The following is a 144,179-nucleotide window of genomic DNA, read 5'->3' on the forward strand; positions in this document are numbered from 1 at the left end:
AATAATAATAGGTGTGTATTTCTCAACGCATTTAGAACTAAATTTTGCACCTAAATCAGTAAAAAATTAGTAGTAGTGAACAGGACCTATAATGGCTGTTGTTGATCAAATCTTCCTTAAACAATAACAATTTTAATGACATTTGACCAAAATGAGCTTTTAATTGTATATTCTAAACTGCAGAGATATTTTCATATAGTGTGAAATGTGTCTGGAGCCAGCCCTGGGTTTAGGGCTTGTATACGAGTGCCTGGTGGCCGGGCTCAGCTTTAAAAAAGGCCCATAGCCAAAGGGGGTTTGGGTAGTTCGCAAATACCAGCAGTTGGTTTATTATTATTATTATTATTATTATTATTATTATTATTATTATTATTGATACAAATATTATGTTTAATTTTTTCTTATTATTCAAATGAGCAAATTCTAAAGTTCAGTGTACTGGCCCGTTTGTTATTTGCCTGTATGCTTCAGTTTTTAATTTAAAACACGTTTTAACAGATATCTAAAAAAATTTTAAAAAGTAATGATAGACGATAATAAATTAGTATTTTAAAAGTAAGTATCTTTTCATATTTCTTTATTCTAATTTTTTTATTTATAAAACTGTTATATAAAACTTACAGTTTAAATGCACATTTATAAACAAACACTTAAACATTAAATAGAAAAATATTATAGAAAGCAATTTGACAAAATGGTAGGAAATTTTTGGTACATTAAAAAGTGTGTTTATGATAACCATCCAACAAAATAATGCAGCAAAAATTAGTTCTTAAAATGTCACTAAAATGCAAGATTTATACCTCATTAAATAAAAAAATCAGGCAAGTAACTGCAAAGTTTTAGTTTTTTCAGACAAATAGTTTACACCAAAATTGGACATGCGGAGAATTAGGAGAACTGGCAGGGATCACATAGTTTTACATGTAGCTGTTTTTTCTGCAGTTAGTTTTCAGGGCATATAATTAATTTCCCAGACTATTTCAACCTGCTACAACATTAGACGGCCGGGGAAAACACATGGACCAGGTCGGACTCATTCAGTAGTGAAGTTGACTTTATGTAACTTACTTTATGTTAATAAAAGCGCCTTATGTCTACCTTTTTTGCTGCCGCCATTCCCACTTGTGTGTGTCACACACTTAATCTTTCACGGGAAATTCTCCTGCAGTTATGGCACTGTTTGTATCTGAAGGGAGCTACAGCCTGTCACATGCAGGGAAAGGCACAGCCAATGACAATTTTCATATGTGTTTGGGGACGGTGCCACTCAAGGAGTGAGCTTGATTTAACCCTTACTGCAGGCCCGAATTGGCTAATCAGGAGTATTGGGAGAATACCTGGTGGACCGGTTTTATTTATTTATTTATTTATTTATTTATTTATTTAACCATAGCTTCACTCTTTTTGTTCATTATTTTGCCGCAGCTCCACTCTATTTATTTATTTTCTCGCAGCCCCGTCAGCAAAATGCAGCCTGCAGGTTAATGATGATGTAACCATCATTCGACCCTAAACAGTGGCACCTTAGTGAAAATAAGAAATTGAATAATTATATTAATGAATATTACACCTGCTCAATAAAAAAAAAAACTGATTTTTTACTTTATTTGTAAATCTGACATAACTTGATCAGAAATCTAAAAAGGGGAGAAAAGATTAAGCCATCACTAGAGAGTGATACTTTGCTAAAAAGGTTCTTGCAGGTAACAGTGCAATACTTATTTTTTATTCCAAACGCAGCATAATAGCGCCATTGCGGTCCAGTGGTGAGCACGTTGCATTATGATGCCGCTGATCCAAGTTCAAACCTCACCTAAATAATTTTTTTTTTTTTCGTTTTTAGTGTTAAGACATATAATACTGTTTGGGTTACTTATGTAGGTGTACATATTTTATTTTTATTTTTTTATGACCACGGTTACAAAGGACTGGATATCTATAAAGAATTTTGCACAGAATATTTATATTTAGATATTGCAGGAAAGGACATAGTGATGTTTAAAGAATAATGTTGGAGATTCAGCTACCCTTTAATGTTCTCATTTTCATGAAAAACAATTGAAGTTCTAATGCAGCTGTGTCCTTGAAAAAGACGTGATAGTGTCATTAGAAACTGAATTGGAAATTATGTTATTACACCCGATGACACCGGAGACCAGACGTCCACCGCGGCATCGGAGGGTGGGCTTTCATTGTCCGATGATGATCCAGACCCGCTCGCCCCCTTCGGGCTGGTGAGCGCTGTCACTACGGATCCTGAAATGGACATGTTAGCCGTGCTTTCCCGGGCTGCTTCGGCCGTGGGTTGGAGATGGTTTATCCCCCAGCTCCGCGGCCGGACCGACTAGAGGGGCGTTCCCTTCTTCCCGGAGGTGCACAGTAGGCTCACGCGGTCTTGAAAAGCACTTTTTTCTGCTCGTGCTGCGTGTCCCTCCACCCTAACCACTCTTGACGGTGGAACAGCCAGGGGGTATGTGGCGATTCCTCAGGTTGAGTGCGCGATGGCGGTAAATCCGCGCGGCGCCTCTTCTTGGCGGGGTCCGCCTCGTCTCCCATCCAAAGCCTGTAAGTTATCTACCTCCCTCGGAGCTAGAGCTTACATAGCTGCGGGCCAGGCTGCTTCCGCCTTGCATGCGATAGCCACCTACCAGCGCTACCTAGCGCAGGCGCTGGCCGAGCTGCAAGAGGGTGGGTCCAACCCAGGCTTACGAGCTTCGCACCGCCGCCGACTTAGCTCTTCGGACTACTGAGTCCGCTGCGTGTGCGTTGGGGTGGACGATGTCCACATTAGTGATCCAGGAGAGCCACCCCTGGCTGATATGCGCGAAGTCCGCTTTCTTGACTTTCCCCATATCCCAAGCCATGTTCGGCGACAACGTCTGTGAATTCACCCAGGAATTCAAGGCAGTGAGAGAGCAGTTGATGGGTGATGTCTTATCGGCGGTCCGTAGCCCGCTCCGCCCGCCGTGCCATTCATACCTGCTCCTCGCCGAAGACGCCCGCCTACGAGAGCTGCTCAGCCCCCGCACACTCCTCTGGCCAAGCGAGCGCGTCAGGCACCTTGGAAGCAGGCAGCCCCCCTGCCCAGAACGCCGCTAAGTCTGGCAACGGACCGCGAAGCGTCCCTGGGACAGGCCATCTGGAGAAGAGGGAACTTGCTCTTTCCCCGCTGGAGGGCGGGGCCCCATTTCCAACGGCACTTTTTACTGCCATGAAAACATTATGAAAGGGCACTTTTCACTTTCCCAGATGTGACAGCCCGAAATCTGCCAGTCTGGGACGCTATGCTTTCTAGCTTGCAGATTCGGTGCGTTTCGCCAGTGGCTCACGAGCGCTGGGAGGACGGTCTCCTTTCTCCCACCCCTCGAGCCTCCCCTCCGGAGCTCGGGTTCGGAGTGAGAGCAAATATCTCACCTCCAGCTTTTCCGTGGGACCCGCGAGCTTCCCGGATCAGCACACCCATTCCGGGCTGCCCCACTGCTGGTACGTCAGCGATTGTAGCGATGAGTCCATTAGCGGGAGCTCTGCCTGCCTGGTTAGCGCGGGCCAGCTCTTCGCAGTGGCTCATACGCACAATCAGACTCGGCTATGCGATTCAGTTCGCGAAACGGCCCCCCAAGTCGCGGGTGTGTATTCACCAGGGTCAGCCCCCTGTCCGCCCTTGTCTTGCGAGAGGAGATTGCTGTCCTCCTGGCGAAGGATGCAATCGAGCCGCTCCCTCCAGCCGAGATGGAGAGCGGGTTTACAGCCCACACTTCATCGTGCCCAAAAAGAGCGGTGGGTCACGGCCAATCCTAGATCTGCGCGTTTTGAACCATGGCAGCGCGCCTCTCCGGAGAGCGCGCTCAGCTGATGCTGTACTGTCTGAGAGAGCTCGACAGTAAAATAGTGGTCCCACTGAAACTATTTCAGAGGCTCCTGGGGCATATGGCATCCGCAGCCGCTTCATGCTGCTCGGATTATTCTATATGAGACCACTTCAGCACTGGCTTCACGATCGAGTCCCCAGACGCGCATGGCACGCGCGCGCACACCGAGTCTCTGTTACTGCGCTGTGTCGCCGCGCCCTCAGCCCTTGGAGCGACCCCTCGTTCCTACAGGCCTGGGTGTCTCTAGAACAGGCGTCCAGTCTTGTTGTCGTTTCAGCAGACGCTTCCAACACGGGCTGGGGTTGCTGTGCGTTGCGGGCATGCGACTGCGGACCTGTGGAAAGGTACCCAGTTGTATTGGCATATCGCCTGGAGCTGTTGGCAGTGTTCCTCGCTCTCCACCGTTTTTGTCCAGTGCTGGAGCGGCAACACATGCTGGTCAGGACGGACAGTACGGCGGCGGTGGCGTATATCAGCCGTATGGGGGGTATGCGCTCTCGCCGCATGTCTCAGCTCGCCCGCCGTCTGCTCCTCTGGAGTCATCCGCAGCTGAAATCGCTGCACGCCATTCATATTCAGGCAAGCTCAACCGTGCAGCCGATGCGCTCTCACGGCAGCTTTACGTCCTGGAGAATGGAGACTCCACCCCGAGTCTGTTCAGCTAATATGGGCGCGATTCGGGGAAGCCCAGATCGATCTGTTGCTTCCCCCGAGATCGCTCATTGCCAGTTGTTCTTTCCCTGACCGAGTGTTCTCGGCACGGATGCACTGGCTTACAGCTGGCCTCGGGACATGCGCAAATACGCATTTCCCCCAGTGAGCCTGCTCGCGCAGTTACTGTGCAAGGTCAGGGAGGACGAGGAACAGGTTGCTGGTTGCGCCCCTCTGGCTCAACCGGACCTGGATGTCAGAGCTCTCCCTCGCGATAGCCCTCCCCTGGCAGTCCCTTCGAGAGAGCACCTACTCTATCAGGGAGAGGGCACCATCTGGCACCCTCGCCGATCTTTGGAGGTCATTAGACGCGAGGAAGACTTAGGTAACCTCTGATTGCGGTGGCTAATACCGTCACTCGGGCTAGAGCCCCCTCCCCGAGCGCGCCTATGCCCTGAAGTGGAGTCTATTCACTGAATGGTGTGTCTCTCGCTGAGAAGACCCCCGTAATTTGCCAGATCAGCGTTGTGCTTTCTTTACGCCGAGAGAAGCTGGAGAGCAGGCTGTCGCCCTCCACACTCAAGGTTACGTGGCTGCCATCTCCGCTCTCATAACGCGGTGGCTGGCAGCACCGTGGGAACGCATAACCTCATCATCCGGTTCCTCAGGGGCGCTAAGCGAATTAATCCACCCTGCCCCCTCTCATGCCCTCTTAGGATCTCGCCCTCGCTACACAAGCCGCGTCAGATCCCTTCGATCCTCGACTCAGTATCTTTCTGTCCCTGAAGACAGCTCTGCTGGTCGCGTTGATATCGATTAGAGGGTCGGGGACCCGGAGGCATTTTTCGGTCAGTGACTCGTGCCAGTAATTGGGCTGGCGTTCTCTCACATCCTGAGACCCCGCCCGCGATATGTGCCCAAGGTTCCTACCACTCCGTTTTAATACGAGGTAGTGAGCCTGCAAGCGCTGCCCTCGGAGGAGGCAGACCCAGCCCTTCTTTATTGTCCAGTTCGCGTTTTGCGTATTATCCGGACCGCACTCAGAATTTAGATCATCTGAGCAGCTCTTCGTCTGTTATAGCGGTCGGCAGCAGGGAAGTGCCGTACCGAAATAAGTTCCCACTAGATTGTGGATGCCTTTCTTTCACTATCAGAGCCGAGATGAGCCGCGTCCCCCGAGAGCGCGTGTGCACTCCACTCTAACAGACATCTGTAGAGCTGCGGGCTGGGTGACACCCAACACATTTGCAAGGTTTTACAATCTGCGAGTGGAGCCGGTTTCCTCAAGGGTATTAGGTAACCCTTGGTGATTGAGGAAACAATTCGGTAGGGTGTTGAAACACGCTTGCTGCGCCATTCTCCCTAACACGGAGGTACGTGCGCCTTTTTATCTGTCAGTAAAGTTCCCCGTCAGGTGAGCCCTGCAGATTCCTCCGTGGCCCCCAGCACTGACTCAGCGGAGGACTCACTTGCTGGCCCACTACGTTGTAGGTCTGCCCGCTGGTCAGCCCGCGTTTTGGGTAAAGGTGCCTGCTATGCGTGATCCCCACTAGGCGATCCCATATGCTTATTCCGCCACGGTTAAGTCCCCCCCCCTGGGCGGACGCGTGTCTTCCCTCCCCGCTAACCACTCTTTTGCTATGCGTACTCCCCTTTTTTAAGGCTAGTCCATATGTAAATTCTGCCATCTATCCCCCCTTGGGTAACGGATGGCCTCCGCAGCGTCCTCCCTATCGGGATTGCACGCTTCCCAACGTACTGTCGTATTTTCCTAGAATTATCTAGATGCTCATGACTTCCCAAAAATATATCTAAATCCGTAAAACTTCTGTTGAAGTAGGATAAATTAGGGCCAGGGACACGTTGGAGAACCGAGCCTCCCATGATGTGGGTGCGTCACGCTTGCTTGACAATACCCTCATCGGGGGCATTGGTAAGGTGCAGTCATTGTGGCGCTTTCCATACTTCTCCCATTCGTGGATTTCAATAAATCCACTCTATGGCACTGAAGTTCCCCAACCGAAGGGGAACGTTCGAGGTTACAGAAGTAACCCTTCATTCCCCGAGGAGGGGAACGGAAGTGCCATACTCCGTCGCCATAATGACTGTCCCTTAGCTGTTTGAAAGTCTCTTCAGCTTAAAAGGATGGCGTCTGCTCGCTCCAGGTGTGCTTATATGCTGGGATAATTGGCAATGAAGTACACCTGTGCAAGCTTACGCTGCCAATTCATTGCATTCATTGGCCCGTTCAATACTCTTTCAGACAAGCGGCTTCTGAACCGAATCCTCCCATTCGTGGATTTCAATAAATCCACTCTATGGCACTTCCGTTCCCCTCCTCGGGGAACGAAGGGTTACTTCTGTAACCTCGAACGTTTCCCCTGGTGAACAAGAGGGTCACTTCATTGAGCTTTTGAATCAAGTATAGGTCTCCCACTGTTGGTGCTTACGAGCCAAACACCAGTGCAGAGTACCTTTTTGGAGTCCTTGGATTGAGTGTTGTTGTTGAACATCTCTGCTAGTCACAGTTTGTCCATAACGAACATGACACCAGTGCACATGGCACTAGGACGCTCTAGGCCGGAAGTTGATGATTGACTTTGTGGACATTTCATCTGACCACATGCCATTAACGCTTAGGTGAAGAGAAGGGCAGAGCTGGCAACTTATCACCACCTGGTGAATTGAATCCACTGGAAGAGGAGAAGTTTGGACAAACCTGGCTGGCCCAAACATATTTTAAGTTTCCTCTGGGAACATCTGGCTGAACCACATGTCAGAGGTATTTTCAACTCTTATCTTAGGAAGAACTTTGGCCAGGTCCCAAGAGAGGTTGGAGACATAGAAACTGAGTGGTCTATACTCTCCAACTTTATTATTGACCTGACTGTGAGGAACTGTGGCTGCAAGGCCTGTGGTGCCTGTTGTGGTGGCAATCCATGAACCCTGTGGTGGACACCAAAAGTAGGCTTGGTAGGCTTCTGGGGCTTCTGAGCGAGCTGATGAGTACCGACAGATTAATTGTGCTTCAACATGGGCAGTTTTAGAAGCAAACATTCTGGAAGAGTCCAGGGAGACCATGAGAGAAGACTGCTGGTCAGTCTCAAAGAGATTCTGCCAAAAATAAAGTGCCTAAGGAAAATTTCAAGGCACTGTCTAGAGGCGGAGTGGATTGGTTTGGGGACTTTATCTCTGTTTTTTGCAGATGATGTTGTCTTGTTGGCCTTCAACAGACATGAACCTTCAGTTTGCACTGGGATGTTTGTTGCCACGTTTAATATGGCAGGGAGTAGAATCAGCACCACCAAGCTCAAGGCCATGGTTCTCAACTGGAAAAAGGTGGCTTGCCATCTCCAGGTGGCAGAAGAGTTCTTGCCCCAAGTGATGGAGATCAAGCAAGGCCTCAGGAAAGAACCAGTACATGCTGGAGGGACTGTTTCTTGTATTGTCTGGGAACACCATGGGATCCCTCCAAAGGAGCTGAAGGAAGTGTCTGTGGAGACTAAGGGCCTACTCACACTATGCTATCCGAACCGCGCCCAGGCCCGTTTCCCGGATCGTTTGAGAAGTGTGAGTGCGCTGAATCGGAACGCGGTTCACTTGGGCTTTGGCGAGGTACGCTTGTGTGTGAGTGCAAAAACGTGCCTAAGCCTGAAACTGAAAGTGAGACATGACTTTTAAGGGACTGTTTCATATGGATTTATCAATTATTCTTACTGTTCAGTGAACGCAAACTGTCGCAGTTTATTAAAGACGCAATCCCCTCACTGCATGACAGCTGCGCACCTTCAGCAAACCTCCTCATTCCTGCAGCACGAGAACTCTATGTTTTTTTATTGGCGTCAAAAGTGGTGGATCTGTTCGGCCAAATATATGACTGCATGTCACTGCATATCAAACGACTTAAATGATATAACTAAAGAAATCTCCACTGTGCTGAGTGAGAGCTCAGAACAGTGCAGCATCAATGACGTAATCGTGCCCAGGCCCAAATGTAATGTGAGTGCAGGCCTTTGGGGGAGACGAGGGGGGTCAAGCGTGCTTTAGCTCGGTTCAAGGCAACTGTATATAGATAAGCAGCAGACGATGATGATGTTTTACAAATATAAATCAACATAAAAACAAGCAGCAAGCTTTTTAGAATGCACTTGTTCACTTAGCCTGCACTTTAAAATCTTTATTTTGCCAGCATTTTCATTTTAAAACCATTATTTGCATGTGTTAACTTAATTTTGTGCTCAACATTTTTTCTATGAATTCTTAACTGACAGCAATTTGGTCGCAATACATTGAAATTGCGCTTGAACTTTACTTAGCCCTTTGTTCAACTTTGGACCCCACTCCTCTGGCTGCACCTCATCCCTCTGTCCTGCCAGTTATGTTGAGCTCCTCCCTCCCATCAGCTACACCTTGGTCCTTTGTCGGTCCAGACCCACGTCATCGCCTTGTTCAGCTGTCACCATCGCTCTGCAGGTCTCCGTCTCATCCTTGGGCTCCACCTCCATTAGTAGCGTTTCCCTATGTCAGCCCCCTGGAGTCGATGGCTATTCCTCCTTCAGAGTTCCTACTCACTTGACTCCTTCTGGTTGTGTCCTGGCTGTGTTCTGGCAGTCACATGACTTCTGCTCCAGCTCCATTCTTGGCTCCTTCTACCGGTATCTCCTCCCTAGTCACATTGTCATCTCCTCATTCTCCTGCTCCTCTCCTGGCTCTGCCCACATCTGATTCCTCCATGGCCACCGCCCACCCCACATCCACAAAAGTCCTCGGTCACAGCTATTGAGAAGTATAGGTTTTAATTTAAAGTTTTATTGAAAATACAATCGGCAGTACGGTGGCTCAGTGGTTAGCACTGTTGCCTTACAGCAAGAAGGTCACTGGTTCGAGTTCTGGCTGGGCCAGTTTGTATTTCTGTGTAGAGTTTGCATGTTCTCCCCATGCTCACGTGGGCTTCCTGTGGGTGCTCTAGTTTTCCCCACAGTCCAAAGACATGCGATATAGGTGAATTGAATAGTGTGTGTGTGTGTGTGTGTGTGTGTGTGTGTGTGTGTGTGTGTTGGTGGGTGTTTTCCAGTACAGGGTTGCAGCAGAAAGTGGCTTCCACTGCATAAAACATATGCCGGAATATTTGGTGGTTCATTCTGCTGAGGCAGCCTCTGAAATAGAGTCTAAGCCAAAGGAAAATGAATAAATGAATAAATGAATGAAAATACAAGTTTTCATAAGACACCATTGTGGGGAAGAGTGTTTGTGTTTGCTTTACTTGGTCTCTTTAGTTATTTGTTCCTTAAGTAACTTCTCTTTGTTTGCTGATGCTTTGAGTAATGGCAGGACATTGTTATTGTTGCATCATCTTTTAGCAGCTTTTTGTCAACCGTCCTGTCATCTTGTGATTTTAAATCTTGACTAATGTTGATGTGGTGCTGACTAAATGTGGTGTTGTGATCATCATCTGAGCAGATATCATGTGGTTCTGCATATTGACAGCCAGCAGTGCACTGGTTAGGTTCAAAAACACATTTAACATCAGAATCAAGAATCATTGTTTGAATCACAGCAATGGTGACATGCTTCATGCTGGAGTGCATGCCCGGAGTCAAAGAAGAGTTTTGTATCATGAAATAGGATAGAATGCCTTTTATTGTCACTGTACATGTAAACAATGTACATTATATACATGTGCGATGAGATTAAGTGCATGTCACTACTCAGTGCAAACATAATTATTTCCTTTTAATATCACACTAAACAAAAATTTATAGTCGAAATAACTGTAGACGATAAACTCGTGCAAAATAAGGGATAAGAGAGGGGTAGGATGAGGTGAAGTAAACAGTTCTGAGATAGAACAAAAGATATATACAAGATGTACTGTATATACAGTGCATCCAGAAAGTATTCATAGCACTAAAATATACAAACAGCCTTTGCCATGAAGCTTTAAATTGAGCATAGTTACATTTCAGTGTTCATTTTTGAGATGTTTCAGCAGCTTAATTAGAGTTCACCTGTGGTAAATTCAGTTGATTGGACATGATTTGAAAAGGCATACACCAGTCTATAAAAGGTCCCAGGGTTGACAGTGTATGTCAAAGCACAAACCAAGACCATGAAGACAAAGCAATTGTCTGTAGACTTCCGAGACAGGATTGTCTCGAGGCACAAGGCTGGGGAAGGTTACAGAAAAATGTTAGCTGCTCCGAAAGATTTATTGAGCACAGTGGCCTCCATCATAAGTAAGTGGAAGACTTTAGAATCACCAGGATTCTTATTAGAGTTGGCCGGCCATCTAAGCTGAGTGATCGAGGGAGAAGGGCCTTAGTCAGGGAAGTGATCAATAACCCGATGGTCACTCTGTCTGAGCTCCAGCGTTGTTCTGTGGAGAAAGGAGAACCTTACAAAAGGGCAATCATCTGTGCAGCAATCCACCAATCAGGCCTGTAATGTCGAATGGCCAGATAGAAGCCACTTCCTGCATGGAATGTGCCAAAAGGCATCTGAAAAACTCTCAGACCATAAGAAACAAAACTCTTTGGTCTGATGAGACTAAAATTGAACTCTTTTGAGTGAATGCCAGGAGTTACGTTTGGGGAAAACCAGGCACCGCTCATCACCAGACTAATACCATCCCTACAGTGAAGCATGGTGGTGGCAGCATCATGCTGTGGGAATGTTTCTTAGCAGCAGGAACTGGAAGACTAGTCAGGATAGAGGGAAAGATGAATGCAGCAATGTATTAATAATTAGGTGTGTCATGCACTGTAACTAAAAAAGTGTCACTGTAATTATTCATATGCTGATTCATTACTCCTGCCTCTCATTCTATTCATTATTATACAATATTAAAAATCACTGACTAGATCAAATTGCTTCTTGTTTCTCTTGCCATAACACAGGGGTGGCCAACCCTGTTCCTGGAGAGCCACCTTCCTGCAGATTTTTAGTTGCTACCCATATCAAACACCATAAACCAATTATTTAGGACCTGAACACCACGTGATAATTACAGGCAGGTGTGTTTGATATTGGTTGCAACTGAAATCTGCAGGAAGGTGGCTCTCCAGGAATAGGGTTTGCCACCCCTGCCATAACACATAATCTAACATGAATTACAGCTGACATTAACGTGCAGGGGCTCCAGGTAAAGCAACCCCCCTTCACAGCAGGGCTAGCTTCTGAAAATTTGTAGTTTCAATAAAACAATTAAAATGTTAATTTTTAATAATTGTTACCGATAACTTTTGTTCAAAAATCAAGCAAATCATATTAGTTGCTGCTGATGCTCTGTAGAGTTGTTGAATCTTTAATGCTGATTCAAGTTTTGAATCAGCATTAAAGCTGGTTTCCACACAAATTTCTAGGAAAGTCAACTATTTTTTTGGGTTTACAGTGCACATTTTGCTCTTATGAGTCTTTTCGCAGTTTTAAATTTATATGCAGAAAATGAAAGCACACTAAAAATCCTGGTTGCCTTACATTTTTAAGCTGAATCAAATTAATGTTATGAGTCCATTGAACTTATATTTTGTTAAAAAGCTTGTGTAACTTATAAAATTAAGTTAGAACATAATTCACTTAGTTTAATAATGAATTAAAAACATGTACCATCAATACTAATTGATCACATATTTTTTATAGCGCAGAAGTGTGTTTCAGGGAACTGACCCCCTACATCCACATTCTTGCAAAACTGCACTGTAAAAATATATTGCACTAATTAATTATCACAACTTAATATTTTGAGATAAGTTAACTTGGCGACGCAGTGGAGCAGTAGGTAGTGCTGTCGCCTCACAGCAAGAAAGTCGCTGGTTTGAGCCTCGACTGGGTCAGTTGAAGTTTCTGTGTGGAGTTTGCATGTTCTCCCTGCATTTGCGTGAGTTTCCTCCGGGTGCTCTGGTTTCCCCCACAAGTCCAAAGACATGCAGTACAGGTGAATCGGGTAGGCTAAATTTTCCGTAGTCTATAAGTCTGTATGAGTGTATGGATGTTTCCTAGAGATGGGTCGCAGCTAAAAGGAAATCTGCTGCGTAAAAGATATTCTGGATAAGTTGGTGGTTCATTCTGCTGTGGCGACCCCAGATTAATAAAGGTACTAAGCCGAAAAGAAAATGAATGAATGATAAGTTACTTATCTGGATTTAACTTGTTGAATTAACTAATTTTTTTTGTTTTTCTTATCAAGTCAAATGAAGTCATGTATATTAGTTAACATAACTGCTTCAAACATCTGAGCTTTAAATTGTACAAATGAAGAGTTTAAATGCAAAAATCTCTAAATGCCATCTGAAATTTTCTCTAATTTTTTTTTAAGCCAATGACAATAACCTGTTCTTTGCACTGAGAATAAAATTACTAAAACTACATACAACAGCCTGAGAAAAATGCTAATTTTGAATGAAAATCTGAAATAGATGCCTGAAGCACTTTCGCTGACTTCCTTAATGTGGAGGAGCAGCAGCTCTACTCTGAGCTCCTCCCAGGTGAAGAGCTCCTCACCCTATGTATAAGGGTACGCCCTGCAACCCTGCGAAGGAAACTAATTTCAACCACTTTTGATTCCGAGATCTTGTCCTTTCGGTCATGACACAAAGCTCATGACCATAGGTGAGAGTAGAAACATAGATTGACTGGCAAATCGAGAGCTTTGCGTTTTGGCTCAGCTCCTTCTTCACCACAACGGGCCGATACATCGACCGCATTATTGCTGCCACTGCACCAATCCGCCTGTCAATCTCACGTTCCATCCTTCCCTCACTCGTGAACAAAACCTGATACTTGAACTCCTCTACCTGGGGTAAGGACTTTCCTCCAACCTAAAGTCGGCAAACCACCTTTTTCTGTGAGGCACTATGGATTTGGACTTCAAAAACAAATTAATGTTTAATAAAATAATTCCACTTAAAGAAATTAATTATATGCAAGTAATTGACACAATGGACAGTGACTGCAAGTAAATTTAACTCTTGTGATTTTAGAGTTTCTCTTATTCCAATTGGAATGAAACTATTGGTTTCAAAAGCACTCTTTTGCACAAGGCCAAAAGGACCACATCTTTCCAATGTGAATATATGCAAGGAAAATAACAATGCCTTGCTTTCTAAAATTAGAATTGTGTAATAAAAATAACAACAGTTTTTTTATTCTCTTTTTAATATTTGCTTTCATCACACTTATAAAAAAGCATTGTTACCTGTGAATGACCCATGTACTATGCCTACTTGGGTCAACAGATCTTAGTATTGTAATTTTCCATTCTCTGTGCAGTGATCTGAGAGGTTTTATAATGTAATTAGAGAGCATGGTTTGGGTAAAGCACCTGAGATTTTAGTCCATATTAAGAATATATTGATGAGAATCACTTAGGCCATCCTGTGTTCAGCATCAGAGTTCTTTAATGTCGATCCTTATCAGCTAACGGATAAGTCAAGATTCATAATAACCTGCCAGAGGGAAGAAACCTTAAATAAGCATAATGCAATGTTGCAGTTTTGTTTACTAAAGATTTAATGTATGTAACTCAGGAGATTATAGTTGTTTGGATTTGCCAGTTCATCAGTTCAAAGTTCTCAATGCCCTGCAGATAACCTAAAAAGTTGGACCCCATCAGAGCACAACTGATAAGCAAATGTTCAACAATATTACAACAAAATAAAGAAGTACTGTGGATATTATAAATGTTGAGTGCTAAAGCGCAATTCACTTTGAATTCACTTTCTTTTCTTACCTATGTGCCGTTTCAATCTTTTATGCTTTTGCAGTTTGATGTTTCTTTTCATCTGTTTCTTTTCACCATTTTGCCATATGGTTAGGCCATGCAATAGGGGGTTAAGTGGATTTTGTCACACGACTACATTTTGGTTCTTTTCAACTGGTTTGAATCAAAGTAATCAGTGTGAAAAGGACCCAAAAACAATGTATCATTTGTTACGCTTGGTCTCAACCAAATTAACTGAACCACAGATGTGAAAGCACCCTAAAACGTACTTACTTTTAAGTGTACCATATACGTGTAACAGTGGTAAACATAAGTAAACATAAAGTTTTAATTTCTACCAGAAGTGAACTTACAAATATACTATAGGATTACAGTGGGTACAGAGAGTATTCAGACCCCCTTAAATTTTTCACTCTTTGTTATATTGCATCCATTTGCTTAAATCCTTTAAGTTCTAGGGCTGTTTCTCTATTGCAAGAAGGCAGAGAACGAACTTGCGTTCTTGTGAAGACCGGTCTTGTCAGGTTACCTCGGAGAAACACATTTTTTTCCTTCTCGCATTTTTAATGGAAAATTATTTAAACATTACAGCATTCACACAACGATTTATCATGTTTTCCTTTTTCAGCATATCACATTCACAAAAACCTTAAAAATATACATCGCACAATATAAATAAAACATATTTTAATATGAATATCAGCAAATAAACACCCTTAATGTGTTTTATGGCTTTATAAATATTTTTATGGTAAAACTCCTGAGATAAATCACTTATATCTCTGAACTTTAATAATAAATCTATATAAAATGCTGAACGTCCCACCTCCTTTATTCAGTTGCAATGACTTCTGGGACTTCTAGAGTGAGTTCGATGTTCAGGTCTGTATCAGTGCATCCTCGATACCAAGAACACATGCGGGAACTGTCATGGGTCCTTCGTTCTTGTGGTCTTGAGTTTTGGAACTGAATTTTGGCAGTTGAAGATGACGTTACACGAGAACTCGAGGAGACAAGATTGCTGAAGAATGGATATTGAGAAACAGGCATTGTTTTCCTCATTAATGTACACACAGCACGCCACATTGACTGAAAACAACAGAATTGTTGACATTTTTGCAGATTTAATAAAAAAGAAAAACTGAAATATCACATGGTTCTAAGTATCCAGACCCTTAGCTGTGACACTGAGGTTTTTAACTCTAGTTTAGTGAAGTATTTGTTTTTCTGCCATGGGGCTGTTTGAGTTTCTTTTGTTAATTTAATAAAGTGTGCATTGGTTCCTCCATTTGGTTTCTCAAATGCCTAAAGCACTGACAGTGAATGTCCAAGCATTAATTATTTTTTAAATTGTTAATATATTGGTGTCTGAGATGCAGAATGTAGTTACACAATCATGATTTTGTAAAAAAAAAAAAAAAAATGCTTTAATGTGTGACATGACTAAACACTGACATAAACATCTTCTCAATACAAAAGAGTAGAGGCTTGGACCTGGAAAGTGTTCAGTTTTTCACAACTTAAAATGCAGGTAGGAAAGAAAAAAACAATTTATCAAGAACTCCATTTCATGACCACAACTAAACCTGACAGATACTGCATTCTACTTGAATGTATACTGACACCTATTGGTGTGGATGTACCATGCAAAACAACAGTTTTTAGCTTTCATCTCAAGGTGAAGTGAGGTCAGGTCACTGCTGTTAAAGTGTACCTCACTAGTAAGGGTTGAATGAGGACAGAAAATATGAAAGAACTTCAGACAAAGCAGAGGATCTGAAAAGTAGACTTAGATCTTATGCAAGAGCTCCTGGAAGCAACATGAAAAAGTGAGCTTTGAGATAAGGGAAGGAAATGCACTACTGAAATGGATAAGATTGATGTTTTCTTTTCATAAAGTCTATAACCTGAAGGACAGATCAATATTTTAATGAAGAAATGTATACACAGTATGACACACACAACCTGTAAAGTTCAAGTACATTACTGAAATGCTGATTAATATTCACAATGAACCTACATGTGGTAGTTCATAAAGTCACAGAAGAAAAGAAAACACAAAACAGCTGGAACTATGAATATGGCTGACTAAAACATCCATATTAAGAATTACTGGACTCATTTCCCACTTAAACAATTTCCACTAAAACAATTTGTACACAGTCTTACAATTAAAAAAAAAACACTTGCCTTAAGCATTCAAATATAAATTAGCCCATTAAAATGTCAAATATGACAGGCTGTTAAATTTGTTTCACAAGTTAACAGGGCATTCAGTAGATGCCTATATACTTAAACTGTAAATTAAGGTTTAAAGGCGGCATTTTGGTGACAACAGAAGATAAAAACAGGATGCTATCATAGGCCAACAGTAACGTCAGAACACCAAAATGGATCTTTGTAGTGTAAACCGATCATGCCATCTGTTTGAGTAACTGTGGCATGCTTAAAGAAGATATATTTGGTTCATTCCTTTACATTACAGTGTGGGCCAGAGTCATTCTAGATGTGCGTTTAAGCAGATATTTGAGATGAACAGCATATAGTAAAGTCTTCATCCGATGAGAGAACTGGATCGGGTGAAGGAAAGCTGGTGGAGTCTCACCTCAGACCTGCTGCCAGTCTCTGCATGGCGGCCTCGCGCTCCTCTGATCTCTGCTGTGAGCGCCTCAGGATGTTGCGCAGCTCCTGCAGGTGGTCGAGCGTCCCCACCAGCTCCCCGCGCACCGTCTTCATCTGACTCTCCAGCAACTGTGTGCGGTGCAGAGAGTTACGACGGTCTCGCTTGCTGCGCTGGACCTTCTGTTCGAGATCTGACACTGAAGAAAACACACTAAACAGTCAGACTGAATTGCTTTGTTAGCATGACAATTATGAAATACAAGATACAGTTGAAGTCAAAATGATCAGCCCTTCTGTGAATTTTTATTCCTTTTCAAATATTTTTACAAATTATGTTTAACAGAGCAAATAATTTTTCAGTGTTTTCTATAATATTTTTTTCTTCTGGAGAAAGTCTTATTTGTTTTATTTCGACTAGAATAAAAGCAGTTTTAAATTTTTTTAAACTATTTTAAAGTCAATACTCTTAGCCCCCCTAAGCAATACTTTTTTGATTGTCTGGTGAACAAATCATCATTAAATTATTTGCCCAATTACCCTAACTTATAATTAATCTAGTTAAGCCTTTAAATTGTACTTTAATCTTATTACGGGTATCTACAAAAAAATATCTGGTAAAATATCATGTGCTGTCATCATCATGGCAAATAAATCAGTTATCAGAGATAAGTTATTAAAAATATTATGTTTAGAAACGTGTTGAAAAAATATTCCCGACGTTAAACAAAAATTGTGGACATAAATACAGTGGGGCTAATAATTCAATAATTTTTCATAAAAAGAGCATGGAGGGATATGCATTATTCAATAAAGGCCCATATATTTTCTATTAAAAATGTGAATTATTATGCATAGATATAATATTGATGTAGACATATACACTGAAAATAAAATATCTTAAATAAGTTTAAACAAATCTTTGGGTGAAACAAAAATACATTGGGTGGGTCAAAATTTGTTTATTTTTTTATGAAATAAATCATTAAAATATTAAGTATAGATTATATTGTATTTTGTTTCCTACAGTAAATATATCATAACTTTTTTTAATTAGTATTATGCTACAGTAAGTATTTAATTTAGACAATTTTACAGGTCATTTTCTCAATTTTTTATTTTATTTTATTTTATTTATTTATTGTTTTGTTTTTAACCCTCATATTTCAGATTTTTAAATAGTAGTCTTTGCCAAATACTGCCATCTTCTAACAAAGTTTACATCAATCAGCTTATTTTTTTAATAGTTTATATCTTTCAGGAAATGTATAAATCTCAATTTTAAAAAAAGTTACACGTATGACATGTACACACATGGCTGTGTTGTCCTGGGTCACATCCACAGTGCTCGGCATATATAAGTACACCAATAATTAAATCTATATATTAAATTCATTTTTTTAAAATAGAAAGCTATACAATATTATTAATTGTTTCATTTTTTTTTTCGGCTTTAATAATCAGGGGTCACCACAGCAGAATGAGCAACCAACTTATCCAGCAGATGTCATTCATCAGTGTGCATATATATTAATCAGTACTGGAGCCAAATCTGGAGCTTATCTAACAAAAGTCACGATAATGGTCCAAAACTAGTACACCTAAATGCATATGTTATCGAAAAGTAATAAATGCAAATTTAAAAAGAGGAAAAATCTAGAGAAGCAAAAAATATATTAATAAAAAAAAATTATAGGTTGTCACTTTATTTTTTTTGCAATATTTTGCTTGAATTAAATTGTATTATCTTTCACTTTAAAAAATATGTTTGGTGACTAATATATTATTTTAATAAATATATATGTTTAGTAAATCATTTTTTTTTAATGCACCAAAATACAATACCTTTATTCACTGAGCAATGCATAAAAAAATGTCATCTTCAAATTGGGGTGTACTCAATTTTGCAAGCACTGTATAAATAATACATTTACAAATGATTTACAATAAAGTTACAAATAAAAAAATGCCATTGTAATTCAAAATTCATATTTTGATCTTATTTTAAGTGGGGAAAAGAAAAGAAAAACACTGAATAAGAACTTAGATAAGTCTGTCTATGTAGCAAACACACATAATAAAACCAATAAAAAAGTTTTACATTTCTTTTCATTTAGGTTATGTACCATGTTTTTCAGATGCCAAAGTGATTCATACCCCTGCAATGTTAAGCAATTTTTTTACTTAACTTTTTTAGTTGATTTAAATGAACTTTTCTAGTCTCAACTTGCATATATCCAACTGTCTGAACTTTGTATAACTTAAAAAAAAAATTGTTGAAACCTGATTAACTGATTATAACAAGTAACATAAAATATTTGTTGTCTTGACTTTTTGTCATTGGATTTTTTACAGTGTAGCTTAAAACTAATTTTGGACTTGTATATTTCCACAGTAAAACAGCACAAAAGACTGAATAAACTGCAAATAATTTTTTTGCATTTAAAGCAAAATGTATTTTACACTTAATACAAGATTAAAATTTGAGAATTAAATCTAAACAGATAAATTTTAGGAACTGCCAACATTTACACATTCACAGACAGTTGAGATACCGACCCATAGTGTCCCCACAGCTTTGACTTTCTGTCTCCACTTCTGTCTCGTTCTTCTTTTCCAGCAGGCCTTTGGTTTCTTGCAGCATCTTCTCCATATGAGCCAGCTGAGAGGCTTTGGCTCCACTGGCTCGGCGGATCAGCAGCCGCTCTTTCTCTTTCTCACTCAGATCATTCTTACACTTACTCATCTTCTCTGCTTTGTGGTCAGGATACCAAACCTAAACACTTTATAAAGCTGGCAGCGAGGAAAAAGAAGGAAAAAAAGACTCCTGACGGCTGAATATTCACCTTCAAACCTGATTTTTAAAGAAAGACGAGTAGCCCATTGCTTTTTTTTCACCTAACGCTAAAATGATTTCCCCATCTTTCAGTTCATCTGTATCATCCGCAGCAGTTCTGTAACCAAACAGTCTGTTTGCTAAATATCAGAAGATGGTCATCTTTTATACTTGTTGTTGAGAGCAAATTCAGCCTGCAGGCCAACAAACAAAGAGTGAATAGAGAGCTGTGGCAGTCATGAGATCAGCCTGATTCACAGCCTTCAGCAACACGGCCTTTTACATTTCACCACATACTGACTGATAATACATCCAGAGATTCTGGGTAAGTCAAAGTAATAATAAACACTTTTAGTCAGTGCTAAAATGCGGCTGTTAAATCTGATTTTTACACAGCTACAGGAGGCATTGGCTGACGTAAGGGGAAGTTCAGGTCTCCATGTGCTTCACATTCTCATTTCTTCCTTCATTTATTGATTATGCATGCTGGGCTTTGACCTGTTCAGAAGCAACATCAGGTCATTTGACTAAATCTGTCCTACAGTGCTCAGCATATATAAGTACACCCCTCACAAATCTATCTTTTATATTCATATTTTCAATAGAAAGCTATACAATTTTATATTTGCGCATACATTAGATTTAGTCAGTACAAAAGCCAAATCTGGGGCTAATCTAACAGTAACTTACGATAATGGTCTAAATATTAGAAAAATATTAAATACAACTTTTAATTAGAGGAAAAATCAAGAAAAGCAAAAACAAAAAGAAACGATTTTGTTGAAATTTTGTATTTTATTTATTAATATTATTATATTTTGCTTGATTTTTTTGTGACTAAAATATTATTTTAAAAATATATCTGTCTAATTAATCTGTTTTGTTTAAATGCACCAAAATACATTGCTTTACTGAGAAATGGATAAAAATATTCATTTTCAAAATAGGGTGTACTCAATTATGCTGAGCACTGTATATACAGTAAATTGACAAGAAACATCATTATATTTTCATGAGGATTTTTTTTAACTCATGTTACAGAATGTTTGATTTTAGCATACATTTAATTTGTGAGACAAATGAAATGATTTTTCTTGATAATTAGGATTAGGCAGTATAACATTGCATATTAAACTTTATGAGTCCATCTCAAACTTACACCACAAATAGACAAAACTGGGAGTCAGTGTAAAGACCAAAGGACAGGTGTGATGTGCTCTGATTTTCTGGTTCTGGTCAGAATAATGACAGCAGCATTCTGGATGAGCTGCAACTGTCTGTCTGTCTGTCTGTCTGTCTGTCTGTCTGTCTGTCTTTCTGTCTGTCTGTCTGTCTGTCTGTTTGTCTGTCTGTATGGCTGATTTTTTTTTTGTATGTTGTTGTTGTTGTTTCTTTAACGCAACTATTAGCTATCTTCTGTGGGTTATGAATAATATATGGTAATTCAAATAGTTTAATAATATTTATTTGAGTTTTGAAAATCATCAAGCGACCCCTAGTCATTGTCCCGCGACCCCCACTTTGAGAATCACTGCAATAAACCATTTCAATGTGGTGATGCCATTGGCCCTCCTGCTTGTAAACATTTCCTGCTTGTAAACTATTCCATAACTGTAAAGAGACAATTTAATCACAACTTAACAATAAAACAGCTACCATAACATCATTTATGAATATGTAGAGCTTTTTGAAATCTCTGAAGCTAGGCAAACTAAAAAGTAAAGCAGAATATAGGACTATATTGTTATTGTTTATATGCCTTAAAATGGTATATAGTGTTTTCAACTAAACATTGATGATTATTTTCCAACGTTGCCTAAAAATGCAAACTTTGGCAATAGAAAACATTACATGCAAACTACAAAAATTATAACAAGAGACAATTTTGTGAAAACTGTAACATTATTGCATATAACATGTTCAGTCTATGGCCATGACAACAGTGCAAACATGTAGTGTTTCTTTACATCATGAGGTCCCCTGACAAGAACAAAACCTTTTCAGTGTTTTTAGTGGTTTTCTTAGATCCATTTATGGGTGTCTGTGTCTTGTAAACACACCCTTCAAATTTCAAAACTTTGCATGTATGTTCATGTCTCCAAGTAGGAACATTTTTACAAGATTTAACCTAGGTTAACCAGTGTTAATGTAAAGGTTAAAACAGTGTGTGTGTGTGTGTGTGTGTGTGTGTGTGTGTGTGTGTGTGTGTGTGTGTGTGTGTGTGTGTGTGTGTGTGTGTGTGTGTGTGTGTGTGTGTGTGTGTGTGTGTGTGTGTGTGTGTGTGTGTGTGTGTGTGTGTGTTTCAGCTTGTGGATTGAAACAAGTCTCTCTCATCTGCCAGAAGGCACAGTATCTCTTCATGGCAATAAGAACCAAAATAAACACTCTTAACCATAGGCTATTCATCCTCCCCAAAGAAAGAAATAAAAAAAAAAGCCCTACTTCTGTCAGCAGTGTTTTCTTCCCCGTTCAATCTCATGCTGAAGACAGTTTAGTCAGTTATAATGACACAGTCTTGTGATGAGTCACAATCACTTTGTTAAAGCATGCTTGGTCAGTAGGAGACACAGGTTGGATATCTTTCCACATGCTGGGACAAGAGTTTCCCTCTCTTGGACAACATGGTGACATATCACATATATATATATATATATATATATATATATATATATATATATATATATATATATATATATATATATATATATATATATATATATATATATATATATATATATATATATATATATCAATTTTAAGCCTATTTTACTCTTTTCATATAGGTAACATAACACATACTTTTGCATTTCTTTCCTTAAAAAGTAACACAATTAGTTACCATTTTAATTGACTTAGATTGTAATACTGTATTTTTCCCCAACACTGCTTAAAAGGTTAACCAAGTATCTTCAGAATAATACCATTAATTACTTAGAGATAGAATATAGATTATAGATCTACAATTTTGTCTATGTTTTTGGTTCTCAGAATGTGAAGACGTGTTTACATTGCTCTCTTACTGTGGGTTCAAGTAGGCGGTGTTGTTTTTGTCACTTGTTAATTAAACTATATAGTTTCCAACATATTTGAAAATAAAAGATTTTTATATTAATAATAAAAATAATAATAATTATAATAATAAACTTATACATGTATTTAGCACTTATCACACTCAAAGTGCTTTACACATTTTTTGGGAGAATCTCCTCATCCACCACCAGTATGCAGCATCCACCTGGATGGTGGGCAAATTTGGCCCTAATGCCCCAGTATATTGATTGGGACTCTGTACAGCTCAGTGGGCGCTGTCTTTCAGATAAGATGTTAAACAAACGTTAAATTACAGACCTTTACAGTAAAATAACAGACGGTAAGAAAATAAAATTTAAGAAAATTTCTGTAATTACTATCATCTATCATCTTGTGGTAAATGTCTGTAGCCTAACGGTTATTTTACGTTTCTTTTCTGGCAAAAAAAATAAATAAATAAATAAAATAAAAATAAAATAAAATAAAACTTAAAATAACAGATTTTTTTTTTTACAGTGCAGATTTACTTTATACGTTAAAATTTATAGGCCCATTGCAACCTTTATTAAATAATAATAAATATATATATATATATATATATATATATATATATATATATATATATATATATATATATATATATATATATATATATATATATATATTTTAATATTAAAATGTAATTATTTTAGTTTTAATAAAAACTAGTTTTACACTAGCAAATAAGCACCTTTAAATAAATGTAATTTAAAATAATAATAATAAATACATTTAGCCTAAATTCACTCATATACCTCCTTTACTGGGCTTCAAATTGCAGTCATCTTTCCAGTTGCATTTCAGTGATATATAGTTATATGTAGGCTATTTGAGGGAGAATGAACAACACATTTCTTCTGGTTTCTTTACACCCACTGCACTCTTCATCTCAACACTGAAACCATTGTAGCATCCCAAAACAGATTTACCGATTAAAGAAACATAGACCAGTTTAGACTCAGGACCTTAGGCGTGTGCCTTCTTTTAAAAGCCTCCTTTATTGGCTTTGATCATCTAGAAATATCAAGTTCTAACCAGACCTGGACAAACAAGGCTAAATGTGTTGTGATGTGACGTAAGATTACATTTCTGGTAACTGTCAACCTTACACCGAGATGTGAATCTAGAAAAAAATGTCATGGGCTTTTTTTTTTATCTTTCTGGCATTTTTTCAAGTTTGTGAGCGACGTTGTGTGTCTCTTCCACTCGCAGGAAATGAGGAATAAATATAAGGATGTTCGCTTTATAGTTTTGGGCTCTGCACAACAGCTGCTCCAGACTCAAACTTCACATCTTCTTTCCATCTGCAGAAAACCCCATTCCTCCTGACAGAAACACAATGTAGACTCCAGAAACCTACTGTAACTTGCCACTAAAAAGACATATGAGTTTAGGCAAATGGGTTTCACAGTCTTAATGGGATTACTGAGTCTAGAGAACAGATGAGCTGTTGATTATGTAACTTGTACTACCACACTCCTCAGATGCCCATATGCCGCAGCGCTTGTAAATAAATAGATGAACAAATAAATAAACAAATAAATAAATAATGAATTAATCCACTGAGTCAAACATGGTAGTTGGCTGTTCCTTTCACTGTGGCAACCCCTGATAAATCAGGGACTAAGCCTAAAGAAAACGAATGGATAATAATTAAATAAATAAATAAAAATAACTTAGACTTAACATAGCATTTATATATTCATTCATTTATTCATTTTCTTTTCAGTTTAGTCCTTTTATTAATCCAGGGTCACCACAGCGAAATAAACCGCCAATTATCCAGCATGTTTTACAAAGCAGATGCCCTTTTAAGCTGCAACCCATCTCTGAGAAACATACACACTCATATATTACGGACAATTTAGCCTACCCAGTTCACCTGTACCACATGTCTTTGAACTGTGGGGGAAACTGGAGCACCCGGAGGAAACCTACGCGAACTCGGAGAGAACATGCAAACATGCCGAAGCTCGAACTACCTACTGCGCCACCGCGTCACCCTATATATATATATATATATATATATATATATATATATATATATATATATATATATATATATATATATATATATATATATATATATATATATATATATATATATACTGCAACTCTTATGATTTAAAGTGCTTTATTTTAAAAGTGTTTGTTAAATGAGTATTCCTAGGCCTAAATGTAAAATGTAATATTGTTTAATAGATTCTTTCTGACTGCATAATATAATAGAAAGCTGTCGTTGTATTATAACTAAGTATTATAAAAGAAAAGAGTTATTTAAATATAGCCTAAAGTTTAGGAATGACACATCTATTATAAAGTATGGTATTAACATCGTGCTTTCTTCTTCGAAATCACTCTGAATTGAGGTTCACAGTAATATTCTCTGCTTTTCTCATTAAGATCTTCTGAGAACCATTAATCTATATTTTAGCTATATTTTTATTTAACATCAGTTTTCTCAAACTGACCTGCTCTTACTGGCTTTCCTCTTTTATTGTCAGTAGCTTAACCTGTCCACTAGATGGAGACAAAGATAGACCACCACAACCAAGTCACAAGGTGATTTTAATGTTAATACCAAGTGGAACATTTAACCGTTTTGTATTGTTTGTAATAATATAATATAATATAATATAATATAATATAATATAATATAATATAATATAATATAATATAATATAATATCCCAAATGATGTTTGACAGAGCAAGGAAATTTTCACATTATGTCTAATAATATTTTTTCTTCAGGAGAAAGTCTTATTTGTTTTATTTCGGCTAGAATAAAAGCAGTTTTGAATTTTTCATAAACCATATTAGGGACAAAATTATTAGCCCGTTTAAGCTATATTTTTTCTCGATAATCTACAGAACAAACCACTGTTATACAATGACTTGCCTAATTCCCCTAGCCTGCCTAGTTAACTTAATTAACCTAGTTAAGCCTTTAAATGTCTCTTTAAGCTGTGTAGAAGTGTCTTGATAAATATCTAGTAAAATATTTACAGTCATATATATTTTTATATATATATATATATATATATATATATATATATATATATATATATATATATATATATATATATATATATATATATATATATATATATATATATATATATATATTTACTATTCAGAAATAAACACATGATTTATTACTATTTAAATTTGACAAAAGGTGCTATATTGAAATAAGTACTATTAAATCAAATAAATACATACTGTATTTATGTTTACTTAATTGTACTTGTTAAAAGATGCACTTTTGTCTAATGAATAAATATTAGTATATTTTTAAAAAGGTCATGGCACCTATAAAATAGGAACAGTCGAATAATAAACATTAAAGTTTCTAAAGAATGAGCAGTATCTAGGTTTAAGTTTAGCCCTTAATGTAAAATATACTACAAATGAACTACTAACATTAGTTTGAAATTAAACATTAGTACAACTCATATATTAAGGTGTTAAAACGGCTTACCATTATTAGTTTTTTATTTTTATGTAGGCCTATGCTTCAGACAGATCTACATTAACATAATTTCCATAGCAGGCATTACAGCAAGTCTCAGCACCTTGTCAGACTGACCTGATAGTGTTGTGAGCAATTACTGTATGTGTAATGACACATCTGTTATAGATTTTTAGCGGACTTGGTTTGGCACACTGAACAAGTGACAGCACACTCATTTCAAAGATTTGACAAAATAGATTTGAAAAGGTTCGGAGCTGAGGTCATGAAAGAGAAAAACTACAATACAGTTTTCTAGCTGAATTAGGGGCGTTTTGAGGACACCTCCTTGCCATTTTCTAAAAAAAAAGATACTTTTTCTCGAGATACTTAATTTTCTTTTGCAAGGACACGGATGAATGATTTTCTCTTCAGTCCTTTTTACCACACTCAGCTAGATAATGTGGACGCTAGAGAACAGACTCGTTTAGCATGGGCTACTTTCTCTGTCCTCAAATCCTCGTTTACTTGTCCAAAAGATAAACACAGGCCTCTGTATGAGCTAGGTCTCGGAGTAAGATGAATGTAATTCCAAATCCAGTCATCAAGGTCATATATTCTCCATAAAATGAGGTGGTACAATACAATAAAACCAGAAGTTTATTACACAGCATAAAATGCACAGTAACCATAAAAACAAATATCAGATGTTAAATGTGACTAAATTTTTCTTCGTTAGGTAAATTAGGATTACCAATTTTTCCCTACTTGCTTAAAAGTAGAATAATGAGAAAGATGTTGTTTGATAATTTTGTATAGCTTTTTTTTGAAAGTCAAAAGTTTGCATACAATAAGATTAATATGCCTCTGAAAAGGCCAGATGTTGGTGTCAAGATTTTAAAAGTTTCTGATTTGCTAATTGACAACATTTAAGTTACTTGGAGGCACAACTGTAGATTAGTATTTAAGGAAAACCTATAACACACTGCTTACTTGTGTGAGACCATGTGAAAATCAAAAGAAATCAGCCAAGATATCAGGAAGAGAGTTGTGGACCTTTATAAGTCTGATGGAACCATAATGACCAGCGTTACATTTAAAGGACAAAAAAGGAAACTTACAAGCCTAGAAACACCATCCCAACTGTGAAGTATTGGGGTGGCAGCATCATGTTGCGGGGGTGTTTTGCTGCAGGAGGGACTGGTGCACTTTACAGAATAGATGCATCATAAAGAAAGAACATTATGTAGAATTATTGAAGCAACATCTCGAGACATCAGCCAGAAAATTAAAGTTTGGCCACAAATGGGTCTCCCAAATGGACCATGACCATAAGCAAAATGTGGTTTAAGGACAAGAGAGTGAAAGTTTTGGAGTGGCCATCACAAAGCCCTGAACTCAACCCTATAGAAAATTTATGGGCAGAGTTCAAAAAGTTTGTGTGAGCAAGAAAGCCTACGAATACGACTCCAGTTCTGTCAGGAGGAATGTGCAAAAATTAAAGCAAAATATTATAAGAGAGGCTTGTGAAAGGATACTCAAAATGTTTGACCCACGTTATTCAGTTTAAAGGCAAAGCTACAAAATTTTGAAAATGTACAGTATGTAAACTTTTGACTGTCTTTTTAAAATTCTCATTATTCTGGCATTTAGCAAATGTAAATTATTTTGGTAATCCTAGTGAACCTAAATAGTAAACGTTTAGTATGATTTAACAGCAGACATTTTTTTTAATTGTTATGTGCCTTTTAAAGTGTATGTACATTTCTGTTTTCAACTACATATTTTAAAAAGGTAAATGTATAAAAAATATAGATCTGTAATCTATAAATCTACTGTATAAAAATATACCCATAAAAATCAAATTGACCTTCAGATGATCAGCACCCCTTGATGTTTTTTTTTTTCAGTATTGATGAGAATTTTTAATTGGATATATCACTGAATGACATTAATGAGAACATTGCAATACACTGATAATAATTGAATTATTTGCATCCTTACCTCATTATTGCTTTAAAACATTACAGTTTTATGGAAGCTACATTTATTATGCCAGGACAATTTTTGCAAAACCTAAATATTTAACCAAGTTTATAAAAAAAATAAGATTTTACTTTTCATTTCACATAAAAAATTGCATTGTGTATTGCAACAGTTTTTCAACGTGTAGAAATGTGTTTCTCAAAAAATGACCCATTTTTTAAATGATTAATTGATTTTTATCAAATAACCTATATCACTATATAAAATTAATAAGTAAAATAATGATAATAATTGTAAAAATAAAAAAGATAAATAATTAAAACACAAAGATTTTATTTATTATTTATTAAATACAACAATGAATGTAAACCAGATCCACTTGTATACTCTCTACACTTTTTTTCTGAAAACATTTGAGAAGCATCGTCATTCAAAGACAAAAAAAGAGCAACAAGAAAAAAAGCATTTTTGGTATTCTACAAAGATTCAAGCGACACCCATCAAGTAAACAATAGAAAACTGCCCACATGCAAAAAGACTGAGGTCTTTACCCCAGTCCTTCATATATACAACGACAAACAAAATGACATGTAAATTCAGACAACTTAAGCTGCAACTGATCTGTATTTCTCCCCAAAACAAAAGGAAGAAAGGGATAACCCTGTCCAGTTCTGCCGTCAGTGATGCGTCTCCAGCTCAACAATGGTCCACTCGCCCTGCGGAGAAGCAGCATCTTCAGGAGAGAAGCTGGTCACAGTGATGCTGGTGGTGGAGTCCTCCAGTGGAGAAATAAGCTCGGCCCAGCGCTTAAATGTCTCCTTTTCATGATACAAGTAGTCCTGTTCATTCAAGCAGTCTCGAGACAAGGACAGCGTCTGCTTGATCAGATACTGTGCCAGGTTTAAATCTTCTGGGACTGAGTTTATGATGCCCAGATTGGACTCTTGTTCAGACATTAGCTGTCGAAGCAGACTCCAGTCTCTCTCTGCAAACTTACTGCCTTTATTGTTCATGTCTTCCGCCTCTACTCCTCTATCATCCTGAAGAGAATGGTCCTGTAGGTGATCATTGCTCTTGTCCGCATCCAAACTTTGTTCGAGGGCTTCTCCAACGTCCATCTCATAAATGGGGGACAGGGCTTTAGACGATCGCCGCTCATGTGTGCAGGTTTGATCCAATGTGTCACAAGCATCAAAATCCCCTAAAAATAATTGACAATACTGCACAATGACCAAGTGTTTATCCTTATGTGGGCTTAAAAAAAAAAAACACACTGGAATTTTCTTGAAGACATGCGTTGTTTTGAACTCCACACAATGTACAGAATCACCCCTAGTGCAACTGTGTCCTCCACAAGCTTGAATTAGACTGAGATGAAATAAATTACATCATTTGCCTTTATGACTATATTGTCATTCATCAATATTTAATATAATGACACATGCATTACAATTAAAGCAGATGTGCAGATCTAAAGTTATCCATGTCTTAAGTTTCCACGTTATCCATGGATCAACTTGGGAATTTAGGATAAGGATGGACAGCTGCCATAAAGGTGATGCACAGAGGAAAGCCTACACTGAATGTGTCTCTTTTGTTCACAAGTGCTAACAGTAAAAAAGGCATGTTTTTGCCAGCTGCTGTACCTCCAGCATAACTTGTTTTGTGTACACACAAATGATCTGAATTCTCTGGTTTAGATTGAACCAAGTGCCTTTTCCCCCTTAAATATACACACTGAAATATAAACAAGCACTAGAGGTGTTTTTGAGTTCATCTTTTACTTAAAGCTACACTGAAAATATGAGGAACATGCTGGCAAAAGAGTGCTTATTGCTTTACTTGGCAAACTCTAGATATGCTTCTTGTAGGTAGATCGAAAACTCAAGCAAACCCAATAACAGTGATTGGAATCATGATACAACTGTGAAAAAAGAGAGACATAATGACCTTTAAGATTTTATTTTCTAGACACAACATAGAAATAAAAGTACTAACTCTACAAAAATACACTGAATTGAAAAAAAAATCTACAACATAATCTAGAACTCACAAAATGGTTTTCTACTACAGAATTACAAATGATGTGATATGATGTGAATGATAAATAATAATAAAAGTGACACAAGAATGGTACAAACATAGATGTGATTGCATAAATGTGGAGAAAATAATAATAAAAGAAAAATGATCATCAATAATGAAGCCTAATAACAGCATGCAAGGTTCCCTGGTTTGATGACTAAACAGACAGTCTTGAAAAATTAGACAGCAACACACTCAACATTGATATTGAGTATTAAAAAAACACATTCAAAGCATAATGGCCTTTGTGTAAGGTGTGGTCTGTTATGTGCAGAATAAAAATGATGTTTAGCTCATTGTATAGTTGTGCATATACGTCTATATATCAATAGATTTTTCATGGCCAAGTCACACGGTGTTTGTCTTTTGCATGATGATCTCTTATGGAAAAGTCAACACTTCTTGACTTGGCCTACGAGGAAGAAGCTTACCATTCAGAATGGATAATGACAAACAAACAAAAATGACTGAGGATTTGGGTTCCTATATATTAAGTGCTCTGATACAACTGTGACTGCCCAACCATGCCACATAACAGATGGTCTGACTCAGCATACTACGCCACACATGGATAGATATCTGACTGTAAAAAATTAAGCTTGTAAACTTGTTTGTTGAGTTATTGATGGCATAGTGACTCAGCGAAGGCAGTTTAGTTGTGTGTATAGCTTATTGAAGTATTAGATTGCAAACAACAAACATTTAAGGAAGAGAATTAAAAGAAGCGGGGAAAGAGGCAGTAGTGTGCTACTAGCTAAATCAATGAGCTATCAAGATTTATCCAAGTGAAGATGAGTGAAGGTCAAAGGAGTTGTCTGAATATTGGATTTGAATGGGTCAGGATGGGAGACTGTGAGTGGATGTTTCTGAGGCTGCAGTCGGAGGGGTGGTGGGGTGGGCTCTAATGTTATACATTACCTGCTGGAGAATGTGCAGGCGAGCTCACAGTCAGTTGTGGCTCGGGTAAGTCTAGTCGCAATTCAGCTTTTCTGCTGTCTTTATGTTTGGCCTGGGGATTGCCATATTGTTCTGCCAGTCGAAGGTCCAGGTGACTAGGCCGCTCCTGTGCTGGAGCGTCACTGGTGTCTTTGTCTTGGACAGATGTTTCAGATTGATTAAACACACAATCCTCTTGTGGGGACCCTTGGACCTCTGTCAGGAATACCACAGGTTTGGGCTCCTGTTGGATTTCCTGGTGGTTAGAGATTTGGTTTCCCTTTACTGTGCTTGTGAATTGCTGGGAACAGTTGTCTGTCTTGTTATTGTAAGGTTCGCTGTCGAAAACATCACCATGTGTGATAGAATCACCAGACTCTTGTGTTGGAGTCTGGGCACCTCCTTCTTCGCATCCGAGCTCCTCACACTCATCCACAGATAGTAAAACAGAGCGCCGAAAGTTGGAAGCTGACTGGTACTCTGGTTGCTCATTCTCTTGGTCTGCTTGATCTTCAAATGCAAGGTTGACAATACCCTGAAACTGTGGAGGTGGCTCTGCGATTGGAGGAGCTATACCTCTTGGAAGCACCTCAACTTCCGATCTTTCATCTTCAGTCTCTTCTTCTTCCTCCTCCTCTTCTTCCTCTTCCTCAGAGGAGAAAAGTTGGTGGTCAGGTACACTCTTTAAGTTTTTTAATGTGGCATCCATTTCACAAGGTTCATCCTCCATTGGCACTTCATCCTTTCTGATCCACGATCGTGGTCTTTGTCGCCCTACCTCTTCTTCACTTGTAGTCTCTGCCTCCCGTCCTCTGAGCCGTACCTCAACACGTAGTCCAGCACCACTCTCATAAATTTTGAGCTCCTCAGGTGTGCTGGTGTCACTGCTGCTCCGCCCCAGAAAGTCAGGGCAGCGCATAGTCCCACATTTTGAAGCACCTCGCTCATTGGAGCAACAGTCATCATCCTGTGAGCCACCAGCATCATAATCTTCTGATCGTGGCTTTATATCATCAGAAGACGTTGTGGCACTGCCAGTCTCTGACTCCGGGCTAACCTGAGGATGAAGCCCATTCCATGAGTCTTCTAAGGGTGTTTCAATGCTTCCTAGACTGCAAGGTGTATCAGGAGGGAGGTCTGAGTCCTTTGAGTTCATAGAGTTGAGGCCCTGAAGTAGCCCAGAGGAACTGGATGAAATAACATGGCCTTTGGCCAATTTACTACTCACCTCACTCTGTCCAGAAGCACATGCTGGCATGTGTGGAATAACTGATTGAGTTTTCATCTCTGTGCTACTAAGTTTACTTACAGGATCACTATTTTTGTCCATATTATTAACCTGTGTGGAAGTTGCTGGTATACTCTTGGAGACCACTTCTGGCTGGTCTGGTACTGCCGGGTTGACTAGTGTATGTTGCTCTAGGACTGAAGAAACTTCAGAACCACCCATACAAGATGTATCATCCTTGCTTCCTGTCTTACCTTCAATAGAAATTGTGTTCAACTGCTGTGTGGCCTTTTTTAAGTCTGAGTGTTTGGGGCTGGATACTGAATCTTTCACAGCAGAGCCTGTTTTTTTAGATCCAGCAGGTGTTGGATTTTTGACTACCCCAGAGGGTTTTACAGATGACTTTGCAGGAAGGGTTTCTGGAGCCTTGTGTTTAGGTCCTGTTTTGGCTGAAGCAGCAGGTGTCTGCTTGGAGGAAGACGTAGAAGCTTTGACGCTTGACCTTGACTCAGAGATAGCTTTTGTTGTCTTCTTAATAGTAGAAGGTTTAGATATATCTTTCTCTACCTCTTTTCTTGGCAAGGCAGGCTTGCTAGAACTAAGAGTTGAGCCAAGTCTGGATGAAGCTGTTTAAAAAACAAAACAAAGAGGACAATATTAAAGACATTTCTATTAATATCAAATTACTATTAAATCCATTCTGAAACTACACATTTCTTACCTTGGTTGTCTGAAAGGCCTGACACAGTGCCTTTGCTCTTTGGATCTGAACGAGATGCAGGAGTTCCAGATACTGCACGGCTGGTTGTGGTAGGCTTAGCCTTGCTTGATTTATTTGTGGGGCTAAATCAAAACAACGAAAGGGCAAAGGTTGGCAAACCTGGAAAAAGTGTAGATAGCTGTCCAAATGGCTGATTGTATTCACATCATAACTCACCTGCTAGTCTTTTCTATTTCAGGTTTTTGAGCAGGTTTAGACAGAGGAGATTTTGTTGTTGCTTCCTTGGCTTGAAGTTTTGACCTGAGACCTACAACATAAAACATTGAGTTTTCATAACAATGCATAATGAAAATACAAAATATTAACCCTGTAAAGTTAAATTATTTATGTATATTTTAATGTACATTGCTTTAATCTAGTTAAATCAAGCATTATTCATCAAAATACTGCTCCCAGTACATTCAGAACAAGAGGTATTACAGCAAGTTGTGATATTTGTTGTACCTCGTAGTAACCTCTGTGCTATCTAAACCTAGACTCCTTAAGAACTGTGAGCAAGGTAACAGGCAAGTACATTTTTAGTACGCCTAAGCAGCTTAATGATGAGCTAACTCTGTCACACCCAGCTAAAACCCACTCTGCTGAGTGCAGACTCTGACTCACAGAGGAATCAGTACCAGATAAACACTAAAAGGAAAATAGGAGCAATGACTTTATTTTACATACTATATTCAGAACAGTATAACATTCCCTCGTTTTTTATTCATCTTTCACATATTCATTTTCTAACTTTTATATACACTTTTTTTTTTTATTGACTTTAACATTCGGGGACAGAAAAGGAAAATCTTGGATTCACCTATTTTAAAGCCTTTTACAGGTCTGGTTGTCTGCAAGTACGGTTATACTTGCCCTGGATTTATGGAAAACCTTCACAGTAAACAAGGACTTGCTCAAAATGTAGATTCATTAAGTGTTGTTTGTGATCTGAAGGTAACGTTGAAGCAAAATAAACTCACCTGTTGGTGTACAGTGGCCATTGTTGCGTGGGCTACCAGTGCTGTTGTCTGGTGATGTGCTTCCAGAGTTAGAAAGAGCATTGCTGGCTGTTTCCTGAGTCAGATCTTTCCCTGACATTGTGTTTTTCTGCACCTTGCCTCCTTTAGCATGGGCTGCTGAGAGATCAGATCCAGCAGCAGAAGACTTTGGCCTTGCTCCTGGGTTTGGCTTTCTGTCCAGTGCTGTCTTTCCTGTTGGTGAGCCACGGGCACCTGAAGCAGTGGAATTCTCCCGTGGAGTGCCACCAGTAGTGCCATTCAGTACCGGTTTAACAGTAGATGTAGTCTTGGCTTTAGCTGGCATGTGAGTTGGCTTAACCTTATCATTCTTGCTTTTAAGCGAGGTGTTGTTACTAGCTTTTGTTTTCCCAGAATGAGCTGTTGGCGCAAGAGCATCAGACTTCATGGTGCCTGATGCTGCAGCTACAGATCTTGCAGGGGAAGCACGTGGACCTTGTGATACCTTAACAGGACGACGAGTAGGACTATCACATGGGGATGAAGTGCCCGAGAGGCATTTTGTCGGCTTCTGTTATGGCAGAGCAAGAGAGAATATAAGGCTATGATGGCTTTGCGCAATAATAATCAGATCAGCAACCCATTTGACACACTAATCCCAGACATATAAGAACATAAAGCACAATACCATGATCTTTGGATTAAGGGATAAAAAGCACATTCTTGCAAGTCACAAAATCATAACCAAAGCACAGCTGTTTTTTTAACCCAAGGTCTTAGTATCCACCACTTAGGTCATGGTTTCCGCTACGTTCATTCTTCCATGGCGGGGCACTACACCAAAACTCATCTCGCCTTGGATAAATTACAGCTTCTCATTCAAAACATTAAGTCGTTGTTTTTATTTTTAATAGCAGGTTATAGTCGCACCAAAAAGTATTAAAAGGTAAGTGAATTATAACAGCGCAAACTTTTCTGTTATCGTAGTAGAGCTCTGCGTTATTTGTTTAACCCTTTAAGGTCACATACTGAAATACTGACTGACAGGTGCATGATGTGTAAGGCTAGCAAACACGACATAGCTTTTTAGTTAAGATGAACACAGATCACAGGTCTATGGCTCTGCATACAATGACTTTATCTTGCTGGAGTCTATAGCTGTTTCACTTTACTTTAGGACGCATTAATGCCGCTCTGTAGGTCTAATGGAGACATTCATGAATATTCCTAGCATATCTAATAAATGTTGGAGACAAATTTGTTACATAAAAGCACTACATCACAATTCAGCAGTGTTTATTTGAGAGCGCACAAGAAAATATGCAATTGAGCAGCATAAATTTGAGGGTGTGCAAAAAGATGAGCACGAACAGAGGAAATCAGCATGCAAGCAAAGAGATTTGCATGCTTGTATTACAAAAATGTAATCTCTACTTGTAAATACTGTGCTCACGCCATTTTTCATTGAAATAACGATATAGGTAGTTGGTAGATCTGTGTAAAAGGCCTGCCACCACAGCTAGAAAAGATCCTAGAGGAAACACTGTAGGTCCTATACACATATTGGTTTATTATTATTATTATTATTATTATTATTAATAATAATAAACCTGTCCTAGTCAGACTACTATCTTCTGTATTGTTTTTTAAACCTTTTTAAAGTTGTATATTGTTGACTTCTGACAACAACAGCTGCGAGGCCTGCAGTGACAACTGAAATACAGCTGACAAGAACTCTCATTGAGAATCCAACCTGTTTTCAGTCTGAGTAATTCTGCACCACACATCCCTGAATCAACCTTAAGACTGCTGTGATGAGACAGCACCCATACAATAGCAGCTTTTCACATTAGTTCAATCAGGATGTCTTTCAGTAAAAGAAAACTTTAAACAATCAAAACTTACAGCAAAGCCAACTTCTTTAAATTACATTATTTCTAGTTGTCAACCAGTATTGTTTATTTTTAATGGTTAATAAACAGCATAAGAGCACTTATGTTGTGCAATAATTACCCTAAAAATTATATATTTATCTGTTAATGCAAATCTTAAACTGATTACCTGAGAGCTGGAGAGCACAGGTTTTTTTCCAAGCCGTCTGCAGTCTCCTTTATCAAGAGCAGCTAGGTTGGTGGAGGGAGGAAGAAAATAAAGACTAATTTTAGACTACAGAGAGCTTTGAACATCAATTAGAACATCCACTTCTCCATAATCAAGGTTTGCCAAATATTTCCTCAATCATACACAGACACTTGCAATCAGTCATAACCCCAATCAGTGAAAGTGGCAGTGTAGCACTGATTCCAATCTCAGATAGACATCTAGCCTTTGATCATCTCCCAGCTTATCCAGTCCATCCTTAACATCATCACAACAAAACGAAAGATCTAGGCTTCCTTCCCAGCAATACAACTGAGCTGATTTCACTGCTGTCACCCCAGAAAACAATCCAAATCATGGATCAAACAGCTTCTGTGAAGGAATGCAGCGATGTGTTGGCTTACGGATGCTTTGCATATGAGGCTCCAGATTTGACTTTACATATATGGGAGAATTTTCAGAAAGAAGAAAGTAACCATAATAATGACAATGATAGCAATGTATAATTAATGCAAGTATGTTTCTGCCTTCACAACAGAACAACACAAAACCTTTTGTATTTAACTGTGGACCCTATTCCACAACCCACTATGAAAATGATCAATGTTTTTGATATAACTACAGTATTCTAAACCTCAATGTTCAAAGCAGCATAGAGTCAAATTAAAGGGATCATTTTACATTTTACAGACAAAACCTGGAGGCCATTCTCTAGCCATCTTGTATAAATGCAAAGAAGGACTCTCCATCACTGCACTGGGCAACTGGAGACAAAATAATAATCATAAAAAAGCACCCCCTCCTCTCACCCATGAACACAAGCTCATTCTGACTGCTGCCTGTTTATGAAAACTGAGCAGGCACAGAAAACATTCTGTCTTCTAATCTTCTGATATTTTTTATCCTCTTTCCAGATTATTTACTTTAAAATTCCATTATGTTTTCTATGATTCAGCTAAATTCTTACCTCATGTCCTTCCTTTCCTTACCTGCAAGTATTTTTTCTCGATGTCTTGGTTGCAGAGACTCCCATCCTTGTGTGTGTTTAACCGCAAAGAAGGACTGAAGCAGGAAGGTCCAGAGCCTCATGCGCAGCAAACACAGCTCACGCCTGAATGGCTACCGAAGGGACAGAATGAGTGAGAGAGGGTGAGCGAGTCAGAGGAAAAAAAAGAGAGGGAAGGAGGGAGGGTGGAAACAACAGCAGGAGAACAAGAGCCAATCAGCAGCTGCTTGAAGACTGGTTGTCTTGGCAACCGATCGCCGTTGCCTCCCTCTAACCCTTAACAGGATCCTCTCTAGCTAAATGGATGATGTCAGAAGCAGAGGCTTGTGTTCCCGCCTTCTGCACCGAATGATCATTAAAAAAAAAAACAGATTCTCCCTCAGCTTTTCCATCCGGAATTCATTTCTCACCCTGTCCTGCCCAGCTTTCCTCTGTAATGGACATTGAACCAGATTAGACATGGCCACACCCACGACTCTTGTTCTTTCTCAGCTTAATCCATTCTGCCATTTCCCCTGGGATATCTGAATTAACTCACAAATAGATAGGAAGTGACAGAAAAATAAATAAAAGCATTAAATGACAGACAGACAGAGAGAGAGAGTTAGAGAGAGAGAGAGAGAGAGAGAGAGAGAGACTATGAGCAGGAGAGGTGAGGTTCTTTAGTATGACCTCTTGTATTTGCAGTGTCACTTTACTGTAATCCAGACCGGGCCTGGTCACATACATTAAGTCTAAATCCTGGGATCAAATGAAGTTCCTTGTATACATGTAAACAAACACACTGTGCTCAGCGTTGCACCAGGTCCATTAAAACAAAACAGATTTATTAAACAGAGATATTCAATAAAACAATATTTTAGACATCAAATATATTTAGAAATTAAAAGAATTAATTAACAATTAAATTCAAGCAAAAAAAAATTTTGTTTCTCTTGACTTTTCTCTTTTTTTAAATTTGTATCTAATATCTTTCTATAAAATATACATTTTGGTGTACTAGTTTCTGGACATTTATCGTAAGACATTTTGTTAGATAAGCTCCAGATTTGGCTTCAGTACTGACTAATCTAATCTAATGTATATGCACAAATATAATATTGTATCGCTTCCTATTAAAAATATTAATTTAAAAGATATTATATATGCTGAGCATTGTAAATTATATATTAAATATATTATAAAAATGTTTTATTTTACTCTAGAGACTACAGTTTCCTATTTTTTCCCTTTGTTGCAAATATTTCCTGGTGTAACTAATGTAGCTAAATTAGACACAGATGAACTCAATCAGTTACCAGTACTGATTGAGTTCACCTGTGTCTTGTTTAGTTCCCTGAATGTTAACTACAGTTTGTGTGTGTGAAATTCTGTCGTACGGCGCTGTGAAAAGGGGCGGGATTAAACAAGATTATTAGACATAAAAAAAAAGCGAGCGATTGCTCCATGTTTTAAATTTCTTTCCTGTGTCTTCTTTAGTTCCTTGAATGTAATTGTCTTGTATTAAGCCAAGGTCACACTAGAGTTTGAGCATGTGAAATTCAGTCAGACAGTACTGCAAACTGGTGCAGGATAAAACAAGACTTATAAAACAAGCAATTGCTCCATATTTTTAATTTATGGAAAGAGAGGTCATGTTCAAATACAAATTAGCAGGGCAGTTTACCAAGATTGAACATACAAAACATGTCGCACAAGCTGTTGATTCCAATAGTCTTTCAAGTTGTCGATCACTGTTTTTCCATGTTGTGTGTGTACAGCTGTTTTTGTTTCTCCTCTGAATTATCTTCTTTTGTTTGTTAATAAAATTAGGTACATTTAGACCCTATTTACATCTCTTAATGCCTATGACATCATGAAAAAAATATATGAATACAAACATTTTACCATTAAATATATTAAATCACTCTAAAATATTGCATCTGACCAACTGACGGTTTATGGCATGGACTGATTAAAAGGCTCTGTTTGGATCCGTTTGAATAAATAATTCATTTACTAAATGAGTCGTAATGAAATGCGAGCTTGTTCTATTTACCTTCAGCTCCTCCTGACTTGCTTGGTCATTTGTGATAACATCCACCTCAGTCGGGTCACCGCTCAGCCGATTCACAGCAGTAAAGAGGTCACAGCAGTTCTCCACAGTAACGCCCTCTCGAACAGCTATGCACACCTTCCCCATTAGCGTAGGGTCACGAGTGAACTCTTCTCTCTAAAACAGTACACATCTAACTGTCACAGCAGAAATGACATCTTATATCTTGTCTAAACCTCATCGATTGGTCGTACCCTCCGGAGATCGTGAAAGGCAGCGGTGTGCGTGACCTGGGGCAGGTGTTTGACAACCATTTGCAGACACTCTTCCTGCAGTTCGCTGGCCAAACTCAGCACCTGCTTGGCCCATTTTACCTCCGGCAGGCTGCCAATCAGCTGCTCGCTGCCACAGAGTACAGACACTACACTCTGGATCGTCTGGAAAACACCATAAACACATTGATGGGTCTATCTTCCCTCCTTCCTCTGACACACACTGGCTGCACTGTTAATTTGCTAGTGTAATCCAATATGCTTCATTACTGGTTTACATCAAGCCTGGAAATCAAGAGGGGGAAAACCAAGTGTTACACAACTACACTTAACTGACTGCAGCTGCTGAGGGTGTAGTCTTTGTATTTGTGTGTATGAGTAAGAGACATTTAGAGGACTTCTAGACTGTGGTTAAAGTAAAATAGCTGTTTGTGGCTTAAACACAGACACACACACACAAACAAAGCCACTCAATCAAGACCTCGAATTACTCTGTAGAAAATAGCCATCCTTAAACGGAGGCCACAACCCATCCCATTAATGCATTGTTGTTTATGTTATGACCAGTGAAGGAAACATTCAAGGAAACATATATGAATGTCTTAATTAGGAAGAAATAAATAAAATACTATAAATTACATACCATGTTTTTGGTGACAGTATTAAGGCAATCTCTCTGCAGCTCGGGAGGAAGAAGGGCAAAATTTCTTTCAGACCAGCACTTCACAAAGTGCTCAGCTACCCATCTGTGATTTTAAACACACATCAGTGAGAGTATGCTTTAGTCCTTTTTAAGTACAAACACTGTAAGTGAAATTAAAAAATAATAGTCTGTGCAATTTTTGCTAGCCTACATGATCTCTGCAAATAAAAGTCACGCAAATGCAAATGCAAAAAAAAAAAAGCTATTTCTATCACAATTGACCTATTTTTGTGTCATTCCAAAACATTATTTTTCCTTTGTGAAACAGGGAAAGAATGTTTTAAAGTATGTACAGTAAGAATGTCCGCTCATTTCCATACAACTAAAATATAGTAATGATATAATGTCCAGTTCAGATAAATGATTTTAATAAATGCTGCTGCTGATGATAAACATGAACATCAATTATTTTAGTATTTTAAAATCTTGCTGTTTTTGCTTTATTTTGGATGAAATACATAGAGTCTCTGAAGATAAAAGGCTTTAAATAAATAAATAAATAAATAAATAAACATTAAAAATAAACACTGTTCTAAAAGTGTTGACCAGAAATGAACTTCTAGTGATTAGGTTGCAAATACTGTAAGTTAGCGGATTAAGCAGACAGTCTAATCTACACCCACAATACCAGTAAGGTACACCTTACAAGGTACACCGTACACCTTACAGTAAGGTACACCAAGTTGGACCCCCTTTTGCATTCAAAAATGCCTTAATTCTTCATGGCATAGATTCAACAAGGTACTGGAAATATTTCTTAGAGATTTTGGTTCATATCGACATGATAGCATCACACAGTTGCTGCAGATTTGTCGGTTGCACATCCATGATGCGAATCTTCCTTTCCACCACATCCCAAAGGTGCCCTATTGGATTGAGATCTGGTGACTGTGGAGGCCATTTGAGTAAAGTTAACTCATTGTCATGTTCAAGAAACCAGTCTGAGATAATTCACGCTTTATGACATGGAGCGTTATGCTGGAAGTTTCCATCAGAAGATTGGTTCACTGTGGTCATAGAGGGATGGACAAGGACAGCAACAATACTTAGGGTTGAGAATGCTCAGTTGGTACTAATGTGCCCAAAGTGTGCCAAGAAAATATCCCACACACCATTACACCACCACAACCAGCCTGAACCACTGATATAAGGCAGGATAGATCCATGCTTTCATGTTGTTGATGCCAAATACTGACCCTATCTGAATGCTGCAGCAAAATTGAGACAAATCAGACCAGGCAACATTTTTCCAATCTTCTATTGTTGAATTTTGGTGAGCCTGTGCAAATTGTAGCCTCAGTTTCCTGTTCTTAGCTAACAGGAGTTGTACCTGGTGTGGTCTTCTGCTGCTGTAGCCCAGCCGCCTAAAGGTTTGACATTTTGTGTGTTCAGAGATGCTCTTCTGCATATCTCAGTTGTAACGAGTGGTTATTTGAGTTACTGTTGCCTTTCGATCAGCTCGAGCCAGTCTGGCCATTTTCCTCTGACCTTTGGCATCAACAAGGCAGAACTGACACTCACTGGATATTTTTTTATTTTCGGACCATTCTCTGTAAACCCTTGAGATGGTTGTGCATGAAAATCCCCGTAGATTATCAGTTTCTGAAATACTCAGAGCAGCTCATCTGGCACTAACACCATGCCATGCTCAAATTCACTTAAATCCCATTTCTTCCCTATTCTGATGCTCAGTTTGAACTGCAGCAGATTGCATTGACCATGTCTATATGCCTAAATGCATTGAGTTGCTGCCATAAGATAAGATGATTAGGAAAATTGAGTTAATGAGCAGTTGGGCAGGTATACCTAATAAAGTGGCCGGTGAGTGTACATGTCATTGCGAGGTTACTCATTTGTCAACAGAATGTCTAAACGAGACTATCAAAAGTCCAGTAAAAATGCTCTAAACTTTTACAATGCGGCAAAAAAACATTGTTATGAATTTTAGTAATGCACAATTGAAACAATGTGCATTGTGAAATGCACTTTACAATTTTTTTTTTAAATGTATATTTTTTTGGTTGAGCTATCTCGATGATCCAGGTAAGTAACACAAAGACAGTAGATTCAGGATTGGGACTGATGTGAAAGCAGCCTCACTGCACTGATCTCATGGCATTAGATCACTGATGCTGTACTGCGAGCCTCTCCTCCTGATGCGTGACTCCTCAACCTCCTACCCGCAGCGGAGGAAGCAGCAGAACATCTGAGAAACAACACACATGCACCGTCTCTCTTTCTCTCTCTCTTTCTGAGGCACTGGAAAAATCCCGACCTACATTCACATGCCTCTCTGAGCTGGTTTACCGCACTGCGCTGAGTTTAGAGCACAGAGAATTAAATGACAGAGTTTAGTAATTAAGTAATGGTGACGGTATGAAATGATTAAAGGTCAAAGACTTCATTTTTCTGATGCTCACGGTGTTAATCAAAGATTGATGGAAGCAATATGTTATTTTTTCCCATCTATACTACCAGCACAAAATTATAGTAAAATAAAAAGGCCACCACAGTCCAATAAAAAAAATAGATAGAAATGTGTAATTATATTTTAAATGAATGTTTTTGCACAGCCAAGGGGACTTTTCACTTCCATTGTTAAAAAGGTTAACAGTTTACATCAAGAGTGAAGACAATATTTGTCTTCATCATCGAACAAAAAAATAAGCAGCAGAACTTTTAGTATGCCTCTTTCAAAAAAACTCCTTTTATCATATTAAATACATTTGAAGTTTCTGTTACAAGGCTTCTCTGTGCAATATAAAAAATGCACAACATATTAAAGCATCTTTGATGTTTTCTTGTTTTCTATGAAACCAAACGAGAGATCCAGGGTGTTTGTTAAATGTCATTAGCATGGCGACACATGACATGTTGCTTGCACTAGGTAAAATAGCTTATTTCTCTGATTTTTGTTTTGTTTATTTGAGATAATGTAATTATACAAGACAGCAGAATAAACAACGTTAGTGGTTTTTGGATAAGTTATCTTGAAAAATCTTACATATTGTAACATTAAAGATATAGTTCACCCAAAACTAAAAAAATATCATCTTTTACTCGACCTTCACTTGACAAACCTGTTTGAATTTCTTTTTTTGTTGTTGTTGTTGTTGAACAAAAAAATTAGTTATTTTGAAAAATGTTAAAAACATGTACCATTCAATTCAGTAAAATGAAAGTCATTGGTTACAGGTTTCCAACATTTTTCTAATTTTATTATTTTTTTCTGTTCAACTCATAAATGTATAGAACCACTTGTTGGTGAGTAATCGATGAGTAAATGTAAAGTTTAGCATGAACTATGTCTTTAAGATGAACAATTACTTTGTTGAAGTAAATCTTTTATTGATTCCTTAATTTTTCTTCGGCTTAGTCCCTTATTTATCAGGGGTCGCCACAGCGGAATGAACTGCTAACTATTTCAGCAAATGTTTCATGCAGCAGATGCCGTTCCTGCTGTGACCCTGTACTGGAAAACACCCATACACTCTCACATTCACACATGCACTTATACACAATGGCCAAATAGTTAATCCAATTCACTTAGAGTGCATATCTTTGGGCTGTGGAGGAAACCGGAGCACTGAGGGAAACCCACGCAAACATGGGGAGAACATGCAAACCCCACACAGAAATATCTCCTGGCCCAGCCAGGACTTAAGCTAGCGACATTCTTGCTGTGAGGCAACAGTGCTAACCACTAAGCCACCATGCTGCTGCTAGTTAATCAACTAAAACTAAATAAATTGCTTTGGTACTGTTGAATAAAAATCTAACTATTTGCTTCCTTTGTGGAACAGCAGTTCTTCTTTGCTGACGTGAGGGTTATGGCTTGGGGAAAAAAAACAATTACTTAGCTATGTTCCAGCAATCTTTAGTTTGCTATGAGTGAAATATGAGAGGAGAGGTGCCAAAAACGAAACCCCGTCTCCTACTCAATATTCAGTTTTAGCTGGAAATACATCATCATATAGAAATAGAAGTCTGTAGGAACTTCAGACTTACATAGAAACTTTAAGGATGGTTAAATCTTTCCATAATATCAGACTCTGAGAACTATAATGGAATTTCATGAGACAAGACCACAAGAATTGCCATGCAATAAAACAATGAACTTTCTAGTCTGAGCAGCAGATCTGCAAGGAAGCAAGTTCCTCAACTGCCTCAGTTACCTATCATGTGCCCTACTTCTGCCGTCCTCTTCACTTCTCCATTCAGAGCTCAGCTCACTCACATTCCACACCAAATCTTCATCCTCTTCATATGGTGTATCTTGTGAATCTATAACTTTAACTTGCAGTGTTTGGCATAATTTTAAATGTCCCTGTGTGATTGGTAAATGGTCTCAATTTTGCAGTAGTCACTATTATGAAAATTATTATTGTAGTAAATTATTGAAGTGTGAAATTATCTGTCAATTATGAACTTTTTATCCCAGGTGGTGATTAGTTTTTAGGTTAACATATGACCAGACAAAGGTCTCGTTGAAGTTTTAATTGTCTTTAATTTATGATTCTTTGTTCTGAGATGAGTGTTTAAGGGAAAGGTGCAAATTTTTCATTGGGATCTTGTAGCCAAGACCCTGTTGCAGCATGTGAGACTCCAAGACATATATGCTGCAATGTACTTCTCTGGTCAGGTATGCATCTCTAACTCTTTGATTTATCTTTGAGTAATGGATGTTGTATACAGGTATGTATGTACAGTATCATCTCTGAATTGGCTTTCTGATTGTTTTATTATGTAATTGGCATGATACAATTTAACCTGACAAATAAAATGTTATATTTGATCTATTTGGAATTCGACTGAAATAATTATTACCAATAACTTGTGTGGACACTTTTGTTGACCTTTGATGTTTTATGGCCAGTGTGGATCAAACTAGAGGATCAAAATTAAAGAAGCAGACAGCACTTATTCAAAGGCCTTTAGCTTTCTGACCGCTTTTGATCTGAAAAGTTGCATGGTAAAAAACTGGGAAGACTACCTTTTCTATCACAGAGCAAGCAGTAGGGGGCTGACTTAAAAGGTACCAGTCGCCTGCAAACCTCTGACTCGGAATGAAGCTGGCAAGCCCAATAGGAGAAGGCATGTGAAATTGGCCACACATGGATTTTGAACGACAATTGGTCGCCAATGAAAGAATAACTAAAAGTCTAGTGTATCTGAAATAATCAAATAAGCAAATTTAATAACTTTGGATGAATGTGATCCATTACTAATTAGAGATACATTTTAAATTTAATGATCATGTGAAAATTGGACTTAGATTAAATTTAGATCTGGAAAACAAATCTAAATAAATTGTAATAAATAGCAGAATTTTTTTCAGATACACTAGAAAAGGCTTAGATGCATTTAACCTTCGACCATGTTGTTAGTTTCGTGTTAGTGAATGCCCAGAGCTGGGAAACACCCATACACTCTCTCATTCACACGCACACACTCATTTACTACGTACTGTATGTACAGTACTTTAGTTTATCCAATCCATATTGCATTGAGAAAACCCAGATAGATAGGGGGAACATGCAAACTCCACACAAAAATGCCACCTGGCCCAGCCAGGACTTGAACCAGTGACCTTCTTGCTAACCATTAAGCCACCATGCCGCCCACAATATTTGCCGCCCCCTAAATTTATGCACTACTGATACATGACATTGACAAAATAATACAAAACGAATTTAAATTTTGACCCAGACATGGAGCACAAAACCAGTCTTAAGGTTCAGTTTTGAAAATTGAGATATATACATCATCTGGATAAATACACTTTCCACAGATGCATTTCCAATTTGAATTTGACAATATTTGTACAAAATCTTGAATATGTTGGGGGGAAAAAATAATAATAAAAAAATTGCCTTTAAAGTTGTCCAAATGAATGCATATTACGAACCAAAAATATGTTTACAAATTTAGAAAATACAAAGAAATCTTCATAGAATAATATCTTTACTTAATTTTCACGTTAGTATAAAACTAAAATCGACATTTCAGACTCAATACAAAATATTTCTGACAATATAATATATATATTGTGGTCCAAGGTTTACAATGTTTGACAAATAGGTGTTAAACTGATAGCATCCATGGCAGAGGCATAACCTCAATATCTGTAAAGCATTTTGGAACATGTATTATTTATTGCTTCATTTCATCATTTATTATTTAGTGATTCGTTGGCACTGTACAGTATTCGCATATGGCAGTAAATTGTGGCAGTAAACTCTGAAAGCAGTACAATCAGGAAAGAAGGATGAGTCATTTTAAAAGCCATTAACAAAAGAGGTATCATCTACAGAGAACAGCAGAAGTGTCTCACCTAACACAGGAGAGGTAGAGATCGTGCAGGCCTATCGAGTGTGTAATGGCGAGGCACTCCAGGATGGATCTCTGAACTCCATCAACAGGCTGCAGAAAATGACATATGGATATGACTATATAAAAACTCTCTAGATATCAGCCATCATCTCACACACTTCAGCAAATCATAACCTGAATTTGGGTTGTCTGAGCTTTTAAATTCTGTTTTATATGATAACAGTACAAACAACACTGAAATTTACAACAAATCTGAAAATTGTTCAAATTTTTCTACTGCAAAACAATCTTATTAAGTGTAAATGATCGAGAAATCATTATGATTTTTTTTTAATCAATCTTTAACAGGAAATTAAAGCCACTGGTAATGATTGTTCAGTAAAACTTTAAGGCCATAAAAGCTCACAAAATGAACAATTATTACGTAATATAAAGAAAAACTGCATCTTGTCATGCATGCAGACATATACAAAACAAGATCAAAAGCATTAAAGATTCAACTGTTATTGAATTACTTTATTATTATTATTAAATATTATTAGGTGTTCCGCTTTCCTCCACAGTCCAAAAGACATGAGCCATAGGTGAATTGGGTAAACTAAATTGGCTGTAGTTTATGAGTGAATGTGTGAATGCAAGAGTGTATGGGTTTTCCCTGTATAGGGTTGCAGTTGAAAGGGCATACGCTGCGTAAAACATATGCCGAAATAGTTGGTGGTTCATTACACCAAGGGTTTTTTTTTTTTGGCTTAATCCCTTTATTAATCTGGGGTTGCTACAGTGGAATGGACCAACCACTCATCCAGCACAAGTTTTACACAGCGGATGCCCTTGGAGCTGCAACTTATCTCTGGGAAACATCCATACACACTTACTCTCACACATACACTATGGTCAATTTTAGCATACCCAACCCACCTATATCCACATGTATTTGGACTGTGGGGAAAATCGGAGCACCCAGAAGAAACCCACGCGAACAAAGGGAGAACATGCAAATTCCACATCATCTTTTGTGTTCAACAAAAGAAAGACATTCAGACAGAAGTGTGACAAGTAATGGGTAAATGATGACACATGTTTCAGAGTACAGTAGGTCTTTTAATCTCTTTATGAGTGTGACTATTAAGAACAATTAGCGCTCTAGGTTTATGTAACTGACTTTTCAAAAGCTATTAATGGTCTTGAAGAAAAAAAAAAAGATTAGTAATTTTCTAGCCTGTGACGTTTATGAGTCAAACTCACTGACCTAACTCTAAAATCATGTGTTAACTCTGATAGATGTTATAATAGCAATGTCTATAAAGTGAATTATGCTGTTTTATTAATTTAATCAATTTCCTTCGGCAGTCGCGAAAGCAGATCATTCATACATTCAAACATTCATACACACTCTCATTCACATGGCCGATTTAGTTCATCCAATTCACCTGTACCACTTGTCTTTAGACTGTGGTGGAAACCCACAAGAACGTGGGGAGAACATGCAAACTCTACACAGAAATGCCAACCGGGACTCAAACCAGCGATCGTCATGCTGTGAGGCGACAGTGCTAACCACTGAGGCACCGTGCTGCCCTTAATGCTGTTTTATTGTTGAAATATTATTGATGTTTTACATCATTATATTGTTTTATTATTCCTGATGATTTAAAAAAAAAATACAACACAGCAAGTGAAAATTGTGATAAATTCAGAGATAGATCAAGTCAGGCACCAAAGAAATCAAGATAAATCTAGAATCAATCTTTCTGTTCGCGCAGTGGGTAGCACGATCACCTCACAGCAAGAAGGTCGCTGGTTTGAGCCCCGGCTGGGTTAGTAGGCATTTCTGTGTGGAGTTTGCATGTTCATCCCGTGTTTGTGTGGGTTACCTCGGGGTGCTCCCGTTTCCCCCACAAGTCCAAAAACATGCGGTACAGATAAATTGTCTGAGCTAAATTGGCCGTAGTGTATGTGTGAATAAAAGTGTATGGGCGTTTCCCAGTAATGGGTTGCAGCTGGAAGGGCACCTGCTGCGTAAAACATATGCTGGATAAGTTGGTGATTCATTCCACCAGATTAATAAAAGGGACTGAGCCGAAAAAAAACGAATGAATGAACATAAGACCTATATAATTCATCGATTTTAAACCAAAATCACGATTTGAAAAGGAGCCATTGTTTAAATTATTGCTATGGCGAGGGAAGCGAGCGCAAGAAATTAAAATGAAGTTACTCTCCAGCATAAGTTTTCTTCACTTCATCTATCATGGATCAGCTGTGATAACATCAGATTATAGAATGTAACCGCCGCCGTTTATCTGTATCCGCATCACTCATTGGTGAATAACGCCAGAGCCACGCTGACTGTTAAAGCCAATTGCAGTCCTTTCTTTTGGGTGTGGGAACACAATGACCTGTCATAGGTGTTTAAGAACTTGTGTGACAATGCTCCAAAAGCAAGCAGGATAATATTTACATTTATTTATTTGCTATAAATGCTCATGTTGTTCTGTGCATGTCCTTGTGACATTGATACATTCAAAAAGTGTTTTCTTTGAGCAGGTAAAATTAAAGGTACAGCACAGTTCATATATCTGACTATAAAAGGACAAAAATGGTATGACAAATAATATCTTTATATATATATATATATGTGTGTGTGTGTGTGTGTGTGTGTGTGTGTGTGTGTGTGTGTGTGTGTGTGTGTGTGTGTGTGTGTGTGTGTATAGATAGTATATATTTATAAATTATACATTTTAATACATGGTTTCTTGCGTTGTGAAGTACAACCTAAAATTGTGTACGGAAAACATTGTAAATGAACCGTGAATGTCATGAAATCAATATAAAAATTGTAACAATCTAAATGTAGAGGTTTCAAAGGTTTTATATATCTATATAAAAGATTGTCAAGATAATTTAACTAATTTTAAACTACTGTGGTTATTTCCTTAAGTTGTCATAAAAACTGACAGCTTTATTGAAAAAAAAGTGGTATTAAATAAACAAAGCATAGTGTAGCGTACTTTTTTATTCTGGTTGGTCTTTCTTTGGTGCTGTTATCAAACCTGCAGCTCTTTTATGAAATTATAGTAAAACACACTTTAGATCAGATTAATCACAATTCAATTTTTTCTCCAAAACGTGCAGCCCCTCAGTACATTGAACAAAAGTACTCAAATGTATCACATCTCATGTAATTAGAGAGTCAGTGTTTCGACCACAGAAAGACATCAATAAAACAGCTTATAAACGATAGGTCACATGTTACATTTACCTCAGCAAACCATTTCAATATTTAAAAATTATTAGCATGAAAAAATGTATCTACAGAGAAGCATGTTGATGAATATAAACATGTATTTCATATCGATTTTTGCTTTTGAATCTGTTATTCATGCCTCATTTATTGGACAGTGTTTATCCCATTTGAATAAATAAATTGTGTTTCTTTTTTTTTTCTAATGGCCACTGTTTAAATATTTATATATTTAAATATAAATAAATAAAAAACTCAATGTAATATAATGTGTGCTTGTTCCACTCTGACAAATCTGGTCAGCATATAAAAAAAACATTTTAATCAGATGACAATGCCTTTTTTAATACAACCCCAAATTAGACAAAGCTATGACAGTATGGAAAACGAAAAGAAAGTAGGGATTTCTAAATTTACTTTGAGTTGTATTTTATTGCAGACAATACAACAAACGTTTTGTAAAAAAAAAAAAAAAAAAAGTTGGAAAATTAAATCTTTTAGCACTTTGTAATGTTGCAATTCCTTTTCACAACACTTAAAAGATGTTTGGGGACTGAAGACACCAAGTGATGAAGTGTTTCAGGTTTACTTTTTTCCAAAGTCTTGGTGGGCAACAGTATGGGATCTTTGTATTATATTGAAATACTTTGCATTTTGAAGCACATTCTCTATTGGGGACAGGTCGGGACTGCAGACAGTCTAGTCAATTACACAAGTACACATCCTCTTCCTTTGCAGCCAGGTGATTGTAATGCAGAATGCAGATTTGCATTGTCTTGTTGAAATATACATGGGTGTCCCTGAAGGAAAAGCATATTGAAAGAAGGGAGCATATTGTGCTCCAAAAATATCTATGCAATTTTACAGCATTAATGTTGCCACCACAGAAGTGCGAGTTACTTTTGCCAAGGGTGCTGACACAATACCATAAAAGACCCTGGCTTTTGGACTTGCTGGTAACAGTCAGGATGATCCTTTTTTTTTCTTTGGTCTTGAGCACAGGGCAAAAGTAGTCAATGTAAATTTGGAAATCACTGCTTCCTTTCGTTATTTACTTTTTCCAAACTGTTACAACTTTTTCTGAATTGGGATTGTATTTTGTTTTGAGGGAAATTAAATTCTAAAGTCTTTCCTACACTAAAAGTTTGATTATTTTGAAAGAAGTGAGGGAGTCAATGCTTTCCTCTTTCATCTCTGCGTAGGATGAAATTACAAGCTAAAAGGACACACAGTGGACTGGTCTCAAAGCATTCTTAGATGGTGGGAGTAAGAATGAGGGACTTGAAGCACAAACAAAACAGCTCTTCACGAATTATGAGAGGGCTGTCAAATGCACTTGCGCTTGCTGACTTACTCCACCTCCCACTACTTCTATTGTGTCCGAAAGCACATGTTCATAATAATCCACATTAACTATGTAAACATGCACAAAGTCTGCTGCCGTGCTGTTTTATAGAAGAAGGAAAAACATGTCACAATTACAGCTGAAGAAAGAGACGTTACACCCACATCTGAGGAACTTAAATTGGATGAATAGTACTCTGGAGCCACACCAGAGGGATAGGGCCAGGGACTTTTGGCTGACAAATGAAATGCTCTACAAAAGCTGAACCAATGCCCAGACTACTTGATCACAAATACAAATCACTTAATGTGTCCCTAAAGGGTAATAAACGACAGGATGGTAGTACTATTGACACTACGTGGTAACAGATTAACTGCTTAACAGGACTATTTACACTCCTCACTTCTAATATATTAAACATTTGTGTGCTATGACCCTTTCTTCTGTCTTACCTTGGGGAAAAACCGACAGTAGTCCCGAGTCAGGACCATCTCAGCCACGTCTTTCAGACCCTCCAGGCCCAACATGTCTGCTGCTAACACAACCTGACTGAGATCAAATACAAGCATACACAAATATCTTGACATTTGTCAGAAACATCTGACTGAAACCATTGCACTGTTGTTTTTTCATCACATTAGAAGAACGAAAATGTCACCACGGAGCGTGCTTACCTGACATTTGTTCCTGGTGGGAAATCTAGGATGGCGCCGTACATGAAATGAAGCAGAATCTCCATCTCATCTGGACCCAGCCTGATTTATATATATAAAAAAAAACACAATTGTATACACCATTTCACTAAACAACTAAGACTCTTTTGCTCACCCAAAACTGCAAACGTACTCTCTGTGTATTTATATGTCATCAGAATTAGTTATTTTGGGTGAACTATTCCTTTAATACAGGGGTGTCCAAACTCGATCCTGGAGGGCCAGTGTTTTGGAGAGTTTAACTTCAACCCTAATCACATACATCTGAACCAGCTAATCAAGCTTACTAGATATACTAGAAATTCCTGCCAAGTGTGTTGAAGCAAGTTGGAGGTAGACTCAGCAGGAAACTGGCCCTCCAGGAGCTAGTTTGGACACCCCTACTTTAATGCATTGATTGAAGATTAATGTATAAAATATTTAATTTGAATGCCCCTACAAGTTGAACAAAATATAAAAGTAACATTAAACATTTCTGCAAAGAGAAAAATATTATATTAATTAAGTATAACAACCATGTATAGTGTTCTTCTGATTGCTGGTCATAAAAAAAATCGACATGTGGTTATAGAATAAATTCTTAAAGCCTGGCATGTAACACTACATACAATATCCTGGTTTTCCTAGACACAGACAGAGCTATGAATAATAGATTGTTGGGGGGCAGGAATATCCTCTTCTTAGAGGGTCTGACTGAGACCTCATGCTGAACTATGGGACATGAAAGATCAAAGACAAACGACCTCTCCACTACATACATAGAGTCTGGATTTTACAAGGACAGCTGCAAGCACAAGATTGAAGCACAAAAATGATAGTGTAGCAAACTGGAGATGTTCTGATCAAGCACTCTCCAGCACATCTCAAGAATATCAATGAGGTTCAGGTCAATTGGTGGTCAATTTATGTCTGAAAACCCGCTTGTTAAGATGTGACATGTGGAAAAACCTTTCAGGTTCAAGTCTCCACTCATTTAAATCGAGTTTGGTCATATCACACATTAAAGTACTTTTTTACAAAATCATTTGGAATAATATTGCAGCACACTGCCACAAGCACAAGTCTTCTGAATCTTTGCACTTTAATCAAAGAATGTGTAGGAAATATAAAGCTTGATCTTGTGATCTTAATACACACACTTAAACAATTACAATCCTGGCTTTACCATGTATAATGATGTTGGGTAGTGACCTTTTTTTAAAGATTCCAAAAGCACACAAATCTGTTGTAAAATGAACCCATATAACTGCCAAGTGGTTGATGCATGTCTTCTGAAGCAGAATTCTGGCTGAATATTTTTCATTTTTAAGTTATAAACTCAAATTTGACACTTTTGTTGACTGCTGATTCCTTAATCTCAACAAACTTTCTCTGACTTGACTTATGGCGCAAGACGACGGTGATGATGATGAACAAATGTGGCTATTCAAAAAACTTAACCTCTTATTCTCTTAGAGTGAAATCTTCTGATATTATAACATATCATTTTCTACTTTCAATAAATTAGCAGTGTTTAACCCCTGTGTGGTGTTCGTATTTTTGTTACTCAGCCAGTGTTCATGGGTCTGGTGGACCAGCTATGCTTTGGCTATCCAAATTAACACTATCAAACAATTTTATGTTAAATAACTCAACAAATGTTTACTTAATCCCAATTACAAGCCATATGAACAGCAAACATGATTAATTTTCCCCCTTTACCTTTGTTAGATCATATTGATGAATTAATGTGCTTCTTGTTTTTGTTTTTTTTATTACGTTATGAAAAAAATAAAACCCACAGATTTGTTTTATTGTATTGTTCCCACCATGGTCATGGACATCATCAGAAAGCTCCTCTGTCTTCCACAATCAATTGCAAGGCCCTCACAGCAAATAATATTTTGGCCATCTTGATCATTTGTGATAAGGAACCACACAGGCAATGTCTAATATACAGTACAATGCCCTAAATTCACAGATGGGACAGGGTATAAGAAATTAAAGCTTGGTTCCCGCAAGAGAGAGAGTAAAATTAGTGGGAATGTAAGAGCAGACAGTGTTGATAGTTGAATATTCAACAATGTTGCAACTTTGTGCTGGAGCAGGAGCGGGAGCGGGAGGGGAAGAAAACAGCAGCACCATTTCTTTGTGGAGTTTGCATGTTCTTTCCGTGTTCACGTGGGTTTTCTTCCGAGTGCTACGATTTCCCCCACAAGTTCAAAGACATGTGGTATAGGTGAATTGGGTAAGCTAAATTGTCCGTAATGTATGTGTGTGTATGAGTGTTTATGGATGTTTCCCAGTGGGTTGCAGCTGGAAGGGCATCCGCTGTGAAAAACATATGCTGGATAAATTGGCGGTTCAGTGGCGGTGTGGCGACCACAGATTAATAAACGGACTAAGCCGAAAAGAAAATGAATGAATGAATGTGCATTTGGTAGGCAGCAAAAGTGATATAAGTTTATAAAATATATATGTTTTTGCTACAAATATACATTTTTGTACAATCATATAATCATGGAAAACAATTTTGTACTATTTGCATACAATCCAATTCATAAGACATGAGTTAACCCCCTGGCAGTATATAGGTCAACTTTATGACAGATTTAGGCACATTTATAAGTTTCAAAAACTTTCAATTTAATTATGGGGAAATTTTCATTTTTGGGTGAACTATTCATTCAAATAAAATTACATAATAAACAATAAATAAACAACATGCAGCAAATACAATAGACAATCTATAATAAACTGCTTTTAATTGTATATTCTGAATCGTGTGAGAATTATGGTGTCTATTTTAAACAAAACAGTTTCAATTCTCAGCTCTAACACACTGCATCACTTTCCATTAATATGGTAGAATAATATAAATCACTGCTACAGATATCACAGTAATAAAAGATTTGGAAAAATATATATATAAGAACACAAAATACCCCCTTTACACATACTTAAAGTGATGGTTCATCCAACAATGAAAATTAAACTAAAAGTCATCTTTAAGTGAATGAAGGTAAGTAAATCACTGTAAATTTTCATTTGTGGATGAATTATCCCTTTAACCTTCAACAAAATGCTGAAAAAACCTAACCATGACAGAGCACTTGATATTTGTCATAGGTTAGATGATGAGTTACAGTGATGGTTGTCCTTTATAACCTACCCCTGCAGAGTGATACACTGACACAAACTCTCCATCCAACTGCCACACAACATCGCTCGGAAATACTGCGAGCGCGCACACAGAATGGCCCTGTGGGAAAGGAGAAACACGCACACATACAGACAATGTTAGCTTCCCTTATCATTCACACACGCTTCACACCACATTACCCAGGCTCGATATTTGCAAAGCAGCCCTGGGAGATGTCTATGTGTGTGTGTGTTTGTTTGTGTTATTCATTGACTGATATGTTTGGGCATGCAGCAAAAAAAAACATAGAAGACCTCATGAAATAAGGGAAATGTAATGGTTTATTATAGTAATCACTCAGAACATAATTACCTAAATAGTACTTTTGGGCATAACACACACAACACTGACTAGGTTCTTGCAAAGAAAAAGAAACTAATTTGAAAGCAATTACTTTAAACCATTTTCAAATCTTAATACACAGTTATGTTAACACATAACTCTAGTGTAAGAGCATTTGTAATATTTTAGCATAGAACCACTGTAATGTTATCTGTCTTGTTGGAAAGATCTGCAACACATGCTGCTGCTGCAGAGCAATACTAACAGACACATCGACTGACACTCTGCTGTGAACATATGAGACATATTGAGAGCATACAGTACATAGAATCGCTCAGAGCAGTAGGGGACTCTGGCAGATTCTGATTCACTCTTGCATATAGCAAGCACTAACAAAACTATTCAAATGCTGATTAGGAAGCTCCCTGACTGCAAATAATAAAATATTACATGCATATTTTCATTAATAAGTACTCAACATATATGATAGACCCCTCACAAATCTCTCATTTAAATTAATATTTTCTATTAGCTTTACAATATTATATTTGTGCATATATTTATATTAATCAAATTAATCAGTACTGAAGATAAATCTGGGGCTAATTTAACAAAATTACTAATGATAATGGTCCAAATTAGTACAACCAAATTTAATTGTTAGGGAAAAACATTAAAGAGAATTTTTATTTATTTTTTTTTTTTGTAATTTGCAATTTTGTATAAATTTATATTTATTATCTTTTTATTTCTAAAGATGTTTGGTGACTAATATATAATCATAATAAATATATCTGTTGAATAAATCTTTATTTTTACAATGGGGTACTCATTTATGTTGAGCACTGTATATACAGGGTTCATACACATTTTTACTGCAAAAATTCCATGACTTTTCCAAGACTTTCAAGTCAGTCTTAACGACCTAATGTTTAACGTAATGTTTACGTATACGTGATAAATCATAAGAAAAACAATAAACGTTTAAATTTATTAAAGCATATCATAAAACACGCAACAATCTCTTTAGTTTTAATTTATTTTACATCATGTAAAATAGATGATGCTTACACTGCAGTAATTATGTGAGACCATGTTTTTGAACAAGAAAAGAAGTAAAAACCACTAACCTCCATTCCAGAATACAGATATGTCAAACAAATTTTAGATGATTCTAATAGTTTGTTAAACTAGTAATAGTAGTTAAAACTACTTCTATTGTAAGGCTGCAATCACACTGCACTTTTCGCTCCATAGACTTCTATTCATACGCATGCGAATGCGACAGACCAGAAATGCAAGCAACAAGTTTCGTATTTCACTGCATTCTAAAGTTCAAACTTGGTGAATTTTTACCAGCAAACTTGCATCACGTGATTACGTTAGATAACAGAAGATAATTAAAAATGAGAAATTTAAAATATGGAGCAATCGCTCACTTTTATTATTGTCTAATCATATGTTTGATACCACCCCTTTTCGCAGCGCAGTACGACAGAATTTCGTAAGCACAAGCTCTAGTGTGACCGCAGCTTAACGTTTGCTAAATGACTAAATGTGAATGTGATTTCCAAGACTTTTGCAAAACACTGTGGGTTTTTCTGTTTTTCCAAAATTTTTTCAGGCCTGGAAAATGCCAAGTCAAAATTCCATGACAGGTTTTCCAAGACCATATGAACCCTGTATATAATTACAGTAAAATCATAGTATATACACTTGAAGTCAGAATTATTAGCCCCCTTTTATTATTTTTTATTTTTTAAATATTTCCCAAATTTTGTTTAACAGAGCAAGCACATTTTTACAGTATGTCTGATAATAGTTTTTCTACTGAAAAAGTCTCATTTGTTTTATTTCGGATAGAATAAAGGCAGTTTGAATTTTATAAACCCATTTTAAGGTCAAAATCATTAGCCCTTTTAAGCTATATATTTTTTCGATAGTCTACAGAACAAACTATCATTATACAATATATTGCCTAGTTACCCTAACTTGCCTAGTTAACCTAATTAGTCTTTAACCTTATAAGCCTTTAAATGTCACTTTAAGCTGTATAAAAGTGTCTTAAAAAATATCTAGTCAAATATTATTTTCTGTCATTATGACAGAGATAAAATTAATCAGTTATTAGAAATGAGTTATCAAAACTATTGTTTAGAAATGTGTTGAAAAAAATTTCTCTCCATTAAACAGAAATTGGGGAAGAAAATACATAAGGGGGCTAATAATTCAGGGGGGCTAATAATTCTGACTTTAACTGTAGAAGCATACGCAAACACACATAAACAAGTTTAACACACATATTTGATAACAACTTCCAGGGTAATACAGCTATTTGTTATATTATTGTAACCCTAAACATATAAAAAAATGAAAAACAAAATGCTACTGTTTATTAGGAGATCCTTTAATTTTAGTTTAACAAAATGTAATATATTTAGATTTTATTATTAAAAAAGGTTTCAGCACCACACAAACAAGTTTTAATCCAATTACTTAAAATGTTTTATTTTTGAGCTAAATTGAGCTTCTTTTGAATATAAAACCATTCTTTTACCAGTTACAAGACAAGTTTGTACAATTAAACTAAAATATATTTCCCATTACTCTCAAAGAGAGCCAAATCATGACTAAAGAAATAGTTAACACATAAATTACACACTTAATGCACATCCTTTGCTCTTCATTTGTTGCACCAAATCATAATTACTATTTTTAAGCCATAAGTGCAAACTTCCCTGAAGGCAGCATTAGACACAGCTGGTGACACTTCATATGCTCTCTTATGTCCTTCATCTTCTTCCTCCCAGTCCTCCTTTATCTCTCGCTCTCTCAACCAACAACCCGCTTATTCTCTATCTGCCCTAAACACTGCTAAAAATAGACTCATTTTTTTAATGTGTCACTTTCTCCTGGTCTCCTGACAGAATAAACTGCAGTGTTGAGTGAGGCAGACCAAGAATATCTCTGAACAGAACAAAAATATCTGACATTTTGGATTCTTCTTTTGTTTTCCAGCTCTATATGCAGCTATTCATAGCCATCTTATTCAATAAATACACTTTTTTATTATTATTATAGCCAATTTTGTCCTTGCTTTATGAAACAGCTTGTTATGTGATGGATATATTTCAGAGAAAGTACAATCTCCAAATGTCATGTATTTCTGTTCATGAGCTATACAGCACACACACTCCATTCCTATTGTTTTCTGTTTGTTTGTTTGTTTGTTTGTTATTTTCTCCCAGCATCCATTCCAGTGAAATTATGAAACTAAATCCCCTTTTGCACTGTATTTTTGTCTCTGCTATTTTGGGTTCTATTTATAAGACATATTTAGATAGATTAGAAGCTTGAGCGAATCTTATTCAAGCAGAACAAGTCCATTTGGTTAAAAGCATTTGCTAAATGAAAAAGGAGATTTTTTTTTACTAATGTTAGCAAACGTTAAATGTTACCATGGCACCACTAAATTGCAATTGATACACAGTATTAAACTGACGATCTGCACATTTATCCACTGACCTGCACAATTCAGAGATGATCTGCATCGTTATGATGATATGAAATTAATTATGTCAAGTTTAATTAAGCACTTAAAGGCACAGTTCACACAAAGCTAAAATTTCGGTCATTTTAACTTACACTCTATTTGTTTCAAATCTAAAGGAGTGGATTTCTTCTGCTGAACACTTCTATTTCTTCTGTACGCACAGTTTTTGTGTGTGTGTGTGTGAATTTTATTGAGTAAAAATACCAATATTTATTTTTATTTCGTCTATGGGATGGGCAGTATTTCAAATACATATTTTAAATACAAAATGGTAATTTGTAATTTGTGTTCGATAGTGTTTATGAAAATGGGTTAATATTTTGTATTAAAATACTTAAGAGTCTAGTGTTTTGTATTTTAAAACACTGTAAAATACTTTATAAGAAGTCTATATGATGACATCATCAAAATGGCCTCAGATTGATGCTTTCTCAGTTATTTGCCTATAAGCTTGAGGTCAGAACAGAAAATTGATTATGAAAGTGGTCAACACTTGTATATGGGGGGATGTTATACATCTTTGCTTAAGAAATGACATGAATCCTTGTCAGTCTCAGTGCTGCAGGTGGAAATTCAGACGAACTTTAGAATAATAAAACACCTTAAGATGGTTTACTGGAGTTCACTAAGGGGGTAAACTAAGACTTTTGTCAGTTTGATAGTGAAAGTATTGATCGAATATGAAGTATTTTGTAGTATTTTTAAAATACAAAATACAGTATTTTATTTTGATACTTGTTATGGCTGCTGTATTTTTTTAGTTTATTTTGATAAATTGAGGTATTTGGTATTTTATTTTAAAAAACATTTCAAAGTATTTTTGCCCATCCTTGGTTTGTGTCAGCTCAGGTTTCATTAAATTAAATGATATTATTTTTTATATTAATAACATTTTGGTAAATGTCAAAAATAACATTTATTTTTATTGTTGGATCATGCAAAATAATGTGATCAACTACAGTATGAACATACTTGTTATTATTCTAAAATTGATTTTCTGATCATATTTTTGCCAATTATATTTTACATAAAATATATTTGTATAATTGGGTTATTAAGGCCTGGAAGTGAAAAGTGCCTAACATTTGGATGCCTGGAGTCTATAACAGATTTCCTATTAACGGTAAAATTACCTAAAAATGAGTTGATTAATTATTTATCACTCAAAAGAAAGATGCAATAAAACAGAAAATACCTGATTTTTTTCAGCAAGCTAAATGCACAAGTACATTCTCAGAGATTTTGCAAAGATAAAGAACCCTAAAACACAACCCACTGTTTAACACGATTTATAGGTCAGATATGTTTACTTTCTCTTAAATATGATACATTAATTATTATTGTTTATATACAAAAACTAATAGAAGTCATTAAGAATGATGGTTTGAAATTAGTAAAATCTACATGGAAAAAACACAATTAGAATACAGACTAACTTAATAATTATTTTTATGATGAAAACGAATTAAGTTTTTTAAATGATTTTATATTTATATACAAAAAGTTAATTTTGATTTAGAAATTGTTGTGCTTTTTTTTTTTCTTTAATGGTAATGTTATCACTTGTAATTAGGGATGTCCAGATCTGATCACATGATCATAAATCGGGCTCAATCACGCAATTTTATACTCAATCGGAATTGGACATAACCTCCCAAACAGGAGTCAAATATATACAGTTGAAGTCAGAATTATTAGTCCCCTTGGAATTTTTTATTTTTTTTTATTTCCTAAATTATGTTTAACAGAACAAGGACATTTTCACAGTATGCCTAATGATATTATTTTCTTTAGGAGAAAGTCTCATTTGTTTCATTTTGGCTAGAATAAAAGCATTTTTTTTAAAAAAAAAAAAACCTTTTAAGGTCAAAATTATTAGCCCCTTTAAGCAATTTTTTTCCAATAGTCTACAGAACAAACCATCGTCTTACAATAACTTGCCTAATTACCCTAACTTGCCTAGTTAACCTAATTAACCTAGTTAAGCCTTTAAATGTCACTTCAAGCTGAAATCTAGTGTCTTGAAAATTATCAACTGAAATATTATTGACTGTCATCATGGCAGAGATAAAAATAAATTATAAGTTATTAGAAATGAGTTATTAAAACTATCATGTTTAGAAATGTGTTGAAAAAAATCTTCTCTCCGTTGCAGAAAATGAAGAAAAAAATAAACAGGGGAGCTAATAATTCTGTCTTCAACTGTATGTATAAACTCTCATTATTTTTTAACACATCTATAGATATGCAGTGGCAAAGAGTTAGACCTCTTGGTAACACTTTATGATAACTACACACTATGAACCATTTATTAAGCCTTAGCAAATAGTGAATTCAATATCTGTTAAACATTAACTCTACATTAATAAACGTTAGTAAGTAGTTTATGACGGCAGCAAAAAATGCTGTATTCCTGACTTGCAACCACATTTATAATGTGCTTAATAATTGTACTTTCATACTTTGTTGATTTATTTTTGATTACTAAATTAAGTGTTGCATTATTTACAAACCAGTTATTTAAGCAAAATCAAATGACTCTGACTAGAGGGCAAAAAAGCATGATCGATACATCCGTACTTGTTATAACTAGTTGCTTAAAATTTACCTACAATCCATACGAATTATCTACTAAAAAGTGTCATTTTTTATTATTTGCACATACTGCTTACATACAGTAATAGTATAACATTATCTAACCCAACTCATACGTTTGTTTTTACAATTGTTACGTTTTAAACCCGCTGTTATGCTGATGCACCTTCTTCACAATACATTACAGCTGATAAAGCTAATTTTATTCTGCGTACGTGTGCAATGAAAGATCATTGGCGTCTCTTGGGAGATGTACGGCCAGATGAGAGAGGGACAGATGATGAAAGTGAAAGGGAGATTAGCTGTGTGTATTTCCTGCAGTGAGACTGACGGCTCTGCAGCAGTCACCTCAAGCCTGACATACTGATCAGGACTGCAGACGTCTTTCCATACAAGCCAAACCCACAGAGATGCTGCGCCCGGCTGATGATGAGGGAGAGCCTGTTGCTATAGTAACAGGTCATGGTAACTGCTCTAACCTCTGCAGAACCAAAGGTGCTAATGAGACGCTCAGTCAGAGAAAACTATAATGGAATCTAACAGCGCACCAATTCCTGATCATATCCATGTAACATATATTCAGCAAACACTGAAGATTAATGCGTGTGCAGAATACTAGGTTGCGTAATTTGGTTTGTAATGCAAGATTATGATGAGCGAGTAAACAGCTGCTTTCTGATTAGCTTCACATTTGCTGTTTCATGTAAGAGTAAACTGTAATTCTGCCACCTCCTGGACATTTATGATTCAGCAGCATTTACTGAATCTGCATTTGTCAGACTCCAGCAATGTCTGAAAAAGAAGAATATCAGCGGGCACTAGCAGGGTATAAACAGGAATCCTAAAGGTAATTTCTATACCTTTTTAAGATTTTTTTAAATACTTTCTCAGAATATTTTAAGACCTCGTCGCCACTTTAAGATCTAATCAGTATCAAACCTTTAACTTAATTGTTAATAAACAGTTGCAGTTAAATTAAATCAATGGAGCACAGCCATGCAATATAACTCCGATAAGCTCGGAAGAAACAAAGCTTGATAGAATTAATTAAACCAAAAGCAAGATTTATCACAATATCTAACACATTTACCTTTGCTATCCTATAGATATTACTTTTCCTACCCTAGCTGCTTCTTCCTTGTTAACTGATCGAGAGACTCGTTGAACATTAACACAAACGAGCCAGAAACAGAATCCAGAAACCTCGACTTAAATATATCTGAAATAACTTTGATCAGTCCAGTGAGTGGTGATTCACACCCAGAGTGCCCAGATAACCTTAGCGCATAATGTTGATGTGCACCCTGCTGTCAGGAGACGTTGAGGCAGAGGTTGCTTTCGAAGCTGTTTTGACAAGTTCAGCTGTCGTTCAGGGTAATGGTGTGACTGGTGGTGCAAAATAACTGGCAATGGACGGCTGCAGGTGTTCTCTGCGACCAACAGCAGCCTTGTGGCAAGCACCCTCCCTGCATGGGACAGCATTTATGCCCATCCATGATATACTAATTTTCATTTTACAAAATGTACAGTAGGCCTTGCGGTTGTTTTCAGTGAAATAAATAATGAGAGAGAACCAAATCTTATCCCAACACTGATGACACTCAGATCTACTAAGTCTTATTGCCTAATGAGACTTTTACCTACACTGTAAAAAAAAAAAAAAAAAAAAAACTAATTTTACAGAAAATATCCTTAAATTTTTTACCGTAATTTTTTGTCATTTCACATTATATTCAAAACTTAGTGAAATGACAACCAATCTCTCTAAATTAACCATTTGACTTTCATTTTAGGTTCTTTATTATTAAAAACAAATTACTGACATTTGTGTTTTTTATACAGGGAAATTACAGTATTATTTATACAGTATTTTTCTGTTATTTTAAATTATATTCAAAAGTTCGTAAAAATTACAAACATTATCTGTAAATTAACGGCTTGACTGTTATTTTATGTACTATATAATTAATGACAAATTACAGCAATGTGTCTGTTTTTTACAAAAAAAATGACATTATTTACAGTGTTTTTTCCTGTTTTTTAAGTACATTTAAAATTACGTAAAATTAAAGTAATAAATTGTAATTACTTGCTCTGTAAAAAAAAAAAAAATCGTAAAAAAAAAAGGTCAAATGACTGGCAGCTATGGCTGCCAAACAAAAACCATAAAATTAACGTAAAATTTCTTTGTTGAATAAAAGTGCAAAAAATAATAAATCTACAGATATTTTCATTACAATGTTTACAGAGAAACACTTATTTTACAGACTTTTTCTAGATTATTACTATCAAATCCATTTAATAAAGTAACACACTAAGAGTGCTCACATACACCTGTTTCAGATTCTGCTGATTGCACACACACAGTCGGAGGATCGTTATGAACTGATTACATGCACTTTAAAAGCAGCACAGACTCACGCGCCAATTGCTTAGTCTTGTTATACTGCTACTGTGAACATTATGACGCGTTTCTCTTCTTTTGCCTAGCTTTGTTTGTTAATTGTTTACGTTGTTTTATTGCCGGGACTGACCATTTGCCTGTTATTTGACCATGACTCTGGATTCCCAGCAAAATGTTACATCTGTTTGCCCCTGTGTTGACTGTTGCTTGCCTTTGGATCTGCACTCATTTGTCAGCGTCCCCTTCATGTTACAGTTCCATTTCATTTAAGATCTGTAACTGAATCATTCCATATAACTTAAACCTCTACACATTTTACATAAACACTATTCAATAAAATGTAACAACTGTAATTTTAAAGTTGTGAGAATTTTAATCAGTCGTATCTCGTTTGTTATTTTTTCCAAAAAATTTTGATCCAAAATAAAACTGTTAAATTACGATCATGAGCATGTCTTGGCATGTTATTAAAGGTGTTTAATCGTAATGATTTAGGGAAAATTCTTTTAAATAACATTGTTTTCTCTTGAACTTTTAGTGCAGTCACTTTATAGATGATGTTTGATCATAATAATCTAGGAGAAGTCTGTATAATAACAGTGTTTCTTTGTAAAACTCTTAGTGTATACCTTTATTGAACGGATTTGATCGTAATAATCTAGGAAAAGTCTGTAAAATAACAGTGTTTTTCTGTAAACATTTTAATGAAAATATCTGTAGATTTATTATTTTTTGCACTTTATTTCAACAAAGACATTTTACCGTAATTTTATGGTTTTTGTTTGGCAGCCATAGCTGCCAGTCATTTGACCTTTTTTTACGATTTATTTTCTTACAGTTTAATGTGAAACTAAACAGCCCTTGTTAAACGAACATTTAGTTTAGGGTCCTATGTAGTTCTATATAAATTCAACTAGGACTGATTAGTTTTAGCTTGTGTAAATATGTAAAATGGTTTAAGGTAATGGGTTTCCATGCAATTTTCTAGTAAATTCGGCAAATTGGGTTAAGAGCGTACCATGTGCTCTGTGCACAAAGCTAAACTGATCTAGCGGTACTAGTTTAGTTTAGTACTAAAATAACCTAAATAATATTTTCTTATTAGAATTTTATCCCTAAATTGCTTCTTCAATTTAGCTGAAATCACTGATTTAGAATGGATTTGTGATTTTCTTTTGTTTCTGGAATCAGGTCCTTAAAATGTATATAAAGATTTAGATTTATTGGACAATTTAGGTGTAAGTAAAGCAAGATAGCAGATATTATGATAAATATGCTGTTGCTCCTTTATGTAGTGTCAAAAATCAAGTTTAAAGTTCTTAAACAAGCTTGTCAACACCATGAACTCTTCATCATGTTATTTAAACCCCTATCAAACAAAGTGTGTAATGCAGCAAGATTCATTACCTACTAAATGAAAAGGAATTTCTTCATGATTTATCTATGTGAAAGTTGTATTTGCATTTATGTTTGATGGTCGGAACAAAATATATATGAATTATTACAGAACAGCCACTGGCACTGCACCCTCTCCACCTGCTCCTGAAGATCTACATACCCCTAAATTGTTTATATAGATTTCTAAAATCAGTTACATGAACCTAGATTGCAAAATACTCGCTTAAAAAAGATTCTGTCGTCATTTACACACCCTTCACTTATTCCAAATCTGTGTTTCTTTATTCTGTTGAATACAAAGGAAGATATACTATACAGAAGAATGAATGAAAACACAGATATTGACTTTCATTTATATATTTTTATATACTATTAATATTAATAGCTAATTTTTTCAACATTCTTCAAAATAGCTTGTTCTAAACAAAAGTTTAGAGCCAATTATGAGTGAGTAATTGGTGAGAACATGTAAAATTGTGGGTGAACGATCCCTTCAATAACAAGAACAGATTTTTTGTTTACCATCTTATCAACCCAGACTTTAATTTATGGCCTTGTTAGGTGATGATATTTAACAACCTTCACAATCAATAACTTTCATGTCACCAGAGAATAGTCATGTTTTGGCTAATTGGTGCTTATTTCTATAATGACAACTTTTGAAAATGTTACATATTTACATGTATTTCATTTCAAAATGTATGAGATGTCTTTATTAATTCTTTTATAATTATTATACCCTTTTTGCTTCATTGAAATGCATCTCCACACAACAATATGACGATCTCGTTATCCAATATAATCTGAGATTGTTTCAAGAAACATGTTGTACTTAAGAAAAAGGGGAAAAAAGAAAAGAAAACTAAATTAACTTTTACACAAAAGAGTTGATGGGGTCATTGTCACAAATTTGCAAATTTTGAAACATATTTAAAAAAATATATACATTACTTAAAAAAAAAACATAACTTTAAATTCTTTAGAATTTTTTATTTGAAAAAAATAAAAAATAAAAATCTCAGGACCCTTTTACACATTACAATAATATCAAAATACTGCACGCACATTTGTGTTAGGAAACTGTAGAAATGATAATTTTACCTGTGTGCTGAAAAGACTCTATCTGCCACCTGGATGCTGATGTCAGACATTTCACCCCTCTGATAAAGAGCCAAAAGATCTGACCCAAGCCCTGACGCTGGCTCGAACTGTGCTGAATCTGACAAAAAAAAAAAAAAAAGAGTAATAAAAAAAAATTGTAAATAGAATGAGCAACACAGGCAAACCATGCAGTGAAGTTACTAATCGTGGACATACCCATTAATCCCACAGTGATAATTGTAAAAAAGCGTTGTTGTTGGCTTTGGTGAAAATATTTTTTAATCATTTTTTTATTCAAGAGTATTAATGTAGCATAACCAAATCAGTTGACATACTTCCTGCTTGCACATCTAGAGAAGTGGTTCCCAAAGTGGGGGTTGTGGGACAATGGGGGGTGTTGCTTAATGATTTTATCCGACTAGAATAACCACCCATAACCTAAACAATTTAAAAAACCAACATCCACATAAAAAATCATTTGCCTTTTGATTTTTTTTTCTATTTGATTGTGACCATTGAGATTAATGGCACAACAATACAAGTTTCTTTTTTCTGTTGAAACTTATTGCGGGGGCAATAAGTATGGAACAGATCACTATTTTTCTCACGAAACATATTTATAAAGTTGCCATTCACTTGAAATTTTCCCTGGATGTTGGTAACAACCAAAAAAATCCACATAAACAAAGAAAACAAATCAAAATAGTTTGCAAATTAAGTTATGCATAATGAAATGAAATGATGGGGAAAAAGTTCTAAACAGGTGTAAAAATGCAGTGAAAGCTCGGACAGCAGCTGAAATCTCTCAGTAATTCATCAGCAACCCTCTGCCCTTCCTCATTGTAAATTCATATTGCCTGCTTCAATCCAACATCTACATTATCAGGTTGATGGAGATGAAACCAGAGTGTCAGCAAGACAATGATCCAAAACACAGCCAAGGAAACTCTCAAATGCTTTCAGAGAAAAAAAAAATCAAGTTGTAGAACAGCCCAGCTAATCACCTGACCCAAATCTAATAGAAAATACTAAATAAAGATCAGATTTGATAGACAAGACCAACAGAACCAAGATTTTTACACTCTGTTAAAGTAGGTGAAAAACCCATACCTGAGCTATTCATTTGACTTGATTCGTCTTTAAGCTGCCATCACCAAAAAAGCCTTTTATTTAAAGTATTAAACACGTTTCAGCAGTTCAGTCATTTCTCCTTGTGTCATTTCATTGTAAATACACATAGCTCATGTTTCAGATTTTTTTGTTTTGTTTTATTCTTGTGTTTATATTAGGTCTTAACCAAAATCTGGTTCAATTCTAACAGCTCCTTTAGAAACATTACTCCAAGGAAAAAAAAAACTTGATGGTCAATTCTTTTTTTTTCTTAGCTGTAGGGATGAATGTAGGAAAATAAATTATATATAGCAATAGCATCAGTTGGAGCAGATTGAATTTTAAAGGACCAGGTTAAACTTCCAGACACCTTAACAGCACTTCACTACATTAAAAATGAAAACAGGCTACAGCCCACCAGTCTCGTTATAGGTAAGGTTAATACTAAATTAAACAAATCAATGAAAGTCTACAAAAAGTATATGGTAGTTAGACTGTCACACTCATCAATATGCTTATGTTTATAGAGTATGTGTGTACCAATTGTGTATATATAACTACCCCAGAGTCACTGGCATTGTTTATTTTGGGGTTGTGAACTCAAAAGTTTGGGAACCCCTGATCTAGAGTAGTGGTTCCTAAAGTGGGTGTCATTACAACAGACTAGGGGTGCTGTGGAATCTTAGCTTTTTCCAATCTAGACAGCATAAAATAACTATTGTACCATAATAACCTTTTACAGCAAACATTTTAAATATTTTTATTTATAAACACGAACATTTGAGCATACCAAAACTTAAAAAAAAAACAGAAAAAAAAAAACATTTATTTTAAACAAAAAATTAAAAGTATTAATTTATTGCCAATTGGACCATTTGAGAATTGCCCCACCCACCCCTCTCTGCTGCCCACAGCTCATGTCAGTGGAGCAGAATCTTCCTGTTGCAGAAATGCCCACGACACAGGTCTATGCCTCAATTAGCTTCATTTTTAAGTTATTAGTTCAGGTTTGAACAAAGAAATGAGAAACTAAAAGTAAGACTGTTCTGCTGCCCCAGATAGGGTAATGATGATGTGGAGATGATCTGTAAGTAAGTAAGTTAGTAAGTAAGTAAGTTAGTAAGTAAGTAATGTGTATTTATGTAGTGCATTTATCGTGTATAGACATACACCCAAAGTGCTTCACAATCATGAGCGGGGGCCTCTCCAAACCACCACCACTGTGCAGTATCTACTTGGATGATGCGATGGCAGCCACAGGACGACACCAGTTCGCTCACCACACACCAGTTAGAGTGGAAAGACAGTGCTACAGCCAATTAAAGGGATGGGGGTGATTTGGAGGCCATGATCGTAGGGGCCAATGGATGTAATTTGGCCAGGACACCGGGGTTACACCCCTACTCTTTACGAGATGTGCCATGGGATTTTTATTGACAACAGACAGTCAGGACCTCAGTTTTAATGTCTCATCCGAAAGAGGGTTGATGTGAAATTCAACTAAATGCATGTCTTTCATTTAACATTAATTCTGTCATTACTTTTAGCCTTTATAAATGTATCCAGTGTAGGGCCTATAGCTGCAAAAATAACTGTTAAAAGATCGGGATCTTCTTTCAAACATCCACGCGATCTTAATTATGCTAAATGATTGTGATTAGCAATTTTATTAATACTTTGATGATTTCAACATTGCAATCAAATAGCTTCATTCTTTAGTCCTTTCCACAAGTATTGTAATTTCTGATTAATAAAGAATCAAATAATCAAACAAGTACTGGGACAACAGTTTGGTTCTGATTAAAAAGATTAAAAGCACCAAATAAAAGCAATTTGAGGCTTCAAATAAAGTTTATTACAATTAAATTGTTCAACCAATTGGTGGCGATAACTGATCATTAAGTGTATATCAATGAATAATTTTCAGAAAATATTTGTCTCATAAGGAAAGTAGGAAAGTTTTTGAAGAGCAAGTTATTGAACCATAACATGAAAATGAGACAGGAAAATAAATGTAATAATTAGTTGTTTTTAAGATTATAACGTTAAGTGTATGCATATTGCGTTATCACCAGCAACAGTAGCAAAGGCTGAAGGCTGAAATCCTACAACTGGCCCTGGAGAGATGATTCATTAGCATAAGTTGTTTCACCTCATATTGTTTGTTGTGATGCATTCATAATAAATCATTGTTACTGTTTATGCATCATTTGTTGTTTGCTCATCTGAATATAAACAAATAAATATACACATTAACTTTAAAAAGGGACAGGGTGGGAAAAAACACACTACTAAGAGCTTTCAAACTGTTTGGGAACTACTGATCTAGACTAGAGAATATAAGAGGTGTACATTTGTAAACAGTTACAATTGTGAACAGGGGTCCGTTCTTCGTACCATGCTTAAATGATCTAAGATGATTTAGCAAATCCTGGATCTTTTAATCCTGATAACTGATCTCTGGCTAATTTGGTTCTTCAAACAAGTTAGTGTATCAGATTAAAATGTCTGGATAAACTGATCCGAGATCGCTGCATGTGTTTTGAAGAACAGATCTATCGATCCTCGAAATCATGATCAGCAATGCAACATTTGTTGTGAGCTGCAGGCTTTACACTTTCATGTTTCAAGAGTACTCATCATTTATTTCAATGCACATCAATGTATTTGAAGATTTTCTTTATTATAGTAGCCTAGGCCTACTCAAGTTTTTTCAACCGGCGTAAGGAATAACTGTATAAATAATTTTTGCATCAAAAAAAGCATTTTGATATTGGTAAAGGTGTAAATCACCAGCATATTAGTGAATATTGTGCATGTAGTCAAATATTTTGCATGTACCTGTTTGTATCTAAAAGAGTTAATATCAATACATTTTGTCTTTAAACCACCAGGTGGCAGTCTTTGTACTTTTATTTCGGAGTGCAGATTGCATAAGTTTTATTAATATACACATATACATGGGTCAATGACGTGATGCTCATTTTTTTGTGTCCATGTCTTTTAAATAAATTCAAGTAGGTTACAGTTTCAAAATAAATAAGCAAATTACTTGCATACATTCTCTATTTTGAGGACCAAGTTTAATTTTTTGGTTTTAATCCATTTTAAGAAAATTTTTAGGGGATTATTGCAAGAATGTCAATGTGGTGTAACCAAAAAAAATTGGTACCAAATAGTTTACCTTGTTTAAAAAATGTGAAAGCCTCAATGAAACATTGTATCGGCTAGTCTGGCATAATTTTACATTAGACATATTTAATAGTAAATAAAGGTAAATATAGCACAATTGTTTTAAATATTATAATTCATTTGGGGAATTTTGTCTGTCACCTCAAATTTCTGAAATGTCAAGATGGTGTAACCACCATTTATTGAGCCATTTTGTTAATATTGTGCACAAGAGAGTTAGACAGGAAATTGGATCACAGAGAAGAATTCTTGAGAAGACTAATTGCTGCATGCAAAGGTTAGTAACTCTTTTTAAAATTTGAGATACTTTGACCTTTTTAAGGTATGGTCAGCTAATCTTAGATATGCATGTCAAATGGTAAGACCCCAGAAATGCACTGATAATTGTTCAATATTATAAAAATAAGTATTATATTTAAAAGTTAAATTTGAAATATTCCCACCAAGCCCATGTGCTTACATAGATTTTATTGATAATGCCTGTCAACTTTCATTTTAAGTTGAAATGTCAAGGGGTGTAACTGGTTACACCATTTGACTCATATAGCAGGAGTCTTTCTGTTGGGGGTCAATTTAGTCAAATATCATTACTTCATGATGCTGATCAAAAATGCGACATAAATTAGACTACTATTTGGAACTATTTGTGTTCATAGAGTAGATTATTTATTTATTTTTGTTTGAGAAATAGGTGCTTAATCCACAACCTTACTATTAAAGCTCTGTAAACCTAGGATAAAGTTATTTTACTGCACAACATGAATGTTTTTTTTATGTTAATCCATGTTTATATTCACACAATAAAATGTACACACTCTCTAATTCACACACACATTCATACACTACAGTCAATTTAGTTTTTCTAATTCACCTATACCGCAAGTCTTTAGACTGTGGGGGAAACTGGAGCTCCCAGAGGAAACCCATGTCAACTCCACACAGTAAGCCATCCTGGTCCATCTGGGACTCAAACCAGCAACCTTCTTGCTGTGAGACAACTGTGCTAACCACATTAGCCACTGTATCATCCTCCTTTGAAATGTTGTATGTATTTTTTTTTTCTTCTTGAGAAAGTCTTATTTCTTTTAGTTTGGATAGAATAAAAACAGTTTTTAAAATGTTTAAACAGTTTTTAAGGTCAATATTGTTAGCCTTCTTAAATACAGAACAAACCACAGTTACCCAATGACTTGGCCAATAGATCTTACTTGCCTAATTAACCTAATTACATTTTTAAATGTTACTTTAGGCTGAATACTAATGTCTTACAAATTATCTAGTCAAATATTATGTGCTGTCATCATGGCAAAGACTACGGAAGAAATTAGTTATTAGAATTTATTAATTTAAACTATTTTGTTTAGAAATGTGTTGACAATAATATTCTCTCTGTTAAAGAGCACTTGGGAATTTCTTTTTTAAATAAAAGAAAAAATTAACATGGGAAATGAAACAAGGTTGACGAGCCTCTATAGACTGAGTGCACACAGCCTTAAGTTTTGGAGGTTTTCATACTTGATGCGCTCGCTGTTGTACTATTATTATTAACAACTGGAGGTGACTCGGAGGAACTTTAATGATGAAAAGTTGTGAAGAACAAGTCAGAAGTTGCTAAACAAATGAAATTATTTACAGTTGAAATCAGTTTTTTTTTTTTTTTTTTTTACAGCATGTCTGATAATATTTTTTTCTTCTGGAGAAAGTCTTATTTGTTTTATTTCGGCTAGAATAAAAGCAATTTTTAAAAGCCATTTTAAGGTAAAAATTATTGGCCCTTTTAAGCTTTTTTCCCCCGATAGTCTACAGAACAAACCATGGATAGACAATAACTTATCTAATTACTCTAACCTGCCTAGTTAACCTAATTAAGCCTTTAAATGTTACTTTAAGCTGTATAAAAGTGTCTTGAAGAATATCTAGTCTAATATTATTTACTGTCATCATGGCAAAGAGAAAATAAATCAGTTATTAGAAACGAGTTAATAAAACTATTATGTGTTGAAAAAATGTGTTGAAAATGTGTTGAAAAAAATCTTCTCTCTGTAAAACCGAAATTGGGGAAAAAATAACAGGGGAGCTAATAGCTCAAGGGGACTAATAATAATTCTGCATAATTCTGACGTTAACTGTATAAAATAAATAGTTTGTGGATAAGTTGTGGATACACTCATGAAATGATTTGTTGTCAGTCAGTCGTGTATGCTTGCAAATATTGGCCTTTAATCCCAGCACCAAGGCAACAACGAGTAAGCAGCAGTTCTTACGTACTAGTGTCGTACTAGTGTTTGGCAAATTGTTTTTAAATCGCTTAGAAGTAAAATAGTGGATTTTTTTCTAATATCATCTACTTATTTTTATTTTACTTAAGCCAACTGAAAAGAAACAGTGATGGAAAAGGTGTTAAATGTTAAACATGTTTCTTTAGTTTGTTAATATTCTATTGATGAGGGCCACACATTTAATGTAAAGGATGTTGTTACTTGGTGTATTAAAGTTTAGCAACTTGGCTTCATTGTTCTAAACACATTTGTCATTGACAATCCCACCCCCCTCAGATATTGTTCCTCAACTGTCATTACAATATGAGACATGGATACACCGTTCATGCGCCATGATGATTTCTTGTTGCCAGACATTTTGGTTAACATTTAAAACAAATTAAATTAACTTCAGCTGAAATTGTTGACTATCATTCTTAATTTGAATTGATTTTAATTGTCAATTTCAAAATCTTTGGCTGTAAAAGCAACACTGTCAGGTGGTGTAACTGGTTTTTGTCAATTGGTGTAACCAGTATTTTACATAAAAATATAATTATGTACATGGAAATAATGTGAAATTAAAATTAAAACACCCAGTTTAGTGTAATAAAATAGTTTTTAACATTTTTTACATAATTTGTCAAAGATTATTTAGAAATCAGATGTGTTTTTAGCATGTGTCAGGCCGAATATTGCAAAAACTCATAAAAATGTACATTTAGAGATAATGCGAATAAAATAAATGTTATTGTGGTATTTTAAAATGAAGTATTTATTTCAGTGTGTACACTTGCATATCATCTAGGAGAAGTAAATTATTTAATATTTCACAGTTTTTGGCAGTTACACCATTTGACATTTTTAGTTGCATTCAGTCTTAATGTTTGTAAAAAATGGTGTAAATGTTATTTTTAATTACATAAAATCAACATGAATACAATCTGTACATTTTAAAATATCTGACGGATGCTTTTAAATCAACTTTGTAAAAGATTTTTAAATTTCCCATCTTGCCAAACCTGTTTTGTCACTGACCCACATATATAGTTAAAAATATATATTTTACTATTTTCCCAAGTCTATATAACTACTGTAAGAAAAGATCAGCATTTGGTACATACTTTCAGTATTATCTTTGAACTGATTCGATCTAATCTTGTTTATTTGAAATGAACCTGCTCCCGAGTAGGTTTGAGCTATCAGAACTGTTGCTATGACAAGTCTCAGATAAGTTTTGAAGAGCTAAAAGATCCTGGATCATGTCAAATCGTCAATATCCAAATCCAGCTAATTGAGTAATCCATGAAAGAAGAAAGGACCCCAGGAGTATAATACCTTGATTCAGTCGTAAACACTCAAAACTGACTGTGCAGTTTAAAAAATGAATATATATAAATATAGAAAAACATAACATCAATGACAGCATAAAGTTTGTGTGTTATATTCTCAAATTGCAAGACAAAAAAACAAAAAGAATTATAATTAAATGAGTTAACAACTCCATTTTAGAACTGAGTCAAATAAAGATTACATGAGGAGCAAAAAAATGTAGCATATCTAAAAAATGTCGTCTTACCTGAGTCACAGCTGACCTGAGACTCAACATCATGGCCTTTTGCTACATTGCCATTTACTAGCTGTGAATGGCCATTGTGGATAATTAAGGCGCTATTCTCCTTCGCCAGGCACTTGTCTTCTGTGTACACTTTTCTGTTGCAGAAAAAAAGCAACATGAGCTGTATGTGTTGTTTCTATGTGCTGCTTCTATGTAACATTCAGCACTGTTATACAGACCTCTGCAAATTATAAAACCATATTATTATTATTTTTTTTTACAATTGTTTAAAAATATTAATAAAAAGAACAGGTTAATCTGATTATAAAAGAAATAGAAAATGTTACTGTATAAAGTCATATTATTATCATTTATTTATTTTATCTTTTTAAAGAAGAAGTATACTGATTAAGCTTATCATAAGGGAAAGAGAAAATTCCATTACTGTATAAAGTCGGTGAGGGCTGCAGGTTCAGTCCCCTGCAGGTTGATGACAGGTGTAGTTGGTTCGGATCCCTGCAGGAGGTGAGGAGCTCTGGCCAGCAGCACAGCCCTGTGGGCCTTCAGCCGAACAGCAGAACCAACACACAGAGTGACGTCGCTCTCCTGCTCCTCCTGCAAAAGCCTGATAAACACAGAGATCTCCATCAAGACAACTGAAAACCAACATCCAGCAGTCATTTTACAAGAACAGCATTCTCAATAAACCACTCACTCAGTGCCCCTTTATTTTCTATTCCATTTCCTATTGTTATATTTGCCTATACACTGCTGAGATAATAATAAGTGTTTTAAACTACAAAGACAGATGGTTGTATAACTTAGTGGTTGAAGATATGACATGGAAAGTAAAAGTTAAAAAACAAACAGAACAATCATTCAGTTAACATCTATACATTTATTTTTTTTGGTACTCTGAAATGAGAAAAGACTTCTTTAGTATTTTAATGTAATATTTATTTAGTATTTATTTTAAAAGTATTAACAGAAAATTGGATACTCAGTACGCAACACACTCAAAATATAAATGTAACAGCTTTAATATTATTTTAAAATAATATTAAAAATTAAAATAAACTAATTGAAAAAATTTTGACAGGGGTTTGCTAACTGACATTAAATATCTCAATGAAGTTATTTTATACTTTATTAACCTATCAGTTTATATTTCAGGGTCATATGAAATGTGCTTTAATTGTTTTAAAATTCCATTTTATTTTATTATAAACAGTGCTTTTTTTCTGGACTCTATTTTTGCATTTCATTTTTAGTTTCAGGACTCCATTTTAATGTTATTATACATTTTAGCAACATTTTTGCAATGAAGATGTTTTGCAACTTTTGACATAAATATGCCTCATGTGTACACTTGATATGACAGTACACTTGAATCCTCCAGGATTCTGCGAGTCCAATGAGATAAAAAAACTAAATAAAGATTTATGCATAACGTTAAATAAAATCACAAGAATTAAAGCAAATAATGGCAAATGTTTTGAGACAAAAGTGTCACAAAATCATTTTAAGCTGCATTTATATTTAAAAATAAAAACAAAAACAACTAAATTAGTTATTTTGAAACATGTTGAAAGAAATTGGTAACTATTGACTCTCACAGGATTTGTTTTTCCTACTATGGAAGCCAGTGGTTACCTGTTTATTTGTTTGTTTCTCTCTTTTTCTTATGTATTTATGTTTTAATTCCATATAAGCAGCATTTGTTATAATCAGGGTGTCAAGTATTCAATATATAAGCTTTTCACTTATTTGATTTGATTTGTAATATATCATCATAACCATTTCTAAATCATCATGCATTGTACAAAAAAATTTTGTTTGATTAATTTGATCAGCGAGAAATATTCCTAATGAATATAAGTGATATTAAATATTTTTTGGTGTTCATTAGAATTATTTTGCTTTGTCTTGTATGCATGCATGTATACTTGTATTTGTTTTGTTTTTTTTACTTCTGCACATTTTATGTTTATAAAGCTCTTTGAGATGCTTCTTTTTAATGCAATTTATTAAAAGAGCTACAGATTGAAGACTATACAATTATTACTGAAGTCCAACGTGTACTGAGGCACAAATTCTACAATGTGAATCTCTACTGATTGAGGCTCTTCCAATTAAACTTCATGTCCACATCAGCATCACAATCACTGTCAGCATCATTTTGGCATGTTGTGCTGCGATCTGGGTGACCCAGAATACTGTGGTGCCCCAGGCCTTTGTGCGACTGCGGTCCTCTTTCCTCTTATGAAGCACACACGGATGAGGATGGAGAGATCAGAGTTGACTTTTGCACCCTGGCTAAAACTGTTTTGTGGAGCATCAATAATCACAACAGCTCTGAGAGTGATCTCAATGTATAAATAAATGTACATTGCACTTGAGCTTGGAAAGGAAATGGAGAAGAATATGGAATTAGATGAAAATAGGTCTGCTTTCTTCTTTTAAGTAGTATCAAAACTTAAAATAGTCATTATTTATAAAACTCTGTTCAATTCGGTTGAATATAATATGACGTTAATAAGTAATCGATCGTTTTCATGTTATGCTGTATTAATTAATAAATTAGGGCCCCATCAAATTCTTCATTTGGAAAATTTTACTTTACTGGATTTTTACTTTTCCAATTTGTGATCAAATTGATCTGTTTGACTGTTTTTTTTTCATTTCTATATAATTCATAATACAAATAAAACATGGAATAACAATTGCTTCATTATTTCAATTTAAAAATTATTTGTCTATTTTATTATTTGTATTATTTCTATTGTTGTATTTTAATATGAAATATTATTCTACTGTACAATAGTATTTTGTTTCAATTTCTTCAAGTAAAAACCCAGCACTTTTATTTTGAAAGACTGTCAAACATGTATCTTTCTCACATAAATAAATAAAATGCATACAACTTAAATTTAAATACTATTTTGCCACATTTTAACTATATTAAAAAATAAATTATCGAAAAACTAAATATTCATTATAAGCTAAGTGTATGTAATGAAGTACCATAAGAAGAAAATCATAATAATTTTGAAGATTTAAGCCAGACGACAGCAAAGTTAATAACACGTTATCATGCATAATTAGATAAATAGCACTGATGAATAAATACAAATAATCCTAAAATAACATGTGGGCTACCAAAATCTATACTGTGCATCTATACACAAATTATTTTATTTCTTTTTTTACAATTAGTTGCATTTGTAAACAAAATGAGTGAAGATTCTATTCTCTTTTAATTATAGATGATTTATTCATCCATATGTTTAAAGAAATAATATATATATATATATATATATATATATATATATATATATATATATATATATATATATATATATATATATATATATACATATATATATATATACATATATATACATATATATATATATATGTGTGTGTGTTATCCACATGAACATTTGAAAGCAAGATCTATGGTTTATACTGTTCAGACTTTGCATATTCAGATTGTCTCCAAAGGGAGTGGCAGGAGCTGTGCAAACACTGAAGCAGGTCTCTGACTTGACTACAATAGTTGCTAAGGGTACATCATATAACAACACTGATATTTCAGGCGCTGAACAGTGCAGACACAATTTTAAAAAAGAATAACAAAGGACTCTTGTGTTGAAGGTAAAAATTACCGGTTCAGATCTCCTGACAGAGCATTTGCCAATCGCTTCTTCAGCTGGTTTCTGCATTTACGCTCTTTAGCTTGAAACTCTCTGGCAGCCTCAGTGGACGACATGTTATAACCGCTGAGCTCATTCGTCAGCACATTTCTGTGATGATCAACATCTGAGGAGAGGAATAATAAACAACATCTTTACTACATTTGTTCCACAACAATAAATGATGGTGTTGTTTACTGTTTTATCATTAAGAGACACTCTTTTTTTTTTTTTTTGCTAAGTGTCTTACAGTACATGTAAAACGATGAATGAGATTTATTAATATAAATGTATTTAAAAAAAATATTTCGGTAATATAAAGTATAAAGAACAGCATTATGTCATTTAATTTTATTGTTTTAAACGGATCTTGTAAATAGATCTATAAATAGCACAAAACTAAGTTTTTTTGTCAATAACCAATAAACTTACAATATGAAATAGAAAAAAAAGGTATCTGAAGACAACAAAACAAAACAAAGATAATACAGACAACAAATATGCTCAGGTGACCAATAAATTAAACCAAATTATATGTAATTTCTAGCTGATTTATTAAAATAAACTGATACTGTACTATCATTTACAAAGGAGTGATAATATTTATAAATATTAACATTTTACTAGAACAATACAATATTACATATACACTAAACATTGCTGTCTTTAGGTCAAATATTCCAGAAAAACATATATTAATATGAAAGCTTAATTAAATATGGTATAAAAGAGCATTATTTTAATGAATATTTCTATCATTTATATGTATAGTAAACTAAACTGAATTAACATTTATGATACCTTATTTCTTAAACCCGTAATAAGCATCAACATGGCTTTTAGAACTGACACACTTCTGTTAAATGGGGCTTGAACGCCCAGTCAGATAAGGACAACTAGACCACGAAGTCAAACACAGGTCAGTACGTTCTCCAAGTATGCACTTTACAATTAAATATTTCTTATTAAAGCGTAGTCACTTGATTTACAGTATTTACCCTTAAGAATCTTTCCAATTTGATAAAGCTTGGGTGTAGTAGAAATCTAATCTCATTTTTAATGTCTCACTGTTAGCATGATTAGCATTCACACATTAGAGTTATCACAAAAGCGAGCTGTCTAAACAAGCCTGCCTTAATAAACCTATTATAAAATCACAACGTTTACAGAAAAAAATCACTTATATTAATATACACTGTGTATTAAATGATTAAATTAAGGGCGTGTTGTGTATTCATTCAATCAAGTCTGTTAGCCATTAGCATCTAAACTGTCATAAACCACAAAGAGATAAGCTTATTAATAATAGAAATATCTTTTACATTTTACCGTCAAGAAGAGTATTCGTATTTCTCTAGAAAGCGACAGAACAAACAGCATTGAGGCACAATGACATTTCAAAAGCATCAGTGAGAGTGTCGTGTTGTCAATGACAACTGGATGAGGAGACTTACCTCACACACAATTACACTGAAGAGCGCGTTATCCTCACAGTTAAACATCCACATCTGCTCTTCACACTCCACAAATGAGACGCTGAAAATGTCTTTTTTTTCCAGTGACCGCGAAACTGACAGCTAACACAACCTTCACAGTTCACATGGGGATAGAGTGAAAGTGCCCGGGAGAGTTTACAGTATTTCTGCTGTTGTTTTGCTGCCCCCATGCGTTGCAAGAGTGAAATGCGTGCGTGAAAAGTAGGTGAAGGTTGTGAATGTGAGGTTATTACATGTTTAGTTTCATTATATTACGTTTTTATTGTATTTTGTTTATCATTTTTAGTATTATTATTTTAATATAATTACTATTTTTACATTTATTTATGTTTTTCTTGCTTTGGTTGTTTCAATATGAACTATAAGAAACTGACATCTATCTCTCTCTCTCTCTCTCTCTCTCTCTCTCTCTCTCTCTCTATATATATATATATATATATATATATATATATATATGTATATATATGATGCATTTTTGGATGTGTTCAACATATAAAAAAACATTTGGATGGGGATCCTAACATTAGCATTAGGATTCGCTGCGAACGAAGCCAGATCAGTCTCAAATGTAATACATTTGCATTTAAAAATCCACAACTCCAATTCATTAATTCAAAACACAAAAATCATTTCAGAAGTCAAAAAGATTTTATTTCCCTAGACTCAAAAGATATATTTGAAGCTAAATCTAACTATTTAGCTAGAATAATATAAGCTGATAACAATTTATTAAGTGATTTCAATAGCATTATTGTGTTGCATAAGTTGGAAAGTATCTGCATCTAAAAGTGAATTAGATAATAAGAATTTAATTAAAGTGGCAAAATTGTATGGGATTCAAATATAAATCAAATATAACTGATCACAGAGGTGATCGGCAAAATGATATTCTAAAAAGGCCAGCAGGTGGCAGCAAGTGATTGCATTACCAAACGAGTCGTTTGTTTAACCGATTGAATGTTCGTTCAGTAAGATTTGCAACTGAATGCATTGAATCCAGCCGTTCTCAAATGGTATAAAGATCATCGTACTCAATTTTACTTATTTATAACATTACTCAGCTTAATTAATTTTTGACAAATGTCTGATAATACTGCTAAAACAATAAATTTTATTTTATATAAAACAATAATAAATAAATGGTGGAGCTTTTTGATTTTGTTCTGTAAAAAGTGTTTTGATTGATTGATAAAAAACTTGATTGGCTCTAAATCCTCTAAAAAATACAAGTTATGTCCTGCCAAACAAGTCTCAAAAATCCCGCACATTAATGTGTCCTAAATCGCATACTTATGCACTATTCTACACCATTTTGTAAGTATAGCGTATAGTGTAGGTAGTGCGTTCGCACTGAAAGAATGAGTGCACTTTAAAAACCCGGATGATGCACTCGTTCATCCAGTAATATGAAATGCATACTGTTGGACACTTAACACACTCATCGGCCGCAGCTTTGCTCATGTAAAGGAAGGGGCACTGATGTTTGATTACTTTATTTCTTTTAGATTATGAAAGCAGTATTTTCATACGAGAGTGATTATAGCGCCTCCCGGTGGTAAAAGCGGTTATACATATTGCAGCCATTATTTGGTTGTTTGGTCATTTATTTCACTAATTTGGCAACCGTCAAACGTCATCTGGAAAACGGTTTGATTTTCTGCTTAGTAAAAACCTATTAGTGTTTCATTTGAGACGACAATAATGCTGCGTCCCAATCCGCATACTGGCATAGTATTTGAAAATAGAATTAGTATGTCCCAAACCAAAGTATGTTGAAAAGAATATTCCAGAGGTACCCGGATGGTTTGCTATTTCCGTTAAAAAAATTAAGTGTAGAAGCGTCCTTACTGCAACCTCTGATCTTCCCCACAATACATTGTGCATTGGACGCGAATTCGATTAGAGCTACAAACGTGTGTGAAAAGTGTAAAAAAAAACTACAAACATGATGAACACGTGAGACCAAGTATAGAGGCTTCAGTAAAGATGTTTGAATGACTTTTAGTCAATGTCTAGCCAGCCCACAGGAAAATATTTAAATTGCATTTTCGGTGTTATGTTTCATTTGCAACAACAATACTGACCTTATATAAAGACGCATTTGGACGTCTGAACGTCTGAATGCAGAATTATCCAAAGACCTGAGGAGATTTCTTTGCATAAAAGACTCATGAATTGGAGATTAAGCTGCTGCTGCTTCTCCAATAAGGTAGGAAATTAATACGACAGCAAACAGTATACTTTTCACAAAAACAATACATACTTTTAGGGCATAGTATAAGTATGCGAATTGGAAGGCATGCATAAGCCTACTTACTTATGCTGTTGAGTGTATAAGTGCATAAGGGCATAGTGCATAAGTGCATATAGTGTATAGTGTGCCATTTGGGATGTAATTCAAAGGACAACTAGCTCATGTGCATTTTCAAATGCACATTCAGTGGTTCATAAATACATCTAACATACAGTAGTTCATAAAAGCATGAGGAAAGTAATCCAACAACTTCATATATACATAACTGTTAACATTTGTATTTATTTAAGATGTATTAGGGCATTATGGAAATAGTTTTGCTTTTTACTTTTGAATTGATGAATTGTGTGTTGAATTTACGAATTGTGCTGTGCATTTATGAATTTTATGAATGCAAATGTATTATTTGTGAGACTGATATGGCTCCATTGGAAACTACCTAAATGCATTCAACAGACTTTTATGATAGTGTATTCAACTCCGAAAACTGGACTAACACATTTTCAGTTTACTAGAACTTCTATGTTAAGCTGCTTTGATACAATCTACATTGTAAAGGTGCTATATAAATAAACATGAATTGAATTGAATTGAACTTTTCCAACTGCTCGATAACACAAATATCTAATCAGCCAATCACATGGCAGCAACTCAATGCATTTAGGCATGTAGACATGGTCAAGATGATCTGCTGCAGTTCAAAGCAAGCATCAGAAGGGGGAAATGTGATTTAAGTGACTTTGAATGTGGCTTGGTGGTTGGTGCTAGACAGACTTTTCACACACAGCCATCTCTAGGGTTTACAGAGAATGGTCAGAAAAAGAGAAAATATCCAGTTAGCGGCAGTTCTGTGGGCACAAATGTCTTGTTGATGTCAGAGGAGAATGGCCAGACTGGTTCGAGCTGATAGAAAGGCAACAGTAACTCAAATAACCCTTTGTTAAGACTGAGGTATACAGAAGAGCATCTCTGAATGCACAACACATCAAACCTTGAGGCGGATTGAGCTACAGCAGCAGAAGACCACACCGAGTGCCACTCCTGTCAGCTACAGTAAAAACAGGAAACACACCAAAATTAGACAATAGAAGATTAGAAAAACATTGCCTGGTCTGATGAGTCTAGATTTCTGCTGCCACATTTAGATGGTAGGGTCAGAATTTGGCATTAACATCAAAAGAGCATGAATCCATCCTGCTTTGTATCAACGGTTCAGGCTGGTGGTGGTGGTGTACAGAATATTTTCTTGGCACACTTGGGGCCCACAACTGAGCATTGTGTCAACACCACAGCCTACCTGAGTATTGTTGCTGACCATGTCCATCTTTTTATGACCACAGTGTACTCATCTTCTGATATAGCCTACTTCCAACAGAATAATGCATCATGTCATAAAGCTCAATGTATCTGAGACTGGTTTCTTGAACATGACAATGAGTTTTCTGCACTTAAATGGCCTTCACAGTACAACACAGCACCTTTGGATGTCATCATGGATGTGCAGCTGACAAATCTGCAGCAACTGCGTGATGCTATCATCAATGGTGTAAAGTAATTAATTACAAATACTCAAATTACTGTAATTGAGTAAATTTTCCTCAGAAATTGTAATTTACTAAGTAGTTTTAAAAATGTGTACTTTTATTCTCACTTGAGTACATTTTTAGTGCAGTATCTGTACTTTTACTCCACTACTTACCTTCATTCTGCCGTCAATAATTTATTTTTTCTTGTTTATGAGGATTAGAAAAAATAGTTCTATGATTCCTGTCCAATCGAATCGCATAGAATGTAAATCACATCATAATGAACTACCTCAAGACATGGGCACTTTAAAATTGCAGCAAACTGTTTGGAAGCATTAAAAGTGTCCAAGATGATGTCCAAAAGCTTTACATGCAATGACCCAGAGACTGTTTAGATGCATGTCACTGATGAGAAGATATTTACAGTATGATGACCGAAATGGTCTTAAACACGCAGCAGGGATAAGACGTCAACATGACATCAGATTGACGTTGAACCCTAACGTCATGGGGACGTTGCATTTTGTTTGGAAATGAAAATCGGGTTGATGACAGAACGTCAGACCAACGTCAATGTCCAACCTAAAACCAACCAAATATCAACGTTTAATAATGTCACAGCTTGAAGTTGTGTGGACATTACCACTATGATGTCTATCAGATGTTGGATTTTATTTGCCATACCTGATGAATAAATGTCAGTATTTGACGTCAATATGATTTTGGTTTAAGATGCTGGCTTGACGTTGGATTTTGTTCACTTTCTAACAACCTGAAATTAACATCATTTATTGTCATTATTGGACATCAAAATAACGTTGTACTTAGACACTGACTAGCCTTTGAATTTTGGTCACCTGACATCACAACCTAAATCTAACCTAATATTAATGTCTTATGACATTGTGTGCCTGCTAGGCTATAACTAAATGCACTACAGAATGTTACGTTTACACACACAAGCTTGAATTACATGTAAACGCATCAGCTTTATACAGCGTAATACTCACTACTCTTGAGTACTTTTGAAAGGTCTACTTTTTACTCATACTCTGAGTAATATTTACAGGACATACTTTTACTCTACTTGCACTATATTTTTAGGCAAGTAGTGGTACTTTTACTTGAGTATGACTTTTCAGTACTCTTTCCATCACTGGCTATCATGTAAATATGGACTAAAATCTTGAATATATGCCAAGAAGGATTAAGTTTTACAGGCAAAAGGGGGTACAACGCGATAGTAAGGTGTACCTAATAAAGTGGCCAGTGAGTATGTGTGCGTGTGTGTATATAATAATGCTTAAAGTATTTGTTCTAAGACGTTCTGTCAAACGAAAATACGCCTGGATTTGGTGTAGACCAGGGGTGTCCAAACTTTTTGGGCCGAGGGCCAGATGCAAAAAAACAAACGTTGTCGCGGGCCAAATTTTACATACATCACACAGACACACACACACACATATATATATATATATATATATATATAAATACAGTTGAAGTCAGAATTGTTAGCCCCCCTAAATTATTAGCCCCCATTTATTTTTTCCCCAATTTCTGTTTAACGGAGAGAAGATTTTTTTCCACACATTTCTAAACATATTAGTTTTAGTAACTTATTTCTAATAACTGATTTATTTTATCTTTGCCATGATGACAGTAAATAATATTTGACTAGATATTTTTAAGACACTTCAATACAGCTTAAAGTGACATTTAAAGGCTTAACTAGGTTAATCAAGTTAACTAGTTAAGTTAAGGTATTTAGGCAAGTTATTTTATAACAATGGTTTGTTCTGAAGACTAAAAGGGCTAATAATTTTGACCTTAAAATGGTTCATAAATAAATTTAAACCGCTTTTTATTCAAGCCGAAATAAAACAAAAGTCTTTCTCCAAAAGAAAAAATATTATCAGACATACTGTAAAAATGTCCTTGCTCTGTTAAACATCATTTGGGAAATATTTAAAAAAGAAGAAATAAATCAAAGAGGGGCTAATAATTCAGACTTCAACTGTGTATAAATAGATAGATAGATAGATAGATAGATAGATAGATAGATAGATAGATAGATAGATAGATAGATAGATAGATAGATAGATAGATAGATAGATAGATAGATAGATAGATAGATAGATAGATAGATCATAACAAGAACTGCTGCTTAATTGAATGCATGTAATAGCGACACCCGGTGGTTATTTATTGAATTACGTTCATTTTTGTATAGCGGGCCAGATTCTATTGATATTTATAAAAAGCCTCGCGGGCCGCCACAAAACTGATTGCGGGCCGCAGATGGCCCGCGGGCCGTAGTTTGGACACGCCTGGTGTAGACTGTGGACCAAAAGCAGCACAATAGTATGATTACCCGTCTTACCCTGCTCTGGTGAGAGAGGGCGCTCTATACGCAAATATTAGTATCAAACAACACTGCAGTGCATTATTTGGAGCCATGCAAATGTTAGCATACCTGTCAACCCTCCCGTTTTTCTCCCGTATTTTACTGTTGTAAAGGTATTATCCCGTATTAAGGGGGGGTGGGAGGGGGTTGGTGATCCCTTATTATGGTGGGCATATCCCTTATTTATGTTATAAAATTAGTTATTCAGTCGTAAACATTTGCCAAGCAACCTACAAGACTTTACACTGTAAAAAGTGCAGGGTTTCACGTTCATGTAGTCCCAACACAAATAAGGTTAACTTAACACTTTTAGCAAATTTATGTGGATTGAACTCATTTTAAATTAGTAGTTTAAACGACCAAAAAAAAAAAAAAAAAAACTTTTTTTTTTGTGTGTGTGTATGGATCACAGTTTGTTTCGTGGAGTTTTCTGTTAGGCTATCTGATATTCTTTCATTAACTGTTCTCCAAGTTTACCCAATATAATGACTTTAACTGCTGAGAAAACAATGTGAAAATATGACTTAATGACATTTTTATAATGGCTTATTTTTAATAAGCTAAAGTATTTAATTTTGATTTTGTCTATTTTGTATTTGACCTTTTTATTCCATCACTGACTTTTGCTTTTTTTGTTTGTTTATTGTAAAGCTGCTCTAAAAAGAAAAGGTTTAAGGGATTGAGGGTCGATCAGTGTATTATCACCTATAGGTATTACACTGTGCAATAAATTCATATGTTAATAATATCTATACTAAAATATTTATATATTATTTGACATATAAAACAAAAACTATCTATACAAAGTATAAAGTATATATATATATATATATTGTTAACCCTTACTGTATGCAGTAGATAACTATGAAATAGCCAGTGTTTTGCTGTAATAACAGGAAACAGCATTTTAAGGTACTTTCAAGAACAACATTGGCTTATTTTTTGAGCCCCTCCAAATCATGCTAACAAAAAATGCTGAAAATACCACAATAAGTTCTACTTTACTACTGACCATATTTAAATGCCACAGTTTGACTTCTGACAGATCGGAGCTTTAGTGTGACATCAGTTAAAGCTGCACTAGGTGATCTGCCAAAATGCTAACTGGTTAGCATAATATTTCAAATACAATCCCTCCCCTGCTGTCCAAAGCCACGCCTCCTGAAATCACCAACGCGCACATTAAAGATGACGGACCCACTAGATCATGTCGCTCGCCAGTTAGAAAACTTGATAGTACTTTAAAAATACCACAATTCTGAACGAAAAACTGCATTATATCTAGCACGTTTTCAGTTAGCAAGCAAAACTTGTCATGATGTGCAATATTTCATGCATGCAAGGATCGCATGCAAATAAAGAGCCATCGGCCCTTAATTTTTGTCATAGAATTGTGTATTAGATTAGATTGTACGTCAGATCAACAGCACAGACTGAACTTATAGCACCAGGTTAAACTTTCTGACCCCTTTATGGTAATCAAATTGAAAATGAACACAGGCCACAACTGACCATTGAGGATGATCTCCAAAATTAAACCAATGGACTTGTCCTGAACACATGCTGTCCACCAGTCTCCTTGAGGTTAGGTTATTAATATTAAATTAAAGAAATGAATAAATGATTATACACACTATGTAGCCCATGACTGTTAAGACTGTTGCACTCTTTGTGTTGGCAATATGCTCATGTTTATATAGGCCTATTGTTATGTGTGCAACATTTGTATATTTATAGCCACCTCTGAGAAATGTCGGGGTCACAATGGTTTTAAGAAAAGACTTAAAAAGTCATACAATTGAAATAGTGACTGACACCTGCAGAAACCATGGTTGTGATGTTCCATTCCACTATAGACATGGTTACATCAAAACGAGTATTAAATATTAAGCCAAAAATATAAAACCGAATTATGTATACGCTACTATTTTTATAAAGTGATATGTGCAAATAAAAATACACACTTTTGTCTTTGCAGACTTTTCATCTTTGCATTAACTTGTGCTGTATTACAGTTTTTTTTTCAGTCGCTTTGGTAAACTTCTCAGATTTGAAATTTGCTGAGCAGTGAGTGCATTTCTCAAAACAGCACATACAAATAGCCAAACAGCATGGATTACCTGCAAAGGCCAGTCTCTTGCTTAAAGTCCTTGGTTCATCTCTCAATGAACATGTCAGTGCCGTCAGAATGACAAGTCCTTGTGTCATTGTGTACGGATAAGACAGTCAAATTACTTACTCATGTTGTCAATGTAACAGCGTACTCTGGATGGACGCCCTCATGTAAGCTACGGCTAATTTATTTCATTTTTTTGCGGCTTGTACTGTGATTCGTTGCCAGATCATGTCATTGTGATACAGAAAGAAAAAGACAGCACTCCATAGGACAAAGAAAACAAAAAACAAACCCAAAACAAAAGTAGAAATGTGAACATAGGACAATCTCCTTTCAGATACACCTCACCTTCATTAGACAAAGTCCAGATTGACCTGGGAGCAATTTACCAATTATAGATTTAGAAAAAAACGTCTAATGGAAATGTACAGAAAAATGCATTATGACTAAATATTATGACAACTTGTTCCACTTCTTTTATATATAATATATAACTTGACATTAACTTTGTTCTCACACCCCACTGGTCATTTTTACGAGACAAAATTTTGTTGTTGAAAACTGTAAATTTGACTTTTGCATGCAAAAAGTACTTGAGTAGGAGACATTTTACTCGATTTGGGTAGTTAAAATAACTCTGACTACCAATATAATGATATAGGTAGCCTATATCTGCTGTAGTAACTTAAAACCTACAGTAGTTTGACAAAAAAAAAAAGAAAAAAAGACCAAAACAATACCCATTCTTGTCTTAAGGAAATTTTTATTGAGCAATTTTTTGACGAACAGTAAGTTCATGACATGTTAAATATATAGTATATTCTGCTGGTTTTAAACACATACGTAATAATAAATACAGTCATGTAACATCCATAACATTACCATTTTGTCTTAGGACATCTTTGATTAACTTTTTACTACCTTCCCCAAATGTTGACTAATGAAGGTACATTTTTAACAACTATTTACTTGTTAGGCTACTTTATTGTCAAACCACGTTGCGTACAAATGCATTCAACAGACCTGTATGACAGTGTATTGCTGTACATGACAAATAAAAACAAGAGACAGGTGTTTTGAAAGAGAAGTTTATTTTGAACTTACCTTGGTCAATTTCTAGGAGCAGCCCCGAGAGAACTGACAACACCGAGCGAGAACCGCCGTGCTTTATAGGAATGCATATGCAAATGTTTACATGGCGACGTCACTGCTGGGAGTCTCGTTGTCATGGTGAGCGCTGAGGAGAGCACGCCTCCCATTGGACCAAACAGGCTCGGGAATCTCCGTCACGGCGTGACGGCGAGTTGCGGACAAAAACATATTAAATATACTGAATATATATTTTTACATTTTTTTTTTTTTGGTGCCGTGTGTTATTCTGGGATGCAGTAGAATAGGGAGACAGATGATTATAATTAAAGACCAATGACTCTGACAAACTCCTAGTGGTGGTAAGCTTCTTATTATCCAAGATCGCCATCTAGCGGTCACATAACCTAATAGCATGTTACTTGCTACTCCACTACATCATGCCCGTAGCCGGGGTGGGGGCATGCCTAGCCCTAACCTAAACGTAAACCCAATTAGTACCTTACTAATTATTAACAAACAGCTAGTTAGTTTATTATGCTAGTAGTGTTAGTTTAATTGTTTGTTAATGCTGTGAATTGTGACCTAAACTGAAAAAGTGTTGCCAAAAGGTCCAGCATTTGTCCTTTTAATTATTTTATGTAATTGAATATTATATATTTATCAAATAATGAATATAATATATTTATATTCAATATATATTCCTGTCACGTCTGTGTTTTTGAGGCTGTTTGCTCACTTCATTCGTTTTTTTTTTTTTTTTTCTGATCAGATATCCATCCGATCGCTCAAACCACTTCAGAAGGTCATCTGGGATGCGTTCCAGATGAAACTGGACAGGTCTAATCATAACCTGAAATGAGCTTAAGTGAGAATTGGTGTCTGCACTGCAGTTCGTTGGCCTATGCTAAAGCACGTAGTTCAATAGGCCTAGATGTAGACTAAATGAGCAGTCAGTCTTGTTGAGGCTAGCCTACTCCTAATTGAGTGGAGGAACTATGACGTCAATTTGTATGCAAAAACCCGGAAGCGAGTTAGAATTTTAGCAGTTCCGGTTCCTTCGTCCCAAAGTCAATAGGCCAATTTCACACTTCCGCATTCGTTACTTCCGGTTTTGACCGCCCCTGGGTAAACTTATTTCCGGTAAAAACAATGGCAGCGCAGTCGAGGAGCAAGGCGTTCTGCTGTGTACCAAAGTGCAGCAATTCAAAGCAAAAGCAACCATACATGAGTTTTCATGAGTTTCCCACTAACGACATGCAAAGACAAAAGTGGGTACATGCAATTCGACGAGACGAAGGGCCGAAGTTTGATATTAGAAGGGCAAGTACGTTAGTCTGCAGTCAACACTTCACTGCTGCTGACTTCATCCAGGGTAGTTGTCGCTTAAAACCTGGAGTTATTCCAAGTCGCTTTCAGTGGAACAATTTCCATGTACAGCCACAAAAGCAGTCTGCTTTTGAGAGGTCAAGTGCTCGTCTAGGAGTAGATGTGCGTGCCCCGAAAACTGTGGATCTGCAGAGTAACGACTCAGAAGTTATCGTCAAGGACCATGACTACGCTGCATACCCCCCTCCTGGTAAGTATTTGTATTAAAGTGTAACTTAGATGCAAAATTATACACACTAGGGCTGCATGATTATCTCGATTAGGGTTGAAGTCAATTCATAAAGTACAATTCACCTAAAATGTCATTTCTGTCCTCATGTAATGATGTAATCACAGCCGCGAGGTCACACGTGAGCTGTCGCACTGTTTGTTTACATCAGAAAATGATGCGTTTGCGTGCAGTGAACAGAACCTGTAAATTCAGTGAATAACAGGCAATAGTTTTAAAATAATGCTCAGTTTGTTGCACAAGGCGACAACTTTGCTCCTTAATCAGGATATGATTGATTTGCATGTGTTTTGTTTCTCACAGTCGAGGCACATTACATGGTTTAACAGTGCCATAAAGATAAATTAAATTCACTAACCCTATAATTCATCAACTATACAGTTCTTAACTATAAATCAGCACTGATTTGATTTCAGCTTAATGAATGCGCAGTTTTAGAGCTGCTTTATAAATGTATTAAGGTGTTTGCAACTCTAAATTCACTAAATTTGTAAAGGTTCTTTGGAAAAAAACATTGTATAAAGTGCTACAAAATTAAAAGTAACTTGAGTAGTTTAATGTTTTTACTTAGATGTTTTTATTCTTATCATTGATATTATTATTAAACCTTTGTAATTTGTCATTTTGTAGGTGCTTTGGATGAAGCCTTGGAATACATAGCAGAGCTGGAGGCTAGGCTAAAAAAAATTTCACTGGAGACACCAACTGTGTTCAGTAGGTTTTGTGTGTCTGATCACACAATTCGCTACTACACCAGGTTTCCCTCACAGGAAGTATTCCAGGTTTTCTGGGAGTCTGTTTGTCCATCTGCCACAAACCTTATGTACTGGACAAAAGCACAAAGAATGGGTCAGGAAGCTTCCCCTACACCAAGTCCTGCACGCAAAATTCAGCTCATAGATGAACTGTTCATGTACTGTTGCCGCGTAGCTGCTGGCCTTAGGGAGAGAGTAATTGCTGACATCTTTGGTGTAAGCATGGCCACAGTAAGCAGGACAGTCATCACATGGGCAAATTATCTTTATTTTGTTTTAGGCTCTGTTCCCATTTGGATGTCAAGGGAACAAATAAGCTCTTCCATGCCTGAGAAGTATAGTTCATTCAGTCCAAATGTCAGAGTAATCCTGGACTGTACAGAAATTTTCTGTGAGAGTCCCACATCTCTGACACTCCACTCAGAGATATTTTCTAACTACAAGAGCACAACAACATTTAAAGGACTCTTGGGAGTGGCTCCATGTGGTGCAGTAACATTCATCTCTCGTCTGTACACTGGCTCAATCTCTGACAAAGAGATTACAAGGAGGTCTGGCATCTTGAGTCTACTTGAACCTGGAGATGAGGTGATGGCTGACAAAGGCTTTACAATTGGGGACATGATCACCAATGTTGGTGCTACACTAATAATTCCACCGTTCAAGCGTGACCGGCAGTTCAGCAAGACAGACTGTCAAAAAACACAAACCATTGCACGGCTCAGAATTCTGGTGGAAAGAGTAATACGACGAGTTAAAGAAAACCACATCTTCGATTCTGCTGTACCACTAAGCTTGTCAGGAACAATTGACCAGATCTGGCATAACTGCTGCTTCATGGTAAATTACCAGGGACCAATGTTTTTGGAGCATTAAATGAGCCAGATTTCTGCATCTTCTGTGGCCTTTACCTTGAAGCCAGATTGTCTGGCTAGTCAGTTAATTTTCAGTTTAGTTTCAGTTTAACTATCCTGAAATGTGTAAAATAGTAGAAATCAAACCCATCAGAGTAATCCATATACAAAGAACGGAAAACATGACAACCACATAAAATTAACTCAGTGTTTGTTTAGATACATTTGAAGGATTCTGTGCTGATTTGTTACATTGTTCTGTTTGTTATTATTAAAATAGTTACAAGTTAATGTAATTTTATGATTTCCTCTTAACTTTTACAAAAAAATATTACAATGTATTTCCCCCTCTGTGCTCAGAGGCAGATTTGTTACTTTTATCAAGCAAAAATGAGCAATCTCCTGAAAATAACAAGGACAGTTTGAATAAACTTTTTTTTTAATAATTGCTATTGGTCAAAATAAACATATCATACAGTTGTTCTGTTGTCCAGTTGTTATTTGACACATTTTATTGTTAGTTTCAGATATAATACAGAATTGTAAACCTGAACTGATACAACATGAAATTTTTACAATTATAATAGTAGTTTAAAAATAGACAAAGTTGTAAAACAATATAAAATTAATTACTATACATATATACATAGCGTGGTAGCAATTTTAAAGGGTTAGCTCACAAGTGCAAGTATCAAGGTGAGTAATTAAAATTATAAATTTTGTGTGAATTAACCCTTTGCTACAGCAATGCTTAAACCATAGATTGATACTTGTCCATATATACATAATAGTAATACATGTCCAACTTCTCCTTCATTGATGTTATAAAGACATCATCTCGCCAAATCCTCTGGATGGTTATGTCTGACTGTGTGTCAGTCACAAAGTCACACCACTGCAGACCAGTTACGGCAAGCTGGCCTTGAACCTGCCAATAGTATTTGTGTGTTTCTTTGAGTTTGGCTTGGCCCTTTTGCATTTTAATAAATGAAGCCTGGCCTATACTTTCAGCAGATGTAGCTTTAACTTCCACTAGACCAAATGGGAAGATTTCAGATGGATCATATACTCTCCCATCTGGACTGGCACCTAGATGTGGTGCATCTGGGTGAACAACAAAGCCGCAAGGTAAAACCGTAACCCTCTTTGTTTCAGAATATTGTTTCAAAATTTCTGGTTCAAGTTCAAGTCCACGTTTCATAGCACTTGTCTGCTTTGTGCCTTTTAGTATACGTGCTGCTAATGACTGGCTAGCAGATTCACCAACCACATAGCAGACTTCTCTAAACCTGCTTGCGGTGACTCTTGGTTGACGCGCATGTGCCCAGGCAGCACAATTTGACTGTAGTCGAGTATTGTGCTCAATCTGACCGGATAAGATGTGTGACACTTGTATTGACTGCAAATGAAAAGATTGGTGGTGAGTGGGAACAAAATTTAGGTTTGTACTAAACTGACTGCCACACACTGGCAGGTTGGGGAAATCAACTGTAGGTTGATCAGCAGCTGTGAGAGGATAGTGGTACGAAAGAGGACTGCCCCGGGGTAATGGACCAAACTGCGAGCTGACCAACTCCATTTCTGACATGCCTCCAAGTATATGAGCCAACAAAGGTTTTGGGTCAATCTGGTTTAGTTTTGCTCCAGAAGCCAGGATGTGTGGATCTGGAAGTGGACCTAAAGAAATAAATGCTTGTTAGTGTTAACTTATAACATATGAAACAACAAATTACTAAATGGAGTCTGTCAGTGTGTATGTAACTTTATGATGAAATACATGTCAGCCTCTCTCTGTTCTTTTTGTAAATAATGTATGTGAATCTATATTTAGATGTGTGTCTGTACATTTCTATGTGTGGGTATGTCTTCTGTATGCATATATAGGATGTTTATATATTGATATACATGTATGCGTTTCTGTTTGTCAAGAGTATGGATACATTTTGCATATACACAGTTTATTATTACCTGTGTGAGCTTTGTACAGCGTAGACTTTACTCCTGTCTTCCCCAAAGAACATGGTTTCTGAACTACAAGTTGACTCACTGCCTCTGGACTGACACCCTTAATATAAACAAAAAATGTGTCAACCAGGAATATTTGCAAATGCTGAAAAACGGGAAACATTACACTTACCTGTGTCCTTGGACGATGCCATCTTTGTTGTTCACTTGTGCAAGCCACTGTTGGTGGGACAGATTTTAGATGAAGCTGCACATAGTGGGCTGTTTGATACAACAGAGCTGTTAGATGGTTACATAACCCTTTGCCAGCTGCACAACTACATGCATAAGCAGTGACACTAGGCTCTCCATGAGACTCCAAAAACATCTGTAAAAAAGAACACAAAAGTTATTTAAAACTACAAGTCATTAACAATATTCAACACTGAAAAAAATGCTGTTGTATTAACACCGGAACTACCAGAATTGTCTAACTACTTGAAATGCTATACCAGTCATTCAGACCCGTTCTCATATTTAATGAAAGCCTGAGATTTATAGATATGTGTGTTTTTAATTTAAACTAAATTATTCAATTGCAAATATAGCAGTCAAAATGACCGTCTCGGTAGTTCTAGTGTCAACACTGTAAAATTCATTAGCCTGCAACCGCAAAAGCTATGTATGTTACACCAGAACACTTAAAAACTGCAACAGCAGTTATATTAAAAATAATAGAACTTGCTATCAGAACAATGATAGCTAATCTGCAATCATAAGCCAACCGGCAGATTACATATAACCTCCAGTGTGTGGGGTTCCTCGTTTTTCCTCATTGAACGGTAGCATCTAGCTCTGACTACCACCTTGCTGTCGACTACATTTGACACTAAGCATGCATAAACAATGAAAAAAGTCAACATATCTGTAATCAACATATATCATATAACTTATTTAGAAACGACTGTAACTTTATTGCCGCTAACGTTAGCAATATGCTAGCGATTGTAGCTAATTCAAAACTTACCTTGATACCCATGAATAAATTCTTCAACAAAGAATTTATATCCCTTCTTCAGTCTTGACCCCGTGGTTAAAGAATTTTCTGCAACAATTCGGTTGATGTCCTCGAACTTAATTTGCAGCAGAGTGGAGAGAGATGTTGTAAAAATCGTTCCATGTTTTCTCAGCATAGAAATCGTTTGTTGTAACTGTAGCGGAAGTAAAATTACCCAGCGGCGACGAGCTTCCGGTTCTTGTGAAATTGGCCTATGGGTTTTCTCGATGGGGTTTCAGTAAAATCGCTTAAATAAGGTTCGTGGCAAACACAAACTCAAAATACTTTCACGTTTTGTTCTGCGACATAAAACACATCACTTACAGCACACTCTTGAATTTTTGAATGGGTTATGCTTCTTTTAAAAGACGCTTGCTATCAAGTTGCTAAATGGGACTACAGGCGGCGTCGGAGACATTATACGTCATCGAGCTGATCTGGTCTGGAGCGCAGCTCGCTCGTGTTGGGCATTTGGATTAGTCTGTTATTTAGGTGTTTTCATGAATAGTATTATATAGTTTGTAGTATTATTCTAATTGGGAATTCAGATTGTGTGTAGATAATTCCTTCACTTGTAAAGGCTGACGAGACAGATTCATTTGCTAATCATTTATGCTAATTAAACAATATTATGAAGATAACGTTACCGCCTACTAGTGCAGCCGGTCTCTCTCCTGCTCTCAGTAATGCAAACGTATGAATAAACGTGTAGAACTACATGCATGTAGGTCAGTAAATGGTGAGTGCATTTTCATTTTTTTTAGGGTGAACTATCTCTTTAGGGACTCAATACTTTGGTTGCCAAATCCAATAAAACCAGGTCTAATGGACCTTGTGCCATGCTAAGCAAGCGTCTCTCTCTTTATAGACGTCCGACCGTTTAAGCACTCTTTGGTTGTCAAAAATAAAAAGACACAAATAAATTGTAGTGATGAGACCCTCTATTTAGGATATAAATTTGCCATACATATAATATTTTTAGGTGACGCAGTAGGTAGTGCCGTTGCCTCACAGCAGGAAGGTCACTGGTTCGAGCCTCAGCTGGGTCAGCTACCGTTTCTGTGTGGAGTTTGCATGTTCTCCCTGCATTCGCGTGGGTTTTCCTCCGGGTGCTCCGGTTTCCCCCACAAGTCCAAAGACATGCGGTACAGGTGAATTGGGTGGGCTAAGTTTTCCGTAGTGTATGAGTGTGACTGAGTGTGTGTGTGTGTGTGTGTGTGGATGTTTCCCAGAGATGGGTTGCGGCCGGAAGGTCATCCGCTGCGTAAAAATTGTGCTGGATAAGTTGGCAGGTTAATTCCACGCTGGCGTGTAATAATAAAGGGACCAAGCCGAAAAGAAAATGAAGGAATAATATTTTTCAGATGCTTGAACTGTTATTGTCACCCTGAATGACCTTTTAGGGGATGTTTGGTGTCTTTTATTTAATTAGTTGTTTTGATGAGTGAAAACCTCCCCTTCAGTGTGTCTTTATGCCATGACCTATGTACTTTTTCAAAGGTCAAAAAGGTACTTTCAAGAACAACATTGGCTTATTTTTTTGAGCCCCTCCAAATCATGCTAACAAAAAATGCTGAAAATACCACAATAAGTTCTACTTTACTACTGACCATATTTAAATGCCACAGTTTGACTTCTGACAGATCGGAGCTTTAGTGTGACATCAGTTAAAGCTGCACTAGGTGATCTGCCAAAATGCTAACTGGTTAGCATAATATTTCAAATACAATCCCTCCCCTGCTGTCCAAAGCCACGCCTCCTGAAATCACCAACGCGCACACTAAAGATGACGGACCCACTAGATCATGTCGCTCGCCAGTTAGAAAACTTGATAGTACTTTAAAAATACCACAATTCTGAACGAAAAACTGCATTATATCTAGCACGTTTTCAGTTAGCAAGCAAAACTTGTCATGATGTGCAATATTTCATGCATGCAAGGATCGCATGCAAATAAAGAGCCGTAGGCCCTTAATTTTTGTCATAGAATTGTGTATTAGATTAGATTGTACGTCAGATCCACAGCACAGACTGAACTTATAGCACCAGGTTAAACTTTCTGACCCCTTTATGGTAATCAAATTGAAAATGAACACAGGCCACAACTGACCATTGAGGATGATCTCCAAAATTAAACCAATGGACTTGTCCTGAACACATGCTGTCCACCAGTCTCCTTGAGGTTAGGTTATTAATATTAAATTAAAGAAATGAATAAATGATTATACACACTATGTAGCCCATGACTGTTAAGACTGTTGCACTCTTTGTGTTGGCAATATGCTCATGTTTATATAGGCCTATTGTTATGTGTGCAACATTTGTATATTTATAGCCACCTCTGAGAAATGTCGGGGTCACAATGGTTTTAAGAAAAGACTTAAAAAGTCATACAATTGAAATAGTGACTGACACCTGCAGAAACCATGGTTGTGATGTTCCATTCCACTATAGACATGGTTACATCAAAACGAGTATTAAATATTAAGCCAAAAATATAAAACCGAATTATGTATACGCTACTATTTTTATAAAGTGATATGTGCAAATAAAAATACACACTTTTGTCTTTGCAGACTTTTCATCTTTGCATTAACTTGTGCTGTATTACAGTTTTTTTTTCAGTCGCTTTGGTAAACTTCTCAGATTTGAAATTTGCTGAGCAGTGAGTGCATTTCTCAAAACAGCACATACAAATAGCCAAACAGCATGGATTACCTGCAAAGGCCAGTCTCTTGCTTAAAGTCCTTGGTTCATCTCTCAATGAACATGTCAGTGCCGTCAGAATGACAAGTCCTTGTGTCATTGTGTACGGATAAGACAGTCAAATTACTTACTCATGTTGTCAATGTAACAGCGTACTCTGGATGGACGCCCTCATGTAAGCTACGGCTAATTTATTTCATTTTTTTGCGGCTTGTACTGTGATTCGTTGCCAGATCATGTCATTGTGATACAGAAAGAAAAAGACAGCACTCCATAGGACAAAGAAAACAAAAAACAAACCCAAAACAAAAGTAGAAATGTGAACATAGGACAATCTCCTTTCAGATACACCTCACCTTCATTAGACAAAGTCCAGATTGACCTGGGAGCAATTTACCAATTATAGATTTAGAAAAAAACGTCTAATGGAAATGTACAGAAAAATGCATTATGACTAAATATTATGACAACTTGTTCCACTTCTTTTATATATAATATATAACTTGACATTAACTTTTTTCTCACACCCCACTGGTCATTTTTACGAGACAAAATTTGGTTGTTGAAAACTGTAAATTTGACTTTTGCATGCAAAAAGTACTTGAGTAGGAGACATTTTACTCGATTTGGGTAGTTAAAATAACTCTGACTACCAATATAATGATATAGGTAGCCTATATCTGCTGTAGTAACTTAAAATCTACAGTAGTTTGACAAACAAAAAAAGAAAAAAAGACCAAAACAATACCCATTCTTGTCTTAAGGAAATTTTTATTGAGCAATTTTTTGAAGAACAGTAAGTTCATGACACGTTAAATATATAGTATATTCTGCTGGTTTTAAACATACATACGTAATAATAAATACAGTCATGTAACATCCATAACATTACCATTATGTCTTAGGACATCTTTGATTAACTTTTTACTACCTTCCCCAAATGTTGACTAATGAAGGTACATTTTTAACAACTATTTACTTGTTAGGCTACTTTATTGTCAAACCACGTTGCGTACAAATGCATTCAACAGACCTGTATGACAGTGTATTGCTGTACATGACAAATAAAAACACGAGACAGGTGTTTTGAAAGAGAAGTTTATTTTGAACTTACCTTGGTCAATTTCTAGGAGCAGCCCCGAGAGAACTGACAACACCGAGCGAGAACCGCCGTGCTTTATAGGAATGCATATGCAAATGTTTACATGGCGACGTCACTGCTGGGAGTCTCGTTGTCATGGTGAGCGCTGAGGAGACCACGCCTCCCATTGGACCAAACAGGCTCGGGAATCTCCGTCACGGCGTGACGGCGAGTTGCGGACAAAAACATATTAAATATACTGAATATATATTTTTACATTTTTTTTTTTGGTGCCGTGTGTTATTCTGGGATGCAGTAGAATAGGGAGACAGATGATTATAATTAAAGACCAATGACTCTGACAAACTCCTAGTGGTGGTAAGCTTCTTATTATCCAAGATCGCCATCTAGCGGTCACATAACCTAATAGCATGTTACTTGCTACTCCACTACATCATGCCCGTAGCCGGGGTGGGGGCATGCCTAGCCCTAACCTAAACGTAAACCCAATTAGTACCTTACTAATTATTAACAAACAGCTAGTTAGTTTATTATGCTAGTAGTGTTAGTTTAATTGTTTGTTAATGCTGTGAATTGTGACCTAAACTGAAAAAGTGTTGCCAAAAGGTCCAGCATTTGTCCTTTTAATTATTTTATGTAATTGAATATTATATATTTATCAAATAATGAATATAATATATTTATATTCAATATATATTCCTGTCACGTCTGTGTTTTTGAGGCTGTTTGCTCACTTCATTCGTTTTTTTTTTTTTTTTTTTTTTCTGATCAGATATCCATCCGATCGCTCAAACCACTTCAGAAGGTCATCTGGGATGCGTTCCAGATGAAACTGGACAGGTCTAATCATAACCTGAAATGAGCTTAAGTGAGAATTGGTGTCTGCACTGCAGTTCGTTGGCCTATGCTAAAGCACGTAGTTCAATAGGCCTAGATGTAGACTAAATGAGCAGTCAGTCTTGTTGAGGCTAGCCTACTCCTAATTGAGTGGAGGAACTATGACGTCAATTTGTATGCAAAAACCCGGAAGCGAGTTAGAATTTTAGCAGTTCCGGTTCCTTCGTCCCAAAGTCAATGGGTTTTCTCGATGGGGTTTCAGTAAAATCGCTTAAATAAGGTTCGTGGCAAACACAAACTCAAAATACTTTCACGTTTTGTTCTGCGACATAAAACACATCACTTACAGCACACTCTTGAATTTTTGAATGGGTTATGCTTCTTTTAAAAGACGCTTGCTATCAAGTTGCTAAATGGGACTACAGGCGGCGTCGGAGACATTATACGTCATCGAGCTGATCTGGTCTGGAGCGCAGCTCGCTCGTGTTGGGCATTTGGATTAGTCTGTTATTTAGGTGTTTTCATGAATAGTATTATATAGTTTGTAGTATTATTCTAATTGGGAATTCAGATTGTGTGTAGATATTTCATTCACTTGTAAAGGCTGACGAGACAGATTCATTTGCTAATCATTTATGCTAATTAAACAATATTATGAAGATAACGTTACCGCCTACTAGTGCAGCCGGTCTCTCTCCTGCTCTCAGTAATGCAAACGTATGAATAAACGTGTAGAACTACATGCATGTAGGTCAGTAAATGGTGAGTGCATTTTCATTTTTTTTAGGGTGAACTATCTCTTTAGGGACTCCATACTTTGGTTGCCAAATCCAATAAAACCAGGTCTAATGGACCTTGTGCCATGCTAAGCAAGCGTCTCTCTCTTTATAGACGTCCGACCGTTTAAGCACTCTTTGGTTGTCAAAAATAAAAAGACACAAATAAATTGTAGTGATGAGACCCTCTATTTAGGATATAAATTTGCCATACATATAATATTTTTAGGTGACGCAGTAGGTAGTGCCGTTGCCTCACAGCAGGAAGGTCACTGGTTCGAGCCTCAGCTGGGTCAGCTACCGTTTCTGTGTGGAGTTTGCATGTTCTCCCTGCATTCGCGTGGGTTTTCCTCCGGGTGCTCCGGTTTCCCCCACAAGTCCAAAGACATGCGGTACAGGTGAATTGGGTGGGCTAAGTTTTCCGTAGTGTATGAGTGTGACTGAGTGTGTGTGTGTGTGTGTGGATGTTTCCCAGAGATGGGTTGCGGCCGGAAGGTCATCCGCTGCGTAAAAATTGTGCTGGATAAGTTGGCAGGTTAATTCCACGGTGGCGTGTAATAATAAAGGGACCAAGCCGAAAAGAAAATGAAGGAAAAATATTTTTCAGATGCTTGAACTGTTATTGTCACCCTGAATGACCTTTTAGGGGATGTTTGGTGTCTTTTATTTAATTAGTTGTTTTGATGAGTGAAAACCTCCCCTTCAGTGTGTCTTTATGCCATGACCTATGTACTTTTTCAAAGGTCAAAAAGGTACTTTCAAGAACAACATTGGCTTATTTTTTTGAGCCCCTCCAAATCATGCTAACAAAAAATGCTGAAAATACCACAATAAGTTCTACTTTACTACTGACCATATTTAAATGCCACAGTTTGACTTCTGACAGATCGGAGCTTGTTGGGAATGGTTTTTCCCTCCCCGAGTTCAGGATTCGCTTGAAAGTAGACGCAGGAAACTTAGCTTTATCGAGAAATCAAAGTTTAATAAACGAAGGATCAGATCAACAATGCTGAGCCCAGGAATACTGAAGAGACACCATGAAAAGGCAAACTGGGCGCTCCAGTATTGCCGTACAATCATAAAACAACAGTTTTTATTCTTGGTTGTCTCCTCCCCACTCTCGATGAGCCTCCAATCCACTATTCGCCTTCCCATCATCAGATCTCATTTCAACCAGTTAGAATCTGCCAGTAGCCTGCAAACACACACACACAAAACACACATGCACCCCTACACAGACTGAGATACGGCTGGTTCCTTGCAGGTGTTAAACCACATCCTGTACCAAAGCACAGCTGTCCATGAGCTCAGATCTCTCGTCTTACTTCTGTGGAAAACCCCGTTTCTCTAGAAGCGAAGCTTAAGCGACAGGCTCACATTTCAAACAAAGCAATAGGCTCATATTTCAAAACAAAGCATTTCATCAGTAAAAAAAATAGCAAAACTTAATATCAATCTTAGACATACATTTAAAAACAAAAATATAATTCCACATAAAAATATAATTCCACAATTCCCTCTCTTGATCTCATAAGAGATCACACCATATCCAATAGTTCCTCCTCCACTTCCTCTTAAACAGGCAAAGGTCTACCCAATCAGCAGCATTGGCCACTGGTTCCTTAGATTGTTTGTCAGAGGTAACCTAAAAAGACAAAAGCTGCAATCAAAGAAGTTAGTTTGTCGTGATAACATCTCGGTGACAATGGTGTAAATGCTTTCCAGGGACAGCGCAGAACTCTGGCCAGGATACTGTCGACCTGTCAAAAGCTCAAAAGGTGTGAAGTCGGGTCCTGTTGCAGAAGAATGTATAGACATTAATGCAATAGGCAAAACATTCAGTCAGTTAATTTTAGTGTGTACACAGATTTTAGCCAATTTTCTTTCATATCTATAATTATATTTAATGCCGGCAGTACCATGAAAATGAGCCAGACCAAAGGAATGCTCAACAGTTTTCTGTTCCTGAGATAGGTCGACCCAAGGAGGTAAAGAAACCAGACCTCCGCCACTGTGGCAATTTGACATGTACAGCTGTACCCACATATGCGCATTCAAGTTAGATGTTAACCCTTAAATCTTTTGCTAACTTAAGTAATTCAACCATTGGTATCATTTAGACTTTTTCAATTTATATGCCCTAACCTGTCCTCAGACTTCCATCATCTGCTCTAAAACAACAGCCATCAGCAAACTCAGAATTCTAGGAAGAGATGTCAATTACAGTCCAGTCAAGACAGGCCTTAATTAATTTTTTTTTAAAGACCCAATTCAGTGATAGGTGCACAATCACAGGAAAGTCAGTTATTATATGTATGGCATTCATAATTGAAACTATTCTATATTGTTTTTTTTTTTTTTTTTTTTAAATGTCAGAAAGTAAATTAGGTTTAATTCCCAACTGATATGACTAAGTGTGTTATTATAGGCTTTTTTATGGTTAATATAAGGCTTACGTAACATTAAATTTTTTTTTTTTTTTTTTTTTTTTTTTTTTTTTTTCCAATTTGCGACTTTCAGTTTTGTCATTGTTCCCAACTCCTCGGCTTCATGCACTGGATTTATGGCAACTGAAACATGTGGTAAAGCTGTGTCAGCCATCTCATACCTTTTTTATTGTTCATCAGTTAATTTGGGTGACCACCCCCTCTTTGCCAATTAGTAGACCCTTTCCCTGTAACACCCATTTTGTGCCCACTAGTGACAAGAATTCATCTTCATAGTATAATTTATCGTTTCTGTTATAGAACAGTGTGCAGTGTAGGGGGTCAGATAGTGGTAAGTGAATGCCTAATTGGTTAATCCTGGGTTTCCAAAGGTTGTATAGGGAGACCAAACTGTGAGGGCTTTAGCCTGTGTTGTCCAGCTCCACCTAGTAGATATCAGCACCCTCCCACTACTTGCATGTGGACAGTAACCACTGTCCATCTCATGACGCCCCATGTTTTGAGCAGTTAAATGACCTGTCATTAGGGAAGGTGATGATAACCCCATCAGGTGAACCCAATATGCTGGCTCCCAGTTTAACTAATCAATCTTTCCCCAGAAGGGCCACAGGCACATTTGTTGAGTAGAGAAGACTGTGGCTTAGTTGCTGGTTAGCCACGGTGACGGGTATTGGTTTTTGTAGCTGGCCATCTTTCTGCTTCCCCAGAGAACCTATTACTTCAATTGTCTTACTTGACAACATATCATCAGTCACTGCCCCCTTCGTGACTTTAGTAAGTGTGGCCTCAGTATCCACCAAGGCTGTTAATGGCCTAGCGTTGACCATTATCTACAGTGGGGTTCGGCCTGTCCCCCCCTGCTGGTTCTCTGTGGGTCCCGTCAATAAGTCTCCGCCTCATCCCCCAGGTCCCACACCGGGAATTGAGTGGGCACCTGGTTCCCCCGGGGTTTAGGGGCTGGGGATGACGGGAGAGTTTGTATTGGTTCTGGTCGCCTGCCTCGACCAGCAGCCCCACCTCTTCGAGGATCCCAACCCCCCGCAGGTTGGCTGTTCACTGGACACTGATCTCTCCAGTGGTTTAAATCTCCACACAACAAAACAACCCTTGTTGGTGTCCCCATATCTCCTATCTTTTTTTTTTTTTTTTTTTTTTTTTTTTTTGGTTGCCCCCTCTATGATATTGGTTTGGCTACTGTATGTATGTCTGTTGTGCTGTGTTGGGCTGAGGCATAATGGTGACTGTGTGTAAGAAATTAGTGTTTGTGGGCTAGGTTGTGGTGGCTGCACAGGCGACATAGCAGGTACATGAGTCAGAGGAGCAATGACTTGTTGCATTTGTGTATTTTGTCTTACGACCATCTTATTCTGTAATTTAGCTTTAGCCTCTTCCAGCTGTAGTTTCAACAGCTGTGACTTAATATTTTCTAGCTTTTCTTTGTGTTGTTTCAATGTTATATGTGTTCTTTCCTCCATTCCTGCTACCCTCGACATTGTTTGGTTTACACTGTCTCTTGCGAGTTGAATGTTTGTGGTGAACTGTTTAGCTATTTCCTTCTTTACTGCCTCTTCTATTTCTATTTTAGTCTGAACTTCCCTTAGGGCCACTTTCATCTGTCTTTGTTTTTTATCTTCCTCTGTTTCTTCAACCTCTATAGCGCCCTGTTTTATCATGAACTTGAAATCTTTGTTAGCTTGTTTAGTAGTAGTTTCTATTTCTCCCCCTTTTACTATCATTACTGGCATCTGCATTGGTGCTGAGGGGGTTTTGGTTTTTTCTTCTGCACTACTATAGGGTGGGGGCCTCTCTGGTGAGTCCCTTTGATCTGCCCACACAGCACTTTTTACTTTTGTAACCATGGCTGCAGCTACTCTGCTCCATTGTCTCAGTCTATCTTCTGCTTTTTCTATTTCTCTGTTTGCTGCTCCCTTCTTCCAAACCCCAGTTTTGTCCCTATTTTGTCTGGCCAGTACCAAATCTGTATCTGCCCTTTTCTCCTCTGTCAAAAGTATGTTCAGTAACTTTCCCTGATTTTTAGTTGTCTCTGTCCAGCCATTTAGACCTGAGAGATATGTCCACTGACTTTCTAATGTTTTACTTATTTTCTTTCTGTCTTTTGGTTCGGTGTGATGTATTATCTGTTTACAGATACCATCCCACGTCTCTTTATATGTTGTCATTTTAATAATGGTTTTGTCTCCCTATTGGGGTCACACACCTCACAATCTTCCTTATGTCCTAATAATCTACACACCCACCACCTAGGAATATTTTTCACTTTTCTTGGTTTGTAATATAACACTTTCAGCATCTAATTATGATTCCTTCATTCACTCGATGTTTTATTCACATGCTCTCAGTCCCTATGAATATAGGGCTCATCAATCACACTCTCCTCTCTGAGCTCCCAGAATGCTGCGTCCGTTCCTACCGGGTCACACTTAAGTGACGGTCCAGAGAAGGTGCGCAGCACTCTGACCTCCCAAATACGGAGATATTCATTCACTCACATACACTCATTCAGGAATCCGCACACACTTGACACTTTAACACAAATTTGCACCCTTTAACGTTTTGCCTTTTACTCTCTTTTATGTGTTTTTACGAGTGAGTTAACCTCGCCGGGTAAACTTCAATTCTCAACCATGCCAGGAAAACACGATACGAGTTTTTATAATATTTCTTAACCACGCCGGGTCAACTCGTTTAATTACTAATTCAGAGTTTTTATAAATTTGCTTAACCTCGCCGGGTCAACTCTTTTGACTGCCAATGCGGAGTTTTTATAAATTTTCTTAACCGCGCCGGGTCAACTCCTTTAATTACCAATTCTGAGTTTTTATAAATTTGTTTAACCGCGCCGGGTCAACTCAATAATAAACCAATTAATAGTATGAGTCTTTATAAATTTGTTTAACCACGCCGGGTCGACTCGTTTAATAAATCAATTCTGAGTTTTTATAAATTTGTTTAACCGCGCCGGGTCAACTCAATGATAATCAATTCTGAGTCTTTATAAATTTGTTTAACCGCGCCGGGTCGACTCAATGATAATCAATTAATAGAATGAGTTTTTAAACCTTGTAACCACGCCGGGTCAACTCATTTTAATTGCCATTGTTGATCTAATTCAAATTATTTACGGATTATGTTGGTATTCAATCCCCAATCAACCTTAAATTTGGTAATTCCAATCTTGCAGTACTTTTATCAAAAAGGTGACTGCTTACCTTATTAGAAGTTCTGCGCAGAGGTTGATTTGAGATCGTCCTCCAACTCGACGAGGCGTCTGGGCGAATCCGGGTGCCCCCTCCAAATTGTTGGGAATGGTTTTTCCCTCCCCGAGTTCAGGATTCGCTTGAAAGTAGACGCAGGAAACTTAGCTTTATCGAGAAATCAAAGTTTAATAAACGAAGGATCAGATCAACAATGCTGAGCCCAGGAATACTGAAGAGACACCATGAAAAGGCAAACTGGGCGCTCCAGTATTGCCGTACAATCATAAAACAACAGTTTTTATTCTTGGTTGTCTCCTCCCCACTCTCGATGAGCCTCCAATCCACTATTCGCCTTCCCATCATCAGATCTCATTTCAACCAGTTAGAATCTGCCAGTAGCCTGCAAACACACACACACAAAACACACATGCACCCCTACACAGACTGAGATACGGCTGGTTCCTTGCAGGTGTTAAACCACATCCTGTACCAAAGCACAGCTGTCCATGAGCTCAGATCTCTCGTCTTACTTCTGTGGAAAACCCCGTTTCTCTAGAAGCGAAGCTTAAGCGACAGGCTCACATTTCAAACAAAGCAATAGGCTCATATTTCAAAACAAAGCATTTCATCAGTAAAAAAAATAGCAAAACTTAATATCAATCTTAGACATACATTTAAAAACAAAAATATAATTCCACATAAAAATATAATTCCACAAGCTTTAGTGTGACATCAGTTAAAGCTGCACTAGGTGATCTGCCAAAATGCTAACTGGTTAGCATAATATTTCAAATACAATCCCTCCCCTGCTGTCCAAAGCCACGCCTCCTGAAATCACCAACGCGCACACTAAAGATGACGGACCCACTAGATCATGTCGCTCGCCAGTTAGAAAACTTGATAGTACTTTAAAAATACCACAATTCTGAACGAAAAACTGCATTATATCTAGCACGTTTTCAGTTAGCAAGCAAAACTTGTCATGATGTGCAATATTTCATGCATGCAAGGATCGCATGCAAATAAAGAGCCATCGGCCCTTAATTTTTGTCATAGAATTGTGTATTAGATTAGATTGTACGTCAGATCAACAGCACAGACTGAACTTATAGCACCAGGTTAAACTTTCTGACCCCTTTATGGTAATCAAATTGAAAATGAACACAGGCCACAACTGACCATTGAGGATGATCTCCAAAATTAAACCAATGGACTTGTCCTGAACACATGCTGTCCACCAGTCTCCTTGAGGTTAGGTTATTAATATTAAATTAAAGAAATGAATAAATGATTATACACACTATGTAGCCCATGACTGTTAAGACTGTTGCACTCTTTGTGTTGGCAATATGCTCATGTTTATATAGGCCTATTGTTATGTGTGCAACATTTGTATATTTATAGCCACCTCTGAGAAATGTCGGGGTCACAATGGTTTTAAGAAAAGACTTAAAAAGTCATACAATTGAAATAGTGACTGACACCTGCAGAAACCATGGTTGTGATGTTCCATTCCACTATAGACATGGTTACATCAAAACGAGTATTAAATATTAAGCCAAAAATATAAAACCGAATTATGTATACGCTACTATTTTTATAAAGTGATATGTGCAAATAAAAATACACACTTTTGTCTTTGCAGACTTTTCATCTTTGCATTAACTTGTGCTGTATTACAGTTTTTTTTCAGTCGCTTTGGTAAACTTCTCAGATTTGAAATTTGCTGAGCAGTGAGTGCATTTCTCAAAACAGCACATACAAATAGCCAAACAGCATGGATTACCTGCAAAGGCCAGTCTCTTGCTTAAAGTCCTTGGTTCATCTCTCAATGAACATGTCAGTGCCGTCAGAATGACAAGTCCTTGTGTCATTGTGTACGGATAAGACAGTCAAATTACTTACTCATGTTGTCAATGTAACAGCGTACTCTGGATGGACGCCCTCATGTAAGCTACGGCTAATTTATTTCATTTTTTTGCGGCTTGTACTGTGATTCGTTGCCAGATCATGTCATTGTGATACAGAAAGAAAAAGACAGCACTCCATAGGACAAAGAAAACAAACCCAAAACAAAAGTAGAAATGTGAACATAGGACAATCTCCTTTCAGATACACCTCACCTTCATTAGACAAAGTCCAGATTGACCTGGGAGCAATTTACCAATTATAGATTTAGAAAAAAACGTCTAATGGAAATGTACAGAAAAATGCATTATGACTAAATATTATGACAACTTGTTCCACTTCTTTTATATATAATATATAACTTGACATTAACTTTTTTCTCACACCCCACTGGTCATTTTTACGAGACAAAATTTGGTTGTTGAAAACTGTAAATTTGACTTTTGCATGCAAAAAGTACTTGAGTAGGAGACATTTTACTCGATTTGGGTAGTTAAAATAACTCTGACTACCAATATAATGATATAGGTAGCCTATATCTGCTGTAGTAACTTAAAACCTACAGTAGTTTGACAAAAAAAAAAAAAGAAAAAAAGACCAAAACAATACCCATTCTTGTCTTAAGGAAATTTTTATTGAGCAATTTTTTGAAGAACAGTAAGTTCATGACACGTTAAATATATAGTATATTCTGCTGGTTTTAAACATACATACGTAATAATAAATACAGTCATGTAACATCCATAACATTACCATTATGTCTTAGGACATCTTTGATTAACTTTTTACTACCTTCCCCAAATGTTGACTAATGAAGGTACATTTTTAACAACTATTTACTTGTTAGGCTACTTTATTGTCAAACCACGTTGCGTACAAATGCATTCAACAGACCTGTATGACAGTGTATTGCTGTACATGACAAATAAAAACAAGAGACAGGTGTTTTGAAAGAGAAGTTTATTTTGAACTTACCTTGGTCAATTTCTAGGAGCAGCCCCGAGAGAACTGACAACACCGAGCGAGAACCGCCGTGCTTTATAGGAATGCATATGCAAATGTTTACATGGCGACGTCACTGCTGGGAGTCTCGTTGTCATGGTGAGCGCTGAGGAGAGCACGCCTCCCATTGGACCAAACAGGCTCGGGAATCTCCGTCACGGCGTGACGGCGAGTTGCGGACAAAAACATATTAAATATACTGAATATATATTTTTACATTTTTTTTTTTGGTGCCGTGTGTTATTCTGGGATGCAGTAGAATAGGGAGACAGATGATTATAATTAAAGACCAATGACTCTGACAAACTCCTAGTGGTGGTAAGCTTCTTATTATCCAAGATCGCCATCTAGCGGTCACATAACCTAATAGCATGTTACTTGCTACTCCACTACATCATGCCCGTAGCCGGGGTGGGGGCATGCCTAGCCCTAACCTAAACGTAAACCCAATTAGTACCTTACTAATTATTAACAAACAGCTAGTTAGTTTATTATGCTAGTAGTGTTAGTTTAATTGTTTGTTAATGCTGTGAATTGTGACCTAAACTGAAAAAGTGTTGCCAAAAGGTCCAGCATTTGTCCTTTTAATTATTTTATGTAATTGAATATTATATATTTATCAAATAATGAATATAATATATTTATATTCAATATATATTCCTGTCACGTCTGTGTTTTTGAGGCTGTTTGCTCACTTCATTCGTTTTTTTTTTTTTTTTTTTTTTTCTGATCAGATATCCATCCGATCGCTCAAACCACTTCAGAAGGTCATCTGGGATGCGTTCCAGATGAAACTGGACAGGTCTAATCATAACCTGAAATGAGCTTAAGTGAGAATTGGTGTCTGCACTGCAGTTCGTTGGCCTATGCTAAAGCACGTAGTTCAATAGGCCTAGATGTAGACTAAATGAGCAGTCAGTCTTGTTGAGGCTAGCCTACTCCTAATTGAGTGGAGGAACTATGACGTCAATTTGTATGCAAAAACCCGGAAGCGAGTTAGAATTTTAGCAGTTCCGGTTCCTTCGTCCCAAAGTCAATGGGTTTTCTCGATGGGGTTTCAGTAAAATCGCTTAAATAAGGTTCGTGGCAAACACAAACTCAAAATACTTTCACGTTTTGTTCTGCGACATAAAACACATCACTTACAGCACACTCTTGAATTTTTGAATGGGTTATGCTTCTTTTAAAAGACGCTTGCTATCAAGTTGCTAAATGGGACTACAGGCGGCGTCGGAGACATTATACGTCATCGAGCTGATCTGGTCTGGAGCGCAGCTCGCTCGTGTTGGGCATTTGGATTAGTCTGTTATTTAGGTGTTTTCATGAATAGTATTATATAGTTTGTAGTATTATTCTAATTGGGAATTCAGATTGTGTGTAGATATTTCCTTCACTTGTAAAGGCTGACGAGACAGATTCATTTGCTAATCATTTATGCTAATTAAACAATATTATGAAGATAACGTTACCGCCTACTAGTGCAGCCGGTCTCTCTCCTGCTCTCAGTAATGCAAACGTATGAATAAACGTGTAGAACTACATGCATGTAGGTCAGTAAATGGTGAGTGCATTTTCATTTTTTTTAGGGTGAACTATCTCTTTAGGGACTCCATACTTTGGTTGCCAAATCCAATAAAACCAGGTCTAATGGACCTTGTGCCATGCTAAGCAAGCGTCTCTCTCTTTATAGACGTCCGACCGTTTAAGCACTCTTTGGTTGTCAAAAATAAAAAGACACAAATAAATTGTAGTGATGAGACCCTCTATTTAGGATATAAATTTGCCATACATATAATATTTTTAGGTGACGCAGTAGGTAGTGCCGTTGCCTCACAGCAGGAAGGTCACTGGTTCGAGCCTCAGCTGGGTCAGCTACCGTTTCTGTGTGGAGTTTGCATGTTCTCCCTGCATTCGCGTGGGTTTTCCTCCGGGTGCTCCGGTTTCCCCCACAAGTCCAAAGACATGCGGTACAGGTGAATTGGGTGGGCTAAGTTTTCCGTAGTGTATGAGTGTGACTGAGTGTGTGTGTGTGTGTGTGGATGTTTCCCAGAGATGGGTTGCGGCCGGAAGGTCATCCGCTGCGTAAAAATTGTGCTGGATAAGTTGGCAGGTTAATTCCACGGTGGCGTGTAATAATAAAGGGACCAAGCCGAAAAGAAAATGAAGGAAAAATATTTTTCAGATGCTTGAACTGTTATTGTCACCCTGAATGACCTTTTAGGGGATGTTTGGTGTCTTTTATTTAATTAGTTGTTTTGATGAGTGAAAACCTCCCCTTCAGTGTGTCTTTATGCCATGACCTATGTACTTTTTCAAAGGTCAAAAAGGTACTTTCAAGAACAACATTGGCTTATTTTTTTGAGCCCCTCCAAATCATGCTAACAAAAAATGCTGAAAATACCACAATAAGTTCTACTTTACTACTGACCATATTTAAATGCCACAGTTTGACTTCTGACAGATCGGAGCTTTAGTGTGACATCAGTTAAAGCTGCACTAGGTGATCTGCCAAAATGCTAACTGGTTAGCATAATATTTCAAATACAATCCCTCCCCTGCTGTCCAAAGCCACGCCTCCTGAAATCACCAACGCGCACACTAAAGATGACGGACCCACTAGATCATGTCGCTCGCCAGTTAGAAAACTTGATAGTACTTTAAAAATACCACAATTCTGAACGAAAAACTGCATTATATCTAGCACGTTTTCAGTTAGCAAGCAAAACTTGTCATGATGTGCAATATTTCATGCATGCAAGGATCGCATGCAAATAAAGAGCCATCGGCCCTTAATTTTTGTCATAGAATTGTGTATTAGATTAGATTGTACGTCAGATCAACAGCACAGACTGAACTTATAGCACCAGGTTAAACTTTCTGACCCCTTTATGGTAATCAAATTGAAAATGAACACAGGCCACAACTGACCATTGAGGATGATCTCCAAAATTAAACCAATGGACTTGTCCTGAACACATGCTGTCCACCAGTCTCCTTGAGGTTAGGTTATTAATATTAAATTAAAGAAATGAATAAATGATTATACACACTATGTAGCCCATGACTGTTAAGACTGTTGCACTCTTTGTGTTGGCAATATGCTCATGTTTATATAGGCCTATTGTTATGTGTGCAACATTTGTATATTTATAGCCACCTCTGAGAAATGTCGGGGTCACAATGGTTTTAAGAAAAGACTTAAAAAGTCATACAATTGAAATAGTGACTGACACCTGCAGAAACCATGGTTGTGATGTTCCATTCCACTATAGACATGGTTACATCAAAACGAGTATTAAATATTAAGCCAAAAATATAAAACCGAATTATGTATACGCTACTATTTTTATAAAGTGATATGTGCAAATAAAAATACACACTTTTGTCTTTGCAGACTTTTCATCTTTGCATTAACTTGTGCTGTATTACAGTTTTTTTTTCAGTCGCTTTGGTAAACTTCTCAGATTTGAAATTTGCTGAGCAGTGAGTGCATTTCTCAAAACAGCACATACAAATAGCCAAACAGCATGGATTACCTGCAAAGGCCAGTCTCTTGCTTAAAGTCCTTGGTTCATCTCTCAATGAACATGTCAGTGCCGTCAGAATGACAAGTCCTTGTGTCATTGTGTACGGATAAGACAGTCAAATTACTTACTCATGTTGTCAATGTAACAGCGTACTCTGGATGGACGCCCTCATGTAAGCTACGGCTAATTTATTTCATTTTTTTGCGGCTTGTACTGTGATTCGTTGCCAGATCATGTCATTGTGATACAGAAAGAAAAAGACAGCACTCCATAGGACAAAGAAAACAAACCCAAAACAAAAGTAGAAATGTGAACATAGGACAATCTCCTTTCAGATACACCTCACCTTCATTAGACAAAGTCCAGATTGACCTGGGAGCAATTTACCAATTATAGATTTAGAAAAAAACGTCTAATGGAAATGTACAGAAAAATGCATTATGACTAAATATTATGACAACTTGTTCCACTTCTTTTATATATAATATATAACTTGACATTAACTTTTTTCTCACACCCCACTGGTCATTTTTACGAGACAAAATTTGGTTGTTGAAAACTGTAAATTTGACTTTTGCATGCAAAAAGTACTTGAGTAGGAGACATTTTACTCGATTTGGGTAGTTAAAATAACTCTGACTACCAATATAATGATATAGGTAGCCTATATCTGCTGTAGTAACTTAAAACCTACAGTAGTTTGACAAAAAAAAAAAAAGAAAAAAAGACCAAAACAATACCCATTCTTGTCTTAAGGAAATTTTTATTGAGCAATTTTTTGAAGAACAGTAAGTTCATGACACGTTAAATATATAGTATATTCTGCTGGTTTTAAACATACATACGTAATAATAAATACAGTCATGTAACATCCATAACATTACCATTATGTCTTAGGACATCTTTGATTAACTTTTTACTACCTTCCCCAAATGTTGACTAATGAAGGTACATTTTTAACAACTATTTACTTGTTAGGCTACTTTATTGTCAAACCACGTTGCGTACAAATGCATTCAACAGACCTGTATGACAGTGTATTGCTGTACATGACAAATAAAAACAAGAGACAGGTGTTTTGAAAGAGAAGTTTATTTTGAACTTACCTTGGTCAATTTCTAGGAGCAGCCCCGAGAGAACTGACAACACCGAGCGAGAACCGCCGTGCTTTATAGGAATGCATATGCAAATGTTTACATGGCGACGTCACTGCTGGGAGTCTCGTTGTCATGGTGAGCGCTGAGGAGAGCACGCCTCCCATTGGACCAAACAGGCTCGGGAATCTCCGTCACGGCGTGACGGCGAGTTGCGGACAAAAACATATTAAATATACTGAATATATATTTTTACTTTTTTTTTTTTTTTTTTTTGGTGCCGTGTGTTATTCTGGGATGCAGTAGAATAGGGAGACAGATGATTATAATTAAAGACCAATGACTCTGACAAACTCCTAGTGGTGGTAAGCTTCTTATTATCCAAGATCGCCATCTAGCGGTCACATAACCTAATAGCATGTTACTTGCTACTCCACTACATCATGCCCGTAGCCGGGGTGGGGGCATGCCTAGCCCTAACCTAAACGTAAACCCAATTAGTACCTTACTAATTATTAACAAACAGCTAGTTAGTTTATTATGCTAGTAGTGTTAGTTTAATTGTTTGTTAATGCTGTGAATTGTGACCTAAACTGAAAAAGTGTTGCCAAAAGGTCCAGCATTTGTCCTTTTAATTATTTTATGTAATTGAATATTATATATTTATCAAATAATGAATATAATATATTTATATTCAATATATATTCCTGTCACGTCTGTGTTTTTGAGGCTGTTTGCTCACTTCATTCGTTTTTTTTTTTTTTTTTTCTGATCAGATATCCATCCGATCGCTCAAACCACTTCAGAAGGTCATCTGGGATGCGTTCCAGATGAAACTGGACAGGTCTAATCATAACCTGAAATGAGCTTAAGTGAGAATTGGTGTCTGCACTGCAGTTCGTTGGCCTATGCTAAAGCACGTAGTTCAATAGGCCTAGATGTAGACTAAATGAGCAGTCAGTCTTGTTGAGGCTAGCCTACTCCTAATTGAGTGGAGGAACTATGACGTCAATTTGTATGCAAAAACCCGGAAGCGAGTTAGAATTTTAGCAGTTCCGGTTCCTTCGTCCCAAAGTCAATGGGTTTTCTCGATGGGGTTTCAGTAAAATCGCTTAAATAAGGTTCGTGGCAAACACAAACTCAAAATACTTTCACGTTTTGTTCTGCGACATAAAACACATCACTTACAGCACACTCTTGAATTTTTGAATGGGTTATGCTTCTTTTAAAAGACGCTTGCTATCAAGTTGCTAAATGGGACTACAGGCGGCGTCGGAGACATTATACGTCATCGAGCTGATCTGGTCTGGAGCGCAGCTCGCTCGTGTTGGGCATTTGGATTAGTCTGTTATTTAGGTGTTTTCATGAATAGTATTATATAGTTTGTAGTATTATTCTAATTGGGAATTCAGATTGTGTGTAGATATTTCCTTCACTTGTAAAGGCTGACGAGACAGATTCATTTGCTAATCATTTATGCTAATTAAACAATATTATGAAGATAACGTTACCGCCTACTAGTGCAGCCGGTCTCTCTCCTGCTCTCAGTAATGCAAACGTATGAATAAACGTGTAGAACTACATGCATGTAGGTCAGTAAATGGTGAGTGCATTTTCATTTTTTTTAGGGTGAACTATCTCTTTAGGGACTCCATACTTTGGTTGCCAAATCCAATAAAACCAGGTCTAATGGACCTTGTGCCATGCTAAGCAAGCGTCTCTCTCTTTATAGACGTCCGACCGTTTAAGCACTCTTTGGTTGTCAAAAATAAAAAGACACAAATAAATTGTAGTGATGAGACCCTCTATTTAGGATATAAATTTGCCATACATATAATATTTTTAGGTGACGCAGTAGGTAGTGCCGTTGCCTCACAGCAGGAAGGTCACTGGTTCGAGCCTCAGCTGGGTCAGCTACCGTTTCTGTGTGGAGTTTGCATGTTCTCCCTGCATTCGCGTGGGTTTTCCTCCGGGTGCTCCGGTTTCCCCCACAAGTCCAAAGACATGCGGTACAGGTGAATTGGGTGGGCTAAGTTTTCCGTAGTGTATGAGTGTGACTGAGTGTGTGTGTGTGTGTGTGGATGTTTCCCAGAGATGGGTTGCGGCCGGAAGGTCATCCGCTGCGTAAAAATTGTGCTGGATAAGTTGGCAGGTTAATTCCACGGTGGCGTGTAATAATAAAGGGACCAAGCCGAAAAGAAAATGAAGGAAAAATATTTTTCAGATGCTTGAACTGTTATTGTCACCCTGAATGACCTTTTAGGGGATGTTTGGTGTCTTTTATTTAATTAGTTGTTTTGATGAGTGAAAACCTCCCCTTCAGTGTGTCTTTATGCCATGACCTATGTACTTTTTCAAAGGTCAAAAAGGTACTTTCAAGAACAACATTGGCTTATTTTTTTGAGCCCCTCCAAATCATGCTAACAAAAAATGCTGAAAATACCACAATAAGTTCTACTTTACTACTGACCATATTTAAATGCCACAGTTTGACTTCTGACAGATCGGAGCTTTAGTGTGACATCAGTTAAAGCTGCACTAGGTGATCTGCCAAAATGCTAACTGGTTAGCATAATATTTCAAATACAATCCCTCCCCTGCTGTCCAAAGCCACGCCTCCTGAAATCACCAACGCGCACACTAAAGATGACGGACCCACTAGATCATGTCGCTCGCCAGTTAGAAAACTTGATAGTACTTTAAAAATACCACAATTCTGAACGAAAAACTGCATTATATCTAGCACGTTTTCAGTTAGCAAGCAAAACTTGTCATGATGTGCAATATTTCATGCATGCAAGGATCGCATGCAAATAAAGAGCCATCGGCCCTTAATTTTTGTCATAGAATTGTGTATTAGATTAGATTGTACGTCAGATCAACAGCACAGACTGAACTTATAGCACCAGGTTAAACTTTCTGACCCCTTTATGGTAATCAAATTGAAAATGAACACAGGCCACAACTGACCATTGAGGATGATCTCCAAAATTAAACCAATGGACTTGTCCTGAACACATGCTGTCCACCAGTCTCCTTGAGGTTAGGTTATTAATATTAAATTAAAGAAATGAATAAATGATTATACACACTATGTAGCCCATGACTGTTAAGACTGTTGCACTCTTTGTGTTGGCAATATGCTCATGTTTATATAGGCCTATTGTTATGTGTGCAACATTTGTATATTTATAGCCACCTCTGAGAAATGTCGGGGTCACAATGGTTTTAAGAAAAGACTTAAAAAGTCATACAATTGAAATAGTGACTGACACCTGCAGAAACCATGGTTGTGATGTTCCATTCCACTATAGACATGGTTACATCAAAACGAGTATTAAATATTAAGCCAAAAATATAAAACCGAATTATGTATACGCTACTATTTTTATAAAGTGATATGTGCAAATAAAAATACACACTTTTGTCTTTGCAGACTTTTCATCTTTGCATTAACTTGTGCTGTATTACAGTTTTTTTTTCAGTCGCTTTGGTAAACTTCTCAGATTTGAAATTTGCTGAGCAGTGAGTGCATTTCTCAAAACAGCACATACAAATAGCCAAACAGCATGGATTACCTGCAAAGGCCAGTCTCTTGCTTAAAGTCCTTGGTTCATCTCTCAATGAACATGTCAGTGCCGTCAGAATGACAAGTCCTTGTGTCATTGTGTACGGATAAGACAGTCAAATTACTTACTCATGTTGTCAATGTAACAGCGTACTCTGGATGGACGCCCTCATGTAAGCTACGGCTAATTTATTTCATTTTTTTGCGGCTTGTACTGTGATTCGTTGCCAGATCATGTCATTGTGATACAGAAAGAAAAAGACAGCACTCCATAGGACAAAGAAAACAAACCCAAAACAAAAGTAGAAATGTGAACATAGGACAATCTCCTTTCAGATACACCTCACCTTCATTAGACAAAGTCCAGATTGACCTGGGAGCAATTTACCAATTATAGATTTAGAAAAAAACGTCTAATGGAAATGTACAGAAAAATGCATTATGACTAAATATTATGACAACTTGTTCCACTTCTTTTATATATAATATATAACTTGACATTAACTTTTTTCTCACACCCCACTGGTCATTTTTACGAGACAAAATTTGGTTGTTGAAAACTGTAAATTTGACTTTTGCATGCAAAAAGTACTTGAGTAGGAGACATTTTACTCGATTTGGGTAGTTAAAATAACTCTGACTACCAATATAATGATATAGGTAGCCTATATCTGCTGTAGTAACTTAAAACCTACAGTAGTTTGACAAAAAAAAAAAAAAGAAAAAAAGACCAAAACAATACCCATTCTTGTCTTAAGGAAATTTTTATTGAGCAATTTTTTGAAGAACAGTAAGTTCATGACACGTTAAATATATAGTATATTCTGCTGGTTTTAAACATACATACGTAATAATAAATACAGTCATGTAACATCCATAACATTACCATTATGTCTTAGGACATCTTTGATTAACTTTTTACTACCTTCCCCAAATGTTGACTAATGAAGGTACATTTTTAACAACTATTTACTTGTTAGGCTACTTTATTGTCAAACCACGTTGCGTACAAATGCATTCAACAGACCTGTATGACAGTGTATTGCTGTACATGACAAATAAAAACAAGAGACAGGTGTTTTGAAAGAGAAGTTTATTTTGAACTTACCTTGGTCAATTTCTAGGAGCAGCCCCGAGAGAACTGACAACACCGAGCGAGAACCGCCGTGCTTTATAGGAATGCATATGCAAATGTTTACATGGCGACGTCACTGCTGGGAGTCTCGTTGTCATGGTGAGCGCTGAGGAGAGCACGCCTCCCATTGGACCAAACAGGCTCGGGAATCTCCGTCACGGCGTGACGGCGAGTTGCGGACAAAAACATATTAAATATACTGAATATATATTTTTACTTTTTTTTTTTTTGGTGCCGTGTGTTATTCTGGGATGCAGTAGAATAGGGAGACAGATGATTATAATTAAAGACCAATGACTCTGACAAACTCCTAGTGGTGGTAAGCTTCTTATTATCCAAGATCGCCATCTAGCGGTCACATAACCTAATAGCATGTTACTTGCTACTCCACTACATCATGCCCGTAGCCGGGGTGGGGGCATGCCTAGCCCTAACCTAAACGTAAACCCAATTAGTACCTTACTAATTATTAACAAACAGCTAGTTAGTTTATTATGCTAGTAGTGTTAGTTTAATTGTTTGTTAATGCTGTGAATTGTGACCTAAACTGAAAAAGTGTTGCCAAAAGGTCCAGCATTTGTCCTTTTAATTATTTTATGTAATTGAATATTATATATTTATCAAATAATGAATATAATATATTTATATTCAATATATATTCCTGTCACGTCTGTGTTTTTGAGGCTGTTTGCTCACTTCATTCGTTTTTTTTTTTTTTTTTTTCTGATCAGATATCCATCCGATCGCTCAAACCACTTCAGAAGGTCATCTGGGATGCGTTCCAGATGAAACTGGACAGGTCTAATCATAACCTGAAATGAGCTTAAGTGAGAATTGGTGTCTGCACTGCAGTTCGTTGGCCTATGCTAAAGCACGTAGTTCAATAGGCCTAGATGTAGACTAAATGAGCAGTCAGTCTTGTTGAGGCTAGCCTACTCCTAATTGAGTGGAGGAACTATGACGTCAATTTGTATGCAAAAACCCGGAAGCGAGTTAGAATTTTAGCAGTTCCGGTTCCTTCGTCCCAAAGTCAATGGGTTTTCTCGATGGGGTTTCAGTAAAATCGCTTAAATAAGGTTCGTGGCAAACACAAACTCAAAATACTTTCACGTTTTGTTCTGCGACATAAAACACATCACTTACAGCACACTCTTGAATTTTTGAATGGGTTATGCTTCTTTTAAAAGACGCTTGCTATCAAGTTGCTAAATGGGACTACAGGCGGCGTCGGAGACATTATACGTCATCGAGCTGATCTGGTCTGGAGCGCAGCTCGCTCGTGTTGGGCATTTGGATTAGTCTGTTATTTAGGTGTTTTCATGAATAGTATTATATAGTTTGTAGTATTATTCTAATTGGGAATTCAGATTGTGTGTAGATATTTCCTTCACTTGTAAAGGCTGACGAGACAGATTCATTTGCTAATCATTTATGCTAATTAAACAATATTATGAAGATAACGTTACCGCCTACTAGTGCAGCCGGTCTCTCTCCTGCTCTCAGTAATGCAAACGTATGAATAAACGTGTAGAACTACATGCATGTAGGTCAGTAAATGGTGAGTGCATTTTCATTTTTTTTAGGGTGAACTATCTCTTTAGGGACTCCATACTTTGGTTGCCAAATCCAATAAAACCAGGTCTAATGGACCTTGTGCCATGCTAAGCAAGCGTCTCTCTCTTTATAGACGTCCGACCGTTTAAGCACTCTTTGGTTGTCAAAAATAAAAAGACACAAATAAATTGTAGTGATGAGACCCTCTATTTAGGATATAAATTTGCCATACATATAATATTTTTAGGTGACGCAGTAGGTAGTGCCGTTGCCTCACAGCAGGAAGGTCACTGGTTCGAGCCTCAGCTGGGTCAGCTACCGTTTCTGTGTGGAGTTTGCATGTTCTCCCTGCATTCGCGTGGGTTTTCCTCCGGGTGCTCCGGTTTCCCCCACAAGTCCAAAGACATGCGGTACAGGTGAATTGGGTGGGCTAAGTTTTCCGTAGTGTATGAGTGTGACTGAGTGTGTGTGTGTGTGTGTGGATGTTTCCCAGAGATGGGTTGCGGCCGGAAGGTCATCCGCTGCGTAAAAATTGTGCTGGATAAGTTGGCAGGTTAATTCCACGGTGGCGTGTAATAATAAAGGGACCAAGCCGAAAAGAAAATGAAGGAAAAATATTTTTCAGATGCTTGAACTGTTATTGTCACCCTGAATGACCTTTTAGGGGATGTTTGGTGTCTTTTATTTAATTAGTTGTTTTGATGAGTGAAAACCTCCCCTTCAGTGTGTCTTTATGCCATGACCTATGTACTTTTTCAAAGGTCAAAAAGGTACTTTCAAGAACAACATTGGCTTATTTTTTTGAGCCCCTCCAAATCATGCTAACAAAAAATGCTGAAAATACCACAATAAGTTCTACTTTACTACTGACCATATTTAAATGCCACAGTTTGACTTCTGACAGATCGGAGCTTTAGTGTGACATCAGTTAAAGCTGCACTAGGTGATCTGCCAAAATGCTAACTGGTTAGCATAATATTTCAAATACAATCCCTCCCCTGCTGTCCAAAGCCACGCCTCCTGAAATCACCAACGCGCACACTAAAGATGACGGACCCACTAGATCATGTCGCTCGCCAGTTAGAAAACTTGATAGTACTTTAAAAATACCACAATTCTGAACGAAAAACTGCATTATATCTAGCACGTTTTCAGTTAGCAAGCAAAACTTGTCATGATGTGCAATATTTCATGCATGCAAGGATCGCATGCAAATAAAGAGCCATCGGCCCTTAATTTTTGTCATAGAATTGTGTATTAGATTAGATTGTACGTCAGATCAACAGCACAGACTGAACTTATAGCACCAGGTTAAACTTTCTGACCCCTTTATGGTAATCAAATTGAAAATGAACACAGGCCACAACTGACCATTGAGGATGATCTCCAAAATTAAACCAATGGACTTGTCCTGAACACATGCTGTCCACCAGTCTCCTTGAGGTTAGGTTATTAATATTAAATTAAAGAAATGAATAAATGATTATACACACTATGTAGCCCATGACTGTTAAGACTGTTGCACTCTTTGTGTTGGCAATATGCTCATGTTTATATAGGCCTATTGTTATGTGTGCAACATTTGTATATTTATAGCCACCTCTGAGAAATGTCGGGGTCACAATGGTTTTAAGAAAAGACTTAAAAAGTCATACAATTGAAATAGTGACTGACACCTGCAGAAACCATGGTTGTGATGTTCCATTCCACTATAGACATGGTTACATCAAAACGAGTATTAAATATTAAGCCAAAAATATAAAACCGAATTATGTATACGCTACTATTTTTATAAAGTGATATGTGCAAATAAAAATACACACTTTTGTCTTTGCAGACTTTTCATCTTTGCATTAACTTGTGCTGTATTACAGTTTTTTTTTCAGTCGCTTTGGTAAACTTCTCAGATTTGAAATTTGCTGAGCAGTGAGTGCATTTCTCAAAACAGCACATACAAATAGCCAAACAGCATGGATTACCTGCAAAGGCCAGTCTCTTGCTTAAAGTCCTTGGTTCATCTCTCAATGAACATGTCAGTGCCGTCAGAATGACAAGTCCTTGTGTCATTGTGTACGGATAAGACAGTCAAATTACTTACTCATGTTGTCAATGTAACAGCGTACTCTGGATGGACGCCCTCATGTAAGCTACGGCTAATTTATTTCATTTTTTTGCGGCTTGTACTGTGATTCGTTGCCAGATCATGTCATTGTGATACAGAAAGAAAAAGACAGCACTCCATAGGACAAAGAAAACAAACCCAAAACAAAAGTAGAAATGTGAACATAGGACAATCTCCTTTCAGATACACCTCACCTTCATTAGACAAAGTCCAGATTGACCTGGGAGCAATTTACCAATTATAGATTTAGAAAAAAACGTCTAATGGAAATGTACAGAAAAATGCATTATGACTAAATATTATGACAACTTGTTCCACTTCTTTTATATATAATATATAACTTGACATTAACTTTTTTCTCACACCCCACTGGTCATTTTTACGAGACAAAATTTGGTTGTTGAAAACTGTAAATTTGACTTTTGCATGCAAAAAGTACTTGAGTAGGAGACATTTTACTCGATTTGGGTAGTTAAAATAACTCTGACTACCAATATAATGATATAGGTAGCCTATATCTGCTGTAGTAACTTAAAACCTACAGTAGTTTGACAAAAAAAAAAAAAGAAAAAAAGACCAAAACAATACCCATTCTTGTCTTAAGGAAATTTTTATTGAGCAATTTTTTGAAGAACAGTAAGTTCATGACACGTTAAATATATAGTATATTCTGCTGGTTTTAAACATACATACGTAATAATAAATACAGTCATGTAACATCCATAACATTACCATTATGTCTTAGGACATCTTTGATTAACTTTTTACTACCTTCCCCAAATGTTGACTAATGAAGGTACATTTTTAACAACTATTTACTTGTTAGGCTACTTTATTGTCAAACCACGTTGCGTACAAATGCATTCAACAGACCTGTATGACAGTGTATTGCTGTACATGACAAATAAAAACAAGAGACAGGTGTTTTGAAAGAGAAGTTTATTTTGAACTTACCTTGGTCAATTTCTAGGAGCAGCCCCGAGAGAACTGACAACACCGAGCGAGAACCGCCGTGCTTTATAGGAATGCATATGCAAATGTTTACATGGCGACGTCACTGCTGGGAGTCTCGTTGTCATGGTGAGCGCTGAGGAGAGCACGCCTCCCATTGGACCAAACAGGCTCGGGAATCTCCGTCACGGCGTGACGGCGAGTTGCGGACAAAAACATATTAAATATACTGAATATATATTTTTACTTTTTTTTTTTTTTTTTTTTGGTGCCGTGTGTTATTCTGGGATGCAGTAGAATAGGGAGACAGATGATTATAATTAAAGACCAATGACTCTGACAAACTCCTAGTGGTGGTAAGCTTCTTATTATCCAAGATCGCCATCTAGCGGTCACATAACCTAATAGCATGTTACTTGCTACTCCACTACATCATGCCCGTAGCCGGGGTGGGGGCATGCCTAGCCCTAACCTAAACGTAAACCCAATTAGTACCTTACTAATTATTAACAAACAGCTAGTTAGTTTATTATGCTAGTAGTGTTAGTTTAATTGTTTGTTAATGCTGTGAATTGTGACCTAAACTGAAAAAGTGTTGCCAAAAGGTCCAGCATTTGTCCTTTTAATTATTTTATGTAATTGAATATTATATATTTATCAAATAATGAATATAATATATTTATATTCAATATATATTCCTGTCACGTCTGTGTTTTTGAGGCTGTTTGCTCACTTCATTCGTTTTTTTTTTTTTTTTTTTCTGATCAGATATCCATCCGATCGCTCAAACCACTTCAGAAGGTCATCTGGGATGCGTTCCAGATGAAACTGGACAGGTCTAATCATAACCTGAAATGAGCTTAAGTGAGAATTGGTGTCTGCACTGCAGTTCGTTGGCCTATGCTAAAGCACGTAGTTCAATAGGCCTAGATGTAGACTAAATGAGCAGTCAGTCTTGTTGAGGCTAGCCTACTCCTAATTGAGTGGAGGAACTATGACGTCAATTTGTATGCAAAAACCCGGAAGCGAGTTAGAATTTTAGCAGTTCCGGTTCCTTCGTCCCAAAGTCAATGGGTTTTCTCGATGGGGTTTCAGTAAAATCGCTTAAATAAGGTTCGTGGCAAACACAAACTCAAAATACTTTCACGTTTTGTTCTGCGACATAAAACACATCACTTACAGCACACTCTTGAATTTTTGAATGGGTTATGCTTCTTTTAAAAGACGCTTGCTATCAAGTTGCTAAATGGGACTACAGGCGGCGTCGGAGACATTATACGTCATCGAGCTGATCTGGTCTGGAGCGCAGCTCGCTCGTGTTGGGCATTTGGATTAGTCTGTTATTTAGGTGTTTTCATGAATAGTATTATATAGTTTGTAGTATTATTCTAATTGGGAATTCAGATTGTGTGTAGATATTTCATTCACTTGTAAAGGCTGACGAGACAGATTCATTTGCTAATCATTTATGCTAATTAAACAATATTATGAAGATAACGTTACCGCCTACTAGTGCAGCCGGTCTCTCTCCTGCTCTCAGTAATGCAAACGTATGAATAAACGTGTAGAACTACATGCATGTAGGTCAGTAAATGGTGAGTGCATTTTCATTTTTTTTAGGGTGAACTATCTCTTTAGGGACTCCATACTTTGGTTGCCAAATCCAATAAAACCAGGTCTAATGGACCTTGTGCCATGCTAAGCAAGCGTCTCTCTCTTTATAGACGTCCGACCGTTTAAGCACTCTTTGGTTGTCAAAAATAAAAAGACACAAATAAATTGTAGTGATGAGACCCTCTATTTAGGATATAAATTTGCCATACATATAATATTTTTAGGTGACGCAGTAGGTAGTGCCGTTGCCTCACAGCAGGAAGGTCACTGGTTCGAGCCTCAGCTGGGTCAGCTACCGTTTCTGTGTGGAGTTTGCATGTTCTCCCTGCATTCGCGTGGGTTTTCCTCCGGGTGCTCCGGTTTCCCCCACAAGTCCAAAGACATGCGGTACAGGTGAATTGGGTGGGCTAAGTTTTCCGTAGTGTATGAGTGTGACTGAGTGTGTGTGTGTGTGTGTGGATGTTTCCCAGAGATGGGTTGCGGCCGGAAGGTCATCCGCTGCGTAAAAATTGTGCTGGATAAGTTGGCAGGTTAATTCCACGGTGGCGTGTAATAATAAAGGGACCAAGCCGAAAAGAAAATGAAGGAAAAATATTTTTCAGATGCTTGAACTGTTATTGTCACCCTGAATGACCTTTTAGGGGATGTTTGGTGTCTTTTATTTAATTAGTTGTTTTGATGAGTGAAAACCTCCCCTTCAGTGTGTCTTTATGCCATGACCTATGTACTTTTTCAAAGGTCAAAAAGGTACTTTCAAGAACAACATTGGCTTATTTTTTTGAGCCCCTCCAAATCATGCTAACAAAAAATGCTGAAAATACCACAATAAGTTCTACTTTACTACTGACCATATTTAAATGCCACAGTTTGACTTCTGACAGATCGGAGCTTTAGTGTGACATCAGTTAAAGCTGCACTAGGTGATCTGCCAAAATGCTAACTGGTTAGCATAATATTTCAAATACAATCCCTCCCCTGCTGTCCAAAGCCACGCCTCCTGAAATCACCAACGCGCACACTAAAGATGACGGACCCACTAGATCATGTCGCTCGCCAGTTAGAAAACTTGATAGTACTTTAAAAATACCACAATTCTGAACGAAAAACTGCATTATATCTAGCACGTTTTCAGTTAGCAAGCAAAACTTGTCATGATGTGCAATATTTCATGCATGCAAGGATCGCATGCAAATAAAGAGCCATCGGCCCTTAATTTTTGTCATAGAATTGTGTATTAGATTAGATTGTACGTCAGATCAACAGCACAGACTGAACTTATAGCACCAGGTTAAACTTTCTGACCCCTTTATGGTAATCAAATTGAAAATGAACACAGGCCACAACTGACCATTGAGGATGATCTCCAAAATTAAACCAATGGACTTGTCCTGAACACATGCTGTCCACCAGTCTCCTTGAGGTTAGGTTATTAATATTAAATTAAAGAAATGAATAAATGATTATACACACTATGTAGCCCATGACTGTTAAGACTGTTGCACTCTTTGTGTTGGCAATATGCTCATGTTTATATAGGCCTATTGTTATGTGTGCAACATTTGTATATTTATAGCCACCTCTGAGAAATGTCGGGGTCACAATGGTTTTAAGAAAAGACTTAAAAAGTCATACAATTGAAATAGTGACTGACACCTGCAGAAACCATGGTTGTGATGTTCCATTCCACTATAGACATGGTTACATCAAAACGAGTATTAAATATTAAGCCAAAAATATAAAACCGAATTATGTATACGCTACTATTTTTATAAAGTGATATGTGCAAATAAAAATACACACTTTTGTCTTTGCAGACTTTTCATCTTTGCATTAACTTGTGCTGTATTACAGTTTTTTTTTCAGTCGCTTTGGTAAACTTCTCAGATTTGAAATTTGCTGAGCAGTGAGTGCATTTCTCAAAACAGCACATACAAATAGCCAAACAGCATGGATTACCTGCAAAGGCCAGTCTCTTGCTTAAAGTCCTTGGTTCATCTCTCAATGAACATGTCAGTGCCGTCAGAATGACAAGTCCTTGTGTCATTGTGTACGGATAAGACAGTCAAATTACTTACTCATGTTGTCAATGTAACAGCGTACTCTGGATGGACGCCCTCATGTAAGCTACGGCTAATTTATTTCATTTTTTTGCGGCTTGTACTGTGATTCGTTGCCAGATCATGTCATTGTGATACAGAAAGAAAAAGACAGCACTCCATAGGACAAAGAAAACAAACCCAAAACAAAAGTAGAAATGTGAACATAGGACAATCTCCTTTCAGATACACCTCACCTTCATTAGACAAAGTCCAGATTGACCTGGGAGCAATTTACCAATTATAGATTTAGAAAAAAACGTCTAATGGAAATGTACAGAAAAATGCATTATGACTAAATATTATGACAACTTGTTCCACTTCTTTTATATATAATATATAACTTGACATTAACTTTTTTCTCACACCCCACTGGTCATTTTTACGAGACAAAATTTGGTTGTTGAAAACTGTAAATTTGACTTTTGCATGCAAAAAGTACTTGAGTAGGAGACATTTTACTCGATTTGGGTAGTTAAAATAACTCTGACTACCAATATAATGATATAGGTAGCCTATATCTGCTGTAGTAACTTAAAACCTACAGTAGTTTGACAAAAAAAAAAAAAGAAAAAAAGACCAAAACAATACCCATTCTTGTCTTAAGGAAATTTTTATTGAGCAATTTTTTGAAGAACAGTAAGTTCATGACACGTTAAATATATAGTATATTCTGCTGGTTTTAAACATACATACGTAATAATAAATACAGTCATGTAACATCCATAACATTACCATTATGTCTTAGGACATCTTTGATTAACTTTTTACTACCTTCCCCAAATGTTGACTAATGAAGGTACATTTTTAACAACTATTTACTTGTTAGGCTACTTTATTGTCAAACCACGTTGCGTACAAATGCATTCAACAGACCTGTATGACAGTGTATTGCTGTACATGACAAATAAAAACAAGAGACAGGTGTTTTGAAAGAGAAGTTTATTTTGAACTTACCTTGGTCAATTTCTAGGAGCAGCCCCGAGAGAACTGACAACACCGAGCGAGAACCGCCGTGCTTTATAGGAATGCATATGCAAATGTTTACATGGCGACGTCACTGCTGGGAGTCTCGTTGTCATGGTGAGCGCTGAGGAGAGCACGCCTCCCATTGGACCAAACAGGCTCGGGAATCTCCGTCACGGCGTGACGGCGAGTTGCGGACAAAAACATATTAAATATACTGAATATATATTTTTACTTTTTTTTTTTTTTTTTTTGGTGCCGTGTGTTATTCTGGGATGCAGTAGAATAGGGAGACAGATGATTATAATTAAAGACCAATGACTCTGACAAACTCCTAGTGGTGGTAAGCTTCTTATTATCCAAGATCGCCATCTAGCGGTCACATAACCTAATAGCATGTTACTTGCTACTCCACTACATCATGCCCGTAGCCGGGGTGGGGGCATGCCTAGCCCTAACCTAAACGTAAACCCAATTAGTACCTTACTAATTATTAACAAACAGCTAGTTAGTTTATTATGCTAGTAGTGTTAGTTTAATTGTTTGTTAATGCTGTGAATTGTGACCTAAACTGAAAAAGTGTTGCCAAAAGGTCCAGCATTTGTCCTTTTAATTATTTTATGTAATTGAATATTATATATTTATCAAATAATGAATATAATATATTTATATTCAATATATATTCCTGTCACGTCTGTGTTTTTGAGGCTGTTTGCTCACTTCATTCGTTTTTTTTTTTTTTTTTTTCTGATCAGATATCCATCCGATCGCTCAAACCACTTCAGAAGGTCATCTGGGATGCGTTCCAGATGAAACTGGACAGGTCTAATCATAACCTGAAATGAGCTTAAGTGAGAATTGGTGTCTGCACTGCAGTTCGTTGGCCTATGCTAAAGCACGTAGTTCAATAGGCCTAGATGTAGACTAAATGAGCAGTCAGTCTTGTTGAGGCTAGCCTACTCCTAATTGAGTGGAGGAACTATGACGTCAATTTGTATGCAAAAACCCGGAAGCGAGTTAGAATTTTAGCAGTTCCGGTTCCTTCGTCCCAAAGTCAATGGGTTTTCTCGATGGGGTTTCAGTAAAATCGCTTAAATAAGGTTCGTGGCAAACACAAACTCAAAATACTTTCACGTTTTGTTCTGCGACATAAAACACATCACTTACAGCACACTCTTGAATTTTTGAATGGGTTATGCTTCTTTTAAAAGACGCTTGCTATCAAGTTGCTAAATGGGACTACAGGCGGCGTCGGAGACATTATACGTCATCGAGCTGATCTGGTCTGGAGCGCAGCTCGCTCGTGTTGGGCATTTGGATTAGTCTGTTATTTAGGTGTTTTCATGAATAGTATTATATAGTTTGTAGTATTATTCTAATTGGGAATTCAGATTGTGTGTAGATATTTCCTTCACTTGTAAAGGCTGACGAGACAGATTCATTTGCTAATCATTTATGCTAATTAAACAATATTATGAAGATAACGTTACCGCCTACTAGTGCAGCCGGTCTCTCTCCTGCTCTCAGTAATGCAAACGTATGAATAAACGTGTAGAACTACATGCATGTAGGTCAGTAAATGGTGAGTGCATTTTCATTTTTTTTAGGGTGAACTATCTCTTTAGGGACTCCATACTTTGGTTGCCAAATCCAATAAAACCAGGTCTAATGGACCTTGTGCCATGCTAAGCAAGCGTCTCTCTCTTTATAGACGTCCGACCGTTTAAGCACTCTTTGGTTGTCAAAAATAAAAAGACACAAATAAATTGTAGTGATGAGACCCTCTATTTAGGATATAAATTTGCCATACATATAATATTTTTAGGTGACGCAGTAGGTAGTGCCGTTGCCTCACAGCAGGAAGGTCACTGGTTCGAGCCTCAGCTGGGTCAGCTACCGTTTCTGTGTGGAGTTTGCATGTTCTCCCTGCATTCGCGTGGGTTTTCCTCCGGGTGCTCCGGTTTCCCCCACAAGTCCAAAGACATGCGGTACAGGTGAATTGGGTGGGCTAAGTTTTCCGTAGTGTATGAGTGTGACTGAGTGTGTGTGTGTGTGTGTGGATGTTTCCCAGAGATGGGTTGCGGCCGGAAGGTCATCCGCTGCGTAAAAATTGTGCTGGATAAGTTGGCAGGTTAATTCCACGGTGGCGTGTAATAATAAAGGGACCAAGCCGAAAAGAAAATGAAGGAAAAATATTTTTCAGATGCTTGAACTGTTATTGTCACCCTGAATGACCTTTTAGGGGATGTTTGGTGTCTTTTATTTAATTAGTTGTTTTGATGAGTGAAAACCTCCCCTTCAGTGTGTCTTTATGCCATGACCTATGTACTTTTTCAAAGGTCAAAAAGGTACTTTCAAGAACAACATTGGCTTATTTTTTTGAGCCCCTCCAAATCATGCTAACAAAAAATGCTGAAAATACCACAATAAGTTCTACTTTACTACTGACCATATTTAAATGCCACAGTTTGACTTCTGACAGATCGGAGCTTTAGTGTGACATCAGTTAAAGCTGCACTAGGTGATCTGCCAAAATGCTAACTGGTTAGCATAATATTTCAAATACAATCCCTCCCCTGCTGTCCAAAGCCACGCCTCCTGAAATCACCAACGCGCACACTAAAGATGACGGACCCACTAGATCATGTCGCTCGCCAGTTAGAAAACTTGATAGTACTTTAAAAATACCACAATTCTGAACGAAAAACTGCATTATATCTAGCACGTTTTCAGTTAGCAAGCAAAACTTGTCATGATGTGCAATATTTCATGCATGCAAGGATCGCATGCAAATAAAGAGCCATCGGCCCTTAATTTTTGTCATAGAATTGTGTATTAGATTAGATTGTACGTCAGATCAACAGCACAGACTGAACTTATAGCACCAGGTTAAACTTTCTGACCCCTTTATGGTAATCAAATTGAAAATGAACACAGGCCACAACTGACCATTGAGGATGATCTCCAAAATTAAACCAATGGACTTGTCCTGAACACATGCTGTCCACCAGTCTCCTTGAGGTTAGGTTATTAATATTAAATTAAAGAAATGAATAAATGATTATACACACTATGTAGCCCATGACTGTTAAGACTGTTGCACTCTTTGTGTTGGCAATATGCTCATGTTTATATAGGCCTATTGTTATGTGTGCAACATTTGTATATTTATAGCCACCTCTGAGAAATGTCGGGGTCACAATGGTTTTAAGAAAAGACTTAAAAAGTCATACAATTGAAATAGTGACTGACACCTGCAGAAACCATGGTTGTGATGTTCCATTCCACTATAGACATGGTTACATCAAAACGAGTATTAAATATTAAGCCAAAAATATAAAACCGAATTATGTATACGCTACTATTTTTATAAAGTGATATGTGCAAATAAAAATACACACTTTTGTCTTTGCAGACTTTTCATCTTTGCATTAACTTGTGCTGTATTACAGTTTTTTTTTCAGTCGCTTTGGTAAACTTCTCAGATTTGAAATTTGCTGAGCAGTGAGTGCATTTCTCAAAACAGCACATACAAATAGCCAAACAGCATGGATTACCTGCAAAGGCCAGTCTCTTGCTTAAAGTCCTTGGTTCATCTCTCAATGAACATGTCAGTGCCGTCAGAATGACAAGTCCTTGTGTCATTGTGTACGGATAAGACAGTCAAATTACTTACTCATGTTGTCAATGTAACAGCGTACTCTGGATGGACGCCCTCATGTAAGCTACGGCTAATTTATTTCATTTTTTTGCGGCTTGTACTGTGATTCGTTGCCAGATCATGTCATTGTGATACAGAAAGAAAAAGACAGCACTCCATAGGACAAAGAAAACAAACCCAAAACAAAAGTAGAAATGTGAACATAGGACAATCTCCTTTCAGATACACCTCACCTTCATTAGACAAAGTCCAGATTGACCTGGGAGCAATTTACCAATTATAGATTTAGAAAAAAACGTCTAATGGAAATGTACAGAAAAATGCATTATGACTAAATATTATGACAACTTGTTCCACTTCTTTTATATATAATATATAACTTGACATTAACTTTTTTCTCACACCCCACTGGTCATTTTTACGAGACAAAATTTGGTTGTTGAAAACTGTAAATTTGACTTTTGCATGCAAAAAGTACTTGAGTAGGAGACATTTTACTCGATTTGGGTAGTTAAAATAACTCTGACTACCAATATAATGATATAGGTAGCCTATATCTGCTGTAGTAACTTAAAACCTACAGTAGTTTGACAAAAAAAAAAAAAGAAAAAAAGACCAAAACAATACCCATTCTTGTCTTAAGGAAATTTTTATTGAGCAATTTTTTGAAGAACAGTAAGTTCATGATACGTTAAATATATAGTATATTCTGCTGGTTTTAAACATACATACGTAATAATAAATACAGTCATGTAACATCCATAACATTACCATTATGTCTTAGGACATCTTTGATTAACTTTTTACTACCTTCCCCAAATGTTGACTAATGAAGGTACATTTTTAACAACTATTTACTTGTTAGGCTACTTTATTGTCAAACCACGTTGCGTACAAATGCATTCAACAGACCTGTATGACAGTGTATTGCTGTACATGACAAATAAAAACAAGAGACAGGTGTTTTGAAAGAGAAGTTTATTTTGAACTTACCTTGGTCAATTTCTAGGAGCAGCCCCGAGAGAACTGACAACACCGAGCGAGAACCGCCGTGCTTTATAGGAATGCATATGCAAATGTTTACATGGCGACGTCACTGCTGGGAGTCTCGTTGTCATGGTGAGCGCTGAGGAGAGCACGCCTCCCATTGGACCAAACAGGCTCGGGAATCTCCGTCACGGCGTGACGGCGAGTTGCGGACAAAAACATATTAAATATACTGAATATATATTTTTACTTTTTTTTTTTTTTTTTTTGGTGCCGTGTGTTATTCTGGGATGCAGTAGAATAGGGAGACAGATGATTATAATTAAAGACCAATGACTCTGACAAACTCCTAGTGGTGGTAAGCTTCTTATTATCCAAGATCGCCATCTAGCGGTCACATAACCTAATAGCATGTTACTTGCTACTCCACTACATCATGCCCGTAGCCGGGGTGGGGGCATGCCTAGCCCTAACCTAAACGTAAACCCAATTAGTACCTTACTAATTATTAACAAACAGCTAGTTAGTTTATTATGCTAGTAGTGTTAGTTTAATTGTTTGTTAATGCTGTGAATTGTGACCTAAACTGAAAAAGTGTTGCCAAAAGGTCCAGCATTTGTCCTTTTAATTATTTTATGTAATTGAATATTATATATTTATCAAATAATGAATATAATATATTTATATTCAATATATATTCCTGTCACGTCTGTGTTTTTGAGGCTGTTTGCTCACTTCATTCGTTTTTTTTTTTTTTTTTTTTCTGATCAGATATCCATCCGATCGCTCAAACCACTTCAGAAGGTCATCTGGGATGCGTTCCAGATGAAACTGGACAGGTCTAATCATAACCTGAAATGAGCTTAAGTGAGAATTGGTGTCTGCACTGCAGTTCGTTGGCCTATGCTAAAGCACGTAGTTCAATAGGCCTAGATGTAGACTAAATGAGCAGTCAGTCTTGTTGAGGCTAGCCTACTCCTAATTGAGTGGAGGAACTATGACGTCAATTTGTATGCAAAAACCCGGAAGCGAGTTAGAATTTTAGCAGTTCCGGTTCCTTCGTCCCAAAGTCAATGGGTTTTCTCGATGGGGTTTCAGTAAAATCGCTTAAATAAGGTTCGTGGCAAACACAAACTCAAAATACTTTCACGTTTTGTTCTGCGACATAAAACACATCACTTACAGCACACTCTTGAATTTTTGAATGGGTTATGCTTCTTTTAAAAGACGCTTGCTATCAAGTTGCTAAATGGGACTACAGGCGGCGTCGGAGACATTATACGTCATCGAGCTGATCTGGTCTGGAGCGCAGCTCGCTCGTGTTGGGCATTTGGATTAGTCTGTTATTTAGGTGTTTTCATGAATAGTATTATATAGTTTGTAGTATTATTCTAATTGGGAATTCAGATTGTGTGTAGATATTTCCTTCACTTGTAAAGGCTGACGAGACAGATTCATTTGCTAATCATTTATGCTAATTAAACAATATTATGAAGATAACGTTACCGCCTACTAGTGCAGCCGGTCTCTCTCCTGCTCTCAGTAATGCAAACGTATGAATAAACGTGTAGAACTACATGCATGTAGGTCAGTAAATGGTGAGTGCATTTTCATTTTTTTTAGGGTGAACTATCTCTTTAGGGACTCCATACTTTGGTTGCCAAATCCAATAAAACCAGGTCTAATGGACCTTGTGCCATGCTAAGCAAGCGTCTCTCTCTTTATAGACGTCCGACCGTTTAAGCACTCTTTGGTTGTCAAAAATAAAAAGACACAAATAAATTGTAGTGATGAGACCCTCTATTTAGGATATAAATTTGCCATACATATAATATTTTTAGGTGACGCAGTAGGTAGTGCCGTTGCCTCACAGCAGGAAGGTCACTGGTTCGAGCCTCAGCTGGGTCAGCTACCGTTTCTGTGTGGAGTTTGCATGTTCTCCCTGCATTCGCGTGGGTTTTCCTCCGGGTGCTCCGGTTTCCCCCACAAGTCCAAAGACATGCGGTACAGGTGAATTGGGTGGGCTAAGTTTTCCGTAGTGTATGAGTGTGACTGAGTGTGTGTGTGTGTGTGTGGATGTTTCCCAGAGATGGGTTGCGGCCGGAAGGTCATCCGCTGCGTAAAAATTGTGCTGGATAAGTTGGCAGGTTAATTCCACGGTGGCGTGTAATAATAAAGGGACCAAGCCGAAAAGAAAATGAAGGAAAAATATTTTTCAGATGCTTGAACTGTTATTGTCACCCTGAATGACCTTTTAGGGGATGTTTGGTGTCTTTTATTTAATTAGTTGTTTTGATGAGTGAAAACCTCCCCTTCAGTGTGTCTTTATGCCATGACCTATGTACTTTTTCAAAGGTCAAAAAGGTACTTTCAAGAACAACATTGGCTTATTTTTTTGAGCCCCTCCAAATCATGCTAACAAAAAATGCTGAAAATACCACAATAAGTTCTACTTTACTACTGACCATATTTAAATGCCACAGTTTGACTTCTGACAGATCGGAGCTTTAGTGTGACATCAGTTAAAGCTGCACTAGGTGATCTGCCAAAATGCTAACTGGTTAGCATAATATTTCAAATACAATCCCTCCCCTGCTGTCCAAAGCCACGCCTCCTGAAATCACCAACGCGCACACTAAAGATGACGGACCCACTAGATCATGTCGCTCGCCAGTTAGAAAACTTGATAGTACTTTAAAAATACCACAATTCTGAACGAAAAACTGCATTATATCTAGCACGTTTTCAGTTAGCAAGCAAAACTTGTCATGATGTGCAATATTTCATGCATGCAAGGATCGCATGCAAATAAAGAGCCATCGGCCCTTAATTTTTGTCATAGAATTGTGTATTAGATTAGATTGTACGTCAGATCAACAGCACAGACTGAACTTATAGCACCAGGTTAAACTTTCTGACCCCTTTATGGTAATCAAATTGAAAATGAACACAGGCCACAACTGACCATTGAGGATGATCTCCAAAATTAAACCAATGGACTTGTCCTGAACACATGCTGTCCACCAGTCTCCTTGAGGTTAGGTTATTAATATTAAATTAAAGAAATGAATAAATGATTATACACACTATGTAGCCCATGACTGTTAAGACTGTTGCACTCTTTGTGTTGGCAATATGCTCATGTTTATATAGGCCTATTGTTATGTGTGCAACATTTGTATATTTATAGCCACCTCTGAGAAATGTCGGGGTCACAATGGTTTTAAGAAAAGACTTAAAAAGTCATACAATTGAAATAGTGACTGACACCTGCAGAAACCATGGTTGTGATGTTCCATTCCACTATAGACATGGTTACATCAAAACGAGTATTAAATATTAAGCCAAAAATATAAAACCGAATTATGTATACGCTACTATTTTTATAAAGTGATATGTGCAAATAAAAATACACACTTTTGTCTTTGCAGACTTTTCATCTTTGCATTAACTTGTGCTGTATTACAGTTTTTTTTTCAGTCGCTTTGGTAAACTTCTCAGATTTGAAATTTGCTGAGCAGTGAGTGCATTTCTCAAAACAGCACATACAAATAGCCAAACAGCATGGATTACCTGCAAAGGCCAGTCTCTTGCTTAAAGTCCTTGGTTCATCTCTCAATGAACATGTCAGTGCCGTCAGAATGACAAGTCCTTGTGTCATTGTGTACGGATAAGACAGTCAAATTACTTACTCATGTTGTCAATGTAACAGCGTACTCTGGATGGACGCCCTCATGTAAGCTACGGCTAATTTATTTCATTTTTTTGCGGCTTGTACTGTGATTCGTTGCCAGATCATGTCATTGTGATACAGAAAGAAAAAGACAGCACTCCATAGGACAAAGAAAACAAACCCAAAACAAAAGTAGAAATGTGAACATAGGACAATCTCCTTTCAGATACACCTCACCTTCATTAGACAAAGTCCAGATTGACCTGGGAGCAATTTACCAATTATAGATTTAGAAAAAAACGTCTAATGGAAATGTACAGAAAAATGCATTATGACTAAATATTATGACAACTTGTTCCACTTCTTTTATATATAATATATAACTTGACATTAACTTTTTTCTCACACCCCACTGGTCATTTTTACGAGACAAAATTTGGTTGTTGAAAACTGTAAATTTGACTTTTGCATGCAAAAAGTACTTGAGTAGGAGACATTTTACTCGATTTGGGTAGTTAAAATAACTCTGACTACCAATATAATGATATAGGTAGCCTATATCTGCTGTAGTAACTTAAAACCTACAGTAGTTTGACAAAAAAAAAAGAAAAAAAGACCAAAACAATACCCATTCTTGTCTTAAGGAAATTTTTATTGAGCAATTTTTTGAAGAACAGTAAGTTCATGACACGTTAAATATATAGTATATTCTGCTGGTTTTAAACATACATACGTAATAATAAATACAGTCATGTAACATCCATAACATTACCATTATGTCTTAGGACATCTTTGATTAACTTTTTACTACCTTCCCCAAATGTTGACTAATGAAGGTACATTTTTAACAACTATTTACTTGTTAGGCTACTTTATTGTCAAACCACGTTGCGTACAAATGCATTCAACAGACCTGTATGACAGTGTATTGCTGTACATGACAAATAAAAACAAGAGACAGGTGTTTTGAAAGAGAAGTTTATTTTGAACTTACCTTGGTCAATTTCTAGGAGCAGCCCCGAGAGAACTGACAACACCGAGCGAGAACCGCCGTGCTTTATAGGAATGCATATGCAAATGTTTACATGGCGACGTCACTGCTGGGAGTCTCGTTGTCATGGTGAGCGCTGAGGAGAGCACGCCTCCCATTGGACCAAACAGGCTCGGGAATCTCCGTCACGGCGTGACGGCGAGTTGCGGACAAAAACATATTAAATATACTGAATATATATTTTTACTTTTTTTTTTTTTTTTTTGGTGCCGTGTGTTATTCTGGGATGCAGTAGAATAGGGAGACAGATGATTATAATTAAAGACCAATGACTCTGACAAACTCCTAGTGGTGGTAAGCTTCTTATTATCCAAGATCGCCATCTAGCGGTCACATAACCTAATAGCATGTTACTTGCTACTCCACTACATCATGCCCGTAGCCGGGGTGGGGGCATGCCTAGCCCTAACCTAAACGTAAACCCAATTAGTACCTTACTAATTATTAACAAACAGCTAGTTAGTTTATTATGCTAGTAGTGTTAGTTTAATTGTTTGTTAATGCTGTGAATTGTGACCTAAACTGAAAAAGTGTTGCCAAAAGGTCCAGCATTTGTCCTTTTAATTATTTTATGTAATTGAATATTATATATTTATCAAATAATGAATATAATATATTTATATTCAATATATATTCCTGTCACGTCTGTGTTTTTGAGGCTGTTTGCTCACTTCATTCGTTTTTTTTTTTTTTTTTTTCTGATCAGATATCCATCCGATCGCTCAAACCACTTCAGAAGGTCATCTGGGATGCGTTCCAGATGAAACTGGACAGGTCTAATCATAACCTGAAATGAGCTTAAGTGAGAATTGGTGTCTGCACTGCAGTTCGTTGGCCTATGCTAAAGCACGTAGTTCAATAGGCCTAGATGTAGACTAAATGAGCAGTCAGTCTTGTTGAGGCTAGCCTACTCCTAATTGAGTGGAGGAACTATGACGTCAATTTGTATGCAAAAACCTGGAAGCGAGTTAGAATTTTAGCAGTTCCGGTTCCTTCGTCCCAAAGTCAATGGGTTTTCTCGATGGGGTTTCAGTAAAATCGCTTAAATAAGGTTCGTGGCAAACACAAACTCAAAATACTTTCACGTTTTGTTCTGCGACATAAAACACATCACTTACAGCACACTCTTGAATTTTTGAATGGGTTATGCTTCTTTTAAAAGACGCTTGCTATCAAGTTGCTAAATGGGACTACAGGCGGCGTCGGAGACATTATACGTCATCGAGCTGATCTGGTCTGGAGCGCAGCTCGCTCGTGTTGGGCATTTGGATTAGTCTGTTATTTAGGTGTTTTCATGAATAGTATTATATAGTTTGTAGTATTATTCTAATTGGGAATTCAGATTGTGTGTAGATATTTCCTTCACTTGTAAAGGCTGACGAGACAGATTCATTTGCTAATCATTTATGCTAATTAAACAATATTATGAAGATAACGTTACCGCCTACTAGTGCAGCCGGTCTCTCTCCTGCTCTCAGTAATGCAAACGTATGAATAAACGTGTAGAACTACATGCATGTAGGTCAGTAAATGGTGAGTGCATTTTCATTTTTTTTAGGGTGAACTATCTCTTTAGGGACTCCATACTTTGGTTGCCAAATCCAATAAAACCAGGTCTAATGGACCTTGTGCCATGCTAAGCAAGCGTCTCTCTCTTTATAGACGTCCGACCGTTTAAGCACTCTTTGGTTGTCAAAAATAAAAAGACACAAATAAATTGTAGTGATGAGACCCTCTATTTAGGATATAAATTTGCCATACATATTTTTAGGTGACGCAGTAGGTAGTGCCGTTGCCTCACAGCAGGAAGGTCACTGGTTCGAGCCTCAGCTGGGTCAGCTACCGTTTCTGTGTGGAGTTTGCATGTTCTCCCTGCATTCGCGTGGGTTTTCCTCCGGGTGCTCCGGTTTCCCCCACAAGTCCAAAGACATGCGGTACAGGTGAATTGGGTGGGCTAAGTTTTCCGTAGTGTATGAGTGTGACTGAGTGTGTGTGTGTGTGTGTGGATGTTTCCCAGAGATGGGTTGCGGCCGGAAGGTCATCCGCTGCGTAAAAATTGTGCTGGATAAGTTGGCAGGTTAATTCCACGGTGGCGTGTAATAATAAAGGGACCAAGCCGAAAAGAAAATGAAGGAAAAATATTTTTCAGATGCTTGAACTGTTATTGTCACCCTGAATGACCTTTTAGGGGATGTTTGGTGTCTTTTATTTAATTAGTTGTTTTGATGAGTGAAAACCTCCCCTTCAGTGTGTCTTTATGCCATGACCTATGTACTTTTTCAAAGGTCAAAAAGGTACTTTCAAGAACAACATTGGCTTATTTTTTTGAGCCCCTCCAAATCATGCTAACAAAAAATGCTGAAAATACCACAATAAGTTCTACTTTACTACTGACCATATTTAAATGCCACAGTTTGACTTCTGACAGATCGGAGCTTTAGTGTGACATCAGTTAAAGCTGCACTAGGTGATCTGCCAAAATGCTAACTGGTTAGCATAATATTTCAAATACAATCCCTCCCCTGCTGTCCAAAGCCACGCCTCCTGAAATCACCAACGCGCACACTAAAGATGACGGACCCACTAGATCATGTCGCTCGCCAGTTAGAAAACTTGATAGTACTTTAAAAATACCACAATTCTGAACGAAAAACTGCATTATATCTAGCACGTTTTCAGTTAGCAAGCAAAACTTGTCATGATGTGCAATATTTCATGCATGCAAGGATCGCATGCAAATAAAGAGCCATCGGCCCTTAATTTTTGTCATAGAATTGTGTATTAGATTAGATTGTACGTCAGATCAACAGCACAGACTGAACTTATAGCACCAGGTTAAACTTTCTGACCCCTTTATGGTAATCAAATTGAAAATGAACACAGGCCACAACTGACCATTGAGGATGATCTCCAAAATTAAACCAATGGACTTGTCCTGAACACATGCTGTCCACCAGTCTCCTTGAGGTTAGGTTATTAATATTAAATTAAAGAAATGAATAAATGATTATACACACTATGTAGCCCATGACTGTTAAGACTGTTGCACTCTTTGTGTTGGCAATATGCTCATGTTTATATAGGCCTATTGTTATGTGTGCAACATTTGTATATTTATAGCCACCTCTGAGAAATGTCGGGGTCACAATGGTTTTAAGAAAAGACTTAAAAAGTCATACAATTGAAATAGTGACTGACACCTGCAGAAACCATGGTTGTGATGTTCCATTCCACTATAGACATGGTTACATCAAAACGAGTATTAAATATTAAGCCAAAAATATAAAACCGAATTATGTATACGCTACTATTTTTATAAAGTGATATGTGCAAATAAAAATACACACTTTTGTCTTTGCAGACTTTTCATCTTTGCATTAACTTGTGCTGTATTACAGTTTTTTTTTCAGTCGCTTTGGTAAACTTCTCAGATTTGAAATTTGCTGAGCAGTGAGTGCATTTCTCAAAACAGCACATACAAATAGCCAAACAGCATGGATTACCTGCAAAGGCCAGTCTCTTGCTTAAAGTCCTTGGTTCATCTCTCAATGAACATGTCAGTGCCGTCAGAATGACAAGTCCTTGTGTCATTGTGTACGGATAAGACAGTCAAATTACTTACTCATGTTGTCAATGTAACAGCGTACTCTGGATGGACGCCCTCATGTAAGCTACGGCTAATTTATTTCATTTTTTTGCGGCTTGTACTGTGATTCGTTGCCAGATCATGTCATTGTGATACAGAAAGAAAAAGACAGCACTCCATAGGACAAAGAAAACAAACCCAAAACAAAAGTAGAAATGTGAACATAGGACAATCTCCTTTCAGATACACCTCACCTTCATTAGACAAAGTCCAGATTGACCTGGGAGCAATTTACCAATTATAGATTTAGAAAAAAACGTCTAATGGAAATGTACAGAAAAATGCATTATGACTAAATATTATGACAACTTGTTCCACTTCTTTTATATATAATATATAACTTGACATTAACTTTTTTCTCACACCCCACTGGTCATTTTTACGAGACAAAATTTGGTTGTTGAAAACGGTAAATTTGACTTTTGCATGCAAAAAGTACTTGAGTAGGAGACATTTTACTCGATTTGGGTAGTTAAAATAACTCTGACTACCAATATAATGATATAGGTAGCCTATATCTGCTGTAGTAACTTAAAACCTACAGTAGTTTGACAAAAAAAAAAAAGAAAAAAAGACCAAAACAATACCCATTCTTGTCTTAAGGAAATTTTTATTGAGCAATTTTTTGAAGAACAGTAAGTTCATGACACGTTAAATATATAGTATATTCTGCTGGTTTTAAACATACATACGTAATAATAAATACAGTCATGTAACATCCATAACATTACCATTATGTCTTAGGACATCTTTGATTAACTTTTTACTACCTTCCCCAAATGTTGACTAATGAAGGTACATTTTTAACAACTATTTACTTGTTAGGCTACTTTATTGTCAAACCACGTTGCGTACAAATGCATTCAACAGACCTGTATGACAGTGTATTGCTGTACATGACAAATAAAAACAAGAGACAGGTGTTTTGAAAGAGAAGTTTATTTTGAACTTACCTTGGTCAATTTCTAGGAGCAGCCCCGAGAGAACTGACAACACCGAGCGAGAACCGCCGTGCTTTATAGGAATGCATATGCAAATGTTTACATGGCGACGTCACTGCTGGGAGTCTCGTTGTCATGGTGAGCGCTGAGGAGAGCACGCCTCCCATTGGACCAAACAGGCTCGGGAATCTCCGTCACGGCGTGACGGCGAGTTGCGGACAAAAACATATTAAATATACTGAATATATATTTTTACTTTTTTTTTTTTTTTTTTGGTGCCGTGTGTTATTCTGGGATGCAGTAGAATAGGGAGACAGATGATTATAATTAAAGACCAATGACTCTGACAAACTCCTAGTGGTGGTAAGCTTCTTATTATCCAAGATCGCCATCTAGCGGTCACATAACCTAATAGCATGTTACTTGCTACTCCACTACATCATGCCCGTAGCCGGGGTGGGGGCATGCCTAGCCCTAACCTAAACGTAAACCCAATTAGTACCTTACTAATTATTAACAAACAGCTAGTTAGTTTATTATGCTAGTAGTGTTAGTTTAATTGTTTGTTAATGCTGTGAATTGTGACCTAAACTGAAAAAGTGTTGCCAAAAGGTCCAGCATTTGTCCTTTTAATTATTTTATGTAATTGAATATTATATATTTATCAAATAATGAATATAATATATTTATATTCAATATATATTCCTGTCACGTCTGTGTTTTTGAGGCTGTTTGCTCACTTCATTCGTTTTTTTTTTTTTTTTTTTCTGATCAGATATCCATCCGATCGCTCAAACCACTTCAGAAGGTCATCTGGGATGCGTTCCAGATGAAACTGGACAGGTCTAATCATAACCTGAAATGAGCTTAAGTGAGAATTGGTGTCTGCACTGCAGTTCGTTGGCCTATGCTAAAGCACGTAGTTCAATAGGCCTAGATGTAGACTAAATGAGCAGTCAGTCTTGTTGAGGCTAGCCTACTCCTAATTGAGTGGAGGAACTATGACGTCAATTTGTATGCAAAAACCCGGAAGCGAGTTAGAATTTTAGCAGTTCCGGTTCCTTCGTCCCAAAGTCAATGGGTTTTCTCGATGGGGTTTCAGTAAAATCGCTTAAATAAGGTTCGTGGCAAACACAAACTCAAAATACTTTCACGTTTTGTTCTGCGACATAAAACACATCACTTACAGCACACTCTTGAATTTTTGAATGGGTTATGCTTCTTTTAAAAGACGCTTGCTATCAAGTTGCTAAATGGGACTACAGGCGGCGTCGGAGACATTATACGTCATCGAGCTGATCTGGTCTGGAGCGCAGCTCGCTCGTGTTGGGCATTTGGATTAGTCTGTTATTTAGGTGTTTTCATGAATAGTATTATATAGTTTGTAGTATTATTCTAATTGGGAATTCAGATTGTGTGTAGATATTTCCTTCACTTGTAAAGGCTGACGAGACAGATTCATTTGCTAATCATTTATGCTAATTAAACAATATTATGAAGATAACGTTACCGCCTACTAGTGCAGCCGGTCTCTCTCCTGCTCTCAGTAATGCAAACGTATGAATAAACGTGTAGAACTACATGCATGTAGGTCAGTAAATGGTGAGTGCATTTTCATTTTTTTTAGGGTGAACTATCTCTTTAGGGACTCCATACTTTGGTTGCCAAATCCAATAAAACCAGGTCTAATGGACCTTGTGCCATGCTAAGCAAGCGTCTCTCTCTTTATAGACGTCCGACCGTTTAAGCACTCTTTGGTTGTCAAAAATAAAAAGACACAAATAAATTGTAGTGATGAGACCCTCTATTTAGGATATAAATTTGCCATACATATAATATTTTTAGGTGACGCAGTAGGTAGTGCCGTTGCCTCACAGCAGGAAGGTCACTGGTTCGAGCCTCAGCTGGGTCAGCTACCGTTTCTGTGTGGAGTTTGCATGTTCTCCCTGCATTCGCGTGGGTTTTCCTCCGGGTGCTCCGGTTTCCCCCACAAGTCCAAAGACATGCGGTACAGGTGAATTGGGTGGGCTAAGTTTTCCGTAGTGTATGAGTGTGACTGAGTGTGTGTGTGTGTGTGTGTGGATGTTTCCCAGAGATGGGTTGCGGCCGGAAGGTCATCCGCTGCGTAAAAATTGTGCTGGATAAGTTGGCAGGTTAATTCCACGGTGGCGTGTAATAATAAAGGGACCAAGCCGAAAAGAAAATGAAGGAAAAATA

The 144,179-nt window shown here is 36.9% G+C and overlaps 4 protein-coding genes and 1 long non-coding RNA gene across 11 annotated transcripts; 2 read left to right on the forward strand and 3 right to left on the reverse strand.

Moving 5' to 3' along the window:
- Positions 1 to 15,653: 15,653 nt before the first annotated feature.
- On the reverse strand, positions 15,654 to 19,835 carry si:ch73-389b16.1. The gene is made up of 2 exons (XM_002662421.7): positions 19,420 to 19,835; positions 15,654 to 17,060 (listed from the first exon to the last, which is right to left on the reverse strand). Exons 1-2 carry the CDS (start codon positions 19,604 to 19,606, stop codon positions 16,843 to 16,845), a joined length of 405 nt encoding a protein of 134 aa, XP_002662467.1. The 5' UTR covers positions 19,607 to 19,835; the 3' UTR covers positions 15,654 to 16,842.
- Positions 19,836 to 28,533: 8,698 nt separating this feature from the next.
- On the reverse strand, positions 28,534 to 79,880 carry btbd8 (BTB domain containing 8). 5 transcript variants are annotated; one of them, XM_068221969.2, is made up of 19 exons: positions 79,722 to 79,880; positions 78,241 to 78,394; positions 75,018 to 75,197; positions 74,594 to 74,727; positions 66,455 to 66,566; positions 55,092 to 55,181; positions 51,902 to 51,982; positions 51,680 to 51,776; positions 46,640 to 46,728; positions 40,246 to 40,348; positions 39,585 to 39,767; positions 39,334 to 39,507; positions 37,279 to 37,408; positions 36,251 to 36,312; positions 34,193 to 34,760; positions 33,390 to 33,480; positions 33,174 to 33,295; positions 31,207 to 33,078; positions 28,534 to 29,404 (listed from the first exon to the last, which is right to left on the reverse strand). In XM_068221969.2, exons 2-19 carry the CDS (start codon positions 78,342 to 78,344, stop codon positions 28,881 to 28,883), a joined length of 4,716 nt encoding a protein of 1,571 aa, XP_068078070.2. In that variant the 5' UTR covers positions 78,345 to 78,394; positions 79,722 to 79,880; the 3' UTR covers positions 28,534 to 28,880. The 5 variants fall into 5 exon arrangements, with proteins under 5 accessions (XP_068078070.2, XP_002662476.4, XP_073810178.1 ...); XM_002662430.8 differs by having other exon boundaries at positions 66,455 to 66,572; XM_073954077.1 differs by having other exon boundaries at positions 79,597 to 79,802.
- Positions 71,857 to 74,063, forward strand: LOC141386262 (uncharacterized). Its single transcript, XR_012407938.1, has 2 exons — positions 71,857 to 72,877; positions 73,004 to 74,063. It is a non-coding gene; the product is annotated as an uncharacterized lncRNA (long non-coding RNA).
- A 10,402-nt stretch (positions 79,881 to 90,282) lies between the features above and the next one.
- On the forward strand, positions 90,283 to 92,578 carry LOC101883330 (uncharacterized). The gene is made up of 2 exons (XM_005168096.6): positions 90,283 to 90,731; positions 91,401 to 92,578. The coding sequence occupies exons 1-2, from the start codon at positions 90,305 to 90,307 to the stop codon at positions 92,399 to 92,401; spliced, it is 1,428 nt and encodes a 475-aa protein (XP_005168153.2). The 5' UTR covers positions 90,283 to 90,304; the 3' UTR covers positions 92,402 to 92,578.
- Positions 92,579 to 92,795: 217 nt separating this feature from the next.
- On the reverse strand, positions 92,796 to 95,596 carry LOC100537439 (uncharacterized). Of its 3 annotated transcripts, XM_073954086.1 has the most exons (5): positions 95,556 to 95,596; positions 95,351 to 95,456; positions 94,517 to 94,711; positions 94,348 to 94,444; positions 92,796 to 94,056 (listed from the first exon to the last, which is right to left on the reverse strand). In XM_073954086.1, the coding sequence occupies exons 2-5, from the start codon at positions 95,360 to 95,362 to the stop codon at positions 93,131 to 93,133; spliced, it is 1,230 nt and encodes a 409-aa protein (XP_073810187.1). In that variant the 5' UTR covers positions 95,363 to 95,456; positions 95,556 to 95,596; the 3' UTR covers positions 92,796 to 93,130. The 3 variants fall into 3 exon arrangements, with proteins under 3 accessions (XP_073810187.1, XP_003198385.3, XP_073810188.1); XM_003198337.7 differs by lacking the exon at positions 95,556 to 95,596 and having other exon boundaries at positions 95,351 to 95,547; XM_073954087.1 differs by lacking the exons at positions 94,348 to 94,444; positions 95,556 to 95,596 and having other exon boundaries at positions 92,804 to 94,056; positions 95,351 to 95,547.
- Positions 95,597 to 144,179: the final 48,583 nt, after the last annotated feature.

This window comes from Danio rerio, chromosome 6, assembly GCF_049306965.1.
Source record: "Danio rerio strain Tuebingen ecotype United States chromosome 6, GRCz12tu, whole genome shotgun sequence".
NCBI classification, from domain to species: domain Eukaryota; kingdom Metazoa; phylum Chordata; class Actinopteri; order Cypriniformes; family Danionidae; genus Danio; species Danio rerio.

Coding starts and splice junctions, on each gene's coding strand:
- btbd8 (XM_002662430.8), bottom strand. CDS start 78,344: ATGTCGTCCACTGAGGCTGCCAGAGAGTTTCAAGCTAAAGAGCGTAAA. Junction 66,573..74,593: donor TCAGGTCAGCTGTGACTCAG/GTAAGACGACAT, acceptor TTTTTTTGTCAG/ATTCAGCACAGTTCGAGCCA. Junction 34,761..36,250: donor CTGTGCTCTCCAGCTCTCAG/GTAATCAGTTTA, acceptor CTGCCATAACAG/AAGCCGACAAAATGCCTCTC.
- LOC100537439 (XM_073954086.1), bottom strand. Junction 94,445..94,516: donor GGCATCGTCCAAGGACACAG/GTAAGTGTAATG, acceptor GTTTATATTAAG/GGTGTCAGTCCAGAGGCAGT. Junction 94,057..94,347: donor GCTGTACAAAGCTCACACAG/GTAATAATAAAC, acceptor TTATTTCTTTAG/GTCCACTTCCAGATCCACAC.
- si:ch73-389b16.1 (XM_002662421.7), bottom strand. CDS start 19,606: ATGAGTAAGTGTAAGAATGATCTGAGTGAGAAAGAGAAAGAGCGGCTG. Junction 17,061..19,419: donor AAGCTGTGGGGACACTATGG/GTCGGTATCTCA, acceptor TGTTTTCTTCAG/TGTCAGATCTCGAACAGAAG.
- LOC101883330 (XM_005168096.6), top strand. CDS start 90,305: ATGGCAGCGCAGTCGAGGAGCAAGGCGTTCTGCTGTGTACCAAAGTGC. Junction 90,732..91,400: donor CGCTGCATACCCCCCTCCTG/GTAAGTATTTGT, acceptor GTCATTTTGTAG/GTGCTTTGGATGAAGCCTTG.